The 120,819-nt window shown below is 40.2% G+C and overlaps 4 protein-coding genes across 6 annotated transcripts; 1 reads left to right on the plus strand and 3 right to left on the minus strand.

Moving 5' to 3' along the window:
- Positions 1 to 36,090: 36,090 nt before the first annotated feature.
- On the minus strand, positions 36,091 to 59,383 carry HSD17B3 (hydroxysteroid 17-beta dehydrogenase 3). 2 transcript variants are annotated; one of them, XM_040541311.1, is made up of 11 exons: positions 58,484 to 59,383; positions 56,312 to 56,358; positions 50,442 to 50,517; positions 44,376 to 44,483; positions 43,577 to 43,644; positions 42,408 to 42,443; positions 40,192 to 40,226; positions 39,098 to 39,179; positions 37,370 to 37,435; positions 36,911 to 37,060; positions 36,091 to 36,535 (listed from the first exon to the last, which is right to left on the minus strand). In XM_040541311.1, exons 1-11 carry the CDS (start codon positions 58,635 to 58,637, stop codon positions 36,425 to 36,427), a joined length of 933 nt encoding a protein of 310 aa, XP_040397245.1. In that variant the 5' UTR covers positions 58,638 to 59,383; the 3' UTR covers positions 36,091 to 36,424. The 2 variants fall into 2 exon arrangements, with proteins under 2 accessions (XP_040397245.1, XP_040397246.1); XM_040541312.1 differs by lacking the exon at positions 36,911 to 37,060.
- A 121-nt stretch (positions 59,384 to 59,504) lies between these two features.
- On the minus strand, positions 59,505 to 81,921 carry SLC35D2 (solute carrier family 35 member D2). Of its 2 annotated transcripts, none has more exons than XM_040541310.1 (13): positions 81,711 to 81,921; positions 79,666 to 79,699; positions 77,664 to 77,750; positions 74,757 to 74,824; positions 72,545 to 72,616; positions 70,888 to 70,956; positions 69,724 to 69,826; positions 68,284 to 68,376; positions 67,177 to 67,244; positions 66,313 to 66,391; positions 64,367 to 64,449; positions 62,081 to 63,716; positions 59,505 to 60,604 (listed from the first exon to the last, which is right to left on the minus strand). In XM_040541310.1, exons 1-12 carry the CDS (start codon positions 81,851 to 81,853, stop codon positions 63,614 to 63,616), a joined length of 1,002 nt encoding a protein of 333 aa, XP_040397244.1. In that variant the 5' UTR covers positions 81,854 to 81,921; the 3' UTR covers positions 59,505 to 60,604; positions 62,081 to 63,613. The 2 variants fall into 2 exon arrangements, with proteins under 2 accessions (XP_040397244.1, XP_040397243.1); XM_040541309.1 differs by lacking the exon at positions 81,711 to 81,921 and adding an exon at positions 80,630 to 80,840.
- A 432-nt stretch (positions 81,922 to 82,353) lies between these two features.
- On the minus strand, positions 82,354 to 88,973 carry ZNF367 (zinc finger protein 367; the record flags this gene model as incomplete). Its single annotated transcript, XM_040541189.1, has 5 exons — positions 82,354 to 85,007; positions 85,612 to 85,750; positions 86,152 to 86,271; positions 87,687 to 87,837; positions 88,146 to 88,973. Coding segments are annotated over 5 exons (1,476 nt in total), but the record flags the coding sequence as incomplete, so codon positions are not given.
- A 3,163-nt stretch (positions 88,974 to 92,136) lies between these two features.
- Positions 92,137 to 114,523, plus strand: HABP4 (hyaluronan binding protein 4). The gene is made up of 7 exons (XM_040540344.1): positions 92,137 to 92,456; positions 100,642 to 100,789; positions 101,683 to 101,841; positions 103,924 to 104,007; positions 110,802 to 110,970; positions 112,703 to 112,879; positions 113,957 to 114,523. The coding sequence occupies exons 1-7, from the start codon at positions 92,213 to 92,215 to the stop codon at positions 114,011 to 114,013; spliced, it is 1,038 nt and encodes a 345-aa protein (XP_040396278.1). The 5' UTR covers positions 92,137 to 92,212; the 3' UTR covers positions 114,014 to 114,523.
- The last annotated feature ends 6,296 nt before the right edge of the window (positions 114,524 to 120,819 follow it).

The raw sequence follows: 120,819 nt of genomic DNA on the forward strand, positions 1-120,819 counted from the left end.
GTACTGCCAAAGGGTAAATGCAGAAAAGTTCCCAACGTCTCATTGAACATAGCGGCTATGAAAAGCAGTCATAGAGGATGCTTTATTGTTGCAAATACAGACACAGTAGGGCTGATGAAGGGAGAGAACTGCTCTCTTCCTCCACTCCTATCCCGATATATTTTTACTGTGTGGTCTCTATGGTCCTGTTACAAATGATGGAGAGAAATAAGCCCTCTGTGGGCTGATATCAGACTATTCCAGAATCTACTTTTTAAAAGCACAATTTTTTCCCTAATCCACACTATATATTGACTTGATAGCTGCTGAGTATGAAAACACTCAGAAATAACTAGCTCATTAGCAGATGTCTACTTTGTAGACAATATCTAGACCAGAGTTAGTCAGATTCCACCCAAAATAACTCTGAACTGCAAGGACAACTTCCAGTGTTGCTTCATATATCCCTTGACCTCACCAGGTCTTTTCATAGGGCGAGTCTTTGACGCCAGCATGGCACATTTTACCTTTGTACTGCCTGGGGTCCTTGGACTATAGCTTGTCCATAGCATTACATGAAGAGACACTCAAGTAGCAGAAATTGAAAGAAAAAATAGACATAATAGACATAAACATACGCTTTTGTAAAATACACACACAAAGGTATATGCACAGATGTGTAGATGAAAAGTCAGACTTTTGTTCTGAGTTTGGAAAAATGGTTGGAAAAGAGTAGACAGCTGATTAATAAGAGGTTGTTTATCCCTTACTAGCCCTTATTGGTATCGTTATGTCAGGGAAGACATCACAGTATTATCACTGCATTTTTACACATGGGCCTAGAGTGAGACAGGGATTACAAAAAGCAAGAGCAGATTCACACTGAGTGTCATGTATGTAAAACTAATAAAACTAAAGTGCTGTTTCTTGTCACTTTACATACATGACTACCAAATTTCTGCTAAACTAGTTCCTTATGTAGGTCATATTCTTTCCCGAAACAGAATATAGTCTGATCATGAGTTACCATGCCAGAGTTCCTAACATTGTAAACACTTTTTTATTTGCTGTAAAGCTTTAATTATGCTTTACTCAGTTTGTTTGTTAAAACAAACAGAGAAAAAATAGAAATGTGCAAATTTAATTGATTAGATACAAAAAGCCAATTAAGTGGTAGCAGCAGTATGGATATTCTTTTCTTCCTTGTTGGGCAGTTGGCTAATAGATTGCTATTAAGGGCATTCCCAAATATTGGTTTTGACCTGTGGCAGGAATCCAAACCAAACTTACATGTGTTTCTAGTAATCGAGTAGTACAGTGATTACTAAAATAAGGGAAATAAGTTACCTAAACTTGTTATGCACTTCTAAACTGTGCTGAAGCATGCAGGAGATGATGGGGAAGCCTCCATTAATTTCTCTTCACACCCAGTTTCACTCTCTTCATTTGTGCAGGCTCTTGGTGTACTGGGGTTTTGGGGTTCTGTTGTGTTCTTGTTGGTTTACTTGTTTGTTTTGATTTTATTTATTTGTTTATTGGCAAAAGGGAATATTATATTAGTGTCTTTATTCACCCTAGTGAAGGTGGAAGGGGAGGTAAAGCAACTAACAGTTTCTGAAGAGGAAATTCTACAGAGATTTAACCTTAGAAATAATGAAGTTAGATGGACAGCGTTCCCATAGTAGCCCCAAATATCTGAGCCTCAAGGAAAGGTGTGAGGTGCAAAGGAGACACAGAGGAAAGAAAACACACAAGCTGGGGAAATGTGGGGAAACAGGCTGTTTGGAGGGTTGTTACTTTAAAATGACCTCGTTACTATGCTTCAAAGAACAATTCGGTATTACTATTAAAAGAAAGGAATAAGAACAGGCAAAGAGCAAGAAATTAGAGTGAGAGCAGTTTCTTCTTGATCTTATTCCTGTTATCTCTACTTCTGCGAAAATACCTACTTTCTGGTTTATTTAAGTATGAACATCTACCTTCAAAAGCAAGTAACAATGACTTTGCTCATATGCCTAGGCAGAGACTTTAATAGATGTTAATGATTTATGTGGCTTTATTGAAATCTGTTATTGTTTAGATCCCATATAAACAAAAAGCATTGCTATCACCTGTCATAATACCCTATATTGTTGTAGGTTAAGATAAAAGTCCGTTAGAGCGATTGACTGACTCACTGCAAGAATTCAAAGGCTGTTTATCTCGATTAGTTAAAGACCTGTAATTACAGCAGTTTGACCTCAAGGAAGGTAATTACTCCACAAAAGCTCTCTACAGGAAACCAGACATTAGCCTTGGCTAATTAGCTTGACATTCACAAGCTGCCCGTATCAGAATGCAGATGGTTTGGCAACACCAGCATGAAACAGCATCTACAAATGCTGCAGGAGCTCCCTCCAGAAAAGCAACTGCCTGTCAATGGCGGCTAAGAGTGAAATGATTTTCTTGATGGCTTTTATAACTCGCTTTAAGAAAAATCCCTTTCCCAGAGATAATTTCCCATGGAGAAAGATAGAAGAAGTGGATGGCAGCCTGGGAGACTGACTCAATTTATTATGGGAAAAAGTAGACAGGGCTGTTCTGTAAGCTTTTCTGTTATTCCTGGTCCTTCTGACAGTGATTAGTCTTCTCGTGCCTATTGGCACATTCTTCAATCCTGCCTCTTCACAGCATCTATAGGGTTTATATTTAGGATGCAGTAGGCTCCCTACATATGGTCCAAATACATCTGAGAAACAATCAAAGAAAAAAAATGGCATTTAATTTATGCTAGAAGTTGCATCATTTGCACACAAAATAAAACGGAGTTTTGGTTTGGATTTACAGTTCCAACATCCATAGACATCTAAATAATGATTCAATTAGCCCTGTAGAGTTGTTTTAACATATACTCAGCATGTAGCTCAAAATAAGCTCTCTGTAGAGTTTACGCTTTTTAAGAAAAGAGAATTTAGTGTTTATTTATTTAGTATACTTTCCAAATGACAACCAAATTTTAACCTATATTTGATCTTTCTTTTTAAACTCAGTTTCACACTGTGCATCTTATATGATGTCATATGGATGAGCGTCATATAATGAGAGGAAAAAATGTAATTTGGCAGTATGGCAATGCATGGTGGGCCTAGATAATGAAATTCCAAACTACCTTGTATTTCTCTACTAACAACTAAGAAACAAGAGGTTCATCTGTTACAAATTAGTGTTTCCATAAATGATCAGCCTGAGAATTTGGGTGGTAGCCCAATAACGCACATCAGCAACCAAAATGCCTTGGCCCTGCTCTGAAGGTATGATCTTGAGAGATGATAGAATTGCTTATTCCTCTGCATTTCTTTGGTGTTCCACCACACTGCTGAGATGTCAGTGGCAAAACATCCCACCAAGAAGGGCTGACATGACTCAAGCAGTTTGCTGTCTTCTTACTAAGTGATAGACTCTGATCTGTCTGGATCGAACAGCAGTTTTGCCCGGGCCTTACTAAGATCCCAAATAAGTGAGGTCTCTTTTGTGCCTCTAACCTACTTCCTAATATCTTTGTGAAGCTAGACCTCATCTTCACACACCTCTGCTCTGAAGGTTGCATTCAAGATGCAAGTGGTCTGGTGAAAACAGAGCCACCAAACTGCTTCATACTGAAACTTGGTAAAATTACTCTTGGAACCTCAGTGGAAAATGTGCATGAGAAGACCTAAACTTGAACTTGTCCTAAACCAACCATTCTTCTTCGCACATTTACAGCTGTGCCACATATATAAATGGCATTAAGATCAGGTCGTATGTCAAAATTGTTGTGTATTACCAGTGAAAGAGCAGACTTTTGGAAAATTCATCTGTACACTTCTGGTTAAGGTTTGTTACAGCCAAGAATTATTTATCTGCTAATTCAAAAAATGTTCAAATTACTTAAAATATTTTATATTAAAAATTATAATAATTTTAGAGGACCTTACTAATAAAAATGTATGCATAGAAATCTGAGGCATATTAAGACATTCTTACAGAATGGATAAACATAAAATGGTGGAGATCCTGTTGAGAAGCAAAATAATTACTACATATAGCTAATAGAGATACACCTTTTCCTTTGTTTGTATTAAAAGCATTTTATTGAATGTCAAAACTTACTATTTTTATTATTTATTTATTTATTTATTTATTTATTATTTTATTATCTTAAATGCAATTTTTAAAGCAAAACGTTACAGTGTTACGTCACTTTATTCTTCCCACCACATATATTTTTTGTGAAGGGAGACATGTTTTACAAATGAAGAAACTATCCAAGAGAAAGATGAGCCAAAAAAAGTGGTGAAATATTAAAGTGTTAGTAAATGAGTGTTCATGCCTGTTGCTGGGCAACATTCCCTCCTGCTTCCTCTGTCTGTGTATGAACATTACAGTGTTTAGCTTTCCATCAGCTGAACCAGTTTTGCTATGACTTCTGCAATTGTCCATAAATTCAATAGAAGAAAGGACTAGATTATCTTGCAACTTTTATGAGATACAGATGAAAAAGGCAACAGGGAAGAAGAAATACCCCCTGTGGAGTCAAATATGTTCCGTAGTCCTTTCTTTTAACTAACTTTTTTCCTCTCTGTAAGATGTGATATGGATGAAGAATGTTGAAATAAATATTAACAAATGTACTTCTTCTGTGTTTATTTGACATTCACTTATTTTCCAGTCTCGGCACAAGCAAAGTTTTATTTCTTAACTGACAGAATAATATCTACATCAGTTAAGTGTTGTTTGAATATTCTTCAAAAAAAAAAAAAAAAAAAGGACAGAAAATATGTATACAAGCAAGATGTTTTTGCACTGAAAAATGTCAACTAGCCACACGGAAGAATGTGCTTAACTAAAGAAGGTTTCCCAACATGTAGGGAATCGTTCGACAGACAAAATCAATTTTCTTCCTTTCACCATTCCCAACACCTGCTCTTACTCCAGATTTGCATCTCTGTTACACTAAAGAGTCATTAGAAATGTTATGAAATTGTCCATTATATTCACAGTCATTCAGACCATGTTTTGAATTTGATACTTTTGCAGGTCCAGAATCTGCAGAGACACATTTACTTTGCTCATAGAAAGTCTATGGAAATGCAGGAAAGGACTGGGTCCATGGCTTGGGCATCTGCAGTTTTCTGCTGAAATGATTCAGCATCACTCAACATGATTCTGTGGGTGTATCAATCTCAGAGAAAATGCAAGTATTATAAGGTAAGTAAATTTTACCAAAAATAAATAAATCAGAAAATAAAACCAGCCTATGCTCAATCCCTCTTAAAGTCCCCTCCCAAAGATTTCTGGTCTGTTGGCCTGTCAAATACACCTCCTTCCATGGCCATACATACAGGGTCTACCTGCTGGGGTATACACAAGATAAATACTTAAGTGCCATCACAGGACATTCTGTCAGTGTAGGCAGAAAATGGATATATATAAAAAAAAAAAAAAAGGAAAAAGAAAACCACTATTTTCCCCTTGTCTGCTCTTAATTCTGCCTCTTGCCTTAATTCTGACTTGCTCTTGCCTTAATTATGACTCATGGCAACTCCCCTCAAAGTAAGAAGACACTAAAAGTAAATGCTCCTATACCTGCTTGATATTTCTGTGGGGAGGCCAAAAGGTAATTGTGGCCCTCATGCACAAAGTGTGAATTCCACATAGCATGAAGGATTTCAGAAAAGTGAAAGGATAAGAGAAGCTATGGAGTCTCAGGACTATGAGGAAGGACCTTGTGTAAATTCCTGACTTTCTAGGTAGCATTACCACCTCTCACAGTTCCCTCACTTGCCCTCCAAATCCCATGCTTCCTGACACACCCAAAGTCTTAGATCACATATCCTTTAAAACACACAGACATCCATCCAGTCTTCCTGCCTGGCACTGAAAATCCACAGAGCAAGACTTGCAGCACGTACCAAAACTGGAAATGGATATACTGGTGAAAGCGCTTTTTCTAATTTCCCAGTCCTTTTCCATGTCACAGAGTTTCACAGAGCTGAGCACTTCCCAAGCTGCCTCCAAAACATTCGTGCCAGTATCAGAGTGAACTGGGGAAAGGATGTGTGTCTACCTTCCTGATCCATGTAGCCATGAAGTTCAAGCCTGTCTGCTTTCTAGATGACCCAGACCATGCAAAAAGGTAGTAGTAAGCAGCTGCAGTTTTCCAAACCCATCCAGTCCTTGTTATTGACAGTCTTTGCTGATGAGACTATCAAATATAGTGGTGGAGTGTGAGCAGCTTGGGTGGGTGGGGAGAGAAGATGGATATGCTGTTTTTCCTTCAGGAAAAAAGCCTAAATCACAACAAAGGTCCACTGGAACAAAACTAGTAACCCTGAGCGTGATGCCCCACAAGTCTGATTTTGGAAAGGTATCTTGGTATACGTACGGGATGAAAAACTCTATCCTGGAAAAGCACAAAAAGTAAATATTTAACAAAAAAGAAACACAATGAAACAAATGCCTTGTGTTTATATTTCCATGGGCCACTGCCAAGTATCTCTCAGCCTATTACCCATCTAATGTTTAGTGTACCATATGTTTTTTAAACCAGTGGATTAAACTCCTCCATGGTTGTGAAAAACATCAGTGCATTTGTTCTGGACTTCCTCTCCCTGCATTTGTTGTTAATTTACAAGTTTCTCACATCCCTCTGACAATTTCTGTCTGTCTGTTTACATGTTTCAGATTTCTGATGGAATGTATATATTGCTCTTACTGCCACCCAGGATCTGTTGCCCATTATCCCCAGGAACACTGGATGTCTCTCAGCCATATTTTAATGGACATTTGAAAACAGAGACCAGGAGTATCTGTGGTGTCTTTTCAGTCGCAAGCTCCTTGATGTCTGCCTTTTAATGCTAGGAGCACCATCTCCCTTCAAAAAGGGGAAGAGCACCAGGTCTCAATGTCTGTTCAAAATTCAGTAAAAGTCTTAATACAATTTTTTTTTTAAGTGAAAAAGAACGAGAAACAGATGCTCTTAAATCTAACCTAGCTTCTATCACAGCTGTTTTAGTCACGTGCTTCATTTTGTGATGTTTGGTGGTCAAGCATCATCTCCAAAGCCAGCTAGGGAGCTGGTTTTGCACATCTCAGCATAACTGGAGGTAGGCACAACTTCTCAGACTCAGAAGCTCAGTCTTCAAAGAGACAATAACCAGTGCCACCCATGCTTGCTCTTCTCAACTCTCTGATCTGCACAATGGAGAAAGGGGTTCTCTTAACTGCCACTCACATGAGCCAAAAAATTGTATGACAACATTAATACGATGCACAGTTTTAAAACTCTTTAATGTTTCTGATATCTGTGCTGAGGTTTAGGGAACTTGGTTGGAACATAAACATTCTCCTATGTGGGTTCTAATTTCCCTAGAAGCAGAAAATGTGAAGCACAAACAGAACTGGAGTAAAGACTGCCAAAACTGCTACCCTCCTTCTGAACGTACAAGCAATTGGTGGCGCATTTATAATGACTTGCAGTAAATATTTTGGAGACTGGGTTTGTTAGTGAAAACCTGATTGGAGGAGCAACTATTAACAGTTGACGCACTTTGATTTGTAAATGTGACTGTTCTCTGCAGGAATCCCCTCGTTAGAGGGGCTGTCACCCTCACTGAAGAAATATGTATATGCCACATGCAACACGCATGTCAGACATCCCATGGTACTGGGCTCTGGGTTCTGGCATGGGAGGGAGCCAGTCAAGAGCGGTCACCTCCACCCCTGAGCAAACAGCCTTGCTCACACATTTCCTATGCAGTCATAGGTACAGCACTGGAAGACGGATGTTTGCTCACCTCCTCCCTTGAAAGTGTCTGGACAGCTTGCTTCCATATGGTGTCCCAGCCAGTCCAAGGGATGCCGGGAGCTTGCTCATTCGGGTGGGAGAAATGACGATGCTGTCACTTTAAACCACAAAAGTAATCTTTTTTCAGTGTTTCATCGTGGGCGAGAGCTCATTTCTGACATGAGGGCAAGCAGTGAGCTGTGTCTAAATATTCTGAAAATGCATTCGTTTACTTGAAAGGAAAAGCTCTGACTCAGCTTATGCAATGTGATAAATATTTGGTTGTCGCATTACCTAACCTGGAAAAGTCCAAATTGCTTTCTGGGAACCAAGGCAATGGGAAAAATGTCAAAAATTCATTGTTTTAAGTAGGAAAACAAAGTAAAAACCTTCTCACTGAGACTGTGGCTGGGAAGAATATTAACTGGTACTCAGCTATTCATAAGTGCTTAGTACCAAATTCCCATTGATTTCAATGACATGTCTGGTTTCTGTGGGAATTAGACTCTTGAATTTTTTTTTGAAGAGCTGGCCTATCTTTCTTATAGCCTGAGCCTTTGACAGAATATGAGGCATTGAAAACCATTTTGACATAAGGACTTTGTTTTGGCTTTATTAATGCTGCCTCCAAGCAAGGACTGTGAGTGTTCCTGCAACTGTTGGTCAAAATCTAGAGCCAAGACTGACTGAAAAATCTCAAACATACATAACTGCCTAGTTCCCATTGCTTTCCAAAGCAATAACCTGCTCTGTTCACCTGCAACCGTTGCTTTCCATCAGATGGTTGAGAAACATGGAGAAAACCATCTTGTTCAGACCACATCACTCTCAAAGCCTACCACTGTCTGTTTTAGGCATTCCCACCCCACCCTCTTTTTTTTTTTTTTTTGGCTGTTTTCATGCCTTCTGTAAGGAAAAGATATAGCAGCACAGCTCCTTTTTGGGAAGAAAGTCTGAACACAAGACCAACTCTTACTGTGAACTCCAGAGTTGCAGAGGAAGTTCTTGTCAGTTCCTTGATACGAGAGTTACACAGCAGACGCAGTGCTGCTGCACTTAGCGGGGCAGGGTTTCCATCCCACTTTACATCTGTCTTTTAAGTAATCTCCTCTCAGCGTCCAGGAGAGATAGGACACAAATGGGTATAAATCATAACAAGAGAGATTCATACCTCATTTTAAGAAAGCATTTCTTACAGTAAGTTTGTCTCCAGCATGGATCATCAGGCAAGTCCAGGGATTCCTGGCACTGAAGGGTTTTAAGAAGAGTTTTAGGCAAATATCAGTCAGGAGTAACATAACTCTGAGACATTTGGGCCTTACCAAACCCTGCTGCCAACTTCTGAGCTTTTCAAAAGTAAGCCAAGTAAAAATCTTCTTTACTCTGTACAACTCGGTCGTGAAAGGCTAGAGGTGTGGGGGAGGAAGAGTAATTTCCAGTCACCAGACAACACCTCTGTTCAGCCTGGTGCCAGCCTGCAGCATGGTGAGAGCGCGGGGGCACCGCTGCAACCTGGGCAGCACCGAGGGAGCCAGCCCTGACGGTGCCCCCCTGCTGTCACTGGTGCACGTAGGTACATTTAAGAAACAAAAAGGCATCTTCCTCACCATGCCTGTGACATGTTCCCTGACCAACCTTCATCTAGACAGCCCCTCATCTCCCTAACAGCCTCCCCCTCCGCTGGGCCTGGGCTTAATCCTACTACCCTCAGGAGAAGGCAGAGAGATGGGTGGACAGCCTGGGGGGTGCCCATCTCAGACCAAAGGCATTTGTTCAAGGGAAGCTTGCACCAGGAATATTAGGCTCTCCCTATCTCCAAGGCTACGTCGTGGGTTCTCCATGCAAGAAAATTGCTGTTGCAGGTGGAGAGCATTTCTGTGGCATGATGGGAAGGGAAAGTGTATTGCATGCTTCCATACTGAAGGACAGGCTATGTCCTGAGAAAGCAAGTGTTGGCACCTTCCTGACAAAACAGCCTCAGAAATATAAAAGTTGTTTCAAAACTACATAGGCAGTGTCTGGTCAAAGAGCTGCCGAAGAAGTGACAGGTGTTTGTTCTCATGGGCCCTCTTCATGTCACAGCTCGTCTGAATATTAAAAGGGATCGTTTGTGTGTGCAGGGGTAAAGAAGGGTCAGGGTCACATTGTTCTTTGCTCTCTTTGTTCTGTTAGAACAAAGCAAGGAGTCAAACTTGAATCCACAGAGTGGAGGGGCAGCCAAACAGCCTGCTTGGGAACCTGTTTGCATTTGTAACTAGCACAGTGTTAATTAAATTGAAATGGATTCACAGACATACTTTTTGTGCTGGTTTGCTTTTCTATAAAACTTTGTTTCAGGGTTAGGAGGGAAAGAGGAGAGACATTCCTTTTGTGTGCCTGTGTGACAATTTAAGCACATCTACTTAACGCTCCAGCCTCCTCTGCATGCATAGTGCAAATCACAAAAAGATCATTGACAGTCCAGAATATTACGATACTTCTTATAGTAGCCTCCTGTGTTGCTTTGCTTTTTCATTCAAAATGGTAAAAGTAAAATAAAGTATTTACACTGTCAGTACAATTTGGGGTTTAGCTAAATGAAAATGATTATTCTGACAAACAGCAGCTCCAAAATTCAGCTGGGATTAAATTACATGTTATCTCATTAGTATTCAACATCACTACTGCAGCCTTCAGTTGCAGCTTTGCCCTATTAAGTGTCTGTGTGAACACAGCCTTGAACAGTCTATGTGTTTCTAAACCACTCTATATCAAGTTTGTTCGGTGATATACACAGAGAATAGGCTTTCTGCCTGGTGCCCCACTGCCAGTCTGTGCTTGCCAGGCCAGGGGATCCACGCAGTGCATTTGACTTGGATCTGCAAGACACACATTTCCATTCTACAGTCATTCTCCAGAGTAGAGCTATACCTGACAGAAAAACACTATATTTGCTGAAAAAAAATTACAAAGGGAAAAGATTAGAGGGAAAAGAAATAAAAGAGAAAAGAAATGCATTGCTCAAGTAGGGAGCAAGAAGACATTTAGATAGGCCATGAGATGGCTAGCACTGCTGTGTTTCTAATAACTTGCATGGTTTGGCTGTGAGGAAGGCCATATAGACAGTCGTAGGACTTATCCTGCTCTGAATTGTCCGCAGCCAAAACCAAGGCTCCCAGTGAGCAGGCTGGAATGGCTAGCTCTGGGCCACTGTCCTGCCTGTCACAAGAGTAAGATGCTACCTAGGTCACTCTACAGCTCCCACTGCACCTTGAGCTGGGAGATGCTGCAGAATCTGGCCTCTGGGAAGGGAACGGGGTCCTCTGCCTCCTGGTGAGCTATCGAATCAGAGCAAGGAAAGGGATGTTTCCATGCTTGATCAGGAGAGGAAGTCCCCAGTGCCACCAAGACAGGAACTTGGCAGGGGACCAGAAGCCCTCAAGATTTCCACAGTCAGGATGTCACCACTGGGAACAGCAGTATCTCCCTGCTCTGAAGGGGGTGAGGAGCAAGTGAATGAACCACCCGCTGTACCCTGCTATTCCCAGGCTGACTGTCAGCTGAAGTACAGAACAGGAAACAATCAAAAGGAAGGACTGTAGATACCTTGACACCAAATCAATGACTTGCATCTTGCTATGAGAGGGATGTTTATTCCAGTGGTTTGTAATCAGAGCTGTGGAAGCTTGACTCCAAAAGACAGCGTGATTCCAAAGAGTGCTTTGGACCATACTATTTTATACTCTTTCACTTACTTACTCTCCTTCATTTATTCCAGTAGTGGCTTAACCTACCACCTGTGGACTTTTTTTGTGCCTGAGGAAACCTGAGAGCTGAGATTTACTTTGTGCGTTTTATTAGAGTTCAGTATTGAATGAAACATTTTGTCTGTGTGTGGATCCCTTTTTTGTTTGTTTGTTTGTTTGTTTGCTTGCTTGCTTGTTTGTTTGTTTCAATCAAAGTGAATGCAATCAAGGTGTAAGTTGTGGGAAAGTAAAGAAGTTAAGTGGAAGGGTAGAATATGTCTTATTTTAAGGCACGTTCCTAAAGGTTATGTTTATGTTGTGGATTGTTTGCTTGTTTGTTTTTATTTTTGTAAGAGTTTCAGCTTCAGACTGATAGAGTTCACCTGATGCCAAACACAACTGAACTCAGGTGAAACTCCTGTCTAAGAATCTACCTCTACATTTTAGATCATGGGCCTTTTGGGAACTGGAGATGGATGTGGTATGTTGAGGCATAGTGTCATTTGCATGGGCCTGGGGGTCAGAGAGAAAGCTTCCAGTAACCTGCTTGTGCTTGTTCTTCTGAAAAAATTGAGGGGCTGAGCCTTTTGAGCCTGTGGGCTTAGCTTTGTTGCCCTGCTCTATTGGAGAGAGGCGCTGATCACTGTGAGAAATGTCTTTTCCAGTTTATTAATGAACAATCGTATTGTGAGTCGAGGGAAAGCAATGAGCCATCACCATCACTTGCATTGGCTATTTCATGTTTTATGACATCTTCACTGAATCAAACACTTCTGGAAGCCAGTTTTGCTAGGCACTCAAGAGTGTTCAGTTTAGCCTTGGTCTTCACCTGCATGATATATCTGGTGACAGATTTCATCTATACCTTTTCTCCCACTGTGGTTGAAGTTCATCAATCCACTCACAAAATAGGTGAATATGTTTGGGGAGGGACGTGATGGAGCAAAACCTTGTGATCATTGAGACCTTTCTGTATTTTACCCTTAACAAACCCTGTGCAATGAAGGCACAAATTCCTTCAGAGCAGTGTTTCAGCTAGAAACTCTGTTCCCAGGTAGCAGATAGACGCAAAGACCAATAGGTGAAGAGGTTATTCGATTTGTTAAATCACTTGCACTTTGTAGATCCTGTTAGCTTACTCAGGCTCCCAGTACAGGGAGTGGAGACGGGTAGGGAGGAGAAAAGGAGAGAGAGGCAAAATCACAGAGATGGTGAGTTTGAAGAGGAGTTACTGGAAGCTGATTTTTTCTCACTGACTACTTATGGAGTTAAGGGTGGCTAGTCAGCCAATTTAGTTACATTAGTGTCTACATTTGGGTGAAGAGAATACCCATGGATTTGTCAAACAAAAGTACATGAAAAACCATTTGCTGTTCCAGCTGATATAAAAACTTCCTATTAGCTCTGGAGAGAATCTCAGTTGTGTCAGACATTGTTTTTCCTGATGTAGCTTAAAATCAGCAGAGGGCAATGAGGCAGAGGGGATGCAGTAAAACAGAAAATACACTGTTTTGTACTCTTATTTGTGTACCCTTGACAAAACAGGTGCAGATTCATGATTTTGCATCTCACTTCTGCACAAATACGACCTCTAGTCCAGGAAAGAGGCAGGCTGACAACAGGGCTTCAGACAATATTCTTCCAATTTTGCTGAGGTTGACCACTGACTTTGACCATGGTTCATTTGGTAAGGAAAAAACAAACAAAACAAAACAAAACAAAACAAAACAAAAACACACACACACAAAAAAAAAAAAAAGGAAAACCAAAGTGTCCCGTGATGGCTGTTTCTCAGAATCTTCTTTTTGAAAGAGATAGGAAAGATGGTTTCAAAATCACCTCCGCCATGGACTTCCCATCAGAAGGCTGAGTGCTGACAGGATGTTGGGGCCCCTAATGACACCATTTGGTCACCGATTATTTGTAGGTTGTGACTTAGTGGGTGGCATTGGAGCTCTCTGTGAACTTTTTCATCTTGTTGTTGCTTTTTTTTTTTTTCCCTCCTGTTTCCCGGAGTGGCCGGGAAAGGGTGGTGGTGGGAGGATGTAGCATTCACAGCTAGCCCGAGACACCGGTCGGTTTATTTACTTAAACAACAAACATCCAGCGTGCCAGGAGTGCAGTGACAGAGGGCAGTTCCTGAATGGGATGAGACAGCGTGTCTTCTAAAGCGCCCACCCACGTTGCCTGAAAGGGTTTAGCAGTGCTGCTCCTTGTGAGGAAATGACAGCTTGTGTGTTCAGAAACGTCACAGGCTACCCAACAATGTGTGTGATGTGAGGATCTCACAAGCTGTTTGCAAATGGCCAGAGGCAAAACTCTGTTTATTTTCCCTTTATTTCCTTCATCCCTCTGTCCCCCGCCCCTCAGCCCCCTTTTGGGGTCTGTCATTCTTCTCACCATCCTGTGTGCAGCTGGCATTAAGCAGCAGAGCTCATTCTTCATCAGATGGAGGGAGAAGGGGGTTATATAAACAAACAGAACAACAAGAACATTTCTAGGAGCAACATCAAACCTGACCTTTTGTTTTATGGCAAAAAGTAACAAAGATGTTCTTGGGAAAACAGCTTAGCTGGGAGGGGAATAAACACGAACCCTTGAACTGTTGTGCCTGCATGGAGCTGACCAAGCAGTGCTTTGCTTTCTTACCAGGGCTGTGAACTCTGCTGGACTATAAAAATGTACATTGCCGTCGTCGTTCTGTGAAGGCTGGTAACCTCAGAACCCAGCTGAAATGAAGCAAAACAAACCTTTTACTATCTGCTGTTTTTTCTAGCAAGCCCTGAGCTGGATTTCTGCTGACAGCTCCTCAGCGTGGCAACGTGTGACACCAGTGCTCTGTGATCTCTGCTGCTCGCCTGCTGCGTTTCCAGATTGAAGCGAAGGTGTTGACTTTGACCTACAAAGCCCTGAATGGCTTCAGACTTTCTCCTTCTGCTAGCTGTGACCTGCAGAGTTGCCCCAGATGGTGTGTTTAAAAGAAGAGAGAGGGGAGAGCGCTTTCTCACCACAGATCCCTAGTGGATAGCTTCAGTTCCTCTGTGCCCACTCCAAAATATTCCCCTGATCTCCAGGCGTGCTGGGAAAAAGAAAGCCATTCCCTCTGAGTCCTGTCATGAGCCTGAGGCATGCTTGAAAGAGGACTGGGGAACCAGGGAGTTTAGTCCTGGGTCTTCTAGGCACCAACTCAGCAGCTCTGTTAGAGGGGTTTTTAACCACTTGGGCATTGGCAATGCAGTACCAAATGCAATTCAGTTTCAGGTGCCTCAGAAACAGGGAATGAAATTAATTTCATCTAAGATTAGGTGCATTAAATTTAGACATCAATATTTATTTTCTAACTCATGAGTACTTATCATTTAATACTGCTGCATTTGGACATGGATTGAGATGAACTACCAGATGGGGCTTCATCAGCAGTCATGCAGAGGAATTTTTGTGACCTATCTAGACATCTTGTCATGGGATGAGAGGAGCCATGCCCTAGAGCTTCCTTCTTCTCTTTGCTATTTACAGAAAGTGTCAGTGAAAATTGATATGCATTTGAAATGGAATTATCTAAATAAACTTGAAGAGAGAAATCTCAGGAAGTAGGTCACATCAAAACGATTTTTTTTTTTCTGTTCTCTTTTAGATAAAATACCTTTCTGTTGTCTTTATTCTTTATTAAAAGGTTAGTGATTTCTTGCCAACACTGTGATCTTTTCATCCTCAACTGTTAAGATCAATAGGAATGGTTAGTTCTTTTATGCCAACAAGGCACTTAAATAGCTTTCTGCACCTGAGATTTACTACCCTAGGAACAGTCTATCTAATCCACTCTTCCCTCCTCAGCCCTGGTGTTTTACAAAACCACACACAGTCATCCCCTTCTCTTCCTTATTCTTGTGAGAAGTCAACAAACTAAGGTTTGTTCTCAAAGCACACATCCTTGGGTGGTTTTGAAATCTACGGGAGCAGAAGCAGCACCTGCTCGCATCCTGTATTGTCAGGGGAGCAGTGAAAACAAGTCCTGAGTGTGGCATCAAAGCACAACTGACCAGCCTTATCTGAGAAGGGCAGTCCTTGTTTCTCTTTCCCACAAAACACTGCAGCAAGCTCGTAAATACTGATATTATATGCAGTGAGCTTCACAGGTTATTCTTGTAATGCTCACTTTAACAGTTTAACAGGGGGGTGCTGGCCTACAGAGAATGATGCATTTGGAGCCATTTGGTGCATTTGGTGCACGTATTTCTTTACACATGAGGACCACAACTCTAAAAGAAATAAATTGATTCCATTTGATTAAATGGAAAAAATAAGTTCCAGAAGAGAGGACAGGAAGAACTGATTATCTTCACTCTGCCCAGGCCATGAAATCATGTAGAAATATGATTATTGATAAAATAGACCTATCTACTTCAGAGGTATGCTGTCTGCCTGACAGCAGTTCACTTCTACTGTTTCACAGTATCAAGCAGAAAGAGATGAATCCATATGGATCCTCTCCAGACTCCGTGAGGGCTCTTTTCACCACAGGGAGCCATGGCATGAAGAAGATACAGTGAGTCTGATACCTCTACGGAACAGTCCAGCAAAAATGCTGAAAGTATACAAATACCAGCACCTACACACACAGCTTAACCACGCATTTACAGAATGATAGTGGGTGAATGAAGTTGATAAAAAAGGCACTCTACAATTTCTTGCATCTGTCTCTAGATTATTACCTTCTGACAGGTGGTGCCTGTATCTGATGTCAGCTGTCTCACCTATTCTCTAGTCTCCAGGCTGGCCACATGCATAACTCAAGTGTCTGCTGGAAAGATGTAACCCTGCATCCAATCCTGCACATAACTTTTAGCCCTATCTCCTAATAACACATTTTGAGCCTTGTGCCACTACTCCAGTCTCTTTTTCTTCAGTCACTGCTTGCGGAGCGTGGATACTGACTGACATAGAGTCAGTGAAAAACCAAGATACTATACATGCTCACGGGGCGGGAGGGGGAAGGCAACCTACAGCAACAATCAATGGGCATTTATAAACATTGCTACCTTGTTTTGGATCCCTGGAAAAGATTTGCCCTGAATATTGCACCATGCAGACAGTCTTAATGGTCAGACGCCTGAACTACAGTAAAGTGTTCCCATGTTTTGTTAATGAATCATAGCACAATCTTTTCATGTTATAATTTTAATCTGAGTATCAGACTATCCCTGGGGAAGGGAGGAGAGACTAGTCCGGATTTTTAAATAGACATTTGTACTGGCCTGTACCCCAGGGAGAATACACTTGTATTACCTGACAAGTAGTGATTGAATCTGAGCAATTAGCTTTTGCACATTTGTTGACAAATTTTGGCTCATTACAAAGTGATTCACAAAGTTCTTTTTTTTTTTTTTCTTTTCTTTTACAAGCCTCAAATGAAAAACAAACTTCTAAGTACAGCCACTGGCACACATTTTACTTGTGCCAAGAGTATAAACACTTTAACAATATCTGTCCCAAGGAGGAAAGAGGTGAGAAGCCAACACTCAAACTTTGCACTCCAGTAAGATATCACCTTCTGCCCACACTGTGATCATATATCCAGGAGTGACAGAGCACTCGAGAAAGTGTTATTTGCAAACAAGCATGTGTCTCCAAAATATCACAGCATGCTTCTTAGTGCAGCTCCAGCAGTGGACTTCTGCAGACAGTGTTTTGACTGCTGTGCTTCTCTGGAGTTGTCAGATAGCATGCGATCCAAAGTATCCAACCCAGACTACTTGTTGTGGAGGTAGAGTGGAAAATCTGACTAAGAAACAGTAGAGCAGATACAGACATAGATGATGAACAGCTCTCCTATGTAATAAAAAGACACTTAATGCCTTAATCCTAAACTATTTAGAACAAAATGAAGCTACATCATATTAATACACAAACTGCCACGCAAGCATGAGAGTATGTGATTGTAAAAATGAGCTGTCAGCTCTCATTCTGAAGACTTTAATGTTGTGGAAAGTCTGCTGAAATCTGTGTGGAATGCAGATAAATTCCAATTGTCCAAGTAGCTCTAGGACAAACCAAGGGCCGTGATTTCAAATAAATTCAAACATCACATGATTTTTAGAACTGAAGGACATGTATGATATCTGGGTAATCTGAAATTTGGTTACATTTAATCTGAAACATCTGAGTTGACCACAATGCTGTACTATTGATATCTCTATTATGGATTTACAGTATTATCAAGTGAGTACTTTTTTTTTCTTTCCTTTTTTTTTTTTTTTTTTTTTTTTCAGGCTCCTACAGTCAGAGCTTGACCCCAGCTATCTGCCGAACTAGAAACCAGCTGTTTTCTGCTAAAAGATCTGCCAAACATACCTTGCCATTCTGTATTGCAAATTTTTGGCAGAGACTGGGCATCATCAGCTTTGCTAAAGTTCTCGGCAATTTCAACACGTGCGAAAACTCTCCAAATGGGGAAACAGAGTTTTGGAAGTGATACAGGATTTTTTTCTGGAGAATCATATTGCCTCAGTAACATAGAAAGTCAAAATTAATGGTAATAACAGTCTCTCGTGGCCTTAAAATCCTTCAGATAAATCTAGAAATAAATGCAGATAAAGAGATGAGATGTTTTTAGTAAAGTTATTTTTTGCTAACGTTTACTTTGTAACATGTAAAATGGAATTCACCTTGAACTCATTAATCTGTTTTGGCCACACAGAGAAAAGCAAAAATCCTTTTAGATGTCCTAAATCAAAATTCAAAAAGCTTGTTTTGTCATTTTGAAGTGACATTATGTTTAGAAATTTATCTCGTTTTATTTTATAAGACAGAAACATTTCTGAATGAAATTTTGCATTTTGGGGGTTAAGCATTTTGCATTTTGGGGTTGTCCATTTTCTTCAACACTTTTACAATTTCTCTGTCTGGTTGTGATTGAATGCCCAGCTGATCCTACAGGTGGACTACAGGAAAATGCAGTTTTTTAATGAAATCCTAAATTTGTTTTCAAGAGCAAATCCTGACAGAACACAGCAGTACAGATGAATGTGTACGCAGCAGTTTGCCAGTGAATGTCTGATTGTACTTAGTAAGAGATGAGACAAATGTACAGTACCCTATCCACTGCACACGCCCATTTTATGTGAGAAAGCAAGGCTACTGATGAGATTAGACTGCATGAAATGGAAATACATTTAATCTCAAATATATTTCTACTCTACTGATCCTCTTATAGAGGATAACTGGACTGAAAATGTAAGCATTTATTATTTATTTGTCTTTTCTGAAGAAAAATCACAGGAGCACACCATTTCTGTAGAAAAGCTTGGCCTACATTTTTTGAATTCAGCATGGCTTCCATTAGATAAATAAATAATGCTGACATTAGTCATCATATGGGACTGCAAGTCACTTGTCTGCTTCAGGAAGCTCAGATAGTCCTCTTTTAAATTGCTACCCTATGGAGAGACCATTTACAGCCTTAGTAAGTGGGACTCCTGTCTACATCCCAATGAAAAAAAAAAAAAAAGAAAGAAAAAGAGATATAGGCAATGCCTCCCCCACACACATGCCATTTAAAAATGGATCTCTTCTGTGTCATGTCTGATAGACACAATAATGGAAGTCAGTGAAAAACATGACAAAGTTGCACATAGATAGACAGACCCACAACAGAGCACGTTGAACAGCTGCTAAACCTATAGACGTTGCACTGCTTCCTGCACGGATTGTTTGAGGATCTGAGCTTATTGAAGCCAGGGTGATTTGGAACTGCTTAGAGAGGAACTACAGACTGAAGAGCCCTTTTGTATGGAAAACTATTGTTCGGTAAAATTTTATGACTTCACAGCTTTTTAACAGGAGGAATTTTAACAAGGAAAGTTTCCTTCGAAACTTTCTTTATGGAGTGGGTGAGCTGAGTTCCCCATTTCTCCACAGATTAAGCTGTGTTCTATGGAGCTTTCTCAACTTCCACCTACTGGAAAAAAAAAAAAAAAAGCAAAAAAAAAAAAAGCACAACTTTTGTTTAGCAGTGCAAATCCCATAATTGTGAATCAATACCCCCAACCTGAAAAAAAAATGCAGAAATATTTTTCAGTATAGTTTTTGTTAATATTGTAATGCTTTTTAGAGGAGCTGCTGGTGGTGACCAGGATATCTTCTCTGCTCAGCAGTTAAAATAGCAGGAATCCCCTCTCTGCTGTCCTGGACATTTGCCAACAAGAAAGGCTTCAAAGTCCTTTTCACCACAGTGTCACTGCAGCTGTGGGGCAGTATGGGCAACTAAATCTTTCACTGCCACATTACATTGCCTGGGGTCTTGTCCTGTGTGGCTTTCAGTGATCCAGAGATAAAGGATCTTTCACCAGATGCAAAAGGTGAGGAGACTTGGGCTACCAAAATGTTATTAAATACACCCTGGGTGCCTCTGTGCTGTCTTGACTCATCCCATTGCTGTAGGATGGAGGCTATGCTCTTCTTTGTAGCAGACATTCCTTCAGTGGCATGTTCCTGGGGTGCAATCTAATAGCGATAGCAGTGCAACATCATGTGCATAGTAGCAGCCATTCAGCATGTTGAACGCTCAAGTGTCAGCCCTGGAACTCCTGGAAGGAGAAACAGATACCAAAATATGTAGATATCAAAAGCACCCTCATTACATTCCACAGTCATATTAAAACCCGCTGTAATCCTCCTTGCCAGGACCCTTCTGCCAGACTACCACTTTATAACCCACGGTCATAAATCTGAAGAACTACGTTTCACCTCACATTAGATTTTAAATGCCTTTTCTAAAAAGCTGTACTGTGTCAGGACCTATACCAGATATCATCTGATGAGGAATCAGTGTAAATTTTTAATATACCTTCAAAATATGTATCTAAATGGGTGCCAAAATATTTTTCTGCTTCTACAAACATAAATGTATTGTGACCTACTATGATCAAATGGCACATATTTTTCTTAATGTTGTCCTTCCTCCCCTGACACCAGAGACAGTATTTTCCTAATCATGTGTCCTATACTGTTTTGTATAACTGTCCTGTTTTTCCCCCTAAAGGCAAAAAAACTTCAAGTCAATTAGCATAAGCCAAGGTCAAAAAGCAGTGGATAGGAGCAGACTGAACAAAGTGAAGACCTTTTTCAATATATCTTAATATCCTAGAGCTTCACGCTTTGTAAATTGCATCATAGTGGGATTTATTCTCCCCATTTTTTCCAGTGTTTGGACTTGATAGGAAAGGCTAATGGTCTCAAAAGAAAAGAAAGCTGCATCTTGAAAGGCAACAATTGCTCCCTATGTGGTAGTGAACTCCCACAACTACAAATTGATGTCAGTGCACCACACAGCCAGTGGGGGGGATGGGGGTGCAGCAGAAACACACCCCAAGGACAAATGGCATTTATCCATCATTTTGCTAGTGGAGCACCACACAGAAAGTTGTGCCAACTGAGCAGTGAAATGGCAGGTCTACTAGCACTCTATTGGCTTTTTGTTTTGTTTTGTTTCGGTAAATCTTGCATATATTTAGAAAGCGCAGTGGAAAAAAAATATTTAAAAACAACAACAGCTTATTTCTCTTCCCTGTAGTCTGGAGCCCTGTGAGCTGCCAGCAGAGTGGAAACCCTGGAGGAAAAAACCTGCAGCTCCCTGTGCCATGGCTGTGCTGTGTGGGGAGGCTCCTCAGCCCTGCTGTATGGGGAGCAGGGGCAGCTACAGCAGCTTCCCTGTATGCTTTCACCAGACCTGCAGCTGCAGCTCAAGTCGTTCTGAATGCTGGGTTTGATAAGCGCCGCTGTGGTTGCTGCACTCTATGTGTGGTCTTGGAGGGAAGAGGCTCTTCTCTGGGAGACAGCAGCACAAGTGCTGGGCTCTTCTAACAAAACAACTCGGGGCTGCTGTCGTGTCATCTCATTATTGCAAGGGGGGGAGCAGCCTCATTCGGGCCAGTGCTGCCTTTATTCTTGCCAGAATTTTACTTTAAGAAATTTTCTCCCCTTATAAAGTCTGTGCTGTGACAGCCTTTAAGAATGGGTATGAGTTTTATGACTTAAAAGAGCGCCAGGAATGTGAATGGTGCCACAGAAATAAAAGAATTATGTGGTCCCGGCTACTTGTTGCCAAATCAAAGGGTATGGTTACAGTCAAAGCAACAAAGAGCTGGGTTCCAAAGATCAGCAACCCAACTGGTTCTTTAATATTGCTATCTCTGAGCTCAAGGCATATTTTACAACCATGTATTTTACTCATCGGCCTCTCTTTATTTTCTTATAGCAGAGTAAAATAATTGTCACGCTTCTGAAACCTTACAGGCCAACATTGTACTTCTAAAGGAAATTATTGGAGAAAGGCAAATGGGATATGTAAGAATTGCAGTGCCATTATGGCCAGGTGCATGAGAATATTTATTACTTTATAACAGCTGAAAATAATTTGTGAATATGCAAGATGTGTACATGAATAATTTTGTGTCTGCTTAGCAATAAAAACCAAACTGCATTATAAATGACCTGACAGTCTCAGAGCATTCACTTCATGCATGTGTGTGTGTGGGGGAGACATGACATACGTTTCACACATACTTTATTCCTGTGAATGCTAAAAGGTCTAGTCCCCCAGTAACACATGTGCCTATATGCATGTTCAGAAGTGGAAAAGAGCTTGCATGGCCCTGAGACTGCTTGGGCTTAGCCAGGTGTTACACTTGACCTCCAGGCTGAGGTGCAGCTTTCCCTACATCAACGCAATGTGTGGTGCTGCTAGACCCAGCAGGACAGTCATACAGCTGGGGGAAAGCAACTCCGTGCATCCCAGCACCCAGGGAAACTCTGCCTCCCTCCATGGTCATCAGAGAAAGTACTTTCTGAGAGGGACATAAACTGAATCCCACTACTGCATACACAATCTCTCTCTCTGTGTCTCTCTCCAGCTGTACCCAGCCAGTTCAGATTGATCCATGCTGAAGCTAGAGGGAACACCTCATCCCCAGCGTGAGTGCTCTGTTGCCCTACAGGGCTCAGCTGTGCATCACTCAGAGCCAGGGACAGCTGCACAATTTCTGAGCCCCGGCACCCAAGAGTATTTCTTGTGAGAGAGGAGTGCCAGTTGGTGCCAGCTCCAGGTGCAACAAGCAAAGTTGAGCATGCCAGGTGAGACGATGTACTGTCTCTCTGCACTTCTTCCCTGGGGATTGTACATCCCACAATGGAAATTAAGGTCTCAGAAGGAAGTGGGTGATGATGAAAGAGCAGAAGGCCAAATCCATGTGCAGGAACAGCTTTGGAGAAGTCAGCCACCTTCACAGGCACCACTGGCACCGTAATTTGGACATCCATAGTTTGGATGTCCACAGCAACTGAAGGGTGTGAAAATACACTGACAGAGAAGTTAACAGAATCACAGAATCATCTAGGTTGGAAGAGACCTCCAAGATCACCAAGTCCAACCTCTGACCTAACACTAACAAGTCCTCCGCTAAACCATACCAGTAAGCTCTACATCTAAATGGCTTTTCAAGACCTCCAGGGATGGTGATTCAACCACTTCCCTGGGCAGCCCATTCCAATGCCTAACAACCCTTTTGGTAAAGAAGCTCTTCCTAATATCAAACCTAAACCTCCCCTGGCGCAACTTTAGCCCATTCCCCCTCATCCATCAGAAAGAAAGAAAGAAAGAAAGAAAGAAAGAAAGAGAGAGAGAGAGAGAGAGAAAGAAAGAGAGAGAGAGAGAGAGAGAAAGAAAGAAAGAAAGAAAGAAAGAAAGAAAGAAAGAAAGAAAGAAAGAAAGAAAGAAAGAAAGAAAGAAAGAAAGAAAGAAAGAAAGAAAGAGAGAAAGAAAGAAAGAAGGAAAGAAGGAAGGAAGGAAGGAAGGAAGGAAGGAAGGAAGGAAGGAAGGAAGGAAGGAAGGAAGGGAGGGAGGGAGGGAGGGAAGGAAGGAAGGAAGGAAGGAAGGAAGGAAGGAAGGAAGGAAGGAAGGAAGGAAGGAAGGAAAGAAGGAAGGATGTGGCTGACAGTGTATCTTTAGAAACACCAGAATTAAATTCTGAACTTTTCAACTAATGAAGAAGTACCTGTGCAGGTTTTCCACAAGCACATGAATTCGTTGTACTAATAGCTGTGTTGACGTAGCTGTGATGGTACTAGGATTAAAGGAGTCAAGGTTTGTCAGGAGAGGCAATATCTTTTATTACATAAGGACATGAAGAAGGGCATACGTGCTTGTAAGATTGCCATTTTTTTGCAAGTATAACCGTCAATCTCATAAAGGGCATTATCTCTCCTAGCAAACTTTGCTTCATTTTCATTACACCATGTAGCTTTCTTTTTTTCTGCCAGACTTGCTTGTACTAAAAAGAATGTTGTGTACAACATTTATTTAAAATTGCTTTAATGTTATCCTAAAAGGCAGGGGGGTGGGGTAGTTGCTCCTCTACTATAACATCTTTCACTCCCAACAAACCATCACAACTCATTTATTAGCAATGGATTTGTCTGGACTGAAACTGCTGGAAACAAACTTAAACAATAGATTCAGAGTACAATATGTTGTGCATGTGCTTGCCATATGCCGATGTTGCAAGCACTGCCAGGTCTACACAGAGTTATTCAATATTAAAAGAATATTATTCAACTTTTACTGAAATCCTCTGTGATTTCATCAGCAAGACGGGTTTCTGTAATCCAGATGGGATCACGACATGGCTTAATAACGGAGGCAGCTCTGGAAATCAAGGTGATTATCAACATACAAGCCACACCCTCTCTGCCATTCATTTGGATCTGCCAAACAGAATAGGAAGAGAAACTGGCATCTACTGTGTATCAGCAGCAGAGGCATTTTGTCACTTTATTTATTGATCTATTTATTGATTTATGACGTGGGTGGAGCTTTCAGGGAAGAAAGCTGCCTTCTAAAGCCTGGATCTATAAAATCAGCATGTGAGGATAGTTAGACACTGTTTTGCGAACATTTGTGTCACACACCAAGAGCTTCTGCTGTTTCTTTGTGCAGAATACGTCATTAAACATCCTCCTTTTCAAAACTGTTGCTGCTCTGGAAATAAAGCAGAATGTGCTTTGTTTGCTCATTCTGAGTGACTTGCATATTGTATTTGGGTGCAAGTGGTGAAGAGTGATATATATAAAATATCTTCAGAAGTTTTAGTCATTAGAGTCTGGAGAACTTCCTTACTAAAAATAAATCAAGTGTTAATTAAAACTGAGGGCTGTGGGCTGTGCTACATTGTCCTGGAAGAAAACAGCCCCAGAAGAGTGATTAGAAGAAATACATTTAGAAGCAAAGTTACTGTAAACTATCAAAATTAGGAGACAGAAACATGAAACTGCCCTAATGTTATCAGAGCTGTACGCCCAAACAGTTCATTTCAGTGTCTCAGATGAACAGATTTATTTCAAAAGGAAAAAGCTCACATCTCAAAGCAGTATTTCTCAGAAGCACAGAACTACAGCAGTTGTCATGCCATGGGAGAACCTGCTGAGTGGGGCAGGCCACACAGCTTCTTGCAGAGAGCAGCAAGGGACCACATAACCACCAGCCCTTTCCCACCATGTGACTGAAGCCTTGTTTGCAACATATGCAAACTGCAGAGAAGGAGAAAGAAGAAATGGGATGGATCTGGGTTTTGGCCACATATGGACACATACTTCAAGCCATGCAACAGGGAGGAGTCTCAAGACACTTAGAAATAAGAATGACCAGGACTGAACTTCTACAGCAACTCCACAGGCTTGCTCTGTGCCACGCTTGCCTGTCTGTGTACAAGCCTGATTTCAAAAAATGAGAGATTTTGATTGCCTTTAAAACACAGGGGCCAGAAACAAATGATTTTACCTGTTGTTTCTTCAGTTACCCCTATACATAAATTCCACCCTCATGTCCTTGGGCATTTAGTATTTGCCTCACAAGTGAATTTCAATCTTCATGCCTATTGCTTTTGCTTTCTTAGCTCCTTGTTCTAGTACCTCAACTGTGACAAATTCCCCATATTTTTGTCTGCAGCCCTCTTCCTTATGTTGTCACACTACAGGTTATGTCCAGAGCTCACATCTTCCAAGCAGCTCTCCAAGCCTCTTTTTCACTCAGGTCCAGTTCTTCTCCCTCTTCTAAGTCGCTCCTTCCTCTCCCCAGCCAACTCTTCTCTCTCACCTCATCCACTCTACTGGATGTTTCCCTATTATGCAGACCTTTCTTCGGTGGAAGGCTCTGACCAAGGTGACAGGTGACCAAGACATGTGATCACCGGAAAATGGGAGAGAAGGGAGAAACTAGATAAAGACAGAATTTTGATCAAAGTTGTGAAGCATTGGGCTCATGATTGGAAAAATTATTTTGTGTATCTTTACGTTTAAAGGGGCTTTAATTTTTCCATATGGTGGTCCCACCCAAAGACCAAAAACAAATTAAGGACTTCATGAAGCCATTTCCCAGAATGATCTACCCCGGTGTCTGAGATCAAGGGAACACTGGAGATGAAGTGAACATATCACTAGCTGCAGCAAACCTTCCCTGCCTGTAGTCCACTGGAATGAACTCCTTCAGATGGATAAGCTGGCCTGTATGCTTTACAACAAAATAATAGGAAATCCCAAATTACATGTATATAGTAGATATTGTGCCATCAGGTGACTTAAATTGGCTCAAGTTGCAAGTGTTGCTTGTCTTGTAACCATTGCATCAACTCAGAACCCCTTTTACATTTTCATAAAGTCAGCCCTAGATTTTTCAATTTAGGGTGATTCAGGACACAGTGTGCTCAAAAACTGCTGAAAAGAGGTGTGTGTGTGACTGCCTGGCTATGCTGCTGAGGACAGCATGAAGCTTTGCAACTCTGCCTTTGCCTCCAGGCTAGTTGCAGTTGCACAGGGAACTCTCTTTGGCTGTTAATGTTGAAAATCATTCCTTTCTCAGACTACTTCTCCCAACTTTTCTTTATCCCATGTGCAGTCAGGAGTCCCAGGTGCTCTCTGCCTGTGCACGAGGGAGGGTGCCATTCTGGTAGCATTTGAGAGGTTTCCTTTCTGTTTCAAGTGAAATGTTCAGTATGATTTTACGTCACCAGTGCTGCCGAGCCCATACATGTAGGCTGAAGAGTGAGAAGTGGAGTGGATTAGAAAGGAGGTGCAGGTGAAAAAAGAGACTAGAATAAAAAGGCAGCGTTAATACTCAGTGGCGCTTTCACACTAAGTGTTACTGGTCAAGGAAAGATAAAACCAACAGCAAATCTGTATGTGTACCAAAATGGGCGATATAACAATCTTTGATCAGCAAGAACATATACCACAATTTCATGTTTTTCAAAGGCAAACAGGTATTTTACTTACTTAATGTCACTTATACCATTATTTGCTCTCCCAGAGCAAGATCTAGAAGCATTTCTGTTTGTGTGGAGCACAGTGAAAGATAAGAGCCTGTAAAACAGTCAGATGATCTGACTCCTAGCCATATGTTAGCCTGTGGATAGGAACAGAACAACATAGGGGATTTAGACCGAAGTCTGCAGGCAGAGCAGACATAAACCAGAACCAGGTGTGCTCCTACAGGCTGTTCTCCTGTAGCATTGAACCTTCTTCAATTCTGTGTTGACTTCAGTGGGTTTTTGGTGTGAGCATGCCCGGTTGGCTCTTTTGGAAGTTATTAATGGGGATGGCACGCTGTTAAGAGATGTATGAAAGGCAAGATTTTGTGCTGGATTGCCAGCCTTTGCAGCTCAGCATGGAGCTGAAATGTGCTGGGGTCTGTGTACAGCTGGGTTCAGAGCAAAGATTGCAAGCTCTGATGTCTTTACTTGGATTTCGCTGAGCTCTTGCTCAAGAAAAACACCCTTGAAACCAGTATTTGCTTTGGCTCCGACTTTTCTTTTTCCTTCAAAAAAATAGAAAAAGAAAGAAAGAAAGAAGAAGACTGCATATACTCATGGTCAGAGAAATCAAATGAATAACTGAAACTTACCACGATGTTAGAAGCAGCAAAAAAGAGATAAAATGTCTGTCGTGGGTTTACTTTGAGGTCATAGTGCCCCCCTGCGGCAATGTGTGCTCAGATATCTGCGTGACTCCCCACAATTTTGAAGCTAGTTTATTTAGACTGCGGTGCACATACAAGCTAAAGACCTAACTCGTTCTCCTAAATCCGACTTTTTTTCTGTTTTCTTTCTTTTCGCTGTTAAGTCTTGTTTTCTGTGTGCTCCCGGAGAGCTTCGTTTTCCGTAGATGTTGAACGACACGTAGGTGGTACTTTCCATGCACAAGCTGGTTATGTTGCTCCTTGCGTTCCAGTTACATGCTCTTGCAGCACCCCTTAGCGGCGAGGCCGCTTGGTTTACTGCTTCGAGTTCCGACCACCGGGACATGCTTCTTGTTTTCCAGGAGGACACTAGAAGAAAGGATGTGCCTCGTCACAACGACACAACGACTGAGCAGCACTCGGCCTGCCCTGTCCCCACAGGGCACATGCCCACCCAGCTCTGTCCCCAGGATGAGGCCAACCAATGGATCAGTGGTCCTGGCCCACGCTGGTACTTAAGATCTGAAGTTTTGTTCTCTTAGCTTCTCTCTCAGCAACAACAGTTCGATATTTGGTAAGAGGTATCAGTTGGTCTGATTAATACAATCAGCCACTTCCTTGCAATAAATTTGTGCTATCTCAAGCATCCTATCAGTACCAAGTAGCGAAGTAAACTGGCTTACCCCACTATACCCTTGCTTGAAATACAACATCCAGAATCACCAACTGATGTCTCTCTCTCTCTCTCTCTCTCTCTCTCTTTTTTTTTTTTTTTTTTTTTTTTTTTTTGTTGTTCTGTCTCACTAGGGATTGAGGAAAAGCCCACTGAGGTCATTGGAGATCTTTGTCTTGACTTGCTTGCCATGCTGATAGCTCACTACTTGTGTGGGATCTATCACAGTAGTGTGCCTGCTACTAGGGTGCTCTACTAGAAGTTGGATTAGCCTGAGAAGGTTCAAGCAGTTATAATAATACTATATGCTGCATCTTTTTTTATTATTATTTTTAGTTTTTCTTTAAGCAGTTACTTTGGGCTGTACATTCTTTATGGCAAGAATTAGGGACCTGGGAGTCCGGTTGGACAGCAGGCTGACCAAGAATCAGCAATGTGCCCTTGTGGCCAAGAAGGCCAGCGGTGTCCTGCGGTGCATTCGGAAGAGTGTTACCAGCAGGTCAAGGGAGGTGATCCTGCCCCTCTACTCAGCCCTGGTGAGGCCGCACCTGGAGTACTGTGTCCAGTTCTGGGCTTCCCAGTACAAGAGGGACATGGAGCTACTGGAGTGAGTCCAGCGGAGGGCTACTAAGATGATTAGAGGACTGGAGCAGCTGTCATACAAGGACAGGCTGAGAGAACTGGGCCTGTTTAGCCTGGAAAAGAGAAGACTGAGGGGAGACCTCATCAATGTATATAAACATCTGAGGGGAGGGTGTCAAGAGGACGGAGCCAGTCTCTTTTCAGTTATACCTGGCCAGAGGACAAGAGACAACGGGCACAAACTGAAGCACAGGAGGTTCCAGCTGAATATGAGGGGGCACTTCTTCACTGTGAGGGTGACAGAGCACTGGAACAGGTTGCCCAGGAAGGCTGTGGAGTCTCCTTCTCTGGAAATACTCAAAACCCGCCTGGATGCCTTCCTGCGCAATGTGTTCTAGGTGATCCTGCTTGGCAGCGGGGTTGGACTAGATGATCTTCAGAGCTCCCTTCCAACCTCATCCATTCTGTGGTTCTGTGATTCTGTAATTATATTTTGCTGTGCTTGCAGTGCTACCATGTTGTAACTCATTAAATAGTAGTAATATTAACCAGCCCTCCTTGCACTTGTGTTATTAAGTCTTCCATGGAAGTGTCTTTATATCTCAGTATCCCTGATGTGGGGTGAACATCCTTGTCTCCAAGGAGTGACACTTTGCCTTAATGATCACCTCTGACCATAAACTGGGTCTATGTGAGAGCTGCCTCAGTGTAGATCGCTCCAGCTCAGGCATTGGAGTCACCCCCCCCCTTCCTCTCTCTTTCCCCTCTAAGTACACTTTAGTCTACGTCAAGGCAACGCCGCATTTGATTTCTTCCTTTTCTTTGACAAGTGTTTTTGCATGAAAAATGCTTTTTACCTTTTTTTTTTTTTTTTTTTTTTTTTTTTTTTTAATCTGTTAGTTGCTTATACTATAAAAGCCTAGGTCACTTGTCTGTTCAAAGATAGTGAGCAGAAGTTTGATGTCCTTTTATTTAACTTTCATGGAACTATTCACTGAAGACATTTTCCCAGCACAAACATACTGTGATCACAATGTAGCAAGAAGAACAACTTCTTCTAGGTCACAAAGTCTATGTTTGTGCTGAAATAGGCCTGCCTTTATCGTCTCAAACAGTAGCAAGCATCATTATTCAGCCTCACAGAATTTTCCCATCCTTAGCATCTTCAAAAGGTTCCCTGGGAGATCCCAACATATTTTTTATATATTCATAGGGTAGTAACAATCCTAATTGCCTCAGTACTTCAGGGAGGTAAAGACTACACTAGGTCTACCTCCAGTAGATTTTACACTCTCCCTCTGCGCTAGCAAACCTATCAAGTTGGGCTTCAGTGTATAAAGCTGTGTTTGACCTTGCTTTCCACTCTGCTCTGCACCGTTCAGCTCGGAAGTTTGCAGAGTGGCAGAAGGAAGAGAAGGGGAGAGAGGAATGTAATAGCCTTCCTGGGCCAGCTGCCTTTCCTGTGCTTTTCTTCACTGTGCAAGTAGCCAGTAATGCTAGCCAGATTTTTTTTTTTTTCTTTTAAATTCTGCTTTCTTTCTTGGCAACCAAAAAGTAAAACACACACACACACACACACACACACAAACACACAAATTAAAATTAAAAAAAAAAAAATGGAGGGCAGAGCAGAGCTGTTTTACAGATTGTTTCTTTTTTGGTCCATTTGCTACAGTTTTTCATGACAAATGCCCAGATTCACTTAGATTTGAAACATCAGGAGAAGTTTAGATAGTTTTGGTTTGAAACTGTTTTATATAAACATTTCAGTTACTCTTGTTTTTAATCATTTGTGAAAGGTTAAATTACACCAAGCTCCAAGCAGGAGACTGGTCAGACGTATTTTGTTGTCACTCTTTCTCAACTTTCTGAGCAAACTTGCTAGCAATTTGAATGTAAATCACACATACCACACTAAAATGGGGACCTAACTGTGTAAGTGTGGATTTAGGTACCTAGCTTCGATATCCAAGACTGAAAATGGGGTTTAGAAAGCTCTCATTGTCTCATGGCTGTCCCAGGAGATGCAGGGGGATGTCAAGGGGCAGTTTATACCAGATGTCTGCCACACTTCTGCTGCAGTCACAGACAGTGACTGATAGTCTGTCTCACTTTGGAAAACTCTTAGATGTAATATTGAACTCTGCCTTCACCCCCAGAAACCCAAAGGTACCAAGAAATATACTATAATGGCTTAAAGAGCATGCATAGTGCCTGCAAGTATGCTCGTAACCAAGACAGATCTTTGGAAATAAATAAAAAATAAAATAAAAATAAATAAAATAAAATAAAATAAAATAAAATAAAACAAAACAAAACAAAATAAAATAAAACAAAACAAAACAAAATAAAATAAAATAAAATATTGGCCTTTTACACACAGGTTGTGATTCATCTGAGGTTTCTGAAGTGCTGTTACAAGGGAGAGACAAGAGGACACAGTATAATCACCAAGGAGGCCATTTGCAACCTCTCCATTTCTCTGTGTGTTTTAGGAGAACTGACATTTTCTCAAGTGCATACTGCAGTCACTGTCAAGGCCAATCCCATCAGTTGCTCCCTCAGCAAAGCCCTCCTCACTCTGACAACTCCTTCAAGCTGTTACCACATACCACTATATTGCAAATAAAATTTTCAGGCAAGCTGCCATATCAAATTCTTTCTCTTTGTGGGTGGTCCTCGAGAACAGTAGGGCCCTGTCTGTGTTACCAGTCTTGATAACAGACTGTTTACAACATTAGGATTCAATGGTTTAGAGTTTTTTTTTTCTTTTTTTTCTTTTTTTCTCCTGATGTAATTTGCTTGTCTAGACAGATTTGCAGCTCCAATCTTTGTAAAAGTAAGGCTTTGAGTCAGTTACTGATGTAATCCACTGATTGAGTACATCATATTGTTAAAAGCTATCTTGCACTGAGTAGTTCCCATTTTTGTTAATCTAGTAGCCTCACAGACTGGCTAACTGAATTTTGTTTTGCTGAGAGATTGTCTCCTTTGCCTAAGCATAAGTCTAGTTCACTAACTAAAATCCATGTGAGTCAAAACTGTACTATTTGCATGCCATGACTGTAAACTGTTTTAGCTGGGAACCTCTTTACTCAACAGCAGAGATTTTGGAACTAAAAAATAATAATAGAATTTAAAATAAATAATAATAATAATAATAATACAGTCAAAATTTAAACACATAATCTACAACTTTATCCTGGTCTACACACTCAAAGCCCTTAGTGACTGCTGTATCTTGTGATAACAAAAGTAGCCTGAAGTTCAAAAAGATCTGATTTTCCACAAACTGGGGCCTTTTCTTGAACCCCAAATTGTTTGGTGTGGATTTCATCTTATTTGGGATACCCACAGAGAAACCCTTTTTGGGAACACTCCTGAAGGCCTGTCAGGCTGTGCTACAACTAAGGCAATGCTTTCACACTGCAGGGCCTGGTGACTGCCTCAGCCCCCCAGACTGAATGGTGTCTCCTTGCCCTCTTTGCAGCCATGGCCAAGGGGCTCACGCCATGAAGGCACCTGGACTGAGGGGGCTGAGACTGATGGTGGCCTGCTCTTCTGACTGTGCCTGTGGCAATGGGGTCTGCAGGCAGTTTTTTGGCATTTTTCCCCCCACGGCCACAGCTTGAGACAAAATCAGGTGTGGGGCAGACACCAGGTGTAGGTGCACCAGGAGGCCTGTCCTGTGGCTGTGATGGCCTGGAGGGCACAGAGCCAGCTAGATGGCTTCCAGCTGAACGAACCATGAAACACAGAGGTTTCCCATTACTCATACCCTGTGGATTCGAGTCATAACCCCCCATCTGGGGCTGAGATCCCCCTCGGGATCCTCCTTCTGACTAAATGTTGGGATGTGCTGTTTTGCCTCCCCACACCTCTTCCTGCTGTGTAAAACAGGAGCAACACTGAGCTCTCTTGTAAAGTCCTTGGAGAGCTACTCTGTCAATGTGCAATGCAGCAGCTGGAGGCATTATTATTATGCTTTATCATGAATACAAAACACAGGTGCTGCTTTGGAGGAAGCAGAAAGGCCCGGCTGCAGTTCTTCTCCCGACTCCCCAGGCTGTGAAGAGCTCAGCCTTTTTGCCCCAGTTTCTGTTTCTCCATTAACCAGGGCCAAGTTTGTCAGCAAGAGCAGTGACACATCTTTTGTGGTGTTTGGTCAACACTCAGAGGAGACAGGTGGCCTACAAAATGCAGCAGAAGGCACAACTGCTACTCCCCCAGGCTCAGGCATGGGTGGTTAACGAATGCACTGTGAAGGAAGAAGGCCCGAAGACTGCAAGTCAGCAAGATCCCAGCCTCACGTTACACAAAATAACGAGCCCAAAGGTCAAAACATGGCTTCTCTAATAGAGTGGCCATGCAAGAGCAGCAAGTAACAAGATCCTCCTGTTCCTCAAGAGAAACAAATCTGCGCTGAGCCGATTGCTCAACTTCAGCAACATCCTGCATGACTCACATGGCATGCACAAGCATAAACAAAACTGAGACAAGAAATATGGAAATGTCACTTGTCATGGATTACAAGACTTTTAAGCCTTGGAAACTGAGTCTGTGTTGATTACTAACCTCTGACTGCGCCAATGCTACAATATATTGTGAGTGTCCCTGTATATCAGATAGGCTGTTATTTGTCTCCAGTGGCAAACATACAGATCTTTTATCACTGTGTGGAGGGTAAAAGTGTGTTCTTTAACCTGGGTTAGGTAACTAAGGTGAAAATACAAGATAAAATGAGGGAGCATGTAGCTCTATTATGTGCTATCAGGCCAAGCTGCAGGCAGGAGGGTCTTCAGGAATTGTCACCGCTGCCATTAAATTCGTAAAATGACTCCCACTGATGTGAGCAGAGCAGATACAGCCACTTATCTGCAGGAGTCTCTTCACCCCTCTGGGACTACTCACACATATAAAGCAAACGTATAAAGAGCTGCCCATAGGCATGGCCTCATAAGTATTTGGAGTGGAGAGGCAAGAAGAGAAGAGGTGTGCTGCATTTCATGCTATATCGGAAAATATACATCCATGGGGACAGAGCACTTATACCAGTGGTAAGCACAACCACTGCATTCCAGACTCAGGCCTCTTATTGAATGAACATTTCTCTCAGGGACTTCAGCTTTTGGCCCACATGTAATGTTTATCATATATTATAGTCAATACTTATTTGCCGAACAGCTGCACAAATATCACACTTAGGAGGATACAGTTTAATCACTGGAAAACACAGTCTTTATGAAGTGATGAACAAACCATTCCTATTCCTTCTTTTTCAAATCAGCAATGATGAAATGTCTAGAACAGATGTCCCACTTTCACTTCCTGATGTTTTCTACTTTGGGTGGTACTATTCAGTAGTAGTTCTGTTTGAACAAGTATTTTATACTAAGCCATAAAATACAAGAAGCCATACAGAAATATAGAGGCTATTTAATTAAAAAGGCTATGAGATACAGTGGACATAAAGCACAAAAGGAGTTTTAAAAAAAAAAAAAAATTCTACTATCATAGAAAGAAATTACTTCCTTTTCCAAAGAACAGAATCTTGTCATTTTAAGACTAGACACAACCTATGAGAAATAAAATAAAAAAAAAATTTTCAAAGGCTGCACTAATGTCAATGAATCAATGAAACTCTTGCTCCTGAACCACAGAACTGTTTTTTAAAAAACTTTGTCCTCTGTTTTTATTTCTAATGATGATTAACAATACCATAAGGAATGTGTCTTTCACTCCTTTCTTAAAAACCAGCAAAACAATCTTGAAATATACACTTCCACATGCAGAAAGTAGAAGCTAAAGGTTCCACTTACAGACCATTAAAACTATTAGGCAAAACATCTTCTTGGAACATGATATTTAGAGATGGTATTTATTAAGCTTTATCTCCTGCAGGTGTAACTGCAGGTATTTTGTCTCAGGGGAATTATAAATAAAGGTTTCTAACAGGGATGACCTCCCAGGCACACATTGCTACCACAACGTTACAGTGCTCCCACATCTTGACACATTTTCTACTGTCCTTCAAGAGTCTGGCTCAAAGACAGGATTTCGTTTGCAGCACAGTCAAAAAACTCATTCAAAATCTCATCTCAAGATGATAATGTTGACACTGACATAGTTTTATCAAGATACATATTTATTTCTGTCTTCCCTAAAGTACCGAATTCTAGATTCATGTCACCATGTACAAACTGGAGCTTATCCTCTTAAATATATATAAATGCTTTGTTTTCTTTTATTTTGGGACCATAGAGAAAGCATTTAACATGTTATTTTCAAAGTTTCAAAACAACAACAAAAATATACAGTATATTGAAATTTCACAATTTTAGGGGATAAAGAAGTCTTTTTTAATGCTGTGTTTAGGACTGATCTTCAAGTGACCTACTTCTCCCTTCATTCCCAATTTTTACGTGAAAAAAAACACAAATATATGAGAAGCTTCACTGAACTCAATGGAAAGACCTGGAAAAGGTCCCCCTCCCATTCACCCCTTTGAAGAAGGTGATTTTTTATGATTGTTTTCAGACCTTGATCAAGTCCGTTTGTACTGCAAGAAAAGTATACATAATTTTATATGTCATTATTTTCATTATATTAGTTCAAATATTTCAGTGTAATCCTTAGTCATTCTTTGTGAAAATTACAGCAACAATCATAGGAGGCAGGTGCAGAAAGTTAGGACCATATGATATTGTATCACAAGTCTATGTGGTGTTGCCTAGATTTGTTACTAGGCTGAATGCAGCATACAGAAATTTCTGGACCCAGTAGGATACATTTAGTGATTCCTCTCCCTCCTGTATGACAAAGATTACAAAGATTCATCCTCATATTTGGCCAAACACCAAAATATACTTATTTTTATTAGCAAAGCCTTTGCTGTCTAAATGCAGGTTTACAGAAAAAGCTCTTTGGAAAGCAGAAGTAAAATAAACCTTCAAAATGAGAAGATGCATAAAAATTCCTGATTTATTACAAACAGAAGTGCATCTGAATGAGTAGGTATTTGCAATCAAAAGATTTGCCTTCTGGATCCATCCAGGAATGTAGAATTACTGCCTATCTTTTGCCTATGCTCCTGCCTCTGCAGCCCATATGAGATATTGCAGAGGACAAAGTCATTCATAGCCTCTGGACAGAAGCACATTTTTTATGACTGCAGATTTCCAAAGTTCTAGTGTGTACTTTCTATCCTGAAAGCTACTCCTTTTCTTTTCTTCCCTCCCTCCCGAAAATTTCCTTGGCATTTCAAAAGAAACCAAAGGCACTAAACAGTCTCTGAAAACATCAAAACACACTCTGAACAAATTTGGGAATAAAGCAAATTGTTGTTTTATTTGTGAACAACAAATAAGCATAAATATCTGTGGCCTCCAAGCTTATATCAAAATAGTAGCAGCAGCAGCATTTCTTAGAACCTATCTAAAGCCCAGAAATTGCTGGAAAAGGACAGTAATTATTTTGCTTAATAGATTCATTGGATCCAGTCACTGATCACTGGATTGGTGATTTGGGTGGAGTTATGCCTCCAACTGATTTGATTCCTTCCACATTCACACACACAGCCACATTAAAATGTATCCTGCCGGGGTTTCCTATTGCACATCTTCCAAAAAAAAAAAAAAATGGGAAGAAAGAAAATGACGTCAGGGCTTCCTCCACCTTTTCTTCAGATAACTGGTGAACAGATGCAGGACTGCTTCTTGAAGCCTGTCACTGTGGAATACCCATAAAGGAACAAGCCGCAGGACACAGGCCTTTAGAATAATCAAACAAAAACAATAGGAAGACAATGGGTTACAGAAACCTCTTGAAAGAAATTAACCAAGTGTTCAGAAAGGTCATAGAAAACATTAAATGCAAAAACTTTTCCTTTATACTTTTAGTGTGAATGTTTCTCTTTGAGAGAAATGCTCATTCCTCTCAGTTATCAGTAGATCTGTTCTCTTCCCTGTACTTTTATTTAATGCTCATCCTTAACAGCTGCCATACATACATATTTATTTTATTAGCTTGGTATCCTAAGGAAATCCAACCTTGAGGATTCCAGAATCAGTCAGAAGAACCTACTGAGTCCAGACAGCCTTGAATCAGTTTTGGGGACCCGTTTACAAACTGTCAAATTCAATTACCAGTATTTCATGGGCTAAACATCCAAAAATCTCATCTCCAAAAGTAACATAATCCAGTGATTCACTAACAAACTCTTCTGCCGTCTTTGTAATAAGACCAGGTTTTTGGTGCATGGTCATTGGAGTAGAAACACCATAAGGAGCCACTACCTAAAATGTGAAACATAATAGCAGTGTAATGTCATCAAACATTTACATAAGGCCATTCACTTTGAGGAATTTCACTGCATCTGACAAATTATAACAAATAGTTCCAATGGATTAAGGGACTATATGGAATACATAAAGGTACTGTAATGAAATAAGGAAAAATATTTATAGCTGCATATAGAGAGAAAGCTTTGACAGGGTCACTCAGCACTTCACCAACAAAGGCTGCAAGACACAAGTTTAGGCATCCCAGATCATTCTTGAAGAATTTGTTAAAATGAAGGCAAGTGTGGCGAGATATAGTACCACCTGTATGATAATTCCCTTTGCCCTGTACTCTGCTTGTAGTGCTTTGGAGAAAGTGCATATAAAAGCCTAGAATAAAATAAAATGAAATAACATTAGCATAGAAAACAATGTACTTTCACATACACCTGCAAATATGTGCATACAGAGTCCTTAACAAAAATGACCAAGAATCATGCAACCGAGCACAGTGAATGTTGAAAAACCTAGAAATTATCTTTTCAAGACATTTTCTGCTGCGCCACATTAGCAAATAGATTGACTACCTGCATAAGGGAAGGAGTATGGCATGGGTGCAAGCCAGACATGAAACAGGTAAGGATTACTGCAGACTGGATTGAAATATTTGTCATATTTATGGAAATGCAAATATCTGAGTCCCATTATACTAGCTCTCTTGCTTGTGGTTGTCATCTCTGGCTGATACCTACCCTCCTACTCCAAGGTTTACAAGGCAGTTTTTCTTGCAATAAAAATGGGAGTGAAATACAACTCATGCCTTCAAGGTATACCTATGAGCATAGCCTATAAATATAATTTGCAAAATAATATATTTGAGCAGTTGTTTGTTTGTTTGTCTATTTTCAGCTTCAGCCTTCAGGGTTATCTTTCTAAATTTTTCTTCACGCTACAAAGATTACACATATACTAACTTATTTTTGTATAAGTTGACTTTCTCGTACAATGATTGGTTTTAGAAATATTCTGAAACTTGACAACATTGAATCCCTCCTTTGTAATTACAAGTATAAAAGCTATATTAAGCACAAAAACTGAGGCTGTTTCCTAGCCATCATTTGAGAGGCCTTGCAATTTAAACACTAATAGTCTCTTGATATTGCATGATACAACAATATGCTGACAAGTAAAATAGCTTCCTTGCAGGGCACTGGCAGAATCAGTCAATTTAAAAAGCACTCAGAAATAAAGGTAGCAAATACTCAAATAAGAAAAAAAAAAAAAAAAAAAAAAAAAAAAAAAAAAAAAAAAAAAAAAACCAATGCACCATATCACTTAGAAATAATATTAACTAAACTTTTCTAAAGAACAAAAATTGACTGGCTTGAATGTAGTTCAAGTTTTGAGTAATGAGAAACTTATGTTAAAATGAGAGAGAGGAAATGGAAAACTAGAATTTCTTACCAAGAAAAACTAGCTTTTCTTACCAAGCTGAACTTCAGCTATGTTCAAGCAAATATTGTTAGAATTTTTCATTTGAGACAAACCTGATCTGAGCAGATCATTTTTTTGGAGTTTCAGTGAAAATCAGGAACTTTTCACTTTGATAAGTTCTGGGGTTTCAATTCAAAGTAGTATTTCAAAGTGAAATCTCGGAAGTGAGGAAACTCACCAGCCACCTACTAGGACTTTTATTCTTGACTCCATAAGCAAAATCTAACACTGCCATGTATCTACAGTTTCAAGCAAGCTAGCTAAGCCAGTCCAGTAAAAGTCACCACTTCCCTCAGTGAGGACAGACTGTGAGCACTGGTATAACACAATTTAATTAACAGCAAAAATGTTCCTAAGATGAGACATACCTTCAGCTGGATTTCATTTGCATACCTTCACTGACTCTTGGTTCTCAGCTAGTGCTAATTCACATCACTCCCTTATTTCAGTGGAACAACACATTTACGTCAACTGAAAACCCAGCCTTGTATTGCTGATATAAATGTTTTGGGAAATACTTGAAGGAGATTTCTTCATAAAGCAATGTGAAAGACTTACCTTAGAAGCTGAGTACATTGTGTATAATGGACAGGGAAAAGTACCCAGACCAGATGACAGATTCAGAATAAGACCCTTCTGTCTGAAATTGAATTTAAATAGTTACATACAGCATTAGAGTAAAAATCTGCATAAGTGGAAACTAACATTTTTCCCCAAAAAGGCAGAGCTCTCTTGTAACACTGTAGACTACACTCTCAAAAGACCCAATTTTTATGGTTTTGTTAGGTGCAATTAAGTCTAATGCAGCTAGGAATAATGGCGTAAATGAAACTTAAGTGCCTAGTGCAGTCAGAACCATAGGAACATTTTATATGCTATTGTACATCTAACAGAGCAAAAATTGCCGTCAGAGGAAAGATTTTATGCTCCAAAGTAATTGGTAGGTCCCCTTTGCTCATTAGCCAGCACATTCTTTTTCCTGTTCCATGCATCTGTTGTTTTAGTTTCCCTATTCACAACTCCCTGTAAAAAATCACTAAAACCAATTTATTCCACAACAACCAGGAAAAACAAAACAAAACAAAACAATTAAACAGTAAGAGCTTTTTTTTGTTGTTGTTGTTGCCAAAACAAAAAGCACGTACTGTCCTCTAAAACGTAGTAGTTAATGTTTTCTAGAAATTTCATTTGAAAACATTAACTTCTGGCTTAAGGATGTGTCTAAAATCACATTGTATTAAAAGGACAAAAGGGATTACAGAGGTGAATTAACCTTTCAGAGGAAATACAGGTATTTCCAGGGCTTTAAAAGTAATATTCCAAGCATGGCTACCTCTTATGGAAAAATACGACGATATATTCAAATGCAGTTGCTTGCCTAATTAGACTCATCACATGCCATTTTATTTCTGCAACACCTGCATGTTTTCGCCGCAAGCAGACCAAAATTTTATATTCTCTGTCTCATTCTACAATTGACTGAAAACTTGTAGCACTTCCTATCATTCATTCACACAGAACAGCAACAGAAGTAAATCTTACTGATTGTCATACCATAAAGTGCAGAAGTTAATAATGAAAAAGCATTGCTAACACTGAATAAAGTGGAGGCAGCAAATAAACCAAATTGAAAGTTCTGGAAAAAAAATTACCTTGGTTCCATTTGTTTCAAAATTATTTGTGTCATCTGTAAGACAAGTATGTTAAGAATTATAACCAATCTCCCTCATTCCAAATACGTTTTTTCATTCATCTTGTTTTATTCACAGTTTCCTATTTGCTTAAGCCTCAGACATGCATGTACAGTTCAAATAGCTGAAATGTGGAACATTCAAAGTTTTGGAAAATATTTTTGAAATGTTAATGGACTGTCAATCAGCTGTACTGTCCAAAATTTCAAAGGTTAGTCTCTTAGGCAATGAAAACCTTATGCTTATCTGAAGTTTTTTAACAGTATCTGAATTTCATGAATCTTTAGTATTGAGTCATAGCTGTAAGGAAAAAGTAAACTCTATACTGTTTTTGATTTTTTGCTTCTGTCTCTACCCAGATCAGAAATAGCAGAAAATCATGAAAAGAAATTTTTTTTTTTTTTCCTGCTACCAAATGATCTTTAGGACCATTTTTGATGATAATTATTTAAATATCCATTTCAATTTTAACAACAGATGGAATAATTCTTACAATTTTTGAAGTGCAATTAAATCCGTTTTTAGGTGAGAAATAAGCTGCTGCCTGTTAATTTGAAGGGTATTCTTGATTTCAAGCCGAACTGCCTAGGGAATTCATACTCATACTATCGTCTCTTCATAAACGTATGTTATGTATGAATCTTCACAGGATAAGACTGTGACCTAACTTGTCAAGGACAGTAATAAAAAGAAAATGAAACCACTTAGTTCAGTTCTTGAATGATGCAACTTAATTCAGTCCTTGCTGATTCAATTTTTTTTTTTTTTTTTTCGGTAGTATCATGCACAACAGGACTGTAGAAGCAGGGTTGGTTTTGCAAGCTTCATTTTCAGAAAGGGTGACAAAGTGGGTCACATTAAATTGGGTGAAGGAGAATTTCCGATTAAATTGGAAAACATGGGAAAAGTTCCTGCCTCTTCTCAGTGCTGAAAATCCCACTGACATCTGTGGGATCCAGGAATACCTGGAGCTCAGGCATCCCACTGCAAGAAGAGATAAGAAGCACCCTACCAGCAATCAAGTCAGGGATGAGGCAGTGGGTGTGGAATTAATGATGATTGGGACCAAGCCATGAGCAACAGTGGTGAGGAGCATGATTTCTTCTTTGTGTTTTGGTGGAAGGTGAATTTTTGTGAAGAAATGAAAAGGGAGTGGTTGTAACACTAAGGGAATGAAATCACCAAGTGCTTGTAACACTAAGGTTGTGGCTGTATCACCAAGCCCTGGGGAAGTGGAAGACATTGATTTTGTGGCATGTATAAGGCTTGAAGTGGTAAGTGGAGGACACTTTGGATCCAGACTGAGAAGGTACAAAACTTTTGGCTGGGTTTGTGAGGCATATATACTCAGTATTCAGATATTGCAGATATTTCTCTTCTTTCAACAAGTAAATGGAATGAAACCTAGGAGTGGAAAGTCTACCAAAATAGTTTATAAAATAATTTGTTTCAACTGATTGATATTACATGATTTATTATCTGAAGTCATTAAGCAGCACTACAAATTTGGGAGGTAAAGTTTACTAGCCAAAGAAAGGGGAACATCTGTTGATAATTTTCATGTCATGTTTAGAAAGATATTTGCTAAGGTTGAGATGAACTACAAAGCTCTTGTTCTGCTCTTTTTCATGTTAACATGCTGCTTGCAAACAGTAGAGCAATAGGAATTTCAAAGCATGAAATATTAACTGTTCTTGTAAGGGAAGTAGCCAATCAAAATTAACTCCAAGAGGTAACAATCCCGAATTGGGAGTCACTCCTGAAGTTTCTCTCTACATTGATAGAAAAATGTTTTTTTGTCTGTCAAAAATACATGTACAGTATAGTACAAAAAGTACAGTACTATGAACCTTCCTGCCTTGTAGATGTTGGTTTTGAAACAAATCTTCTCTTTACCAAAATTGTCATGTTTTTACAAAATGTTTCAGCTACATTTTAATGATGTGTGTCAACAAAGCAACAGTGTTAAAACATTCCCAGTCAACTCTGATCAAAATATTTTGTAGGCAGTAGAATCCAAAAGGGTCCTTAAAATAATGCTGACATTCCAGCTGAAAACAACCATCTCTGGATAAACTGAATGAAATTAATCAGGAAAGTTAATCGGTCACTCTTTCATGGGACTAATTTTTTTCTAATGAAATAAGTTACAGACTAGCCACATGTGTGGTACATACCTTTGTAGCAGAAATAATGTTGCAGTTCACAAGGTTCTGCAGGAAACAAGAAAACGTAAAGTTCATAGATAACCTCAGAGTGTGTGTGGTTTATCTAGATAAAAAAGCTAGCAATTCCAACTTCCTTGCAAAGCAGGGTTGCCTTGGATTTTCACTGTGCCTATGATGTGACATACTCAAAGGCAGGTGAGCCCTAACTTATTATTTTATTTATTTATTTATTTACTTATTTATTACTAATCATGACATCCAAATCTGCCTTGCATCTCTTTGATTAAGTGCACTCTGTTTTGCCCAGACAAGTCTTTGGACATGGCAAAACCTGGGATCCCGGTGTCCCAGCAGTGACAGCACCAGCAAACCAAAGGACACCCATATTACAAAGATGCCAGGCTGAGAATGAATTGCTCCCATTGGCAGAGGTAGCAGCATTTTTATAAGCCATCTACACAGTATAAGCACTGCCATGTAGAGGTATCATCCCATGACCAACAGGCAAACACAAGCTGTAGCAGCAGCAGAGGTGCCATCACATGTGACACTGCAGGAAGGGCCATCTTGGGGATATCTGGTTTGATGACAAATCGACTGAATGGATCCTGGGGCAGGGGCTAGCAAGAAATACACTTGGAAGCTGTTTATTTTGTGGTTAATTCTGTACAGGTAAACAACAATAAGGCAAAGAATCAAGTCCACAATTCTGTCAAACTATTCTAAGTGTGTAAATTAATCCCTCCCCCCAAAGTAAACCATGTTTAAGCAAGGTTTATTTTTCATTTTCCCACAGATTAAGTCAACAGTGTTTCAAAGAAAAGAAGTTTTTATACTACTAACAGGAATGCTCTGGCTGTGACCGGGCTGGCCCCCATGACATTACGTGAAAGCAGTGAGACAGAGAGGCTACTGATCTCTGCTGTGGCCAGACCAGCTCTTCTATTGCTAGGTGTCTGCAGCAATTTAGCTAAACTATATCATTCTTTCTCTTGTGCAAGCTCTTCTGAACATTAAAAACACATCAAGAGATGCTCCATCAGGCCTAGTAGTTTTCCCACCCAATTGAACACTTAAATATCCACTGATTGTAGTAGGGACAGAATCTGTCCCTTGTTAAGAAGAATTATGGTGCATAATTGTTATATTGGAAATAGAAAACCATGGAGTAATCCTACCTCATCTACGTCTGGTGCATTAAGGAAACGGCATGGGAGAGGATTATGAAGCATTCCAACATTGTTAACTAATCGAAGGAAACATAATGATAAGAACCACATCTGGATAAAGTGCGCAGTTCAGCTAGTTAAACAAATGGCTTCTCCTCAAGACTCAGTTTTTAAGCTGTACGTGAACAGAAACACTGCTTCACCAGCATTCATTCAGCAAGCACCAAGTCTCACTCTTAATGAAGTCATCAGTACTGGCTGGTATAGACTATGGGGAACAGAAAAACAATCTGCTGTACAGTTTAGGGGGGTTGTTTGTTTCTTCTGTTGTTGTTTTGCTTGTTTGTTTCACGACTAAAAGGATGATTTTGTTAACCAAAAAAAAATATATATGTATATATATTTATTTTTTCTATGTGGATCATACAAATTAGCATTAGCCACAGGCTTGTTTCAGATTGAATATGAGAATTGCACACAGCTGTAAAACAACCCATAGAGAAAATGAATTCCTTGAGGCCAAAGAGGGAAGAGGTCACCCCACAAACTGGATGTTGCTCATGAAGTGGCAGAAAAGGTTTCACAGTAAGAGAAGCCACTATACAGAGAAATGGGAAATGCTTGGAGAATCTTAATTCACTTTTAAAACTTGTTAGAGATAATTAATGCTCAAACGTGTTAGGCAGTTGTGTGCTTGGTTTCAGATGTTGGCCAACAAGTTGTTATGACACACATCATTTGTACAATTCTCTGTTAAATGCACTGCAGCCATAAAATACTCTTTAATTAACAGACCTTAGTGACTCACCCAAAACACCAATTTCCAAGCCTTGCAGACCTTTTTCAATGTTCTCGTATACTGAATTTCTAGTGAAATCAGCTTGTATAACCTTCACCTTTTGACCTGTGGCCTGCTCTGAAATTAAGAAAAAAAAATAGAATATCCCTTTGCATTTACCCAGAGAGAGGGAGAACCGTAATTCAGTAATAAGAGAAATAATGAGATATATCATTTAGTAATGCCCACTGTAAAATTAGAAATTTTTTCAACTTTCTGTTTTTTAAAAGAATTGCAACGCAAGCAAAACACTCTCACTGGTTACAGTTGTTTTGGGGGAAATATCCTGGGAAATAGGATGAACTTATGCCCTGAAATCAATGGAAATTCCCTCACAAAATCTAAACAGCATTTAGTCCTTCAGCAAGAGAAAAAAAAAAAAAAGGGAGGGGGCGTTGGGGAGGAAATAAACAATATAGAACTTCTTCCCCTGGTTGTCATAATATTTATAAAAGAACACTGTCAGCATACATTAGACAAGTGAATGTGGGTGCCAGATCCTTGACATAAGCACAGTTTTGCAGAATTGTTTTAAAGTGTTTTCATACATAAGATGAACATTTTAACAAGCAACACTCATTTTTGTCTTGGAGGAGGAGGGGAAAACAGGACTTGTTGTGATGCCATATTTTCTGCATCTTTTTCTCCGAATTCCTCTCATGTTTTTTACTTTTGCAACTTCACGGACTAAATCTTAGGATTTTGCTGGAGTAAAGACATTTAAGGGAAGTTGGAGCTTAAATTTTGCAAGGTCAATTTACACAGAAGGGAAAAGGAAATGTGTATGATTTTTCCAGTATCATTGCTATGCAGGAGTGGAGCCCAGCTGTACATTACCATTTTTCTCAGCAGTTGATTTATTACTGTCCATATTTTCAATGAAGTTTCATGAGGAAAAGAGGTAGAGGCTCTTATTTACTCATTTTTAAAGGCAAGGTTCTCCTTCAAAGGGGCCCAGTAAGGTCCTTTCTAACTAGTTGTTCACATTGTAAATTCTTGCTACTAAACCTGCTTTCAAGTTTTATGGGCAACCTGAAATCCAGATGAAGTTCACTGAAAAAAGTGACAAGTGAATCTTGGAAATGTCAATGATCATTGGGTTGCAGACTCGCTTCAAGCGGCAGGAATTCAGGTGCATGCGGATGGCAGAAAATCTGCTTTGAGTCTTGTTTGGGAAACTGCCCAAACTTGCTTGGAGCTTGGTTTTATCATATAGGCAACACAAAGCGCTGCTTTGAATAGGAATTGCTCACTGATTTCTACTCACAAGTCGTGCCTCACCTCTCTGTGTCCATCCAGACTTAGGAAAAGGCCTGTTGCTCCTCGGACCACTTTGGGACAGCGAGCCTGGCAGGAAGTCCATTTTGGCTTTGGGTCCAGCAAGCCAGTTTGCAGCCACACTGGGCCTGCATTAGAGGATGGGTTAGAGGGATGCCATTCCCTCCAGGCTGATCCCTCCTTGCCCCTCAATGTACTGCAAGTCTCAAACACCTCACACTACCAAAGCAACAGAAGCAGTCTGAGGAAACAGCGGACGCTGTGACTCCAGATGTGAAAAGCAGGCTGTGTCTTGTGTGTGATTTTCAAGGACATCTGTCTCCATGACAGGGGCAAGGAGGAAGCAGTGCCCTTTCTCTTGCCTTCTTTCCAAGCTGCAGTTGTGTGCATGAAAAGGATGAAACACCCTTTGAACCTTCAACCTATAAAAGCAACTCTAGTGGCAAATGACCCCCTAGTAGTCCAAAACTGGGTGAACGGTGCAGCTACAAAGAATAAGGACATTGTGAGTGTAAATGGAGTGAAGAGAAAGAACAGAGCAACAGCTGGAGCAGACACCTACGGTGACCTGATGATTGAAGAGCTCTATAAACAAAACAAGATGGTCTTCAGAAGTGTAGTGATGTTGTGGCCATCTTTCTTGTGGGCAACAAGAAGGGCAGCCAAAACTACAGCAGCATAAAAATTAGGATCAAACAAACCATTTGGCCTTTCTCTGCATCCCCTTGTCTGCACACAAATGCACTGCTGCAACCAGCATTCTCAGCCAACAAACAAGTACTCCAGATGGCTTTACTCTGTCTCATTTAAGAATAAAGCAATATATTAAAAAATTAAAAAATAAAAAATAAAAAAATAAAACTATCATGCTTATAAATGAATTATCCAGGGATAGCTCTTCAGAAAATGATAACGAGTCTATATAGGAGAAAGCCAAAAAATATTTTCCAAGTATCTTATGTCTCTCCCTCTCTGAGACAAAGATTTACATTAGTCTTTGAAGACTAGAGCCGCTCCAACTCTTTTTCAAAGTCCTAAATGTGCCAGAAGCAAAGAACCTAGGTTTTTAAACATCAGAATAGGTTATTCCCTTAACAAAACAAAACAAAACAAAAGAGAGAGAAAAAGAATTTCAGGAAAATTAAAAACCTGAGCTATGTTGTTTCATCTGACATGTTACAAAATGTATCATTAAAGGTACATCTAACTCCTTCTGACCTCAGACCACTTGGGAATCCTACTTGTCAGATAGGATAACATGCTGCCTCTTGAAATTTACCGAGAAGAGAAAAATCAAGCAGAAGCATGAAGTTGGTTAGAACATGAAGGCTGCCAGAAACTCTCCCTTTCTGTTTGGAGAGATAGGAAGATCTTCTGGAAACCTGAGGTAGCAAAATGAATGCCTGAGTTACACAAGAACTGATCTCTGTAGCAATAGAAGACACTTTTGAAGTACTATAACAAAATCTGAACATGAAATAGAAGCATTCAGGCTTCATGTTCAGCAGAAATTTGCAGAGAGAAGAGCAAAATGAGATGTTACTTAAACAACAAAAAAAAACTAAAAAAATATGATGGGAGAAATATTAAAAGTTCTGTAAAATTATAAATTACAAGCTCTGGCTACATTTCTGGCTACATTTTGAATGTCTTTTAAAGAAATGTATCTCCTCAGAAATATAATAAATCTCAGTTTCAAAAATAACAGAAAAATAGAGAAGAAACAAACAGAATGGAGATGAAAATAGAACTGCAATAAGTGATAGAAGATACAAGAGAACATGAACTCAGTGAACAACAACAAAGAAAAAAAGCCCTGGAAATTACTATTAGTCAGTTGAGTGCTCAGAAATATTGGTCAAGGCCCTGAGGTGCTCTGTTATGTAGCAGTAGTTGTGTGTATTGGGAAATCAGCCTTAAGCAGTCATGCTTTACCCCAAGGGATCAGCAAGACAAAACATGTATGCTTAACCACCTTTAATGGAGAAGGAAGGATGTGCCAAGGGAGTATTTTTTTTCTTGCTGATAAAAAACCTCAGTGATCTCAGCTTATTACCTGCTTAGCTCTTGGAGCCAGCTCTGGAAGAAGGAGAGGTGGAGGACACAGTGTAGTACTGGGGACAGCTAGACACAGCTAGCACCTTTACCAGACTTAGTGGGAGCGAGACATGTTTGGTTCTTGGCTGTTCTGTGGGGTGATTTTTGTATTTGCTGCTTTATTCTACAGCAACGGATGTGATATCTGCAGGGAAAGTCTGATAAACTACTCACTGCATCACTAAATCCAAATTCATGACCTGCATGTTCAGCTAGTCTAAGATGATGTAGCTATACTTTCAGCTGCATTCTGAGGATCAGACACTTTCTTTCCTTAAATACAGATTTGCTTCTTCATACACACATACATATATATATACATATATATACATATCTTTTTGTGGCTAATATTAATGTGTTACAGAAGTGTGTAGTTGTTGTTATTTGGCATGATTTAACAGCTTAACAAGTACAGGCCCTGGTCTTAACCAATTCTAGGGTTATAACTGCTCTATCAGGATCTAGCTCTGTACAGCTTGCTTAGGAAGTGTAAGAAGACAAATAAGAAGGAGTACATCCAATAGCATTCCATCATATCTGATCTCCTGATCAATGGCTTTACAACCACAACAGTAAACATATTAAATAAGCAGTATACCTGGTGCAGTGGATATCTCCATCTGTCCTCACAAGACTTATTTTGTTATCTTTTATCTCGTGTTCTGGAAAAGCCATCCTGTCCAATGGGGTGGAAATCTGGCTTTTGGTTCCAGTGCTTATTTGCAGAAAGGTTTTTCTGCTTTTGGATTTCTGCCTGCTGCAAGCTCCATTTCTGAGAGCTGCTCTCAGACGTTCCTGCAATCCACAGGGCTGTTTGAAAGCCAGCTACTGAGACCTCTGGAATTACCCTTGTTAACCTCCTTTCGTTTATATTATTCAGTGTCTGAATGGAATTCTGCAGTACGATTACGCAAATAATGTCATCAGGTTGAGAAGGGAGTCAAGTCTTCTAGTTACTGTGTCCAGCTCATCGGAAAAAGATACGCAGTCTAGCTGTTAAGCAAAAGGAAACATGAGCAATGTGCGCTGTCCTACAACATATTTATGTAGCCTGCGATAATTTTTGTGTCTCTATCTCTCTGTGCCTTAATCTCCTTGCATGTTAGTTCAGGGTAGAGATAACTGCTTGCAGTAAGACACTGCTTGTTTAAGATGTTTAGATAAAAAAAAAAAAAAGAAGTGAGAGTTACAGAGTTTAGAAAACAGTAAAAGCATTCTGTTAAGTTTCTGCTTCATTTTTGGTTTGCATTGTTTATTTACTCACATAAAATCGTAGTAAATTTAACTCTTCTTCCTTTCCAATGACTGCTTAGTTTAATTACAGTAATGCCCGAGCCTGCAAATTGAAATCAGAGGAGCCTTTCCAAAGCTTTAACCTAAGCATGCATCCAGAGCTCCCTGCTGATTTTTTTCTTATCCACGCCTTAGATCAGATGCTGTCCACTTGTCATCACCTTATCCTCCTCTTCTTCCTTTTGTTTGTGACATCTACTAGTTGTTACGCACCCATTTCCAGCCTGACACAACAACACATGAGTCACTCTGGGCATGAGCCAAAACCCGCTGAAAACAATGGAAAGATCTCACTGAGAGCTGCCACCAATTTCAGCAAACTTTGGAGAAAATTGGTGCCCACCGGCACAGGGTGGGCTGCCACACCGGTGCCTTCCAGGACAGGGCAGGTCTTTGGCTGGGTGCTGCTGCAGGGCTCAGCACTGCATGGCCTCTCCGGGACAGCGGACAGGGGGAAATTGGACAGAAAAATTAGAAGCCCAATCAAGCATGCTCGGCAGGTGAGTGCCCCAAACCTGATGTGCTGCTGCAGCCAGGTGCCCCGCCTGCCTAAAGGCAGGGCTGTAAACCTGGGAGTGACACATGCTTAGCACAGGAGACTGTAAATCAAGGAGCACAGTGGACAGAAGCCATGTATAGAAGAAGAGATTGTGGGAAAAATAATCCTGATTAACACAATCTCTAAAGTTAATGGAGGATATAAACTCACTTGACTCCTATAGAAATCCTAACTGTCAGTCTTAATGTATTTAAACAAGCCATTCCCCAGGGCAAATGGCTTATCCACTTTGAAGGAAAGAAATGGAACATTAATTCTAAAGATGAACTATTTAACTGCATTATCAAAAGCCAAATGGAACTTGTAAATCGTAAAAGGAAAAAAAAAAAGACAACAGCTACAATGATTTCATTTCTGCTCCTCCTTTGCTATATTCCAAGAACTAGTCTAAAGGCAATCTTTCCTGAGCAAAAACTGGTTCATAGATGATTCAGACAAATCTAGTACTACATCTCCTTTGCCTGTTCTTATAGAATTTAAGCTCAGGTGAATAAAGGTTTTAAGCCAGTACAGAACCTACAGTTGTGGGGTTTTTTTTGTCTGTTTTGGTTTTTTTTTGTGTGTGTGTCCAACCCATTGCACTGTTTGAATTACAGCATGTACATTTAAAGTAGTCCATGACTAGAAGGGCTGAAACAACAAAGTGATATCAAACAAAGTATCTGTCATATTGCATCAATACCTGGGGCTCTATCTGTAGCAATACTTGGGGCCCACCCGTACTAGATGTTGTATCAAGGAAACAGACCTCCAGGTTCCTGCCAAGCCAGCCTGCTAAACAGGAAAGTAAGTTTGAGATGAACGCTTACCGATTTCAGTGGCTACTCTCTGCAGTTTTTCAAGAGTTCTGCTTATCATAACTACATTTAACCCACGTTTTGCCAGCTGCAAGAGGAGAATATAAAAGTTGTCAGAAAACAATATTGACAAGACTTTTTTTTTTAGAAGATATTTTTTTCTAGTTTTACAAGAAAAACAATTACAGAATTACTTAATTGTTTTCAGTCACTTATCACCTGCCTAATGGGTAAGCAACGGATACTAAAAACAGGTCAAACATTAATGCGGATTCTATCAGTCTGTGAAAACACTTCCTTTCCTGTATAATCTTGGACCATTATGAGAAAAACACACTGGACAGTAATGAAAACTCAATAACATACCAAAAAATAAACAACCCTATCCAGTTTCAAGTGAGTGTATATTCACAGGGAATGAAGACAACATGACATTTCCCAGAAAAGCATTAGGAAACAAATAAGTTGATGACACCATCTTTGACCCTCACATTTTGTTTTTAATCTTGAGGAAGTACACTGAGCATATTGAACTGAAGGATCAAGAGTTTGCAGGGATTTGGATTTATTCATACATACTTAATAGAAATAAAATCTCACACAAGACAGATGGATAAATCTTTTTTCTTTAGATATGGACTTAAAAAAAAAAAAAAAAGTGAAGAAGCCCAGCAAGTCCATGCATAAAAATTGAAAATACAGTCACACAAAGGTACATCCACGAAGATACCAGCAAGAGTTGAAGTTTAAAGCTGTGAACAGCATATATCGCAGCAGTCCATAGTCAGTTTGGTCTTACCATGTAACTAACAAACAGAGAAGGGTATTCTCCCATTTTCCCTAGGCCTCCTATTCCCATCAGCTAAAGAGTGTTAGGCAGAACCTGAGAGAAAAATATGCCCTCAGCTTGTGAAACTAAGGTATTAACAAGCAGTGGTTGAAGAGAGTTGTGTGCACAAAGAAACGAAAGATAGAGCTGAAACCAGAAAAAAATAGCCATGGGAGCAAGGAGAAAGAGAGTTAAATCAGTCAGCACAAAAGATAAAGCCAACTTCATCTGAAAGTACCATGTTTGCTCCGACCAAGAAACGAACTGGCAAAGCCCACACACTGAAGACCCATTCATTTCTGTCGCTGACTCCCTGCAACGCACTCTCCTTAAACCTATTCGAGGGAAGCAGATTGTCCTACTGAGCTCTTCTGAAACAATGAAAAGAATGTTAAGGAATAAGGACCTTTGTTTAAAAATTCACTACACTGAGAGTACAAGGGGCAGACTGTCTATTAAATGTATAAGCCACAACCATTTGCATTTTCAGCACAAAGACCATGCACAATCCTGAGCTTTCGGAGACCCTCTCACATAATTGTCCCATGCTCTAAGGAGACACACAGGGGCTCAGACACTCTGGAGTTTCGAAAGCTTATTTTAAGGGCTCCATTTGAGGTACTCAGGAAGAGAACGTTAATTGTCTTCGCATTGGCGAATTTCCCTTTGTCCACATGAGCTTTGCTCAAGCTGTTTCCTATCCACTTGAAAGCAACGGAGACATGGTCCCTGCTTCTGTGGTCACTTATTCCTACCTCTCACTTGGGGGTGTTTGGATGGGGATTGTTTTGATTTTTTGAGCATTTAGACTCAAGACCAAATATCAGACGTGTCATATACAAAATAAAAGTTCTGTCTCACTGGGCTTCTCAACATCATCTCAGCCATACCTCTCTGTGCTTTGTTTGGTGGAAAAATCCCTCCTTAAAAAATAAATAAAAAATGATCCCCACTGCTAAGACTGTGTTGTATTTTAGCCAAAAGCATATAGACTTGTGGCAAACAAAATCACAAACTGCCAGGTGAGAGGACTCGCCTCTGCTTTTGTATACCAGACTAATCGGAAACAAAAGGTTGTGGCAGCCATTTCTCAAGGCAAAAATGGTTGCACACCTGCCTACTCTTTTATTTTTGCCTCCTGACCCACATAGAAAACACGCATTCTTTTCAGAAATCAGTTTCATAGGACATTTTAATGACCATACGTGATTCAAAAGCACCCCCGAGGCAAACAAAATGAATTGTATTAAAAAAAAAAAAAAAAAAAAGAGGAATTTCCTGGCCATCCACGGCACAGTTTTAACACAGCCGCATTGCAAACGAAAGTAGCTTCTAGCGCAGACGCCCTTAGCGCGAAGCATCTTCCCGGCGCCGCACCACGCTGCGTGAGGAAACCCTGACTCCCAGTGGCAAAGGGCCGAAATGCTCCCGGCCCTCTGAGGCTGCCGACATGCGGAAGCAGTGCTACAGACTGCAGCCTCAGCCATTTGTGGTAACAGGCCTTTGGAAGTGGGATCAATGTTAAAGGGAGATCTGGTGGGACCTGCGTTCTGGAATCGCACAAAGACACTGTTAAAAAGCTTAAGCCCACACTAATTCATGTGAAGTCACTCTGTATTTTCCAGCACGTTTTTGCAGCTACAGTCTGAAGTAAATCTTCCAGCAAATGAAATTTTCAGACAATAAAGCTTCGTTCAAGGCACGACATGGGTTTTAGATTCAAACCGTATCTGCAGCTACACTGACAAATTGGTTATACTCTACACGGATCATTAGATGTAATAATTTAAAATCCTTGATAATAATTCTGTGCATGCCATAGCCACATACCATAACTTTCTACTAATCTTAAGAGATTTTCTCTCTTCCCCAGGACCGCACTGATATGGCCTCAGTGTTTCACACATTTTCTTCCCTTGCTTGGGATGCAGGCCTGAAGGATCCCTGTGATTCAAATCTTTCAACCCATTTTAGTCCAGCAGGCTGAGACAGGGCAGATGATTCTGCAAGCTTTCTGCTAACTTTGCACCTGTACAACACAACTGGATCAGCAGTATTTCAAAGAATAAATCCAGGGTCAACTTGAGAAATTAGAATGCATATGCAACTGGAACAGAAAATCTCAGATCATATTTAGCTTGTATTATACTGCTGGTAATACTGCATAGGATTTCAGGAAAACGGACAAAGGTTTGAGATTTCAAAAAAGGCTGCACTAATAAATGAACACAAAGGCTTTCTCAAAATCATAGAACCATAGGATGGCCTGGGTTGAAATGGTGTGCTAAAACATTGATTTAGATACATTTAGATTTATGAGAATTTTATTAAATATTAACAATAAAAAAAAATAAGAAAGAAAGAAAGAAAAGAAAAGATGATCAGATCAGCCACCAAAATCCTTCTTGTGTCCTGCCATCAGGTGAGAAGAATGCAGAGGTTAAACTGTAAATGTCAGAATATGGAATGGTCTTGGCCATACACTCAAGATATTTGAGGTTCTAAGCCAGGAGGAGATCCTAAAGCACTTCTGTTGCCACTACATCAGGAAAATAGAACTAACAAGTCCGTACCAGTATCTGAAGTACTAACAAGTGAGTGGAGATGTCAAAGATGTCTCAGACGTGACAGCCTGAGACAGAAACCTGCCTTTTGAAATACGTATAGCAAACTGGATCCAAAAGCCAACACTTTGACATCACAGCAGCCAGTTTAAGGGATGGAGTCTGTATGTTCGTGAAGACCGGTCCTTCAAAATCACCCTGACGTGTCAGAAGTACAGTCAGAGCCTTCTCAGAAGCCTGGAATTTCATACAGGAGAGGATAAGCTCAAGGTGTACTTGCCTGCCAACACAAGATGAGGAACCTAAAGGGACAATAATTTGCTCTGAAAAATCTGTGTCCTGGCATCAACAAAGCAGTACTCTGAGACCTCACAGCTGCCTGGCTCCTCACACAAACCCAGACAGCTCTTGAGCTTAATGGATTTCACAGAGGCCTGTATCTGTCTATAAGCCTTAGAAACATGGGTACTGACCCAGTAAATACTGTAACCTTTGCCTGAACCTCTATCTCCTGGGCTGTACTCACGAGCCACCAACTCGAGTTTCCACAGGAAACACTGAGCAGAGAAAGCCACATCACACTAGTCTTCCAAAACACGAGAACTGCTTTCCTCAGCCTCCTGTGCCATAGGAGCCTGAGCCCCTACGCTAGTTTGTAACTTGTTATCAGCCCACGTCTCAAGGAAATTCATCACTTGTTGCTGCAGCACAAACTCAGAGGAAGAGATGCTGTGGCCCTGCGGCCCACAGACAAGATGTATGTTGCCTCTACATTGGCCCACAATACCAGCGGGACCCGTTCCAGCAGAACATCAGAGATCTTTGTACTCCGATATCAGATCAGCAGACAGCAGCGCTGAGCCAGGAACTCCAAAGGCACACAGACGTTAAAACAGCAGGTTCAGGTTTATTTATCCACAAACCACACACAAGCTTGTGCTTTGACCTCAGCCAGCGAGATGATGTGCCAAACTATGAGCTCATGTGGTGTGGGCTTGGGATCTGCCCCACAGCGCAGTAGCTGATCACAGCTTCAGTCAAAGGGACCACTTGGGGAGGAAGGTACATCTCAGCAAGGATAAAGATGGCTCTCAGTCATCACACAAAAGCCAAAAATAATGAACAAATGTTCCAGAAAATCTTGCCAGTTCCAGCCAAGAGCTGTTTTTTCAAGAAAAGACAGTAGTTATTTTATACTTTCTCATGATTCGCATGCCACGAATGGCCTTTTAAATGGGATTTACTGTTGTATAACCTATATGACACAAGGCAGAACAAAAGGCAGAAAAAAAAGAGAATCTGATCTAGACGCTCTCAGGTGCCTGCAAACTTCATGTGGTTGAAATATCACCAGGTGCTCCCATTCGGGGTTAGTTCAGCAAGCTGCATCTGCAGACCCTTGCCATTTGCTCAGCATTACAGCAACTCAGTCAGTAGATAGAAGGTAGCATTTTCCGTTTGCTTCCACAGGAGAGCATGTGATCTTTATCACAACTATGACAGATATTAAACTACAAATATTAAACTATACATATATATATACACAATACCTGGTATCTTTGTGCTTCCTACATTCAACACCCTTTCAAAAGTACTTATTGTATTGCCACCCCCAGTAATCAAAATCAGGTGAATAAAGTAAATAATGCTTATGAAAGCTGGCGTTAAAAAATCCAACCTACTAAATCAAAGGCAAAAAGGCAAATTTCCCATGAGAGAAAATTTCTATATAATTTATCACATCAGAAGGCAGCACATCTAATCTAAGCCCTCACATATTAAAGGCTGCTAATTTTCACCCTGTCATCTCAGCTCTGAAGACAGTAACTTCATGTTTCTGAATGTTTCAGCTTCAAGGCTGCCTTGTCTCCAGTGATGTGTGACTTCAGTGAAGTGAAATGTAGTGGCTGCACAACAGCGCAGAACTGATTGTGGCTTCCTCCTTCCTTCTACAGACTCATAAAGCTACCAATGCTTAATCAAACCATATATATTTCATTATAATTTCCATAATTTGTAGTTCATTTTCATTTGCATAGTTATCCTTTATTATTTCAAATAAGTCTCAGACTTTTCTTTGCAACAGTGAAGGCTAGCAAAATACATTTTGTATTTTTAATGCTGGACAACCTCAGTGAAAGACAAAAAGCACATTAGCTGTGAAACTGGGATTAAAAAGGGATAACCTAGGAGACTTCCCACTCTGGACAGACAACACAAAATCTTTTGGATTATTCAGTGTTTCCATTTTATTTCTTTGGACTGATGAGACCAGTGAGGCACGAATGACTTTCCTCTGAAATGCAACACCGGTTTCCTTGCAGAACTTGATTAATGTTATTATGCAAATACAGAGGGGAAGGATTAGTACCAGGTTTGTCACAGTGGCTTTGAATCCTAGAATTGTGTTAGTAACTCGCGGAGACTGGGAAAGGGGTAGCAATTGCCATTTTGTTAAAATAAAATTAAGTGTATGTAATCTATTTTACCTCAAATGAATATGCTTTTCCAAGCCCATCTCCTGCTCCTGTGACCACTGGAGAAAGTAAAAAGAAGAGGGATTATATTTGTTGCTCTACTGCAGGTTGTTCTTTCTTGGATTTGTTAAACTTACTCGTCTGCATTTCTTGAACATTACTACCAAAATGCTTCTAGTAAAGCACAGAATCAATTCCCCACACACACTTGGTTAATCCCTTGTGGCTTTTTCATCTTTTTGTTACTCCACTTAGCACCTTTTGTCTTCAAAGCAAATCCCTCCTCAGAGTAACCTATCTAATGCAGTAGCCAGCTTTTATTCTCACGTTCAATGAGGAGACACTCAGCAACAAATCCATTTCCTATGAGATGGTAGAATTGTCTTCCGTACACACATTTCTACAAGTTCTGTCTTGCAGCTTTTTAGCTTGTATGTCTGTGGCAGTACAGCAGAAGATAAGGAGTAACTAGTGACTGAAGCTGATATTGGTGGCTGAAGTGATACTTTTCTCACACAAGAATTCTGTCTGCAAGGAAAAACTTAACCATCTATAAAATGCTCTTCTCCCAGAGCTTTCCGACTCACAGTTTACCTTTGGATTTAGTGTCACTGAGAAAGTAAACAAGCCTTGGCATTTGTAAAGCATCCTGATCTTTAAATATTATACAAGCAAATAAAAAAGAGGAACTATAGAAACAAAAAGTTTATCACCTTTCTTATCAAGAAAGAAAGAAGTAAAGTAGGCAAGCACTAAAGGTACAGCTGGTAAGTTTTCAAAGCAAAATTAAAAATGGGTCAATGTCTAAAAAAATGTGGATTAAGGACTTCTAAATTGCAAAAGAAACTGGGAGAGCAAGGTGAATTTGAACAGCTGGGATCACTGTCAACAGAAGAGCAATCACCCTCTTATTTCACAAAGAACAGAAATCTCGTGGTGAGGAAACAGTGGATTTTTACCTTCCTAGTAGGCCTATAGGTGAAAAGCAAGCACCCACTGGAAAAGAAGCTTCCACTTTCCAACTTTCATTCTCACAGTTCTCAGGAGCTCATGTGCCACGAGATGCAGCAAATCAGCCGGGTCTAATAAACGTTACCGGGCTGAGAAACCTTAATATTTGTAGGACAGAGTACGCAAGGTCCACCAAAGGAAATGAGAGTCTCTCAGCCTTCAACAGAAACAGGATTTTACAGAGAGGGTTCCACACAGTGCTCCTCACCACACGCACAGAAGTGAGGTCCATGTCTTACTAACATTAAGACGAGGCCTATGCATTATTTCAGAAGCACTTGGTGTTTAGGCAGGTCTTCAGTAAAGGGGTGGATTTAATTTCTTCTTAATCCACTGTGAAAGTGCTTATTAAACATATACTCAATGCAGTGACATCAAGTCTCTAGCACGGGGGTAAGGAAGGAAGCACAAGAGTACTTTTGGGGTCACTTCATACCAAGAGGCCACCATCGGTGACATCTGTAGCCCAGGAACTCAGAAACTCAGAAACCTTTTCATTCTTACTTCATGCTGATAATTTATCAAGCCTAAGAAAATCATCGATGTTCAGTAGGAAGAAGGTGTTTTTCTAAACATTTCTGTTATTTTCATGAGAATATGTAATATCTTTTAAAAAAAGCAATGCCAAGTTGCAGCTTTTGTAGTTTTTAGGCAAAAGCAGATTTGGTTTGTTAATGATACCATTAAGGATAAGTCATCAGTTCTGGAAAAAGAAAAGAAAAAAAGAACAAAAACCAGAAAATAGTCTGGAGCAAAGTCACAAGGAACAGAGACAAGTTGCTTCGAAGAATGGAGACCATATACTAGGATACACTAGAAGCTACTTGCTTCACACATCAGGAAACAGGATATAGGCAATGCTATCAAAACTAAAGCATTTCCAGTAGAGAAAAAAACATCACAAGTAGGAATGGGGAGAAAATTCACATCTATACACAAGGGGTGCAAGTTACCAGTTTATTTTTCTCTTCTCCCCAAGTAGGCAAAACCTTCAGGCTCATTAATCTGAAGTTACTACAAGGCAACAAAAAAGAAATGAAGCAAGCCTCAGTTAGTGGAAATCATGTTTTGTTCTGAAGGGATAGAGTGAGAATGAAAGGAAAACCTCTCCCAGTTAGTAATGTAACAATTCATCACTCAGCTACAAGAAGAACGTGAGGAAGTTTGCATTACCTGCCCATTCTCCCAGCGACCGAAAAAAAGCCTGAGGCAAAGCACTCCAGGTATATGGCAAAACATATTTCATAAATCTGATGCATTTTACCAGAGCGCAGAAACAGATCAGTCCCCCAGTAACCATCAGCAGCTGATGCTGATAGTCTTCCATGGCGAGAGAAGGCAGCGAGCTAGCACGCAAGGGTAACACTCTCCTGGGAAATGCCTCTTCCCAGCACGCTGCTAGTCTCTGGGCACTGGCAGAGAAGGGAGAAGTCTAATCAGGGCACGTGACCTGCTTTCTCCAAGGAATGCCCAGAGTTTAGACTAGAATAACGTCTCTGCATTACACCCAGATTTGTAAACGACCAAAAAAAAAAAAGAAAAAAAATCAAAATGAAACAATGACTTCTGGTGTTCGCTTTAGTAGCAAGGTTTCATTCCTTTTCTGGAGGCTACCCAAGAACAAAAAGAATAAAAATATTTTTATTGTAGTTGCTTAGGAATCGTAGAGACTGAAGATGGGTCTAAACCAAAACCCTGGATAAGAATACTCCAGACCTTGGGGATAACACAACAGCACTACTTCATACAGCGATGAAGAGTTAAGCCCCAGTCCAGAGACTTCCAGGGCAAGTTCACACTGAACTTGTGCTTAGGCCAGAAAAATACATTTATCTCCCGATTCAAAGACAAAATAATAAACAGGTAATAAAGACATCTAATTCTTCCTATATAGAAAGAGCAATATCATATAACCTTCCAAAGAGCTTTCTGGTAAGAGGTTTTCCCCATTTAACAGATGGGGAAATCATGGCACAAACTACTACAGTAAGATTTTAACAAGGGCACAGGACTTCCAGTTTTCTGAACAAAATACATTTGAACTAGAGCTAAAGCTGAGGACATGGATCAAAACCATCAGCCTAAAAAGCAGTGTCAAGAACAGTACCTTAACACAAGATGAAATTTTTGGAAAGCTGAAAACACAAAGTGATATTAAAATAAAATTAATTAAATTCACACAATTTTGTTTGTTTGTTTGTTTGTTTGTTTTGTTTTAATGTTAGCAGGGAAAATCTCAGGGAAGGCACAGAAACTTTTACTCTTCTTTGCAGTGGCAGTTTGAAATATTATTCATACTTCAAAGACCAACTTAAACTGGAGAAGAGAAACACTGATGGTTATACATACACTTAGGATAAGGCAAAATAAAAATTGTGTATATATTTCAATGATATTCCTTCACATTTAATATGAAGCATCTTTAAAATTTAACCTGAATCTCTGACACCCAGAAATCTTCAACTGAAGAGCAGCAATGTATGTCAAATGTCACATTACTGACACCTTTGGTCAGAAAACCACAGTACACAGATGGATTAAAGAGAAGAGATGATGCCTGAATCACAAGGAATGTAACATTAACTGTAACAAAATGATATAAAAAGCATTCTATCTTAACAACAATCCAGTTTCCTGATATTTAAGCTCCCTTAAAAATTCATACTATTTTCTATAACTTAACACCTCATTTTACTCCACAGGTAAGGCCAGTCTTAAAAACGGTCTGAATACTAAATTTCTCCTAAATATTTACATACAATCACAAATTTCCCAAAGAGTCATTCACTACTCAAGGAAAACTTTAAATCTGAACAAGCTGTGCTGTCTTTTCATATGCAACAATGGTGCTGAATATCTCCTTTAAATAAATTTTTAAAAATCAAACCAAAACACCTTTTTTGACTACAGAATCACAAAGTCCACAGCTATAGGTCTTCTCTTTTGCACTTCCAGCTCTACCTACACTCCCTTGCAATTTTCTTTTCCAGAGACTGGTTACAAGTCTGAAATACAAGTTGTGCTGGGCCTAATACTTGTAAATCAGGCTGAGATCCAAGAAGAAAAAAAAAAAGAAAAAAAAAAAAACAGTCCTTTTGAATTCAAGGAATTGTTCATCCAGCCCAGTCTACTTTTTTTTGTTGTTGTTGTTCCCCGAGGTATTCCTTTTATCTTTTCACAGGAATCACTGCCAGGACATTACACATTGTATGGCTAGAAAGCTTCTTCTGACAGCCACTGTACTTTCTCTCTCTTCATTTCATTCTGTTACAGTTAGTCTGCTGCTAAGCAATCCTAAAAAACCAAGAGTGAACAGGTTAATGTACGGTCCAACGTTCCTTTCCAACCCAGTTACTGCTCAATTTAAACTTGCTTTCAGAAGTTTTTTATTCTTCTTCTTGTGTTACCATACTTAAGTTCCTTGTAGACACACGTTGTCACCTGTAGAACTTAAATTTTAGAAGTATGGGAGTGAATTCTGAAAATCAAGCTTTGTAGCTAGCAGCATGTGACCATAAGGCACTTTTTTAAGGGAATGTGACTTTCAGAAGTCACTCCATTATTTCTTAAAACTAGGCCACATACTAGTACTTAAATATGTGTTCTGTAGACTAAAGTTTTCTGTAACCATTTTTCCATTGTTCCAAAAGAAAGAAACTGAAGCTTCACACAGCAAAGAAGTCATAGTTTTATGACTGTTGCAATATTACATTAAGCTAACGTGAAGTCTGTAGAAAAGTAAGAGCAGGATTACCTACAGATGTACTGTATGATAAATCAGTTTAAATTACTGCTTTATTAACTGAGAGAAATAATTGCTTAGCTGGAGGTTCTGAATAGCCATTTCAGTAATAGGCTAAATTCTAACATGAAAAATTGTGTTTGGTTGAATCCATATTCCCAGAGTTTCAACCAGTACATTTACTGGAACAATATTATCTCTGCAGGTACAGAAGAGAAATAGTAAGTGACTGAAGCTGAACTGATCTGTGAAAGGATGCAATCACTTGCATGCTCTTCTACATAATACCTAATTTTGACAATTCCTCATCTTTTTAACCATTCTGAGTAATCATAAGACTGAGAGCCAGTTCTGTATTTTAGGTAAGCCCAAGCTTGAAGGAATTCAAAATCATGATACCGATAAAGAATTAAATAAAATCATTTCCACTACAGTACAGAATGAACTAATGAAAATTCTTCAACTATAGTCCAGAAGTTGATCTTATAGAAAGTAAATATTTATGCTCTACATGTGTACTTGAAAACATTACATTTGTCCATTCACATAGAAATGAAAAACTAATTGAAACTACACTCTGTATCTGTTTATTTATAAATGTACAGCAAAATATTAATCAATTAAATGCATACAGATGTTCCTTTGTGGAAACTGCATCTTATTTAGTAGGTGCCATTACGCATTCATTAGTATTACAATCAAAATACTGAAAGCTTTTTACATACCTAGGAAATCCTTTAAAACAAAAGATCTCTCTTAAATATATGTAGTAACCCATCCCTTGCCCAGCTCCTCAACAGGTAGACAATGTAAGTCACATCTCACAGAATCACAGAAAGGTTTGGGTTGGAAGGGTCCTTTAAAGAACATCCCATTCCATGGGCAGGGACATCTTTCACTAGATCAGACTGCCCAAAGCCCCAGTCATTCTCATAGCCTGCTGTGAGAAACTGTATAGCCCAGACTTCTGTATCCACTTTGACAGTGTAATAAACACTTCTAATATCAGCAGTCACTCTTCCTCTTACCATTCGAATCCATGCAGGCAGTCGGCAGCGGAGGCAGTCGCTGAAGCTTCTGGTTTGTTAGATTTAATCCAGTCTGGTCATTCAAGTGTAACACATCACATAATGCCTTTCAGGTTTTGCTGTATTTTAATTCAAACTGGGATACAAGTCATGACATCATCCTGGTTCCATGTCAAGGTCTTCCAAAAACTTCTTTTGATTTGACTATTTAAAAAAAAATCTTGGCTCATGCTTGTATGGAATTGAAAACTTCAACAAGATTAATTGCTCTGCTGTCCTCCAGTGCTGCAATGTTTCTAAGGTGTTTTCAAAGGCTAAACACTACAACCTCAGAAATGCAAGTAAACACTACCTGCTGTATTTTCAGAGAAGGAAGTAAGGATACAGAGCAGTGCTTTTATTGTGCCAAATAACAGAAACCATCAGAGTTCAGACTTTTTTTTAACCACTGGACTCGCCTTGCCCAGTGTAGCAAACCCTTGGGTTTGCCATGATTACCTGCTCTGAATTTTGAGCATAAATTAGTACCAAAAAAACTTTCACTGCATATGTAAGATGCAAAATGACACTGACCCTTTCTTCTCGTTGAAACACAACAGTTAGACTTCCATATATCAATCAGTTTTCCCTCTTGTAATTTGTAACATCACTTCTGTGCAGCATTAAATAGTAATTATAGACAAAACATTGGAGAAGACGACTGTGATATAAAAAGATGACTGTACCTAAACAAAAATAGAGTTACCTTTGTTATCTCTCAAAATTACCTGCTTGGTACTGGCTCAGACAAAAAAAAAATCTTTTTAAATATTAAAAGAGCCTCTCTCAGTTTCCTTCTTTCCTCAATGCTGCAGCAAAGTTATGACAATTCACTTGTAACAACAGTGACAACTGCAGCAGAATGCTGTGATGTTACTGAGAATGAGGAAAGATTGAGAGAGAATGTCTACACAGTACATACCAAACACACTAGGCCATATCCTGAGTTCTTCAGTCAACGCTTGTACACAGAACAATCTTGGGGCACATCTCTTCTTTGACCCATACTTTCTACAGTCACTTATACAAGAGCAAATGCATAGGTGAAATCATTCCAAGCCACAAGCATCTTTTGTCTCTTCACTGATTTCAAAGATTACATATGGCACAAGGAAATGGTGAATCAAACCTTGTGATCCTTGCAGGGAGTTCTTCCTCAAAGAGGAGACAGAAACTGAGGCAGAACTAACAGATTTTGTTGGGTACAAATAGCACCAAAGTCCAGGTGAATTAAAAAATTCACAACTTGAGATTTGCTCATGTATGGCATTTGTTCCTATAAATTATCTCTTTTTTTTTTTTTAAAAAAAAAAAAAAGAAGCTAAAAATTAAACTTGTCCATGCATAAAAAATATGGTGTGCAAAAATATTTCTGAACCAATGAGATGTGTGCAGATCTGTGGTAACTGAGGTAGATTTTTGTTTCCTCATTCCGAATATGTTCCAGCATATACTTGTTTAAGTTCTCAATCTCTTTTAAAGCAGGTATTTTAACTAACACTTTGACTCGAGAAGTGCATTCTCTTCATCCCCAGATTGCGTAGACTTGCTGTTTTCTCTTAAAGTTAAGAAAGAGTATCTCAGTCCTCCTGCCATACTAAAGAAAAGAGAATGAACACAGGTGTCAGAGATTCTTGATAAAGTATGCACACATGGTCACTTTATAGGTATTTACTCGTCCTTCCAAAGGATTAAGGAATGCCAGCTACCATAAATTAGGAGTGCCTGAGAACTATGTAAGCCATGTCAGAAACTAGCCGAGTCTACAAAGATCAGTTATCATCTGCTTCAACGTGTTCATAGAAGCAGGTGCAAGAGTTCATCAAAATACAAACCATCACAACTCTGAATCGTAACTCATGTTCAATGAACACAACTCATTCAGTCAGTGTTCTTGTTTCCCACACCACTTTTTTTTTTTTTTCTCCCTTGGAAGCCTCACAGCACAGAACTGATCAGGTCCAAAACTACTCATAAAAAAGGATAGTTTAAAAAACAGCAAAAAAGTAAAGCCGTAGGCATGTTTCTATAGTTAAGATCCTACCATGACAAGACTCAGTATCTCAAAACAAACATGAAAAAACATAACTAATTGTAATTAATTTCACATCCTGAGGCAGTGCTTCCTCAGGCCAGTTGTTTCCAAACTGCATCACCCAAATGGCCCAAACCAAACAAAACATAAAACCATATCTCACTGAGAAATCTTCAGCTTTAACAAATAATGGCTATTCAAGTTCTACGCACCAAATATTTAGGCCTATAAAGTTCAACACAGAGAATATGTAATCTCCACCAATTAACATTCCGATGTAAGCGATGGATATATTCTGAAAAGAAAACAAAAGCTATGAATTTATTGAAATCAATTGACATCTCCAAGAACATAAATTAATTTACTTTTCTAAGGAAATAGCAACACTCTGTTGCTGGCCACTCTAAAATTAGTGCTTAAATTAGTTTCCTGGGATGTCATTATTATGGATAATTTAACAGAAAATAAAACCAGTGTATCTTCTAAATGTGAGGCAAGGCACTGAAAGTGACTTTCTGAAGAGACAAACAGAATACGAAATTTAGTTATCTGACATTAGGCAAAATGGAGTTAAGGCTACTTTCTGAAAATTTACTTCCTTTTAATCTTTGGAAGGCTCATTTCAAATCCCACTTCTTAATAGCAGGTTTCAGGTTCTCAAGCATAAAAAAGTATGCTTTAAAGTTATAATAAAAGCTTTTTATTATTGCTTTAAAAGGGTTACCTCCTTACTTTGCCAACTAAAAGCTCATTGAAAGCACTTGGCTCAAAGTCAAGTCAGGCACAGTTTGAAGAGTCCACTACCAGCCTCATCAAGTTTTGGGAATCTGAAATTGCCCTCTACAGAATGAAGGAAAGCTGTAGAACTGTGTGATCATTTTACCAGTGCTTTGCTGGTTTCAAATGTTTTAGCAGCTAACCTGAACAATGACATCATTTCTACTGATTTCTACCGGGGACTACTGAATCATGAAGTGCTTCTCAACTTTAAAGCAAACCAAGGCATTTCAAAAAGTAATTATAGTTCGGAAAATAGACATAGCATTGCTCTGCCTTAATGGTTCAAAGCTGATATATAAAATTTGAAAGAAAGCCTTCAGGACCTGAAGGAAAAACTACCAGATTATTCTTACCAGCTTTCCAAAAGCAAAATAACAAATGAACAGACAAACAACTGTAGAAAGAGAACTACCATCTTCTTTTTGCGGATTTTGCTATGCTGGAGGTAGTGTTTTCATTAGTCACCCACTCAAGGGACAACCCTGATGACTGTCATTCCTTTTCCTAAGCTAGTTTGGATATTGATAGTTATTTGGCCCACAACCACACAAACTTCATCTTTTACTAAAACTCTTCTGGGTTAAGCTTTCTGCTCCTTTCCAAACTGGCCTACAAAATGGTGCTTGCACAGTCTTCCCAGATCAGACACTCTGGTCTCATCAACACGAAGGAAGTTGCACTGGATTCAATTTAATCTGGGTTAGAGAAAATAGACTATGAGGACACCAAGTTCAGTTTTTAAGACAAGCTTGTTTTAATATTAATCAAATTGACCAGAAGTTATATAAACCAAAATGAAATAGTCTGTTCAGCTAGAATACAAGTTCCCACACAGAGGATGAAGCAGTTAACATAATGCTTAACAGTTAACATAAGTTAACATAATAAACTCCTTACTACAGTTGTTACTATGGCTTAGCCATTATTTTTCATCTATGAGCACCCTATGATCAGAAGCAATTAAAATAAGTTCAACCCCAAATGAACATGGATTAGTCTGTATCAGTTTGCAATGGATTTGCTTAAGCTACCCTGACAAACTCACAGCAACTTGAAAAAGAACAGCAGCAGGTGACAGTACCTGATTAAATGTGATTAAATGCACATCTTTTAACTAAAACTGGTTCACGTTTCTCTTATAGGAAAAATAAAAATAAATCAATACTCACTTTGCTTTCTAGAGTATATCTACACATTCTTTCAATAGAAGAAAGCAAGGTGACTTTCTAGTATGGATTTCCAAAATGTAAAAATGCAGCTATGGCACAAGCAGTGTCTCAGTGTTAGCCCTCATTTTGAGTTTCCAGCTCAAAGCATAATCAGGATCAGTGTTGATGCAACGCTCTATTTCAGCATTCTCTTCTAATCCATTACTCACCTTGATGGCACCAACTACTGTTGTTGTAAGTGCAGAATTGTAATGACTGCATAGGACAGTAGAATACATCAAAAGAAACCTAAAGAAAATAAAAGAAAAAATGTTTTAAGTTCCTCTCAGGGAGCTCAGAATTTTAGCAATTCTTTGAAATGTTCAACAGTTTTCAAGGATTAGTATTCTGCTGGGATCTTCATGCCAACTTGTTCTATCTCCCCCAAAAGATTTGTGGATCTGTACTTTAAGTCAATTATGTGCATAAACAAATTACTCAAAATACAAGCTGAAAAAATGAAGTCTTTCTATAAGCTGCTTGAGCTCTTGCACAGTCATTTCTGTTCTTTGTGCATCTTAAATGTCAATATGTAAAAGTATTTTGACCCTTTGGATGGTGCTATGTGAAAGAGCAGAATAGGACCCAACTCACTTTTCTATTCTTCCTTTAATTCTGCAATTCCAAGAGGAAAAAAGCATTGTTTCATTACTTCTGAGTGCCCCATACTCTTCCAGGTACTTTAAAGAACAAATGTACTGAAACAGTTCCTATACTAAAGTGTTTACATTCTATTAACTGCATAGATTTAGTCAGATAATCACAATAGATGGCTAGGAGAGGGATACTGAGTACAGAAATTAAAAACCTAAATGTCATCTTGTTGACCACAGTACTTGTGAGGACAACAACACAGGTAGTACTGAAACAGTTATTTACACCATTAGAAATCTTTTAAAAGCAAGAGAGAAACCTGGGGGAGAAATGTATTTTCTTTGAATTTTAACATAACTTATTCATAAGTTTTACAATGGAGATTTGCAATTTGAAACACTGTCATTAAAATGTCGTACTTGATTGCCCTTTGGACTTACCCCAACAAGCAGGAAAGAAGAAATTGAAAGACAAATAAAAAATTTGTCCAGTGCTGGAAATGTGTTGCCTATTTAAACAAAGAAAAGACAGAGAGAGAGAATTGTGTGCTGTATAACCAACTGCCAATACATATATAATGTAGTTAATATGAAAAAGTGAAAAATCACAAAATATATTAGATTTATAATATAATTACAAAAGGTTTATGTAACTTTTGAAACAGTTTGATACATTTAACTTCAGAGACAACTGATTAACATGACAAGAAGGCATTTCACACAAAATAGATATAAATCACATCATTTTTCAGGGAATGACCATTTTTCCAGTGAAAGCAGACTTATAAGAACACAAAGACAAAATCATGAGTGTTCAGGGCACAACAACTTGCAATGAAAGGATGCTGGAATGATTTATGAGACCCACAAGCTCTGTAGCAATTTTCAGGGGCAAATCTCCAGGAATTCCAAAAGGGAATACAAATCTTCAGACTCTTTTTACAGGTAAGAAAAAAGTGACTCAGCAAATCTGTGAGGATGCCAGAAAAAGAACACAAATCTTCTGGTCTGCTACATTACTTGCCAGGACATACCACCTACAGTATTACTGTCCTATAATTACCTATGGAGAGTTATGCTATAGTCTGATGAGACTATGAGTCTGATGAGTCTGATGAGATGCAGGTTACTAAACCAGACTGAGACTAAACAAGAATCTCTTCTTAATATCATAACGAGAGAAAAACTGGAAATCATCTGGTGTTTGTATTTGCAGCCTCTTTTCAGAGAACATGCCGAACCACATGGTACAGCTGGATTCTCAACCACTTGCTCCAGCTGTGAGTCCCCTGTCACATATTACTTTTAAATGGTGACTCTATTAGAGCTATCATGCAGCTTCAGCTTCACCTTAGAGTGAATAATTGCATCTTCTCATCTGTAAAGGGTAAGTCCAAGTCACATAGTTCCAAATACTAACCACTAACATGGAGGTAGGATTACCTCTCAATAAATAAATAAATAAACAAATATAAATTCACAACCTTAAAAAAAATTAATAAAATTAAATACTGTTATCAATTTGATATATGGAATATCGCTGCTTACCTGCTGAAAGTCTCCAGTAGAAAAGCTAATAATAACTGTTGGAACCACCATAAAACAAGCGTTATAGAAAAGGACACCGTATTTTCCCAACTCCTAAGAAAGATGAAACATGGTGTTTGAAAATACAAAACAACTGAGAGCAAAAAAACTAAACACTGCTCTGGCAATTGTTCTGACACTATTGTAAATGAGCAGCTAGAAGGTAATGTACTACAATTTAAAAGACAAGTTTGTGATCATTGGTTTTGGTGTTTAGGACTAAGATGAGCTTCCATTTCAATCAATTTGAATGCTCAGAAAAATACTACTGTTCTGCTAGACCTTGAAAAGTTTCTGTACAGCAATAGCTAGACATAAACCTCCCAAGGCATCAGTCCAGAGACGCTTCGTATTAGACAGCATTCAGCTAGTGCATATTCACCCCGAAGGCACAGGGCAAGGTGGCTCCTTGGGGTCAGTGTAACAGGAAAATTAAGCCTGACTCCCAGACGTAGTACCTGCAGTCACTGGTAACTGCTGTAACCTCAAGCAGCTTGAGGGGTGCCATACATTCTGTAGGTTAATTTGCTTGACAGAAAGCCAGAGGAGGATCAGGGGAATGAAAAAACAGCCTTCCCTTCCTCCAGATTCAGTCATACTACTCAGCAAATCTCTTCAGCTTAGTTGTTGCTTTAAAATTATACCCTGTATTTTGCAGAAACCTGTGAGCCCATTAAGTGCTGCTCTCAAAGAAAAATGCAGGGTCTGGATTCAGTGCAACTTCTGAGATTATTAAAAGACACATATTTCCACTGTACAGAATGACCCATACAAGTCAGTGACAAAACCTCTATTCAACATCTCCAAGACTGCTTTTTGCTATGACTTGGTATGTTTTCATGGCACCGAACTTAAAGAGTAGTCTGCTCGGCATTTATATAGCATATAATGTATCAAGGTATCACTTAATTCTTTGGCATACTGGTGTTGAGTTTAGACTTGCTTTTGGATAGCCTACAAAGATATCAGTTGTGATGGTTGTTGACTTAAACTGGACAAGTCTCTGTTCCTCCCCACAGGTTTATTTTACATAAATGTCACTTAAAAGTGTGTTTCTAGTCAAATAATTAAATCCTTAGATATAAATCAAGCTTACAGGTACATCGTTTGCTTTTGTCTTGGATTTTTTTAAAACAAAAGCAACATTATAAAGTCACCACAAAGTTTGCCTAAAAGACCTGAGAGAAAATAAAACATGCTGCTTATTTAGGCCTGTTCTCAGACACTCATTATGAGTTTTTTCCCAGGCTGTTCTGTATTAATGATGCATATATTCACCTATCAAGTGAAATATGAAAGCAATAGAACTATTTATTAGCACTTAAAGAATGTTCATAAAGTCATATACTAAGTAACTATATCGTCAAAATGTTAAATTCAACCTAATCACCCCTCAGTTACCTTTGGATCCATTTTCTGCTTTGTATAAACTCCATTTGCTGCTGTGAAGATATCATTTAATAATACAAAGGTGTAGCCCTCTAGATTAAAAGACAGATCAGACCTGGAAAAGATATATTATATTGTAAATAAACAAATATTATACCGTGTAATACTACCTTGCTTAACTAGAGAACTACCATAAATGAGGAAATGTAAATCTTGAGAAATCATTCAAGTCACAGGCTTTGCTTTAAATCTCCTTTGCATGTCAAGGTACTTGCTATTTCTCCAGTCACAGGACGATCACAAATGAGTCATCAGAGAGTTCCCAGAACTCAGTATGGAAGTAGCAGGAAAAGTTCAGTTTTCATTTTGTGAAAAATTCCATCTGTCTCTAACATGACAACCTGTTCAATTATTTCTGAGTGTATTTATCTACTTCTTTTAATGCAAAAATGTAGCTATGGAATAAAATCTATTTGTTTTTTACAGTCAGACCAGACATATTGTCATCCTTTCTGTTTTGACTAGCTACCTCATGGATATAGTGTAATTTATTTAATAGGACATGGCTCTATCCAAGTCACACCATACGGAAATTATTTACCTTTGTACACAGTAAAGCCAAAAATTAAAAAAAAAAAAAAACTAAAACATTACATTTCCATTTTAGTAAAGGAATTTTTGAACAAGAAGAAAACATGGGAGACTAACATAAGTACTTTGTGCACATATCTCATATTTGAACTTGCTCAATGTGATAAAAAAGTAGACATCGTCTAACTCAAAACAAAATCTGACAACCAAAAGAACATTCTTTCTACCCAGAACAAACATATTTTTCTGAAACTATTAAAATACAATGATACTATGAAAGGAAGGCAGTGTTTCTTACACAGTTTAACCTGCTATGTTTATGATCCTGCAAAAAAAGAAAAGCTAGGGGTGGAAAAAGAAGCACCCAAATACTTCCAGCTGGAGTTCAATTTTTCCCTTTGTACTTCTGCACCTCCCAATGATGTCAGTAGAGAGATTATCCAAGTCAACTTCATTCAGAGTACATGGATCGACCTAGGGTCATTTGGCACTTAACAAGGAAGAAACTCCTCCTGTTGCCCCTCTTATAACATGACTTATGTTATGAAACAAAATGAAAACATATTTCACAAATGAAAACCTTACCCAGCTGCTATGAAAGCCCCAAGAACGATGGCAAATACACTGATGATAATGCTCAGCGGGTACCGTTTTCTGTAGACAAAATTAGGCAGTTCACATTTTCATTAGTTGAAGAGGAGATTAAATGTCTCTCTGACTGAAATGTTCCAAAGCAATTAGTAATCACAAAATATTTAACAGGAGGGCACAGTCTGGAAAACCTTACAGAAGCAATGTGGTCGACTATGAGAAGTTATGGCCCAAACTGTCAGATTTTGGCATTGAGAACAGAGATCGTGAAAACATCATGAGTACTCTGCTACTAGATATTCTTTATAGTAAAGATTAAAGGTTTAAAGTATCAGTACTAGAGTAAATTGCAACCTATCCTGTACTGGTGTTCATATGGGACTTTTTTCAGTGTCTTCAAGTCATTTAAAAAAGATCACTACATATTTCTTGTGCAATTTGTCATCTCACCTTTCACAGGGAAAATGCTGTAGAGCAAACTATCTGCATTATTTCTGAAATCAAACAAGATTTTCATCTGGAGTGGAAAGCACAGAAGCTTATGATATTCTTCAGTATGCCTACATCAGTGCTGACACAGAGTAGGGCAAAGCATACCATAACACTATCTTACTTCTTACAGGTACTCTCCTTTATTTAGAAATGTCTCAAATATTTTTGTAAGACACACGCTGCAATGCATCTTACAGACCTTCCCATGACTCTTAGGCCAGCCCCCAGCTCTGAGCAGGCCTCTGAGAAAAGATTCATCAAAAAAAAAAAAGAAAAAAAAAGCATAATGCTCCTGGAGAAATCCTGCAACCGAACTGACTCACATTTTCCTCACTTGTTTGAGAGAATCCTCAGGCCAACAGAAGATAGAAACTTCTGCTTTTCCTGTGAGAATATGTAATTAGAAAAGAATCTAGGTGTTCCCCCAATATGACTCAAATTGATTTTGATCACCAAAAGGAGATACTTCGACCAAAAGGAGATGACTATCTAATTGGGGGCTTTTTGAAAAGCTTTTCCCCAACCATCACTCTCATGTTGCTTGGATACTGCTTCAGCAAGCTGTTTTTCCCCTTCTGACCTAGTTTCATCCAAACACAAGCCTTCTGGGTAAAACTTCAGAGGTAAGAAAAAGTATTACAGATTTATATTCCTATTCTTCCAAGTCAGTACACTTGAAACTAGCGATCCCAAGCTGCAATAGCAGAAAGTTCTTAATTTCTCATTTAAGATAACTTGTTGTAATTATAATTAAGGAGTCTGCTGACCTAACAGCACATATTTTGCTTCACTAAACTGGCATGTTTTAAGATTTGACTCATCAAGCTACTCTGCATAAGCGAAGTACCATACTATCATCATTGTTTCGAGACATAAGGATCTGTCCTCACTAAAAAAAGCATCTGAATCACGGATCACTTACTTGATTCCTGTGCAACAGTCATGAGAATGAGTTGTGAAAAGTGCACACTTTTTCTCTTGTATTCACTACGGTGTATCTATGTCTTCAGATAAAAGCTACATAAAAACACTTTCTTTGTTTCTCTCTGTCTGACAGTAAAAATCACTCATTCCGTATCCTGATGAGATGCCACAAGTAATCTATTTGACAGATCTCAAATAAAGGTATCTTAAAATGAAAAAAATAAAATAAAATCACCCAAGTATGATGATTTCCAGCAGTAATGTAAGTGGAATGGTAAACTTCCTGAGCACTGTAAACATCGGCAAACTGTCAAAATAAATAAATAAATAAATAAATAAATAAATAATAAATATAAATAAATAATAAATTAATAAAAATCCAAGCACAGCTTCAAATTAATAGCGTTTTTATGTTCTAATTCTTATCTAGTTTTAGGAAGCAGAGGATGAAACAACTACCCCAGCAATAAGCAAGCAAATTCCCAACCACTTACTATACATAAAAATGTCAGTCTGACATTAGAGGCAGATTAGATAACCAAATCATTGAAAATAACAAGGTTTGCCAGTTTGTAAAACAGTTTGCAACTGGCTACCTTCTAAAAAGTCCCTCCACACCAGTGAAATGGAACATAAGGGCTATTTTCTACTTAACGTAGTCCCTGTGAAATAAATCTTTCTACAGAAATCACAGGCAGGGTAAGTAACAATCATTTCTATTGTAAACATAAAAGACAAGAAATAAAGCTGTCTCTGAAAACACATAACAAAGATAAAACACAAAGCAAATAGGCTTGGTAAACAAGCTGTACTTTCAAAAAAAGTAAAATAAATCCCTAAGAAAACGGAGTGTACAAGAATCATGAAAGGTGGATCCTATCAAACAAACTATCAAACAAATTGCTACTTTGGAACAACATATTGTTGGTCTGCATGAAGTGATACAGTTGGAAACCTTTCTGGCTAATTTGAGAAAACATTTACATACGACACTTCAGAAACCTGATAGCATGGCCATCTGGAAAAATTAATCCTCTGTTTAAGATAACCACTAGCAACTGCATTAATAAACACTACAAATCCTAACACTGATTTTGGATGCTTTGAAAAAGACATTTTGAAATTATGCATAGGATCACCTGCAGGTTGCAGGTTTTTAAAATTTAAAATTACAGTTAGGGGAAGAACAACCCACAAACCTAACTTCCACAGAACTGAAACTACTTCTGTATTCACACTGGCTTAAACACTCCTAGGAACAGTGCTGCTGAAGGCATTGTTTGCCTGAACAGACACTTCAGAGGAACAATTTCAGAGTGTGCACAACAGTGTTGCAGAATCGGGTGCCCAATGTTGCTAGTGGAAGAAAATGAATTCTTTAGAGAAAAAGCAATACATTCTCTCTCCCAGCATCTCAAAGTTATGATGTGCTTAAAACCTAAAAAATTCTCAGTTTTGGTTTAGCTTACTGTCAAATCCTCAGTAGCCCGTAATAACATACAAGAAACAGCTGCAATGGCATTGCAGTGATCTCAAATACTGCAACAGCCATTATGATTCTGCACTCCTCTTCCATAGAAAATTTTGTCATTCAGTCTCCTACAGTAGTTCCTCTATATAGTTTATACTTCTATAGCACTAGCATGGAAGCACCTCTCATAGATCAGGGGGTCTACAGCAAAGCTAGGGATGGACTCTATCAGGGAGGGTAGTGATAGGACAAGGAGTAATGGCTTTAAACTAAAAGCGGGTAGATTTAGATTACAGATTCGGAAGAAATTCTTCACTCAGAGGGTGGCAAGGCCCTGACACAGGTTGCCCAGAGAAGCTGTGGATGCCCCATCCCTGGAGGTGTTCAAGGCCAGGCTGGTTGGGGCTTTGGGCAGCCTGGTCTGGTGGAAGGTGTCCCTGCCCATGGCAGGGGGTTGGAACTGGGTGGTCTTTAAGGTTCCTTCCAACCCAAACCACAGCCAGCTCTTTGTGCTTAGCAGGGGAACACCACCACTACCACTCCACAGTACTTTTTCCATCTCATGGTATGTCCTAAATAACCTGCAACAACATCATGATACAAATCTTCCCCACATCCCTCTTCCTTCAAAAAAGTCTTAGAGCTTTCAAGCCCTGTCAATAGATCACCCAGGAAAAATGACACTGGATTATGGGGGGAAAGGACCCTGAAAATATATAAAGCACTCTCATTGTCACAGAGGAGTATTGTGATTTATTTTTTCTAAGCGTCCCTTAAAAGAAGCATACAACTTGTAAACAGGTCAAATTCTTGGGTAAGTTACTATAGTACTATAAGATACTACAGTAGTATCTGGTATTTAGACAGACAGACATCATTTGCATTAAAGTCCCTACGCAACACTGTTCTTCAGTGCTTTTTACCCCCACAAAATAAAGGGTAAAAGCCAGTGTATTATAACTTCTATTTACTATACCTGAGTTTGCTGGTACTTGATAATCCACTTATGTGGTTTCCAACATAAATCAGAGGCAGAGGAAACAACTGTGATAAAATTAAAAGCACAACTCAGATTATTATGTTTTGAAGCACTGTTGAGAAACTTTAATTGATAAAATTTGAGAACTGCAATATTAGATGTGGTTTAGCAAGTTTTAGCAATAAAGAAGGTGGTTTTGTTTTAAGAAGAAAAAATGTAACTGCTGCAAACCAATCTACAGCTCTTCTTCATGTGACCATTTGAGACCACAGCTTCACTGATTTCACTGGAATGGTAGCAATTTATCTCTAACGAGACTCAGACTCCATTTAGAGTCACTTTTAATCAATTTTATTTTAATTACTGTCACTCTCAGATTAATACCTAATGTTTGGATTTTACATATAGAAGTAATATTAATAGCAGTAACAAAATAAGCAAGAGAGCAAGTGGAATAAAAAAAAAAAGGAAGCTATAAATATTTCATGTTTCTCTAGGTACCCCACATAAATTAGTATCTCTGGAAGATACATTATTTTAGATCTACCTAATGAATTACGCTATGTGAGACACTAGAAATGAAAGATAAATATTTAGGTGTAAATCAAGCTTTACCATTTCTGGCTTCTAGCATAATGAGACTGACTCTCACAGAAATATATGGGCCATAACTCAATGCAGAGAAACAATAATAGAATTTCAGAGCCTTAAGAAAACATACAAAAAGTCACGGATCTCTACGCAATAGTCAGCTGCAGTTCAAAGCTGTCATTTTCCCACTGCAGAAAAATTGCAGAAGATTAAAAGCAGCCAAAGTAATCAATGGGGACAAAGGTAGTGTGCACATCTAATCCCATTTGCTATCAGTCAAGTGGAGCTGAAATGCCAGGAGGACAAAACACATCCCCTGTCCGTATGTGTGCAATAGCTGGTGTTGGTGCGCCTATACACGTGTGCTGAGAGGCACCGTGTTTGTCACAGGGTACATCTTCTCAAAGCTGTGTGTGTTAGAAAAACATACAAGAATGGGCTGCATTTTACCTATGTTAAAAATTCTGCCCTTCTTGACCTCAAAGAGGAGTAATGTACAGTTGAAGTTAGCTATAGTTATCTAAAGTTGAGAGTTCAAAGTTAAAGGAGTATCAGTAACATAATAAATATTCCCCCGTCAACATGAACTCGCAAAAATTGTGTTATATACTACCTCTTCAGCAGGCTTTTATGTAGAAATCTGTCTCTATATAGGATGAAAACAGAGCTGACATTACGTTTTCTTTCCTCTGAAGTCATCAGTTGTGAAGGAAAAATTGCAATCAACTTCATATCATCAAAGATCAGTGACATACTTACTTTAAAAAGTTTTTCAAGAACTCCAAAGTTTTCTTGCAAAAGTAAGCACTTTGCTACTTTAAAACTCCAGCTGAAAGCGTTGAGACCATTTGGGAGTCAAAAGCAACAACAATCTTAGTGTCAGTGAAAGCAAAAGCTGTCAAAGGCTAAAAGGTCAGTCAAACGGTGTTTTGAAAACTAAAGAAATCAACAAGACAGGTCCAGCTCACTCACTGTGACTCGTCATATCCAGCACTAAAAGCAACGTGCAAGTCCTGGATGCTGCAGTGTTTACCGCTCCCAGCATATCCAGGAAAGTCTTCCAAAGGATAGATATTATTAGGACAGAGAAAAAAGGATGTTGTACTTTTTCAGTGCCCTTGTACTGACATTAATGTAAAGGTTACGGCAGGGAAGGAGAGTAGTGAGATTGACAGAGGATGCAGAGGAAAGAAATTTCTCAAGGTCTCAAAAAGTTTTTGATAAGTGGAATTCAGAACTACTCACTGGGAAACCTTCTTCATTCATACTAAGAAAAAAAAAAAAGGATCGTTCATCTTATAATCAACAGCACCGATATTCCTACAAGATTTCTAAGTGCAGAAACCCCAATGATTTCAACATGCATTAAGAACACACAGCATTGTAGTAAACTGCACCCTGCTAGTAAAACAAGATGCTGCAATGGAGATGCTGGCTTGAAAAGCTAGGATAGGATAGCTGAGCTCTGCAGCAGGCCTGGGAACTAATTCTCTCTCTGAGCAAATATTGACCAGTATTCTGCAACAAGACGTAAATATGCAGACCTATGCATTAAAAAAAAAAAAAAAAAAAAAAAAAAGCAAGCTCTAGCAATGTTGCACGTGGTTGTAAAAAATCTAGAAGGAACATTTCTGTAGTCATTTCAGATCCTAGCTCCCAATTTGAGATAATATAAGATACTCCTTCATATTCTCTCTATCCTGCCTCTTTGGACCATACACACTTAAGGACTGCATCATGCAGCTAGCACCTACCTACATTGTTTTTGATGAGCATTATTTTGACACCTTCTGTTAAGCTGAAATCTTACATTTGGAGAGAACTGCTGTTTGGGTTTTTGGTCTCTGACATATTCTTCTTCTATTGCTATATTACACGCCCCACTCAAATTTCCAAGCAGCACTTCTCTCTTCATGTTGTGTACTAGATCAAAATTTGCTCTTATAGACACAGATCTCCCACTGATCCTGCAGGGAGCTGTACACATCCAACAAAGTACGTCAGGACTCTGGGAAAGTTCATCCAGCTGTATGAAGGTACGGTATTCTTTCCCATGTATTGCATAACCAAATTACAGTACATTTCTCTGCAGACAGAAGGCAAGAATATTGCAATGACATGGAAATCATCTAATCCAATATTGAATGAAACAAAGATACAGATAATCACATTTGATTAAAAAAATGCAAAATTGTTTTCTGTTCTCCTTTCGTGCCTTGTCTCATTAGAAAACAGTTTTCAAGTCCTGCAGAAAGACAGCGATTACAGAAGGTAACATTTTCTTACTACTATCACACCCTAGGTAATGCTTACCTTCACAGGTATACTTTTGTCAAAGTCAGGAAAGTGAATAATCTTATTTAATTTTGATATATACAAGATAAGTATAGTAGCTGCCATCTAAATAAAAAGAAAGAAAAAAAAAGTAATGTAAGAACAAAACCATCATGTATGATGAAAGAACTGCTTTAAAGACAAAATCTATGCATTTGACAGAATCATAGAATCATTCAGGCTGGAAAAGACTCCAAGATCACCTAGTCCAACCTTTAACCTAGCTCTGCCAAGTCCACCAGTTAACCATGTCCCTAAGCACCACATCTAAATGTTTCTTGAAGACCTCTAAGGACGGTGACTCAACCACTTCCCTGGGCAGCCTGTTCCAATACCTCACAACTCTTTCACTGAAAAAACTTTTCCCAATAACCAACCTAAACCCCCCTGGCACAACTTAAGGCCATTTCCTCTTGTCTTATCACTTGGTGCTTGGGAGAAGAGGCTGATCCCCACCTCGCTATAGCTCCTTTAAGGTAGCTGTAGAGCAATAGACAGATGTTATGTATTATGTACTTCTTTCAACAGCACAGCATGTAGTGAATAACCTGGAGTAACTTTTTATTCTCATTGATTTTGCTTGTTATTTATTTAAAGTACAATATATATAAGCTAAGTTTTATGGCTCAAAAAAAAAAGTTGTACCTTGTGAAAAAAAATGTGCATATTAAGGAGCCAAGAAAATTAAGAAGATGATCCCAGCATAATCATGCTATTTTCACACAGAGTGTTGTTTAGTCTGAGGAACCACTCCTACAGCTTTTTTGGGAGGGGGGCGGGGGCATGCATTGATCAGTCTATTGGCAAAGTGTATTACAATAAGTAATAAAGGTATGGTGAGAATGAAGGAGAGTATTTGAGCATTCACAAGACTTGAATGCTGGCCACAGGGAGGAAAAAAATGTTAAATTAAATCTTAAATACAAAAATAAAATAATTGTCTATCTACAAGGACAGGGTGGAGTCATGTTCTAGTGACTGAAGTATCGTATCATGTTACATGCTCTTTTCAAAGCATTTAGGGAAATCTTGGAAGAACTGGTAAACAAAACAAAGGAATGGCATTGAGCCTTAGGTTCTGCAAAGAAGAAAGGCCACACCATTGCCCTTAATATGAAGTATTTCTATTCTTTGGCTTCCACGGAAACATGAGCTTTCCAAAGACATACAGTTGTTTGAGCAGTCTGAATGTATCAAACCCCCTTTTCCTCCCCCTCTCATATAGCAAACTTTAGAAGACCTTTTAATCTCTTCAGCGCTACGCAGCAGAGATGTCAGACCTGTTTTCCCCTCTTCCTCACTAATTCTTAGCTTGTAACCTTGGCAGAAAATAAATCCTCTCTTTTAAATGTATCTGCCTAAATGATGTTTGAGATAAAGCTCCATCTTTCTGAGCCATCCCTTTGCAGGGTCACACACTCCCTTTTTATGGACCATGTACACGAATACTTGCACTTTGGTTTTACTATACGATGCCTAACTACAACAGCAAGTATTTCTGCTGAGGCACTGCAAATTGCCCACGAGCTAATAAGGCAGCTAAGAACCAAAAGTGTATGGTAGTCCTACCAGAAAACTGATGGAGAACGTGGAAGAAATTTATAAGGAAATACTGTTTGTCTACAGATAGAGGGAGGCAGTGTCTCTACACATATTCCACAAATGTTTCAGGACTCTAAAAGCATCTAAGCCGTTGGTAGCAATCTTGACAGTTTGGGAGGCCGTATCTCTTAACTGCTGAGTTCTATGAGAGAAAATAAATGTCATTTCCAGTTCTTTATGTGACTCTTCCTAGCCAATATTTTTGACTTGGACTGAAATTTCCTCCATCTCACTAAAACAAAGTACTCTTGCAGTGCATCTAACAAAAGAAGCAGTGCAGTATAACAGAGATTTCCCCCCTAAGATGTACCTCTATGTTAACAACAGTTTAACTTACAAAATAATAAGTATATATAGAATGTTTTACTTTTGAACATACCTGTCCAATTCCCAGAAACATTGGTGATGGGAAGCTGAAAAGCACAAACAGACATTTAATACTGAGGAAAGCAAAAACAAACAAAAAGAACACCACCAGCAAAACCAAACCCAACAACAACAACAGTAAAAGAGGTGTTTAAGTTTAGTACATGTGGATGACCGACCAGTCTTTCAGAAGAGCTCAGGACCTGCAACACTTACTGGAGTCCTAATATTGTATTTGTGCAGCAAAATACAAGTCACATGAAAATGATACCACTTAGGCGTTGCTGATCAGTTCTAAAGAGCTAATTAGTTTTGGTGTATTTTGAGTGAAGATTACATACTTGGAGAACTCTAACAAAGCATAAGTTTTTGAGTGGCCTCACATACACTGTGCAGTAAGCTAAACCTCTTGCACTTGCCCTAACCTGGAAGCTTATCTCCACAGTCCAAACACACTAACGATACGTACTTGTAAAAAAAAAAAAAAATCTTATGTAAATATTGTAGAAACACCTATTGTCTGCTAAAATGGCTAAATTCCTACCGTACCCTTTCAGTTGGCTCCTGCTCAAAGCACAGATGCTTGACCAGTAAGAAAGCAGAAACTTTAGGACACCCCAAGAATTTGAGAGTCTCCATTTTTCCCCCTAAATCTACATCGAAAAAAAAAATGCAGTAGCAACAGCTAATTTTTTGTATGCATAATGAAATTCAAGCAAATAAATTATTTAGTATGGTTGTCTGCTTTATGGTATAACCAGCGACGTGTTTGGAGCCTTTCTGACCAGAATCCTCAGGTGCCAAGGAGCTCCCCAAACCTAACAAACAGTTGCTTCCTCCAAGGAGTCATGCAGCATTTTGCTGGACTGCATTGTCAGGGATGGTCACGCACAAATCTGCATCTAGGGAATCTGAAATAAAATCTGTTTCATTCTCTGTGCACACCTATACAAACAAATGCCCAATAAGGAGTGTACCTTCTCAATAACCTCTGTAATTTTCCATTATCACAAATTCCTTGAGATTGCAGTGATTTAACACAGAGGCTACCAAGAGCTGCTTGGTGCGCTGTATTTCTCCTGTGAGCACCACTGGGACAGGAACACGGCATTAACAAAAGAAAGAAACACTCTGAAGCACAGCAGGAAGGCCTTAGGGACACTGGAGTCATAACACAAATAAAGGACAAGAACTGCCAGCAGTGAAAGAGGTTACAGGAAGCAGGTATTAGCAGACCAAAAAAAAAAAAAAAAAAAAAAAAAAAAAAAAAAAAAAAAAAACAGCAGAAGAAACAGGACTTTATAATCATGTGACATCTAAACTGTATTTTAGTTTGTACTTAGAGCTGCAACACATAAATGTGAAGACTTCATTCACATGTACTACACAGATTTCTCCAAATCTTTTTGGTCTTGTAGAGCCCTAGAAGTTCCCAGCAATGCTGTAAGCTCGTTGTACAAAGTTCAGGTTTAGCGATGGCCATGCTGTCTTTGATTATCTTTTGTGGACGTGCCAGATGTACACCAGGGATTTACAGGGAGCTGCAGACTGTAGGATGAAAACCACTAGGAAACAAAACCTTAAGTTGCCTCATAGATCATTTTTGGGGAGACACAATATACAGCTCTTACATGTTAGAAAGTAACAGCTAGATTTATTTTTTCCTTTTTCTGCGTGTTCAGTTTTGTGTCTGTTCTTAGCCCACCGTGAGCTAAAAGACAGCAAAAAGGAAGCAAACTAAGCAAAGAATATTAATGGTGAACAGCTCACTGCTGCAGGTCTGTGATTCTGTAAGGGACTGCCTCCCCATCACGTCAAAGGTGTTTTTACAATTCAGGGATCTTCTCGGGCTCAGCAGCTTTTATCTTTGGCTGCCTTATAGAAGCGAGGTGCTTCCAGGAAGGCAGCGTGACTGCCAGCACCAGCAGCAGGATCACAGCTGGCAGCTGCCAGCCGAGAAGCCGCTCGGCCGCGTACCCGACAGCCCCGATCGCCACCGACAGCGCTGCGGGGCCCCGACCTTCACTGCTGGGGAGTGCCGAGCCGCGGGGCGCTCACCTGTACGCGCTGAGCAGGGCCTTGTTGACCAGCACGATGAGGAAGGAGCACGTCCCGTAGAAGAGGGCAGACAGCAGCCTGGGCACCGCCGAGACCGCGGGGGAGGCGGCGGGGGCACCCTCCGCGGCCTGCCCGCTGCTCATGGCGGGCGGGCGGCGGGCTCGGCCCCGGCCCGGGCAGCAGCTCGGGGCAGCCGGCACGGCACGGCCCGGCCCGGCCCTGCCCGCGGGGAAGGGCCGCCCGACCGCCCGGACGAGCGGCGGCGGCCGCAGGGCGTCCCCTGGCGGAGCGAGCTGAGGTGGCGCCGGGTACGCGGAGCCCTCCCCCGGAGCCGCCGCCAGGCCAGAGCTGTAAGCGGCGGATCTGCGCTTCGCAGCGAGCCACCGCCTGTCAAAGCCTGCCACCGGTTTGCTTTATTTTTAACCCATCTCCTCAGAAAAGGGTTCCACAGGAGCACACCTGTGTTCCAGTTGCCCATAAGCAACCAAAATTTTGAGAAATGGGGGGGGGGGGGAACACGACAGAACAACGAGAGGGACACAGGTCCTCTGTGTTCTGTGACCGGTCAGGCAGCTGGGATTATGAGAACAAGGAAGAATGGAAATATTAAAAATTACTATAAACAGCGCACACATACACAGAATTTGAAAATTAAACCAACTCTTTATTTAAAGCATCTATTGAACTGACGGCACATTCACTCTTCTGCTGTTAAGTCATGCCAAACAACAATTTAATCTTCAAAATTCTTGTGTGTAATCACTTCTTTATAATACAAAAAGCAGTCTTTAACACCTTAATTTTTTAACTTGGTATCTTACCCAAAAACTTGTCACTACAAAAAACAGCTTGAACTGTCTGAATCTTCTCTACAGCTAAGTAGAGTTCAGCATGCTTGTCATACTGAAAGAAATATTCTGCAAGTTGTCCAAAACCTTACAGCTGATTGAAGAAAATAAAATCAACCCGTGAAGTTACGACTTCAAGCCTGCAACCAGCTGGTGATTACAACAGTGCTGGAGATCTTGAGCCCTGCGAAATACTACTCAAACAATTACAAGTTACAACTCGGTAATACAACAGACTTACACTTAGGGCTCATTTTGAGATCAGAGTCTTTGCATGTAGCCAACTGAACAGTCAAAACCAATTTGTCACATTCTAAACCTATACCCTGAATTACCAATTTTACATAGGCTAAGGAGCCCAGAATGACTCCAAAGTGTTTCATACTTTTAAGCCCAAAAAGACTTAAAACAAACGAGCCTGATGCCAGCTGAAAACAGAAGTTAAACCGTATAACTGGTACAAAATTAATTACATTCCATAAACGCGATCTTTGTTGTTTGTTTTGTTGTTGGTGGTTTTTGTTTAAATATTCGATGTCTCCTTAGTCAAGTGCATCATCAACATACGATGTTAAACAATGATTAATGATTAATACAATTTTCTACCACAACAGGTTATCAACCATCAAAGAACATAATCCAACACTTGCAGTTTCTGGTGGAAAAGTAGACTTACTATTCTGGAACAGCTATAGGCATCTAGTCAGTCTGTATCAAGTGATTGATAAAATGCTATTTTCCTCTTGCTTAAACAAGAGGGAAAGTGGCTTCCCTTCTCATCTGAATTTCCTGACCTTCAATGAGAAGGAAGAGTTAAAAGCAAGCAGGTCAGTAAATGTATTATTATTATCCCCTCAAGCAGTATCCCCTCAACTGCAAAAAAAAAAAAAACAGAAAAAAGTTCAATTTGAAGACAATGCCTTGTTAGCATATTACAAATCTCTGGTTGCCTTCCAAACAAAATGCAGAAAAAGATTACCATAAGACAACGGTATTCAAAAGTATGCAACATTCATGAAGTAACAAAACATCCCACTAAACATTTTATATCAGCAACTGAAATTACTAAGCAGCGTTCTGTAACTTCATTTATTTGGGACGTACATGAAATCACACTGTTAACACACTTGTAACTATCTTTGGAAGCCTATTTTCTAGTTGTATAGTGAATATTTTTCTGCAGTGTTTAATTGATAGCTGTGCTAAAGTTAGTGAACACAAAATTGGCATGTTATCCGTAAGTAAAGCGATAAGGTGGCTTTATGCACAGAAAATACGGAGGCTTCTATTTGCTAATAACCATGTAAAAGCAAGACTTTAAAACTTAGTGTTTGCTAATAGGAGATCTAGAATAGTTTACTACAAATCCTTACCACCCTGTAAATACCCCCTTTATTAATAAAAACAAGTGCCAAATCGTTACAGGGCCCAAAAATATCTGAAAAAATATCACCAATTGTTTACCTTTGTCTAGACTTTGCAAGACTAATCATTTTCAGATAAAAACAACAATGTGCAAAAGTTCCTAACATTATATGCTAGGAATAACAAGTGCTACCAATAAATTCTGCTAAGATCAAACCAGAAAACGTAAAATAGCAAAGTCATCCTCATACCTGGAGCAGTCACAGTGAAGATCCTGAACTATCCTATAATTCACCTGCATGAAGCAGCTTCTTCCCCTCTACAAGTTGAAATAACTAAGCTTGCCTTCTACACCTCAGTGATACTAGGTAAAACATACACTGACATTTAGAAAAACGTGGTTTCATTGGTGCTTACAGTATCTTCAGACCTACCACTTTATATAAATTTGCTTAAATAGTTCAGATAAATACTTTTCTTTTTGTCAGCCTTCTTTGGCCACGTGTACCATCCTGCTAATCACAAACACTGTGTTCAGAAAGTGCTTCCTGTGAAAACTGCTTCAAATAAATGAGTTAACCTTGCAAAATCTAGCTTCCCACATGTACTTTGTTAACCCTGCATTACGCAGCCCTATATTTACAAAATACTTAGAAACTTTACATCTAACTTTTACCTTACAAAAAGTGCAATTCTCTCACCCCACGTTATGGGGTAACAACATTCTTCATAAATTCTACAGAATAGCAGCCTATGATAAGCAAATAAGGTGCTTAGCTTATGCCCAGGATCTAACTGGTTAAGTACCACCAGGAAGTATTTTGTATAGGCAAACTTCTTTCCCATCTACTGCCGGAGTGGTGCCACAGCTAGGTTTGCAAGCTCAATGAGAGCCAAAGCACCATGCATACGTTCACGCTGTTCCTGGAGGCGGCGGCGAGCAGCTGAGTGAGCACTGTTTTTCTCTTCGTCATCCTCTTCGTCAGACTGAAGATACTCCATCGGGTCCTGCTGTTCCTGATCAGTTTTCTGGATTGCTTTACTTTTCAAAGCAGGAGCACGCTGTTCTCTAGTCTCCCAGTATCTACAAAATCAAATGTGATGGATGTTTTTGAAATACATTCAACTCATGTGCCAACCCATGCGAAGCTGGCAAAAAGACTCAAGGGCTTTTTTTTTTTTTTTTTTTTTAAACTTGGCACATGACTGAGCACTGCACTTTGTTTTATCTTTCAGCCCTTATACGGTAGTATTTAAGCTGTCAGAAACCCACATTTGAAACGCCGAAAAGGGAAGTGCTGAAGCAAACATCTGTGACAGATGCCCCATGGTATCCCCAACAGGCTACCTGTGTGTACACAATTCATGTCCCTCATATAAATGCAAATTCAGCTGGAAGGCTGCAGTACTAAGAAGTTATTAGCAAGTGTTATTCAAGCAAAAATAAACATTTAAGCAGAGAAAATAAAAATAAATAAAAAAAACAGAAAACACAATTCTCATGAGGAACTTTGTCTTAACTTAGAGTCAATAGTTCTTAAAGGAAAGGCAAGGCTGGACCGAGTAATGCTAGAGGCACATCTGATTCTGGTTTGTTTTCTTTTGTTTTTCTCCTCCTAGGAATAAAGTGCTTTCTCAGGCCACTTTTATGACTATCTAGACAAAGATCACTCCATAAGGGAACTTACTTTGCTAGCCACTCAGCCACAGCTTTATTGTCAGCTGTCTGTTTTTTACTCAGTCTGTCAGTGAGTTCTTCCCTCTTCAGACGGGCATACGGATGTTTGGGGCAGTGACGATTTGCATGCGTGAATCTGCTCAGACAGCCTTAAAAACACAAAATGCCAATGAAAGACACGTTAAGGAAAGCAGTCAACCGCCGAGCAAGCATAACATCTGTAGGAGGAAGAGGCTGCCAAATCCAGCCTTCCTCACTACAGAAGAACATAGTTGCAACTAGTTGCAAAATAACTAGTTGCAAGGTTTGTAACACACCCAATCATTTTCTACATCAGTATCAACTGACAACATCACTGGTATCATCGTATAGTAACATATGCAGACCTTCCATACACACTTGGATGATTATGCAGATTGTCTGGCTACTCTCTGCTCTAGAAGCTCTGCCAAAGTTAAGAGCCAAAGCTTTGATAGATTGCTGATGTGCACACATTTACGGTACTAGGCTGACGCTAATTCGGAAAGCCACGGGTCATTCTCTGGCTCACCATTCTCTGAGCAGACGAAAGGCTTCTCCCCTGTGTGGAGGCGCTGGTGAGTTTTGAGCTGCCCACTCTGAACAAAGGCTTTCCCGCAGTCTGGGTAGTCACACAAATAAGGCCTTTCACCTTAAAAATAATAACAGAAAAGATTTGTGAAAGCTGTGTATAAGAGAGGAGTCATAGTATCCAGTGGTCATCGTTAGCTTGAGATTTGCACAAGCAAGCTCTTCATTTACCCAGTCAGGCACTTCTGTCTACTCAGAAAGCCTTAGTGTACCAGACAGCCAAGATCCACTTTTACCCCACAGAGATATTCAAGGCTACTGGATAACACTTTTTTCCTCCATAGAAATGATGAAGTTATAGTTTTTCCATGTATTTTTTGATTTAAGACTCTTGCAGAGTACTACACAAGCTTTGTCCCATGAAACTATGCACCTGCAGAGCAGGAAACATGTGAAGCGAAACAAATAAAGTAACATAATTCAGGTTGTAGCCATATATATATTATCATTAACATAGGTTGAACTGGGGTAAAATAACCGAGGTCAACAATATAGCAACGTATGAAGTTGCAGAAGTATCTCACTATAGTTTCAGTAGACTGTTTGAAAAAAGTTGGATTAAGTGAAGGTAGCAAGAGAAGCTTATGCCAGCCAAAAAAGCTTTCTTCAACCAGCTATCAAAAATGACTTCTCCATGCGAACTTCAACAAGAACTCAGATGACAAATATTTCCTCTGTCTCAAGAAAACTGCAGGTGTGCCACGCCACCACTGCTCAGAAAGGACAACAAAATGAGGTCAACCATGACTTACTAAGTCAGAAGAGTAACACCAGGCTAAGCTCTGCACAACCAAACAATCCGTATTTAACATGGAAGTTCAACGCCTAACATAAGTGAAGTGAAAACATCTTTTGACCAAAGAGCACGAGGAAACTCATGCTTAGTGTTAGTAATGAGATTTGCCTTATGCACTTGAGTCAGAAGAAGAGACTGTGGGAGCCAAAGTTTTTCACTTTGTTCTGTTGGTATTGTGAACCATGACAACTCACACCCTGAAAAAAAAAAAAAAAACCACACCTGCAGCTTGAAGGAAAATGTATTTGATTGGAATGAAAAACAGCGTTTCCCTTTAATTTCTAGTTCATGTGGGTATTGAATGAGTTGATGCTGGATCTCAATTTCACTGTAAGTTACTTCCAGAACTGTTTTGTGTGTGCAGATCAGTAAATTAGCATGACAACCTCCACGGCAGAAAGGAGATTCCAAGCAAGCAGCCGGTAGGACGGACAGGCGGACAGTGACTTCAAGCATCTCCACTTTTCGCTCAGCACTTCAGCCACACAGCATTACGCTGTACACGCCGCGGGAGGTTTTTAGAAGATACTTTCTCTTCCTACGGCTACGCTTTAACTGCTGCTTGAGATACTTGCGGGCAGGGAGGAAGCAGGGGCGGTAAAGGACTGGTGGCAGGCACAGCACAGCCAGGTGAGGGAGGTACGGGACGGGACGCCCCTCTTACTGCCACCCCCGCTTACCGGTGTGCGTCCGCTTGTGCGCCTGCAGCGACTTCTCCCTGGGGAACACCCTGTTGCAGACGTTGCAGCGGATCCTGCTGGACGAGTGCTCCCCTTCGCTGATGAGGTCCCGCACCGTGTCCGCCCGGGGCCGGCCGCGCCTTATGCCGTCCTGCGTTCGGGCAGACGGGGACGGCGCTGAGGAGAGCCGCCCCCGCGCACGCCCCCGCGCCCGTCCCGGGGCCGCGGCGGGCGGTCGCCAGGCGGCAGCAGCGCGGCCGTTACCCGCCGCCGAGGAGGCCGTTACCCGCCGCCGCCGCGACCGTTGGGGGCGCGCCCCCCCGCCCCCCCTGCCCGGGCGCGCGCGCGGAAGTGACCTCACTTTAAATCTCCGCGCGGAGGCGGGCGCGGCGCGGGGCCCCCCTTTAACTCCCCTCGCTCCCTCCCTTCCCCCTCCTCCCCCTCCCCCCCCCCCCTCACCTTGAGGTGCCGGTGCCCGCCGCCGCCGCTGCTGTCTGTGCTGCCGGCCTCCTCCTCGTCCCGGGCGGCGTCCGCGGCCGCCCCGCCGCGAGGCTGCTGCGCGGGCTCGGAGGCGGCGGAGGAGGCGGAGGCGGCGGTGGTGGCGGTGCCGGGGCTGAGGGTGACGTTGTGCGCGTTCTCGCCCCAGCGCCACGGGTACACCATGAAGTCGCTGAAGCCGGGGCTGGTGGGCACGGGCGGGGCGGGCGCCGGCTCCTCGCCGCCGCCCCGCCGCGGGGACGGCTTGATGGGGGTGGTCCTGATGACGGACACCAGCACGCGCTGCGGGGAGTCCTGGCAGAAGATCACCGGCGGGGCCGCCGCCGCAGGAGGAGGACGCTCCGCCATCGGGGCGGGCGGCGGAACGGCGGCGAGGGCGCGGGGGGAGCCGCGCTGATGGGGCGCTGGGGTGGCGCGGCCGCCTGCTGTCGCCGCCCGGGCCCGCCTCAGTCGCTCATCGCCGGCTGCCGGAGGGGTCTTGGTGCCTGCCCCACGCGCGCGACCCTGTCCCCGAGCGGAGCACGCGAGGTCAGCAGCGGCGGCGGCGGCCGGCGGCCATAGCGCCCCGCGCGCACCTCTGCGAAGCGGCCCCGGTCCCGGTCCCGGCGACGCCGCCCGCCCGCCCTCCGCGCCCGCAGCCCGGCCCGGCCCGCACCCCGGGTTTTCCCGCGTTACATTTCGCGCCTGGGCGTAACCAATCACCGAACGCACCCGCGACGTCACGGAGCGGCAGCTCCCCGCGGCCAATCGCGTGGCGAGCACACCGCGAGGCCCCGCCTCGCCCCCGAGGGCGGGGCCCGGGCGGGAGGCGGCCGCCGTCCCGCCGCCCCATTGGACGGGCGCGGCTCCCACGGGCAGAATTCGAAACGCGGTGGGCTCGCGGGCTGCCGCGCACGCCCCGCCCCCCCCCCCCCTCCCCGCGCCGCGCTCGCCCGCTGATTGGCCCCGCCGCCGGGCGCACGCTGTTGTTATTGCACCGCCCCCGCACCAATGGGGCGCGGCGCGGCGCGAGCTGCGTTTAAAGGGGCCGCCGCTGGCGGGAGCGGGGAAGAGGCGCGCGGCGGGGGGGAGGGGGGGGCGGGGCTGAGGCGCGCGCGCGGCGCGGAGCGGAGGGGCGGCCGTTATGGCGGTTGTGGAGGCGGTTGGCAGGCCCGGGGTCGCGTTAAGCGAGTTAGCGCTTCCCATTAAAGCCAGTATGGGTCATTAGCCAGTGCGGTTAAGTTAACGCGCTAATTCCGCCTCGCTATCTCACCGTCGCAGTTGTGCTAATTAGAGGTTGTGAAATAAATAATCTGTACAACAGTCATTATTGGTTAATTTTTGAGATGAATGTCAGATGCCCCTTCATTATGACTTACAGTTCACAGCTACCTTCTCTAAACTAACTAAAAAAGATCCCTAACTTTTGTTTCGATACAATCGCCTTCATACTAACGACACTCCAGCTTCTCAAACTTGCTGTTACGCGCCAAAGTCCTGCCCACGTACTTACCCGGTCTGAGGAGAAAATGCGACACCCTGTAACCATCATTTCCAAGATGAGTGAACAGGTTTGCACGTGTTTGGATCTGTGCCACTTGAAACTTCAGCCCTAAAAATAACCTGGAGGAGAAAGTTCCTGTGAGAGAACAATGTATGCTTGCAGGGAAAAGAAACGACTGATGTATTAAAGCAATTGCATCCTGGAAACAAATGGCGTATAGCTTTTATAATTTTCCAAAACTGTAACTGATGCTGCAAGTGTTATAGGTAGTGTTATAAATGATACAACTCAATCTGAATTTAGTAATATTTACAAAAGGCAAGCAAACAGCGCCGGGTGCGCGGGGAGCCTACGTTCTACCGAGACGCACGCGCGCACAACCGTCGAACTTTCTAAATATATAGAACATTGCTTTTACATATTCATAAGAAACCCGAGTAGGGCCATACATATGTATGACCTATCCCCGCTTTGTATTATAATTATCTCGTCCAGACGCGGCTTCGACCGGCTCCCTCTTCTGCGCATGCTCTGCCCCCCACAAGGTTCCCGACAGTAACAAAATGTGATCGACACCAACTTATGCGAGGCCGTCTTTTCCCGCCTTTCAAACAACCTCGCCCGGCAACAGCAAACCCCCAGCAACTTCCATGCCTTAACGTGGGGAGAACAAGCAACCCGAGACGGCAAGGCGTCTCCTGAATCACCCTTCTTTGTTCCCTCTCAACTCTTCACATTCCCGATGGCCTCATCGTTAAGAGTCCGATGTTATCACCAGCCATGGGGCTCGTCGACCCCCATGGCCACACTCTCACATCTCCCCCTTCTTAATTAACATCAACCATCTTCTTGACACGAGTTATTACTCCATATATCACAGTAGCTACTGAGAAACTCCAGTGATGGATAGAATTAACGTTACGGTTCAGTACATAAAATTGTAGATATCGTGAATTGGTATAACGCAGTAAGATAGAAGCAAGCAACTAAATATCTCCATAATTATCCTGTGCTAGCTCAAGGTACCCGTGACATTTTGAAACGATTCCCAAGGGCCTAGCTGCAGATCAACTTCTTTACATGGATTTTGTTAATTTATCTAGTATGAAATAATAGATCTTTGTTATGCAAATTAGGAGGCAGTGCAGAAGTGAGCTGATGCCACTTCTGATATCTTAGCTGGTCTGAAAATTAGAGTTTTGTGCAATAACGACAATGACCAAGAGGAGAGAAGTGACTCCTTTGTCCAGATCCTGCTACTGGAATAGGAAATGCGTGCACAGCATGCACGGTGTAAAGGACTTGCTGCTTTTCATTACACGCAACCATGCATATAAAACTAATGGGTAAGGTCACATTGTGTAAAGACAGTTCTAAAAAAATCATCTGAGCTATAGTATCTTAATTGAACGATAATAAATGTGTTTGTTCCTCATAATATTTTGATGATGTTCTATCAACTTAATATATAAAAGCACTGATATTTTAGTGGTTTAGTTAGTGTAGAAACAGGAGTGCTCTCTCTCAGAGGTAAATTACCAGAATAACGAACCATTGCATGATCTACCATCAGATCAGATCCTGTTTAACGTTACAGCAAAGAATACCTTTTATTACAACGTAACACAGAAGTGCAGTGAAAAGATAGGGAACAAGCATTCAAAAGAAAACAATAAAAAGTACCTGTGTTCTATCCATCTAGCTGGACTCAAGAAGAGCATCATGATTCAGGAGCGTGAGGATGCGAAACCCTCTCAGAAATAAAAATTAAACATCTGTCTCCCCTAGGATGGTAAATGCTGTACGTCTTATAGTGAAACGGAGTACATACACGTGGTAAGTGAGGAGGAAATGCTTGAAGCACGCCTCAAACATTTCTAGTGATACCCCGAAGTTCTGACCCGAAAACTTGGAGACAGCGATGGTCTTTAGGCAGATAAGAGCAAATACTGCACAAATACAATAATGCAAGTGACTTTATTGCCCGTTGTCATAAGGACTCACACAGCAGCGTACCAATAGCTGTCACACCTCTTATTTACCCGCTCATGATTACGTTTTCCCAATTCTGCTTTATATCAAATCAAATCTGCTTTTAAGACGGTACAGTTTCTTACATTAACTCTGGAGGCTTTTTGGCACGCCCGTGCCCCGCCGGGATGCGCCGGGAGCCGCCCGCACTCGGGGCGGTGAGGCGGGTGACTGCCGCCCGCGCTGCGGCCTCACGGGGCACCCGCGCGCCGCTGCGTCCCGATTGGCCGCCGCCCCGCGGCAGGGGGCGGGGCCTCGCGGGAGGCGGGGCCTCGATTGGCCGCTCGCTCTTGCCATTGTCCAGCCGCGGTCGCGCGTGCCGGCGGCGGGCGGGGCGGGCCGCGCCGATAGGCGGAGTCCGCGCGCCGCCGGCGGCCCCGACGCGCGATTGGCTGGCGAGGCCGGGAGGGGGGCGTGGCCACGCCCGGCTCCGCCCCCTCCCTCCCCGTGGAGCGGCGGCGGCGGCGGCGGCGGCGGCGGCGGCGGAGGTTGCGTCGCGTCGCGTCGCGCCGCGATGCAGGAGAGCTTCGGCTGCGCCGTGGCCAACCGCTTCTGCCAGCTGCTGGACGACGAGTCCGACCCCTTCGACATCCTCCGCGAGGCCGAGCGCCGCCGGCAGCAGCGCAAGCAGCGCGACGAGGCGGCGGCGGCGGCGGCGGCCAGGAGGGGCGGCGGCCGGGCGGGCGCCGGCAGGAGGGAGTCCCAGAAGGAGCGCAAGCAGCACGGCGGCACCGCCGCCGCCGCCGCGCCGCAGCCCGGTACGGGGCGGGGGAACGGCACTCGGTGTAAATCCAGCGCCGGGAGGGCGGCGGGGGAGACACGTCCCGGGGGGGTGCTCGAGGCCAGGCTGGATGGGGCTCTGGGCAGCCTGGGCTGCGGGAGGGGTCCCTGCCCATGGCGGGGGGGCGGCTGGAATTAAATGCTCTGTAATGCCCCTTCCAGCCCAAACCACTCCGATTCCTTCAGCGTCAGTACCTTAGGAGAAAAAAAAAAAAAAAAAGCGTGGTTCTTGCATTGGGGTTAGCATTCCGTCAAGTTCCCTCACCGCTACCCCTTCTACTGGTTAGGGTTAGTCTGACACCGCCCCAGCCACAGTTCCTTGACCTTGTGGAGCTGAGAACCTCCCCATGCCAAAACTGTCCTAATTAACGAGCGTCTTTGGAGGGGGTGATCTCAGAAGCTGTCATTTTAGACAGTTGTCCAGAACTTGTCTTTTGGGATTCTTCTGAGATGAGACCGTCAGGGATCCCTGCCTGGAAGACCAATGCTCACGTTAGTACCAGGCTTACTTCATTTTAAGGGTGCTTTGCTGTGGTTATCAACAGGAGACAAAGGACCCTGTTCAGTGAACAGCAAAATCAAGTTTTGATGGAAAAGTTCTCTCACAAGTGCTGGTAGGTGACAGTAGTCTGCCAGGACCGTGAAGTACGTGAAGAGCATCCTGCTTCTCTGTAAGGTATCTTAAACAGGTTCTGAACGTACTTCTGTGGCAGTGCACAGTGACCTGGTGGGCTGCCTGAGTATCTTCTGCTACCTTGATGCTAGGAAACCCACTTTCCCCCATGTAGAGACATCAGGCGTGTGCCTTGTTTTACTTCCCTGCTAATTTAAATGGGGAAAAGACTGCTGGCCTGTAGCAGGCTTTAGGAAAGTTGAGTAGCTTAAGAGTTATTCCCTCAGGAAAAAAAAAAAAAAAAACACATCCTCCTTTAAAGCAAGTGGCTATCCTGGATTTTATATGCTTTTGGGTCTTGGGCTTGTTGCGAGCAGGGACTGTGAATGTATAGCGCTCGGCATACAAAACGAGGCAGGGAGGTGAGACTTGGGCCTGCCTGTGCGCTTCTGCCACAGGCATCAGCTTTTTATCTGGGCCATACAAATACATGTACATCTGGTATACAGAATTCAGCCAGAAAACTTCTGGGCACTGTAAAAGATTCTGGGGACTATTGGCTTAATGGGTGAGAATGAGTAACTGCTTGGGAAGTTGCTCTTACCAGCTGAATTTTGCATAAAGCCTCTAATGATGGTTGCATTTCTAGAAGAATACATCCTTGTTTGGCAAGGTGTTTGGCAAATTGTTTAAGCAATCACACACAATATTGATTAAAATGACTGAGTTATGGAACTAATGACTAAGCTTGTATTATTTCTCTTAACATTGATGTAAAAATAATTGTTTCCAGTCTCTCTTAATGCTTTTTTTTTTTTTTTTTTGAAGCTATCAGGTTTGGGGAACAACTCCCACTAATTTCATTTCACTGATTAGGAATTAAATACCATAAAGGAGCATCTAGACCCATCCTAACAGCTGAATCAGGTTCTGATATTATGACCAAAGTGACAAAATTAAGTCTTCACTGTACAAGTTTTATCAATTTGTTGGAGTGCATTGCTCGTTTGGGTTACAAAAAGTGTTGTTAAGCCTCACAACTTGTTTTATTGTTGTATTATTTCTTGAAAATTTTAAATCTGAAAATAGTCTTTATCTTAAGAAAGACTTGAAGCAAGCCTTGGCCTTCTGTATGACCTTAAACTTGCAATACGTAGAAAGCTTGAGAGACTGTTTTTGGTGTTAGGTTTTGATGTTGGAGTGGGAGGTTTACTCAGTATTGTTGCAAATCAGCATTTTTGTTTTGCTTAGTTCTTGGCTGCCTTTTGCAGAGGAGTTGTAACTTAGTTTCTGGAGATGTTTTCAGTTTGAAACAACCTCATGTAAGAGGTCTTTGCCTGATAATTCAGTGCTTTGATCTTTAGAATCCGAACTGTTTGTTACACGTTGACACAATTATAAGGAGATTATTTTTATTTTATTTTTTGTTACAGAGAAAGTAAACTACTACTTCATGGCCTATCAAAACTTACATTTTTGGCCATAGTGATGTGGTTGTGGCTTTTTTAACTAACCTTATTTTTTTTAATTGTTATTCTTTAACTGACTGCTGAGGCTTTGGGTAAGGGCTCTTTGTAGGTATTACAGCTCCTGCAGTTGCGCCACTTAATGTTAGCTCAGTTCATTCTTAGCACAGTGGCCAAACTACATTTGCCAGCTCTTTATTCAAAAGGCCTTGTTGCAGAGCTTGCATTCTTCAGCAGTCCAGGCAAATTAAATCTGTTGATCATGCAGTAATAAGCTCTGTTCAATTGAAATCTCTAAACCTTTGTTGCTGATACCTCTAGAAGGTTTTCTTCTTTCCTATGCACTTGATGACCCGTGTAACATTTAGATGTAGCTCCTGAATACTTAGCGTTTGTCTGAATTTTTAGCTACTTATTTAAGTTAATACATCATGGAATGTTTCTGGGGAATTTTATCTTATGCTGGCTGTAGTTCTCATATTTTTAAATAATTAATTCCAGTATCATTCTTTCAGACACGTAGTCATAAGGACTGTCCAGAGGGTAGCTGTGGTAGGCAATTCTGTAGTTGGGTACTGGCACGCAAGAAAAGAAAGTATCACCGAATAGAGTCTTAGCTCAGCTTATTTTTCTTTGCTGTGTTGCATGCAACAGCTGAAGCCTGTTTTTGTGTTTTGAGAGTGTTATTCTGCAAATCATGTAGTTAGTCCTGCTTTAGTTCACAAAAGCAAATGCTTGAAGGTTTGGAATTAAAGTCACATGGACACACATGTATGCAAAGGAGACAAATTTGGTTGTTCATGCATTCCTAATTCTGCTTGTACTCGGAAATATATGAAAATAAGTCCTTGAGAGTGGGAGCTATCTTTTAGTATTTCCAAGTACGCAACTTTGTTTTAAAGGAAGACCAGCTGTCCGTTTGTATGAGGTGCTGTTTTACTGGGACGGTAATGAAGTAGTGTCTTTACATGGAGCCGTAATTAATTGCAGAGATCCTTGAATTATAGCATAACTTCTCCACTCGCCCTCATTCCAGACCAACCAGAGCAGTATTCTTCTTGTTTTTTGTTTTTGTTTTTTTTTTTTTTCACTTCATCTTTTCTGAACTGCCACTGGATTGTGTCTTGTGGCTCGGACTTTTTCATTCAAAAATGGGTTGTTAGTCTGAAAGCTGAGGGAAGAAGTGTCTCTTAGGGGGGAAAAAAAAAGTGGAAAGGGCAATTTAAATTTAGGACTAGTAACCGCTGTTGTTAGCTTTGTTCTAACGTCTTACAAGGCAGTCAAAACTCGCCCGAAAGAGAATTTTTTTGAATAAAGTTTTTCTTTATTTTTTGTGTATGTAGGTGGGTGGCAAGCCTGTGCTGGAAGAACTGTGGGAGGGATAAATAGCTCAAGTTTGCTGATACAAGGTTATTTAGCCCATTAAATTAAAATGGTAGAGCTGCAGAGCGATGGCAATATGTACTCTAAATGAACTATAAGTCCACTTACATTAAGCGTAGAGCAGTATGTGTGGGAGAACACGGCTTAGAGGTGGAGGGCAGCATTGCTGGCTGTACTGCATCATGAATGATTTCTCAAATTCAAACTATTGTAGCTTAGGAAAGAGCAGAGGGTCACTAGGTCTGATACTATTAAAACAGCAGGCTTATTTCCAGCTGCAGTCTGAGAGAAACAGTGTCAGGAATTACTGAGATACCAGTAGCAAGAAAATCAGAAAAATAATTGTCGTGCCCTTGAAAGAATCTCACTTCCCCACTTATTAAAGTGTCTGCTCTTTTCTTCACCTCAGGGGTAGGAAAACTAGAAAAAGCAGGAGCGACAACCATGGCCAAACTTACGGAATAACTTATGTATTGGGAAGACCAAAATTAAGATTTTTGCTCTGAGCAGAGGTATCTAAGCATACGGTGTATGTGGAACTGAAGGTGAGAGATGGAGAAGGCAAAAATGTTCGTTGTTTGTTACATATGCTTGCTATCCTTGATTCATTCAGAAAACTGAGTGTAGGCTGTTGAACAGAAAGCGTTTTGTCATTGCTTTTTCCATCAATTACGTGCTGTAAGATGTATAAATCTTTCATGTAGCTACAGCGGCTGCTCTAATGTTTATCCTACCTGAATGAAAACAGCACTCGCTTTCCCTCTGTTCTGTTCCAGTGCATGCTGCTGGGGCCAAAGATAAGTAATTCCTGCCTGGGACCTCATCCCGGGCCGCACTTGTGGAAAGAGGGGTGGATGCCGTCCTTTCAGCAGGTTTGAGCGCCGTCTATTTTAGTGGGATGAGTTGGTCTCAGCCTTATGAGAACTAATAAAATGCTGCGATGCAGTGTTTTGGGCTGGATTTTAGGCCTGAATGCAGGACTTAGGCGGTCTGAGCATCAGCAGCCTCCATCCTTCTGCCTGGGAGCCGCGTGGCAGCTGCCGCCCTCGGCTGCCCGTCTTCTCGAAGCGGCAGGGCCAGGACAGGATTTCTGTCGTCGCCTGCAGTGACTGGACGTGGTTGCAAACTGGGAAATTCAAGGTGTGTGTCTAAATGGAAAACGAGGTCTGCCTCCCAAAAGCTTACTCTTTTTCCCTTAAAAAAATAGAATAAGAATGTTCTGCATCAGCAGCAGGCCAGTGAAGAGCCTGCCGCTTCATAAACTAGAGAACTATCTCTTCCCAAGCAAAAGTTTAGCTTGTTTGGGGACAGATGTTATGAATGGAAAACCTTTATGTGGGAGCTAGGCACAACACTGCAAAGGCAGCTAGATTTTGCCGAGTTGTTTTAAATCCTTCCGTTAATAACACCAACGTACAGTGGCAGGGAGTGAGACGCTGCAGTTCCTAAAAACATAATTCCTGCTTTCCCAGTTCAGAGTTCTGCGAAACATGTTTATTAAAAACACTTTCTCGAAAGTCTTCCTACGTAAATGCTGCTGCATAAGCAAAGCTAATACTCGTAGTAGTGCATCATGGTGGCAAAGTGAAAGATACTTTAGTGTGTTAACTCTGTATTATTTGGCCTAATCTGCAGCTCATAAAGCCCACTGTTGTTTGGTGTGTTTTTTTCTTTAGCCATGTCTATGTCTCATATCTGGTAATTTTACTATTTACAGACGTCTTTACCTCTAATAATAGTTTGGGTGTATTTTCTGAAAAATGCTGGTTTAGAAACAGTTTAATCAGCTTTTTTTTTTTCTTCTGTTCTATCAATTTAGAAAGTAAAGTGACAGGCAACTGAGGTGACAGACCAGGCAGGTGCAGCAGCCTCCCAGGGAAGTAATGATGAGGTGAGGAGTGGTGGGTGTCTACTTCAGTTTAATACAAATTTAAGTGTAAGAAACAAGAAAATCATCTTAAATGAGGCTAAACTTATTAACTAGAAAAGAGCAATCTTCAGTTTTTCAGCACAGTGCTTGTAAGACCTCAAGTAAATGATCCATAAAACCCTATTGCAGTTTTGAAGGGAACTTACATACTAGTATATGTATACGCTAACAAGCTGGCAACATTTGAGTGTATCAGGAGAAGTAATTAATGAGCATTCAAAGCATGGCCCAGTTCTTTGTAAGTGAAAGCTATTATGGCAACACTACACAGGATTGCCTTTGTTTTACTCTTCCTTCCCCCAAACCCAGTCCCCCAGAGGGTTGGTGGTCCTTTGGATCCTTAAATAAAAATGAGTCTGCATTGTGACAGATATCTAGCGGGGGAGAAAATCAGATGGTTTATGTTATCACTGCTGTCAGACTCTGGTTTGGTTTGCCCTTATATGCTGAGCTGAAATTTGTGCTGGTATTTGGATGGATTCACAAGCCACGTGTTTCTGCTCTGAGGACGACACTGTTTATTAGAGAGGTGTGTTCGCTGCAGCCGTGCAGTTTTAATCCATTGCTGCATGTCTGTCAAACTAGTTAAAGTATTTTTATTCAGGTTATGAGTGTCACAAATAATTTTTGTAGTATTTAAAATCCATCTGCAGTAATTATAGCCATTTATTAGAATCAAAGTGAATTAACTGTACGCTGAAGTCAAGAGCTGTCTGCTTTGTCCTGCATAGTCAGTGCTGGTGACTTGTAATGCACTGTAATACACTTGCATATCTGGCAAGACTCGTTTTGAAGCACTTTTAAGTACTTATAAGTGGTACTGGGTAACAGAACCACATCTCTCTAAAATCGCTTTTACATCCTTGTTTTGCTATTGCTTTACTCATTTTAAGGAGTTCTCTAAATATGTATGTGAATTGGAAGTTAGTACTAAATGTGTGGGGACGTGGTCTCTGCATTCTTGCTGAGTTGTTCTGTATGGAATGATTATCCTTCTGATAGCTAGTGAGGGGCTCAAAAAGGGATAAATGTGCACTTGTGTATTGCAGTTGCCCGTTCAGATTCGATCAAAATAAAAATGATCACAAATGAGTCTTTTTTTTTTTCACACCAAGATTCCAATTTAGAGTTAACACTTACATAATTGGTGGTATAGTTGGGATATGCACAGAGCAGACACCTTTCCAAACAGTAAATGCCATTCTGTATTCTTTATATCTTCAACTTTATCCTTTTCAAATTAGGATGCTGTAATAAAAAGCACTCAGACTAATTTCAGAACAGTCCTTTGTCCACAGATTGTCTTCATTTTTGCGAAGCAAATATGCTTGCTGCTATAAGGACCGAGGAAATCCAAATCTTGAGAAAAGAGAACATATTATGTCAAGTGGTTTGTAGTTTAGAGAAAACCAAAGCTAGGGTTGCTAGGGTGCAGCTCCAATTAAACTTTCTTCAGTGTACAGATGCGACTGTCCTTAATGCCTAACAAAAAGCTTTATCAGTCACCATTCTACCTTTTTCTCTGAGTGAATAGTTCTTTGAAGTTTTCTTTTTAAAGACGATGTTATAGACTTCATGCCTGACAGACAAGCTTTGATCAGAGATCTTTTTATATGGGCATTTCTATGGAACTATGAATTCATTTGTATATTAATATATTGACATAGAATAAGTTTTCTTCTTATGTGCTAACAACCGAGGCACAGTAACCAGGGCTGTAACTTGTCCGTGAGAACCTGACTTCAGTAACTCGTTCAGCATTGCACAGTTTAAGTATAGGGGTCTAGGAGACGAAAGGCTTGCTTTTGGAGAACTTTGTCCTAAATAGAGCAGAGAATTTGGGAAAACAGGGAAGGAAGCACATATTGAACTCTAGTCTTAAGCTAGGTGCATTTGGGTTGAATGCATAACCTCAGCTTATTGCCTTTTATAGCACACAGTTCCTCTGCACTTGCCTTGCCCTACCTGCTCCTCCTCAACCTCAATAATATCAAACAAAAACTGAGAAAGCTTAAATGCATTTTGTCTTGTAATATATTGGAATTCTGGAATTAGTTGGAGCCTTTGTATTTACTGCTTGTGTTTCTGCTATTTAAACCAAGTGTCTTGTAATGTTGGTGAATTGTTCTTTCCTCCATAGAGCAGCAATATAAGGAGGTGACCCTTATTTTGTTGGATACCATAATTGTGAGCTTAAAACAGAGATGCAGACTCTAAATTGAGCTTATCTATAAGGAAATGTGTTGTCTGATGGTAAAGAGCTAACACCTGTCTCAAATGATCCTCTTCTTTCCCCTGTCTTCGTCTCTTCCACAACAGTCTTGCAATCTTTCATCTTTTCATCTCTTCCACAAGTCTTGTCTTCTGGTGAAATTTTTCTATCTTGTTCTGTAGTACACCAGTAAGCTCTCTGAGGAAACATAAGAGAAAGTTTTGTTCTCAGTTTCTATAACTTAATGTGAGCAAGATGAGATTTCTCTACCCTGTTGTGTGTTGTGTGTTTTTGTTTTTTTTTTTTAAATGGCTGAGCCGTGTCAACAACAGTAGCATTTTTGCATGAGACAGATTCATCAATGTGGAGGGGAAAGTAAGTAGATGCCTTTAAAGAAAGTGTCTGACAACATTAAGTGCTTTTAATATTTTGGGGGACTTGGGAGGGGAGATGGTAAAGCAGAAGACTATTGTGTAGTCAATTCACTTCAGACAGTAGTTGGTAAATATAATTTGATCATTATTAAACTGTCGGTGATGATGTGTGTGTTTCTGTATAGGCCAGAAGCGAGCCCCTAAACGAGGAGAAGAGCAAGGATGGAATGACAACAGGAGAGCAGAGAAACAAGACAAAACTGAATGGAGACCTTCTTTCAGGGAATACCATTCCTATGAAACAGAAAGGCAAACTGAATTCACAGTTGAAAGGTATGTATCATTCAGGGAGATGTAAGGTGCCTCGTAGAAGAACTCCACGAGGATGGAAAAGGGGGGGAAAGAATTAACCTTCTTAAACAGGTGTGATAGCCAGGGGTGACTTAAAGGCATAGTTGCATTATTAGTGTGTCAGTTTGGTGTTAGGTATGTACTAGTTCATGTCTGTCAGAGCTGTCATTTCAGCTTCCTTGCAGGTTGATTTGGAGCTGTGTTGTTAAGTGGTAAAATACAAGGCAAAACTAAAACACGTTAAGATCTGAAAACTTTGCCTTTAGTTTGTAATGTAAATAGCCAATTTCTGAACTTGCATACCGAGTTTTGTAGAGCATCTGGTACACATTCAAAGTAGAATGAATTTTACAGTTCAAACTGAAACTGTACCTTTGTTACAGTGCTACTTGGACAGTGAACACATGTCAAACTTGTTTTCTTTATAGGTACTAGAATAATTTCACCTAAACTCCTAACACTTGAGAGTGTAACTCTTCTTACTTTCCATCACAGTAGTTGGTATTAAAAAATTTCAGAGAACTTGTTAGCAGTTACATGTAACTATGAATTTGGATAGTGGAGTTACGGCCCAATAAAGTCACTGAAGACTTGGCAGTTCTATAGTGTTTTATTATACTTCTCTAATATTTCCACTGTTAGATGATAAACACTTGAACTTTCTATTCCTGTTGTCAGCAATAATTCCTGCTGTGTTCAGTTAAATGACAAAACTAATACAACTGTGCTGAGTAAAGATGTAGTCTTCAAAAATTGTACAGTAGCTGTCTTATACAGATGTCTCCTACAGCTGCGCAAGTGCAGTCATACAGATGTTTTTCTCCTTGTTAATGGTTCCATAAAAACAAAAATCTGTCTGGAAATCTTCTCTTTAGACCAGTTGAAAGAGTAGACTGTGAAAGACCAAGAGGTCGTGGAAGAGGAAGAGGTGGAATGCGAGGCAGAGGAAGAGGTGGTGGAATAAACAGAAGTTTTGATGGCTTTGACCAAAGAGGAAAACGGGAATTTGAAAGGCAAAGTGGCAATGATAAAACGTAAGTGTTCAGTGTGCTTGTTCTTAGTGTACAAGTGAACAAGAGAGTTGACACTGACGTAGAATCTCTTGCATATTCTGTTCCTGCATTCTATACCCAAGCTGTTTGCCAATAAGTCAGTACTAGTTTCAGTTTGAGTCTGTAATGTAAAAAAGCTCTTAAAGAACACTGTTTCTCTCTCCAGCGGAATGAGAGCAGATGACAAAAAGGGTGGAAGTGGAGCTCGCAACTGGGGAACAATTAGAGATGATATGAGGTACAATATTTTCTTGCGCCACCATAGACCATCATTTTCTGGTGCCCACCATAGATCATCACTTTCAGTTCACTGAAGTTTGGGTATTTTGAGGTTTAAGTCATGCTTTCTATTAATTCTTGTGATAAGCATAATTTTATAGTTTTCTGGACTCCTCTTGTTTATCCTGAAGAGTTTAATTTGTAGCAAAGGCACGGTGATGTCTCTTGAATAAAAGCCTGTCAAAATCTTTCAGACTGAGGCAACGTTGTCTTTTCTGAAATAAGTTATGACTTTTTCTTATATTCAAGTAAGTGGGACTCTGGTACTTATTGACATTGCTACAAAATAACCACTAACAAGTGGAACTTGTCAGTGGGCTTGAAGTTTGGTCCTTCTTTCTCAAGTTTGATGTATCGTGTCTTAATAGCAAAGCTGCGGTACAAGTCAGTGTGGCTCCAGAGACATTTAGCTGACTGTACCACTGAAATACGTCTTAAAGCTCATAAGAATCAGTGACAAAATGTGATGCTTTATTAATGGTCAATTAGATGAAAAAAGTTGGGAACTCCAATTCTATATTTCTTTCATTGGTTTATGTCTAGATAACACAAAGCTTGCTGGAAAAGTCAACTTTTGTCCATTCCATGCACTTAGCAGTATGTTACTCTTTCCAGTAGCCTTTATTCTTGTATGTGTATAGAAGTTTTTAGGTGAAGGCTGCTGAAAGACAGAAAAGGCAGAACTTTGAGCTTAGAGCAAACATCTGTTGCCACATGCGCATTCATTCACAAAGCTGTTTTAAAAATAGTTTTGTATTTATAACTCCAATCATGATGATGTTTGTTAATGTACACCAGGTTTCTTGAGGGTATCTGTCTAAGAGGTTGAAAAAAAATCCCTTTGGGTCCACGTTTTGGGGCTTGATATTCTGAGTTCTAAGAGACTGTATTGACTTCTATCTTTTGACTTCTATCTTCTATCTTTTCTATAATGCTGCATACTAAAAGTAAAGATTCATTAGGTACTCCATCTTTTCAAAACTTGTAGTTGATTATTTAAACATAGTTTTGAGCTAACAGCACAAAACTAGCTGATTAAAAAAAAAAAAAGGCACAAAACTAGTTTCTAAATATGTCAGTGAAGATTGTGTGAACTCTATAAAATTCAAGGAAGTTAAGATCCCTTTTGTTTTTTCTCCCTAGCTATTTTTTTTTAGTTCAGTAACATCACAATTTGTGATACAGATGTGAGATAACATTGCTTTCTTGTGATGTGGTGCATGTGGTAGAGTTCACATTAAATTGGTGTTGTCTAAACTATTCTAAAAGCATCTCTATGCTTTAATTGTTCTTAATGAAGCATTGAAACTACAAAGTTTTAATTTTAAAAATGTATGCATATCAATGGAATGAAAATAAGCATGCTTCTGCTCTTATTTGACAGTGTACTAATGTGGCTAATGTGTTACAGAAACTCTGGACTTCAAAGATGAAGCGTGAATTTTACTGTTTTAATTGAAAATAGGAAATTGAAAATAAGAAATGCAAGCATAAGCATCAGAGATGTACTATAATCAAGTACTGGTGTTCATGACTGAGTTATTTTGTCTTCATGCATGCTTTTCATTTTTTTTGTTTGTAAGTACATAGAAATTAGGTTTTCCCATTCCTTCCCATTTTGTTAGTTCACGTAGTCGCTTAGTAGATCAACTTTTTTCTTATGATCCCAGAGCTTTTCTTCTGTTTTGTCCCTTCCCAAAGAATTTTGCCTGGAAAATGTGATGCTTTGAGTTTGTTCCCAATGTGCCCCATGAAGACCTTGTGTTTTTTTGTTTACTGTTTTAGTGAGATGGAACAGACTGCTCCTGTGGAAGAGACTGCAGAAACAGCTCAGCAGCAAGGGACTTCTGAAGGAGAACCTCTAAACAAGTATAGTCTGGCTAAAATATTTTTTTTTCTGAATGCGAAGAAAATAATTGACTGTTACTGATATTCTTGACTTTTATCGGGAGGCACACTGGAAATCTGAACTGTGAAGTTTTTCTATTTTTAAAGAATTGCAGTAGCAAAGCTTTTTCACTATTTGTGGCTCAAGAAAATGAGTCCTTAAGTCTGACTAAAGCTTGATTTATATAGCTGCAATTTTGAGTGACCAGTGATGCTTACATTGCTAACATTTGGAGATTATTTAAGGAGGGGCTGCCTGTTGTCTCTTACCCTTTTAACTTGGGTAATTGGTAAAAACTACCCTGTTTTATTGAAGTACTCTGCAAGAAAAAGGTATTCAAGGTACTTATGCAATTAAACAAACACAACTGAAGTACACTAAGATAAAATTTTCGACGTCAGTTATTCATCGATCACTAATACCATGCAAATGCCATCTATTCATGAAGGGCCTCTGTAGAACCGGGAAGGCTAACTGGAAATGGTCTTGCAGTGAACCTTAAAAGCTGGGGAACTGAGAGGGAAATCTGCCCCTGGTCTTCTGGCTTTCGTTCTGATCGGTGTCCAGAGGAGAATTTACTGCAGGTCAAATAAACACTTTGTCTAATTAGTTTTTCTTAAACCAATCTTGTTCAACTAAGAGTTCAAAGAATAAGCAAATATCACGTTGTGAATATCTCATAAATACTGGAAGGCAATGAAATGTCAGTGCCCTCTTCTGTTGCTATGAAGCCTTTTTTTTGCCTAATGATGTAGCTTACTAGTTACATTGGTTCATTTCTTATCTTGGTTGTAAAGCTGAGTAGACTACAAAACCTGTTTTTTTTATGTTCAGTTTGCATAATACTGGAAGAAACTAAGTCGATAGAGCTTTGATTCCTTTAATTTAAAACTAGCTTTTATTATACATCTGAATTTGTCTGAAACTGAATGATGATGATTGGATGTCCAGAATGATTTTTTTTATTTGAACTTAAATCAGATGGGTAGTTGAATTAAATAAATACAATGCATGTTTGAAAAAATTAGTTAGCTAAATATGAGAACAGTTATTAAGCACTCTTTATCAGTTACTGGTATCTTTACTTGTACCAGTTTCTGCTTCATGGTAGCTGGAAACATGCCCAGCAAATCAAGCTCTTCTTAGATGTGTCCTAACATCAGCTCCTTGTAGAACATAAGGCAAGAAGTATACATATTGACAAAGGCTTCTGACAAAATCTGCCAGTTGCCTTCTCATGTTTTTAAAAGTTTAGTTTAGGAATAGTCCACTGAATTCCATAAGATGCAAGTAACCTAACAGTACAGAAGTCTGCATCATGTAGTCTTTTCAGTGCAGTAAACACTATCCTGAAGACTCTCAAATCTGTATGCAAAATATGAATTACATATAGCTCATTGCAGTTATCTTTGGGTGCATTTTCGTGACTCCACATCTTTCAAGATAAGAGGAAATACTGTGTGAATGGTAGCGATGTAATTAGGGATGGATGGATGGATGGGATACTGCTAAACGAGGCAGAATTATTTTTGTTTTTCAATTATTTAAAAGCAAAAGCTGTTGGGATATGGTTTTCAGGCATGATATGCTTCAAAATGCATTTTAAGGTCTTGTCTGCTTAGGTTGTCCCTGCTCTCCAGAGTTGCTGTCTTCTGGTGGGTAACATAAACCAGCAAAAGATTCTGACAAGGCTACCTTCTGATTTCTCTACAGCCTCAACATTGTGGGGCTAGGCACGTATGTTTGTTCAAGCTACAGCTAGGGTTTTTCTCATTATGACTTTAAATGCAGCAACTCTGAGGAATCAATTTCTTTTCTACTGCTTAACTGCAGTTGTGTGCTTGTGTTGAGACAGCTGAAATATTTGGTTTTGTGTTTTCTCTCATTCTTTCCTAAAGTGACTGTTAGCATTTTAAAAAGTAGTAGTAGTACCGTCAATTGGGAATAATTTGTCTGTATGGCGATATTATATAGCTTTTGGTGTGTTACTGTCTAACTTCAGCGCATCTCTGGAAAGACTTCTGCAGAGTTCTGTAACCTACAAGGTCTTTGCCTTCAGGACTGCGTCCATATTGCTTTTCTTAAGCTTCCATTTGCAAAGTATACAGGACAACAATTTCTTTAATACTCATAAATTAAGTTCCTTCTTCCCATATCCTTGACAGATTTCACTGACTCTTCAACGACACCAATGTCTGTTGTTTATAGTGTCCTAAATTGCATGCTAGTTATTTTTCTTCTGCAACTAATAAGTACAAAATATATAAGTTGTACAGCTGTATAAGCTGTCCTCACAGCTGCTTTCTGTTGAATTCATCTTCAGAGATCAAACAGCTGAACCAACTTCTGTTGATTGATAACTTGAATAAACTTTTTTTCTTTTTATTTAGTACAACACATAGTCTAATTAATTCCTATCAAAGATATTTGTGGAGTTGGTAATTATTCTGTGGTGTTTTATTCTATTTCTTGACAAAGAACCTCTTTCCTTTTTAGTATATATATGTACCCATCTGGTAATTTAATAGGAATATTTCCAAATTTGTCATCAAGTTTGCTGACCTATTCATTTCTCTTGTTTCTTAATAGAGACGTAAAGCTAGGCCTATACCAGTCCAGATCTTTAAGTATTTGGTTGTGTTTTTCTTTTACAGTTAACTTGTATGGTTGTAGATTGGTCTTGTGTAATTTTAAATTTTGTTATATCTGGTAGTAATGCCCCTGTAAATGATGTTTAATGGGAAAGATTTGTGCTATTGATTTCTTGATAAAAGCCAAATAAAAATTTGCTTTGTGCAGCTGAAAAAATGAACCAAAAAAGCTCAATATTTTTCAGGACATGAAAATAATTAGCTGAAGAGATGAACTGAAATCCATTCTTTTCAATCCTTGTTTCTTCTGCATATTATTGTGTTCATTTAGAACAGTTCCTGCAAGAAAGCTATGCACAGTAAACAAAGTATAGGTAGAGGCTTATAGTAATCCATTGAAAACACCGAAGCAGTAAGAACCATAACTAAAACCTCCTGGTCTGGCGTTTTGATATATACATGCACTGGGAATTCAGTTTGTTCACGTCCAGAGGCTGTACTTAGGTAGTTGGCAGTGCTTGCCAACATGATCATTGGCGTGTCAAGGAGCTTATCCACTGGATTAATGAAAATACACAGTGATCACTTATGAAAAACAAATAAGGTAAGAAGGTGGCAAGTAATGCATAGAGTGCACGTCCATGCAGTCTGAGTGACCAAAACAATCTGCTTCAGTTGAGTCTCTCTCCAAAAAGTTATATGCATGTTCCTTTTGCTCTGCCTCAGTAATAGTGAGGTTACTTCGCCCTGCGAGTGTCAGCATCCTAAGCCAAATTTGTAGCACTAATAACCTGGAAGTAAAGATCAAACCATGGTTTAAAAGTTGAGAAACCAAAACTTTGTGATGTAGATCCTCCACTATATCTTTGGAACAAGCAAGAGGTTGTTTTTGATAGAAGCGTATTTGTCAAAGTTATGCTTGTGATTGCCTTTTGGGGAGTTTAGGTTGCTGCACAGTGAAGTGTCCTTCTCCTGTATTATGGTCACAGGACTCTAAGTCTGAAAGGGGTCTTGCTGACATAAAGCATGGCTGACAGTACCTGTACCACTTCTTACACATGTCTAGTTGATTTTGATGTCCTCCAACAATGGATTTCAATGTCTCTGGTAGTCTTTCTAATGCTTTGCAAGTAGAAAGTACTAGTTAGGGGTTTTGTTTTTTTTCTCCCAGTTGTCTTGCCTTAATCATTGTCAGTATGCACATTTTTGTTCCTTTTTAGCATTATATATTTGATTCTTCCTCAGCTCTTCTTAAAGACTTCCCTGTATATCATGTATTTTTGACTTCCTATCTGTCTTGCTGTTCTTTTCTGGACTCTACAATTTCCCACAGGGAAGACCTTTATCAGCTGAGACCTTGTTCTACTCTAGCAGCAGTGACATCTGCTCCAAACAAAAAGGTTGATATGTCTTTGTCCTATCCACAGCAGCATAATACTATATGGTGTTGATAATAATTGTTGATAATAGATATTGTTGATTTAAGGTTCAGTTTGACTAGGTTACTTGCAGTAGGCCTGCATGGGTTGGGTAGGAGATGTTCCCTATTTCAGAGCTTCTGTTTCACCAGTGTTTCTCTCTGTGTTTGGGCAGCTGACATTTTTGCCTGAGAGTATTTTTACTTGTCCTTTGGAGATCCTGGTGGTGGCGGTTTTTATTTTGAGGTCACTTACTCTCTCTTTGTAGGATCTTGTAACACTCGGTCAGCCCTTCAGTATTCTTGAATGGATTCGTTATTTGCCATTTTCTTTCCTAACTTTTTGCTGCGGAAAGTGTGTATTACTTCTCACACTGCAGATAGCAGCACAAAGCTGGCCTTAAAGCTGGCATGCTTTTCTGTTGCAGATAGGAAGATAGATAGCTACTCCTCAAGTACTTGCTGCAGCTGTTTTTATCTTTCTACAGGTTTCATCAAGGACTGAAAGGTGCCTCCCTTACTTGGTGAAAAGAGGAGAGAAGGACAAAAGGCTTCCTAAAGTTCAGATACGCATTTTACCAATTCTGTCTTGACATAGCATCTTGGGATGAAATTAAATATTTTAATAGAAGCCCTTTCATTAGCTTTCTTTCTCTTTTCTTCTTCCTTGGGTGCTTGCAAGTAGTCTTGCTTTTCTAATACTTATTCCCAGAATTGAAGTTTCAGAAAATTGACCAAAAAATATCTGGTTTCTTACTGTTAAGGACAGAAAATTTAAACATCCAGGGTGTCATCGGTTCTTCATGCAGTGTTCTTGCATGTGAAAAAATATTTGTTGGCCTTTTTTTTCCAGAAGTAGCTGCATCTTTCACCAGTATCCTTTTCATTTAAAATGTAAATGTGTTAATTTTTTTTCTTATCGATTCTTCTTAATTATAGTGTCAGATCATTTTAATCAGTATAGAATTACAAACTGCTTACCAGTCTTTTTACCTTTAACTTCGTGTTTATATAGCTGGAATTTTATAAATAACAGAGAATGAAGGCATGTAGACATATAGTATGGGACTTCTATATTTTTATTTACTGTCTTAGTGAAATGCATTTTAAACTGTCCTTCCTAGAACCAAAATTAAGACTCTCTTACTGTGCAGTTCAGTGTTTCATATGCTTCTACCCGTCATACGCAGGGTTCTTCAGTAAAATAGAGTGTGAAGTTGACTGGCAAGTAATAAAATGGCATGCTGCAAGATCATGTAGGGAGAGGGAACAAACCTGTTCTTCTATCTGCTAATTCTAAAGGTACAGAAAACTCTCAAGTGTGTGTTCTTCTGAGGTGCTCATACAACTTCAGAGGTGAAATGCACAGTTCACCAACTTTCACTTGATTCTGCATCTTCCATGATAAAGCAAATTTCCAGCTTGCATCTAATCAGCTGTATATTTATATTAGAAAAATCTACTCTTGATAATCAGCATTTGATAGAAGACAACTTGGAACTGTGATCCAATGAAGACACAAATCTGTATCTCTCCCACAAGAAGGAGCCTAATTAAAAGGTTTTCTGGAAAAATAAGTGTTAGGGAATATACCTACCTAACTTCAACTGCTATTGTAATGTGTAATAGTTCTGGGTGGGAGGAGGAAGAAGCAGTGGAAGAAGCACTTATTCAAGTATCTGGGAGCCAACAGTGCAGATTTTCCTACAGCTCGTGGTGTTTGCTTATTGTAACAATTAGAGTGAAGTGAGTTGCTCTCCCTGCATCTGACTCTGTTAAGGAGGGAATAGCCCTCTGCTAAGATCCTTAAAAGGTACACCTGGAGTGTAATGTAATAGCAGCTGGTTCTGGGCAAGAAAATTTTGGCCAGCATTAGGAAAATGGCAGAGAACTAGTCAAGCAGTGATGTGTGGAGAAGGATTTTTAGTCTTACGTATCTTGTCTTCTGAACACAGATATACAGTGTTGGGCTTCTGTCTTTACAGTTCAAAAATATGCAAAGCATACTCCTTATGTTGTGACATACTCCATATGTTTTCCTTGAATGTATCAGCATTATTGCAATTTGTGTGACAAATTCAGACTGGACTAGGATTAATCTGTCAGTTTTGGGCAGGTGATAGGTAATGACTCTTTGTGAGCTACTACCTCTGACAAAAGAAATCAAACAAGCATCAGAAGCGTTGTCAAAATTTCACAGAGAAAATGCTAATAATTACTTAGAAGATCCCATGGTGTCATCAGGTCTTTTTAGATGTCTGAAAGCCGCACTGAAACACAAATCCATCTCATTGTCATCTTGCAATATAAGTCAATAAAACTGTGCAACTGGGGTATTGTGAACTGCTTAGTATACTTTTTTTTTTTTTTTAAACTGTGGCTACATTTGCTAGGAGTAGATCCACTGATGAAACAGTAGAATTGAGAATATGCCAGATCAAAAGACAGCCTGGTTTTGTTTAGAATTTGAAGTGCTTGAACTTACGATAAGGATGGATAAATTCCAGAACTTACTATAGTAGGTTAGAAATAGCATTTATTCATAAGACTTAATTTCAAGCAGACAAAGAGGTGTATTTTCTAATTTATATTGATATAAAACTTGTACCTCAAGCTACTGCGGGTTGTAAGTGAAATTGAGGATAGTAATTTGGGGAGAAGCATTCCAGATGTTTTGTTTACTATCCTTACTTTAGAGATTAGTGTTCTTGTTCATCCTGGCATGTTGCAAGCTAATGGTTTTTACTTTACAACTATAAACCTTTAGAGTTGCTGAAGGGGAGCCAATGGAAGAAGTAGTTCAAGAAATGACGTTAGATGAGTGGAAAAATCTTCAGCAACAGAATCGACCAAAGCCTGAATTCAACATCCGGAAGCCAGAATCCACTGTTCCTTCCAAAGCAGTGGTGATTCACAAGTCAAAATATAGCGATGATGTAAGCATGCATTGCCTGAGGAATTCTGTAAACTCTGCTTTATGCTCAGGGTTAGGAAACTGTCTCTATTCTTTCTACTAGTTATACTATAACCTGAACACAAATCAGTATCCAACTTTGTTACTATAATCACATATGTGCCTCAGAACTTGCTTTACACTTACTGTCTATTCGTTTTTCTTCTCTCAGATCATCACCCACACTTTGTATGCAAATATGTAATATATCAAGTAGCTCTACCTTAGAGCTTACTTAGTCTTAGCAACATAAAACCTGTGTCCTTGTTGCTGCCACCTATGTAGATCTCTGGTAGTGCTACTAGAGAAACTTGGTTTACTAAACATGTCTTATCCCAATTTTAAATTATAATTAGCATAATTACCAGTATATATTTGCACCTATATATTGCATTCTGGTTTTAGCATCTCTTAGTCTGGATGCTAAGTCTCCTATTTTCATCTGTGCTGGATCCTAGCTTTCACTGTGCACTTGGAATATATGATTTTTTTTTTTCCAGTTTTAGGGTCCTGCTTCTTAGAAGCTTCTTAGAAGTAACTCTGGAGAGCTTGTTTCACAGTACTGTGCTTTTCCCCCTGCTTTTCTGAAATTTTTATTCCACGATATTATTGGGATTCATATTTCAGGGACGACTTCTAGTTTATTTGTATGATAGCCAAGCAGGGAGACTCAGAGATTCCTACTTACTTAGATTTCAGGTTTGGGGGATCACAGAAGTATGTGCATATACTTGTAGCCTAGCATGATGAAATTCTTATCCTTGAATAATGTCTGTATGCATGTATTGATACACATTTATCCTTTGCCTAGTTATAATACTAACATCAAAACTTACAGCTTTTTGATAAGTCTTAACTACTTTAGGTCACCAAGCACGTACACAGACAGACACTAATATAGAAGTTGGCTGCATCCTTTTTTAGCATGGCTTTTGGTGGTCATAGATGCCATTGCCCTGTCCTTCTCCAGGGTGTGGGAATGTGCTGGGGAGAATAACTATTACAAGCTCTGAAGAGTATGACAGTGTATGAAGAGTGCATGCAAGTTGCTGTTCTTTTTGCTCCCAAACTTTCTTGGCTGGCATCATCAAGGGACCTTATTAAAATGAATATAGAAGAGGTACAGAAACTACATGACAAGAACAAGTCAAAACCCTCTATTAGACATTGAATAGAATAAGTGATCCATCACAGTATGGGATGAGTTTACAGGTATGTTAACTGCAACACACATTAAAATTACAATGGGAAGCAATCTTAAATCTACTAGCTACAAGGAATACACAGAGTTTAAACAGTAATCTCATAGCTACTAACAGCTCATTTGGTAGGCAAATGCTGTAGTTTCTTACGATCTTTTCATTACCTGAAGGTAATTGTAGGAGTAAGTAGCTTAGGCCTGACTCTCTGGTTCCTTAGGAAAACCTTGTAGATCATATTTCTGAAAACTTCTTCGGTGTTATGGAGCTGGTACATAAGATTTGTTTTGCAAGGACTCTGTGAGCCAGCAAAGAACTATTCCTGGCATTTGGGAAGCGGCAGTTGTCTCACTTCTGTTCAAACCCTCTGCAAGTTAAGGCCTGTCTTCTATTCTGGACATCTTCTTGATTTATCTGCTGCTTAGTTTGTAATAGAAGTGCGCGTGTGTATGTGTATCAGGGAGGGAAGAAGGCTGTGTATGGAAATTACAGGCCTTAACCGGATGTTCTTTTTAGTTGCAAAAGGAAGACTTTGAAGATGATTCTCATGTCTTTCGAAGAGCGGTGAATGACATAACATCTCAGCTGGATATTAACTTTGGGAGTCTTCCTCGCCCTGGCCGTGGATCAAGAGGAGCACGAGGTGGTCGTGGTAGACGAGTTGAAGAGATGGGACCTCGACCAGAAGTAACGGTAAAGTTTTTTTGTGTTTTTTTGTTTTGTGTTCTTGGGATTTTTTTTGGTAGTGGCTGTCCTCCCCCTCTGTTTCTGGGGGGGGATTATTGATTTCCATAGTGACAGACTTGTTCTATTGCCTACCTCACAGTATGTTGGCCTGTGTTGTTATTTTCAGTACCTGACCCATATCAAGTTGCTTAAAATTAAATACCAGTTCAGGCTCAGGAACTCCAACACATAAATTTCCAAAGGCTAGATTACTAGTTGCTGTAATGTTATCTAGAAGACAGGACGCAATGAAGGTTTGTTTCTGCAGTGAGTTTTGGTATAAACTGGGAAGTAATTAAAACGACTGAAGGTTTATATTTATATATTTTAAGAGATTTCAGTACTGTACGTTAATAGTATTTTGATTACTCAGCATGAGATCAGTACATCTGGGATACTACAGATGAAGACATGGAGTGGTGGAAGTATTTATTATAACCATTAAAAAAAGTCTACTGCCTTTTTCTTCTTTAAAACAAACAAACAAAACAATGTATTTGACCACCTAAAAATTACACCTTTATTCTTCATAATCCTGTTTAGTTCTGCTTATCATGAATAAAATAATTAAGGTTGGGAACTTACAGAATGATGTAGAAATAATTTGATGTTTGCTTCATAAAAATGAAAAAGTCTCTTTATACCAGAGCATAGAGTTTAAAGCTACAATCAGATATGTGTGGGAGCCTGAGAATGTAAAAAAACCACCACCAACAACAAAAAAACGCAATGCTGCTTCTGAAAAAATGTTATGAATGAGATTGTTTTACTTTTTTTTTTCCATCCCATCAAAATACTTCAGAACCCTTGACCTTCTGGTCCTACTCAGGCAGCAAATCAGCATTCTAAAGAGGTTCATGGTGTAGCTTACAATAGTCATAATTTCTGAGATAAGATTGTCATTTATATCCATCTCTATTACATAAAGTACTTAATTTGAATAAAAGAATGAGTATTTTTCAGGGTAAAATACATGTTTGTGTATTGCTGCTATATGTTTTGCAATGGATTCATTTTTATAAAGCTTCCTTTTTCACTTTATAGGTGCAAATTGTTGCTCCAAATCCTGATGATCCTGAGGATTTTCCTGCTTTAGCTTGAAGGAGCTATCGTGAATGTTATTATCAACATAGCTTTGGTGTAGCCTGTGAAGAGGCCAGTTCTACGCTGGTGTGGAAAAGAAGTCTGAGTGTACAGGAAAAACTGTTTTGTTTTGGGTTCTTTTTTGTTTTGGTGTGAAATGATTGCACCCCTCTGTTAATTAATGGAAATGGGTTCTGGAGATAACGGCAGACCAGGATTCTGTCATAGGGTCCAGTGTCTGCCTCCACGTGTGAAAACTATGTGAAGGCTTGCACTACTGTACTACAAGCCTACTACTACTCTACTCTACTTCAAATGAAGTACAAGGGTATAGTGCTCGAAAATGTGTATATAGAGATAATATCACGTTCTTCATGACAGCTTGATCAAATGTAAACTTTTGAACATGGTTTGCAATTGGGACTCTATTTCACTGTAGACATTTTAAAGCTGCTTGCTATGTTTCTTTGAAGTGTATTTTACACAGTTAAAAGTTGCAGTTATTGAGAGATTGGCAAATAAAGGAAAGCACTGATTGGTTTGGGTTTGAGCTATTTTCACAAGTCAGAGTAGGAGATTGAAACCTTTTCTGTTTGGCTGTCATCTGGGAAAAAAAAAAAGCGAATCCTGAACAGCAGATCTGATGCAGCTAAAACAGTGAACACCTCTAAACAGAAGGGATCTTAAGACAGCACAGGTGCTTTTGATAGCTGACTTTAACAAGTCTTGCTTCAGTAAGAAATGACAATTTGCAACTACTTTCAAGATTCTGAAGGTTAAATAAAATAGTAAGACAGAACCAAACTGTTAAGGAAGTTTTTCACTTTTAGCAGGAGAAACGGCAAGCTAAAATCCTAGAATCATAGAATATCCCAAGGTGGAGAGACCCACAAAGATCGAGTCCAACTCGTGGCTCCACACAGGACTACCCACAAATCAGACCCTGTGTCTGAGAGAGTTGTCCAAACACTGCTTGAACTCTGGCAGGCTCGGTGCTGTGACCACTGCTCTGGGGAGCCCGTCCCAGTGCCCGACCACCCTTGCGTTGAAGAACCTTTTCCTAACACCCAGCCTGACCCTCCCTTGACACAGCAATATTTCTTGCCTTAATAAAAAATGTGTGTGGCATTGAGGATGAGATGGGATGGTCCTTTCCTTGCAGTTTTAACATATTTCGTAACTTGAGCCAAATACCCTAACTTGTTTCCTGTCAAAGGGAATGCTCAGAGCTGTTCTCAGGAATCAGAGAGAAACAAACAAACAAATAGCGAAAGAACTGATGAGGGAAAGAAATGAGAGGATAACCATGTTGGACGTTTTGGAAGTAACTGCCACCCTCAAAAGAATGTCGAAATGCCTGTTGAACTTGAACTCATTCTCTCAGTTTACTGGAAAAGCAGGGTGGTTATAGACCTTTCTTCCTGTTTTCTGCCTCACTTTGTTTTGTATCACTTCCAAACAATCTCCTTTGAGAGCAGATAGTAGATGAGACTTGAATTAACAATCTGTTCTGCCTTGGAGTGAGCTCTTAGGGCACTCAGAAACTTAAAATATCTCATCTCCATGGTAAGGCTTCATGCACTTAGATATAATCATTCTAGAAAGACCACTGACATTCTTCTGTATGCTCCAAACAGATGGTCTGCAAGGCAGTACTGCCCAAAAGATTCTTATATTGTTAAATTACATTATATGACAATTTGCTATAAAGTGAGATTTTAAATTCCACAATGAACTGTTTTTAATGACATGGAGATAATTTGCCAACCTGTAGTAGAAAGAATGTGCAAAGGCAAACAAGCATGTTGGTATTAGGGGAACCATGCTGCTGCTTTTTGAGTTCTAGAACTGAATGGATGAAATAACATAAACGACCTTGTAGAATAAAAGCCACTATGTGAAAATGACTGCAATTTACCACTTAACTGTGGCTGCTCTTCTGATAGGTGCTTGAATGTTTCTGCCAAAAATGGCAATTTCACAATTGTGAAACATTAATGATTCTGCATATGAGGCTTTTGGATTTTTTTTTTCGCTTGTTCTTCCCCTCCTTACCCCTTTTCCTTGTCCCTTTTCCCATGGGACAGGGAAAAATGAATCTTTTGTATTTATTTGCTTGCAGGGGTAAATTTACATATATGTGGAGAGCTTTTTCTTGTTGCTGCTCCTTTTACTGACACTTTATTTTTGCTAAGGGAAGTAGTGAAATACTTAAAGGTAACTCCTCCTTTTTCTACTAAAAACGTGGAACCTTGTTACACAACTGTGTTGAATGTAGTGTCATACACGATTCAGTTTTGACTTTCCAGACATTCTCTGGAAAGGGCAGAAGGATCACTTTATTTTTTCAGGTTGATTCCCACTGCTACAAAGTCACTGCTTGTTCCTTTTAACTGTTACGTTTTTTAAAATGGAATGACAAGTAGTTTCATTGTCAAAGGACAGCTAATTGTTTGAGAAATTGTCAAAGTATATCTATATAATAAGTGTTTGGTCAGCAGGCTGTTTAAAAACTCCTGAAAAAAAAAAAAAAAAAAAAGCAGGGCTGGCTTTAAGACTTACTAATTGATATGAAAAAAAATAAGTTCCCATAAAGTTTTGGGTTTGAGGTTTAGTGTAGTTGTTTACTGCTCATTAAACCAAGAGTGTCTTAGAGTAACTGTGATAATTTTCTTTTTCAGACTATCAAACTTGAACATGTCCTGAGTTTCTTTAGTTTACAGTATCTAAGTATAGAGAAGTTATTAGTTGTAAGTGGTAACAGCAATCTGATTATTTTTCCTAGCTGTGAAAAGAGAACATATTAAATCTCAGTCATCTGTCATATTTAAGGTACGAAAATAGCTGTATCTGTTAAGCACGTCTGCTACTAACAATTACTCCTGGTTTAGGTTTACTTCTTCATGTAAAGCAAGTGGCACTGGGGGGTAAATAAACAAACCAACACTAGTAGAACATGGCATGCATCTTATCAAGAGATGAAATTATGTTGCAGATCTTACATTAATTACTCTTTAATGCACTATAACAGGCACTTCGGTGTTAGGATTACTCTAGCGGCCTAGGGAAAACTACATGTGAGCTTTGTTTTTAATTAATGTAAGTGTGTTGGGTTTACACAGCAAGGGTTTGGTAGCAGGGGAGCTGCAGGGGTGTCCTCCCTGAGCAGAGCCCAGCAGCTGCCCCATGTCAGATCAGAGCCAGCTCCAAAGGGTGCATGGAGGGGAGGTGTGTTTGGTTTGCTTTTGGTTTATCACTGCTCTGCTCTGCTAGTGATAGGTGGTAAATTATATTAATCTCCCTATGCTGAGTCTGTTTTGTCTGTGATGGTGATTGACGAGTGATCTCCCTGTCCTTATCTCAACCCTGAGACCCTTTCTATTTTGTCTTCTCCCCTTCTTCCTTTGAGGAGGGGAAATGAGAGCAGCTATGGTGGAGTTCAGCTGCCCATCGAAGTGAAGACACCACAGTCCTTCCTGGCACCAAACTGTGGACTTGAGGAGTTTAAGATAAGGGCAATAATTGGGAGAGAGAGCGGGCAAAATACGGACTGAACGTTGTTAAAGAATGTGGTAATTGTGGAGAGTGTGGTGTTGTAATGTGGGAGAGAGATGAAGGTGGATTATGTATAAATTGTCCACCTTTGTCAGCGTTGTTATGATGATCGGTTGATTTTTGGCGTGGGAAATTTTCTGTTGATGTAGATGGAGTTTGTGAAGCTTGCGTGATGAATTCGATGAATGTATATTTTAGTTATATTCTTAAATATGCTTTTCAAAGAGATAAGGGGTGGAACTCCCCTAAGCAGTGAACTCTAAGTTTGCAAAAAAGGAATTAATCTCTTTCCACAGATCTCATTTATAGCTGATAGTGTCGATATTATGCAGCCCACCTGATGCATACATAGTACCGTGGTATAGGGTTGGTAAGCGTACATTCCTGTGAGAGTGTCTTTAAAAGCAAGACGAGGATTATCTGTGCTTAACATAATAATATAAAAAGACTCAGAAGTAAAAGACCCTGGTAGAAAAGTTTAGTTGATAAATAGGAATATATGCAATTGACCCCATGGGCGATGATCTTTCAGCTGCTTTGGTTATACTTATTCACACGAATCTAACGCTAGGCGGCTGGCACAGCTTCTGGGCTCAAAGACCAAAACTTACAGCCCTGGTACACCTTTGTCTTTCAGGTATTACATCATGCTTATGCCATTCTGTGTTTTCCCCCTTCAGAGCTGTCACAGGCACATGTGCACATAAACATCAATACACAAAGTGTATATTCATATTCACACATAAATGCAGCGTTGAAAATAATGTAATACTGACTCATTATCACTGGACCAACAATTGAATGTGAAACGTGGTTATCTGCAGAAATACTCTGAGTCACTGAGTAACAGCTGTGGAATTTGAGCTCCTCTCTTTCAGTAACGTATGTTGGGGAAGTATTGAGCAATTTGTGCTTTGCTGGGGTGGGACCTTCAGTCTTTCAATTGTAAGAAATAACAACTGCTACTCTTTGGCTCTGTTACTTAGAATTTAATGTGAAGTACATTAAATCTCCAGGTTTTACTTGTCTGCAAACAAATGCCTTTCTGCAGATGTGATGCAAGAAATGTTGCAGATGGCTGAACCTTCAGAGCAGCTTTAGATCCTGCCTCACACTTAACGGCAGTGTTGTGTTTGAGACAACCTAGCACTTAATGATTTGGGTACAGTTTTTGCTCTCCTGAGTAGCCAGTGTCAATAAAAAGTTTCAGCATTCCTCTGTCTGTTTTATTTACAGCTGGTTAACAGGATGCTATGAGCTGCTGTCACCTTCCAGCAAAGACAGGTCCTCAGTCTAGAGTTGTGCAGTAGTAACTGCTTGAATGAAGGACAGCAAGTTCTACATAACGTAATGTATTAGCAGGACGGCTTTGCTGAAAAGTAAAAATAGCAGCAAAAAGGTGTTGATTTACTGTTTCCTCTTCTAACAAGAGAAAAAGGAAGTTGACATAATATAGTCCAGGAATTGTATGCTTGTTGGTTGAGGTGCGATTTGGTTGTATTCTTCATGTTTGTAAATCAGACGTTTTTCCTGCCTCTAGTAAAGGCTGCATACCTTGAAAATGAGAGAATGTAAAACTCAGGAGCCTTTTTTGTTCAGGCTTCTAGTCAAAGGCTGGAAAATGTCTGATCAACGGGAGGAGGAGAAGGAAATCCTGAAGTATGGGAGCAGGAGGAGAGCCAGCGTTAAATGGTTCACTTAAAAAATAAAGTATATACTGGTGTGAAAGGGGAAGAGGTGGACAAAACAGCACCTGGAAAACATGGCAGCAGGATAAATGTTGCCTGTTATAAGTACTGAGTAAAGGTTCAGTCCCAGAAGCACGATATTTTGGGAAGAATAGGGAATAGAATAATAAGAGTCTTATTATGGCAGAACTCAAAACCGAAAAGAAACTCAGATGTGTTTACCCCTCCTTCAAAAAGAGTTTCCAGCTAATGACGAAGCTGAGCCCTTCCACAGTGAAAAAAACTGAGGAAATGACCTACCATCATCTTAAGGGCAATGGCATGAAAGCACTGATGGTGGTAAAGGTAAATCCACGATGCTGTGACTTGGTCTGCTTCAATGCTTGCTTATATGGCTATATTCCTGCTATTAGCAGCAATCATTTTGGGTTTTCTTACTTTAATAATAGCTGCTGCTACGGGTAGTCTTCTGTCTACTCCTTCAGTCCTGCAGGAACACGCAGTTTAGGACTTATCTCTGTCCTGTTCATGGCATGACTGGTGTGCAGCACCCAGGGTAGTTCGACAGGCTGGGAGGCAGCAGCGGTAGTGACGCAGCAGCACTGAGCATCCGTCGGCATGCAGCAGGGCCAGGTCACACCTGGCTGAGGGACAAAAAGCAACTGCTGCTGGGCTGTGCAGGTGGTGCGGTTTTTGCCAGATTTCTTAGTAGCCTTGTAGATTGGGAAGGAGTTTGAAGGGAAAGACACTGACTGGGAGAGCAGTTGTTTGAAGGACAGAATGTCTGGATCCACACCCTTACCATTCTTCATGCAAAAAAAAAAAAAAGGCAAAAAAATAAAAAGTGCCAAATATCTTCATCAATGGACTCAGCTATTTAAGCTTAAAGCATGCAGTGTCTTTATAAGCCCAGCCTTGAATATTTCAAAAGATAACACACCAGCTTTGCTGCAGTATGTTTGTATTTTATCTCCTGCATGTGCTGCAGAGAACCTGTAATGTGAAGGAGTCTAAAGAGAGCCAAATCAAAGTTAAGTATGTTTCCGAAATACTGTAGATTATTCTTGCCGTGTACAACACTGTCCCTAGTTTTGGCCTGGGCCACTGTGCAGTTGTTCTCTGTACTTGTCTTCAGTCTTCTTCCCAGCCCTGCCCAGCGCTAGTACTGCCTAAACCTCCAATGAGAAGGCTAAACTCTCTTGGGACAACACCACAGATGTTATCCCAGGAAAACCACTTTGTTCACTCTTCAGCAAGCAACTAGTTTGTCAGGAAAACGTGGTTTACACATGCATGTAGGTTTAGAAAGGACCACCTTACACCAGAAGAACATAAAGATTTTCCAAGCAACATGTGGAACATCACCACTTTCTGGAGCAAGTGGAAGTTTACTTTTTTGTCAAACAAGTTCTGCTTGAGGTGTGCACACTCTGCCTTTTCTTACATATGTAAGAGCAATAATAAATATTTGAGTTGATAATACTCTCTGATTTTTTTTTTTTTTTGGAGTGCACTAAAATAGATTCCCAGCACTTAAGCAAAAACAAATGTTTCTGAAAATCTCACTTTTGGGAAGTTTTC

The sequence above is a fragment of the Cygnus olor genome, chromosome Z (genome assembly GCF_009769625.2).
Source record: "Cygnus olor isolate bCygOlo1 chromosome Z, bCygOlo1.pri.v2, whole genome shotgun sequence".
Classification (NCBI taxonomy): Eukaryota; Metazoa; Chordata; class Aves; order Anseriformes; family Anatidae; genus Cygnus; species Cygnus olor.

Coding starts and splice junctions, on each gene's coding strand:
- HSD17B3 (XM_040541311.1), bottom strand. CDS start 58,637: ATGGAAGACTATCAGCATCAGCTGCTGATGGTTACTGGGGGACTGATC. Junction 50,518..56,311: donor GAAAAGCATATTCATTTGAG/GTAAAATAGATT, acceptor CTCCTCTTGCAG/CTGGCAAAACGTGGGTTAAA. Junction 42,444..43,576: donor ATGCACCAGACGTAGATGAG/GTAGGATTACTC, acceptor TGTTTCCTGCAG/AACCTTGTGAACTGCAACAT.
- SLC35D2 (XM_040541309.1), bottom strand. CDS start 80,823: ATGACTCCAGTGTCCCTAAGGCCTTCCTGCTGTGCTTCAGAGTGTTTC. Junction 69,827..70,887: donor GGGGCTTTCATAGCAGCTGG/GTAAGGTTTTCA, acceptor TATCTTTTCCAG/GTCTGATCTGTCTTTTAATC. Junction 68,377..69,723: donor AGCAGAAAATGGATCCAAAG/GTAACTGAGGGG, acceptor CATCTTTCTTAG/GAGTTGGGAAAATACGGTGT.
- HABP4 (XM_040540344.1), top strand. CDS start 92,213: ATGCAGGAGAGCTTCGGCTGCGCCGTGGCCAACCGCTTCTGCCAGCTG. Junction 110,971..112,702: donor AGTCAAAATATAGCGATGAT/GTAAGCATGCAT, acceptor TGTTCTTTTTAG/TTGCAAAAGGAAGACTTTGA. Junction 112,880..113,956: donor GACCTCGACCAGAAGTAACG/GTAAAGTTTTTT, acceptor TTCACTTTATAG/GTGCAAATTGTTGCTCCAAA.